General features: G+C 48.9%; 1 long non-coding RNA gene across 1 annotated transcript; it reads right to left on the reverse strand.

Annotated features, from left to right (window-relative positions):
• Positions 1-34,972: 34,972 nt before the first annotated feature.
• Positions 34,973-109,078, reverse strand: LOC142826869 (uncharacterized). Its single transcript, XR_012901139.1, has 3 exons — positions 108,930-109,078; positions 102,254-102,382; positions 34,973-35,147 (listed from the first exon to the last, which is right to left on the reverse strand). It is a non-coding gene; the product is annotated as an uncharacterized LOC142826869 (long non-coding RNA).
• Between the last annotated feature and the right edge of the window lie 35,101 nt (positions 109,079-144,179).

A 144,179-nucleotide genomic window follows, 5' to 3' on the forward strand; every position in this document is an offset into this window, starting at 1 on the left:
TGCCCCTGTGATGGGTCTGCCGGGCCCCTCACTGTGTCCGGTGAGAGGGAGAGAGGTCACTGGGGAACAGCATGGCAAGCGGTGAACACTCCGCCACTTTGTAGGGAGGCAGGGGAAGCCCCGCACAGCCGCCGGCAATGGGATGGCTGGGGAAAACGTGTTATTCCGGGGATGGTCGTGTAATTCAAAAAACTTTCCCTAAAAAAAAAATCATGCTATTGCAAAAACATGTTAAGCGGGCACGCGTTAAATGAGGAATTACTGTACTGCACATAACAAAAAAAAGAAAAACCCAGCAACCCACCCTCCATTTGGTTAGCTTCCTCTTGAATGGAACACAACTGAGAAAATACGCGAACTGTGGACGAGTAAAATCTCATTGGACAGAGTTTGCTTACTTAGCTCCGAGCCGTGTAACGTTGGATTTAGTCCACCGCTCGCTGCTTTCCCGTAAGTCCTGGGGAGAGAACCATTGCTGACTAGCTATAAATTGGCTATTATTGAACTCAAAGCAGCCTCTTCAGCAGCTCGTTACTGTAATGGTGTAATTGGACCGGAGACTATGGAGGAAGATTAGGCACTCTGAGTGGGGAGCATAAAACTATATGAAACACATCGGACGGCAATGAAAATGTAAAAGAAAAAAATACCCCTCAGACCATGCACACACTAATTCAAAGCACATGGGAGTCAATTTCTGCAGGTTCGACAATTGTAGCGGGTCACATGAGTCCTCGTTTGCTATCCAGTATTAGCCAGCAATCCTGAACACGATCAGTCAAAAAATTTTTTGAATGACATGCGCGCCCACAGGCGGCAGCTGTCGCTTTAAAAAAAAATATTTAACATGTGCTTTTGGTGTCTTTCCTCTACAGAAGAACAATGAATTTTTCTCAGAGCATCTGTCAAATGCATTTGACAAACGATGGGTCACAACCACCGACTGGACAGGATGTGGCCACGTTTTTAACCTTAGGAGGCAAATTTTACGCATGGAGGATTTGGTGATGGTTTTGCTAAAGACCTTAGGTAAGTCAAATTAAGCGACGCAGCTTCAGCTATCTCAATTGCGTAGCTGAGGTCGAAATAGCTTCATTCGGCTTGTGGCGCTGTCTACACAGCAGGAAGTCGAAGGAAGAGCGCTCTTCCTCTGACTTCCCTACCCCCTCGTGAAATGAGGGTAACAGGATTCAGGGTAAGAAGTCCTCCAGCTCGCCATTATTTTGAAATAAAGGCTTGTAGTGTGGACGCACACTGTTATTTTGGAATAACGTCAGTTATTCAGAAATAATGCCACTGTGTAAATGTACCCCTTGAATGCGAGGGACTTTTTAGCTGGGATGGAAGGGGACAAAGAATCAGTCCTCAGAGAGGAACATCTCTTTCACTGCTGCCTGTTTACTCCAGGAGGGAGGGAGGAAGTATTGCCTAGTGGATAAAGCACTGGACTAGCATTTGGAAAACCTGTTTTTAATTCCAAGTTCTGCCGCTGGCCTGCTTAATGACCCTGTGCAAGTCACGTCACCACTTTACGCCGCTGTAAAGCTCTTTGAGATTTAAGGGTGAACAGAGCTTGAAGAGAGCAAAATACTATTATCCGCTAGCTACCACCAGCCAGTTACTTATCACGTATCCATTCTATCTGATCTTGGCTTTCCACAGCCTGCTTTGATGGTCACTCCCCACTATCACCCTGAAGGAGGAGCAGATTCATTGGATTTGCTGGTAGAACCCGGATCCACAATCGGCAGCCTCATCACGCCACAGTCCAGTCAATTAAGGCAAGAGGTTTAGGTCGCATGGAGCCAGTTTGCACTGACATTTAGAACAGCCTCTCAAGATCCCTGCTGACCTCATCATGGGAATCTCGCCAGTGGGTGGTAAGGTCGGTTCTCACGTTTGATTCCTCCTGTTGCCTGGAATCGGTCGGGCAGGGGGAATTCTCCGGGGGATGAGGTGGACACTCTCTGAAGGGGGGAAGGAGCAAGCTCGGCTGGATGACTTGAATATGATGCACGTTTTCACAGGGCACGTGTGACGCCAAAAGGGCTTTGAAAATTCACCTCCAGGCTCTCCCACTCAGAGAATCATTAGAAGAGACTGCAGGAGTCACCAAATCTAGCCCAAAGCAGGACCAACCTCAACTCAATCATCCCAGCCAGGGTTGTGTTAAGCCAGGATTTAAAAACCTTTGGGGATGGAGATTCCAGCCCCTCCCTAGGGAACCCATCCCAGTGCTTCCCCATTCTCCTAGGGAAATGGTTTGTCCAAATAGCCAACCTAGACCTCCCGCATGGGCCACCGCTGCTCCAGTCTAGTCCGCAAGGAGAAGGAAGAGGACTCCAGTCTGGCTTTATTTATTTGGAAAAGTTCAAGCCAAGATCATGGGTCATACACAGTTTTGCCAACCCTTACATTATTTCTTGTATTTTAAATCCCTAGTTCCTGGAGTCATGTGAATGTGAGAGAATTACAGCTTATGGTTAAAGAGGAAAAGAGAGAGAGAGAGAGAGAGAGAGAGAGAGAGAGAGAACATTTCTAGACCTCATGTCTGTGGGGCAAATCTTAAAATTGCCATTTAAAAATAGCAAAACTAGAAGATAAATATAAAGAATCCATTTTGAAATGTGGTGAATTTTACATTATAGGCCAGGGCCCTGAATGCTGAACACTTTGACTAAGTCTACATTTTGCGCTTTCTTGTGGAAGAACATATGCAAATGAGCCACGGTGATGAATATTGCTGCACCTCATTTGCATACTTAATGAGCCGCCATTTCGCACAAGGGGCTTTTGCTCAAGGAGGAGCACCCCTTACACTGCTCCTTCTACCGCACAACCCCCCTCTTGTGCAAGAGCTGTTCTGCGGCTTATTTTCAGGCAGAACGGCTCTTGCGCAAGGCAGGGTTTTTGTGCAAGAAGGAGCAGTGTAGACTGCTCCTTCTTGCACAAAAGCCACTTGTGCAAAAATGGCAGCTCATTAAGTATGCAACTGAGGTGTGGCGATATTCATCTCTGCACTTCATTTGCATATGTTCTTGTGCAAGAAAGCCCAATGTAGACATTGCCTTTGGCTTAGTCTACACTGTAGGGTTTTTGTACAAGAAGCCTTTTGTGGAAGAGTTCTTGCGCAAAAGCGCATCCAGACCTCAAAGCGCATCGCAAAAGCGATGTGCTTTTGCACAAGAGAGTATCCACACGGCATGGACGCTCTTGCACAAGAAAGCTCTGATGGCCATTCACAGAATGGCCATCAGAGCACCTGGGCTGTTTCTGACAGGGGTTTCTTGCACAAAAACCCCTCTGATGCGTCCACACCTGCATTTTTGTGCAAGAGTTGTAGTGCAAAAAGGAGTTATTCCTCATGGGGAGAGGAATAACTCTACTGGCAAAAGCCCTCTGTTCTGTCGATTTTCTTGTGCAAAAACACACTTGAGGTGTGGATGCTCCACTGGTTTTGTGCAAACCTGTGGAACTCCCTGCCAAAGGATGTGGTAAGGACCAGAACTTTAATAGGGTTCAAAAAAGAGCTAGATAAATTCATGGAACAATGGCTATTAGACAGGATGGGTAGGAATGGTGTCCCTAGCCTCTGTCAGAGGCTGGGAATGGGTGACAGGAGAGGGATAACTTCATGATTCTCTGTTGTGTTCCCTCCCTCTGGGGCATCTGGCATTCAGAAGACAGGACACTGGGATAGATGGACCTTTGGTCTGCTCCAGTGTGGCCATTCAATGTTCTTAGCTTCTCTATGCTTGAAAGCCATCATTCCGTATAGCCATTACGTAGAGCCTGCTATGGAAAATCCAGTGCTAGTCAAAAACCAGCAATGGTGACTGTGCTCCTAAACAGGAAGCTGCGCACGCATGACTTAAATCAGTGGTGGCATGAAGAAAATGCCAGTCGGCCTTCGCACAGAATTCTCCAGGAAGCAGGGAGCTTGGGATTTCAGCAAAATGTTTTTATTTATCCATCAGAGCAACAACATAATGCAGATAAAACAGTCACCAGGTGTACCCTGGGGGGAGAAATCCAATGTAAGATATGCAACGCCAGCTATGATAATAGCCCAGCTGGCATCGACGTATCTTAAATGGAATGTCTCTGGCCACCCCACTGGGGGAGGTCGAAGGGAGAAACTCTCCCATCAACTTCCCTTACTCCTCGTGACCTGGGGGGGTACTAAGGGCCGACGGAGGCATCATCAACATCTGATTCAGTGGTTCTTTATTAGACCCGCTGAATCGAACCCCAGAAGATCGATCTCTGGAGTGTCAATCTCACGATAAGTATAGACAAATTCACAGAATTCCAGTATCCTGGTCTGTTTCCCTCTCTCTTGCTAGGTGACTTCCTGTTACCTACTTGTAGGGGCCACAAGAACACAAAACACCACAATAATGTCTTATGATTTTCAGGATTATTGCACAATTGGGAAGGAAGTAGTACCAGGCAGAAGTTGCATCCCTATCTGATTCGACTTCTGGAGGTGACTTTTGACCTGAGTGCAGGCCCTAAAAGGTCACATTAGGACTCACTTATGCGCAAAGCCAACCTCGGATTGGATGGAAGTAAACATAATTTCCAGGAAATTCTCTTCTGGGGTCTACCGGCCTATTGGCATGAGGTCAAATGAAAACCACAGGATGTCGGCCCTTGGCTTAAATTATGCTTGTATAAGTCAGTCACGTACTGGATTCTTCGGGACTCCCATGTTTACCATGCCAAGTTCAGTCCACATCTAAGCTTATAGTTATTATTTATTTAGTTCATTTGCCTGCATTTATTTGCTTTGGAAGGCCTAGGCCAGCAGTTTTAGAATTCGTGCAAACACTGGAATAAAATAGGCGCAAGCTCCGGTAATCGTCTTAGCACAAAGAAGAAACCAGAAGCCGAATAAAAAACAGGACAAACCAAGTGAATCCAAATATAACTTGGTCTTCTTTTTTTCCCTTTGAATATCTCTGTTTCCCTACTGGATATTTCCACTGACTTTTAGCCTCATTTGCAAGTGTTTCTTGGGCCCTGCTTCAAAGAGAACAGAGCATTTCAACGAACAAAAAAAATAAAAAATGACGTTCAAATGTGATGCCTTGAGGCCCGGCCCAAGTCAACAGTCTTAGCCCAGAGACTGTTCCAGTTCACAAGTCGGCTCACTGTTCTCCCTTGCGTTTGTTCTGTTTAGATACCTCACACGTTAATTCCAGGACTCGATCATCTATGTCTGCAACCCCACCACACCCCGCCCTGACTGGTACCAGCCCATTCCCCCCCTCGCTCCCTGAATTGCTCCAATCTCCATTACACAATTGCGAGGAGACCAAGGAAAATTCTGAGGGCTTTGATTCTTCCTCGGCCTTAGAATCATAGAATCATAGAGCTGGAAGAGACCTCAGGAGGTCATCAGCTCCCTGCCCAAGGCAGGACCAATCCCAACTAAATCCACCCAGCCAGGGCTTTGTCAAGCCGAGACTTAAACACCTCTAGGGATGGAGATTCCACCCCCTCCCTAGGGAACCTATCCCAGTGCTTCACCACCCGCCTAGGAAAATAGTTTTTTCTAATATCCAACCTAGCCCTCTCCCACTGTAACTTGACAGCCTTGACCAGGACATTTCCAAAGCAAAAGGAGCCAGGAAGGAATGGGGGTGGAAGGAAAGTGACATTTTGAGTAGGGCTGTTAATTGACCTGCGTTAATGCCTGCAATTAACACAAGACAGGATGAACGCGTTAAAAAAATTACGCGTTCATTGCAGGCAGGGCTGGATTAAGGGGGGGCTAGCCAGGCAGCTGCCCGGAGCTAACCTCTGGGGGGCACCTGATGGCAGCTGTAAGGGGCACCTGGCCGCGCGGCGCCCCTTACAGGTGGAATCAGGCGCCGCGCGCCCGGGGCCAGAGGCTGCACGGCGCCCCTTAGAGCTGCAATCAGGTGCCACGCGCCCGATTATAGCTGTAAGGTGCGCAGCGCACCGGGGAGCAGGGCCGCGCATGCGCTGTGTGCCCGGAGCAGAGCCACGCATGCGTCGCACACCCACTGCCCAAGGCGCAGGAATGGCTCGAGCTGGCACTTCAAAGGGGCAGTGTAAGTGGAGCCAGGGATCAGCTGGAGTGCCCAGCTGATCCCCAGCTCCACGTTGCAAAGCCCCTTTGAAGTGCCAGAGTGTCACTTCAAAGGGGCTTTGCAACAGTGGAGCCTGGCAATGGCTGGAGTCCACAGCTGATCCCCGGCTCCACTTGTGGTGCCCCTTTGGAGTGCCACTCTGGCGCCTTAAAGGAGCAGCACTGCATGGAGCCCAGGGTCAGCTGGAGTCCCCAGCTGACCCTGGGCTCCACCTTGCGCTGTCCCATGGTGGCATTTCCAAGTGGAGTTGCACGTGATTAATCGTGATTAAAATTTTTAATCACTTGACAGCCCTAATTTTGAGTGTTCTTTTATTGGAAAGGGGAGTAGAGGTGGGACGGAGCTAGAAGCCTATGGTGTTGGTAAAAAGATAGTGGCAATAAATGACCAAATGTTCACAAAAGGTCAACCACAATCAAGGTTTCCAGGCGTAAACACACACACACATACTTACAGGCTGCATGAGCAAAACCTCAAAGTAACCTTAATTCACAGGGTGTAAATCTTCCTAAAAGAGGAATGTGTATTGTGTTGCTCCAAGAGTTTGTAGCTGGTCCTTGGCTTGCTTTTTTCTGCTGGGCAAAATCCCCCAAATGTAGCTGACCTCTAGGAAGCAGGTAGGGACTCACCAGAAAACACCACTCCAGGATCAATTAGGGAAAAAATGGAAGGTGTTCTGTTAAAGACAGGGAACAGCCAGAATGAGAGCACAGCCAGGAAATGATAAGGGGGTGGAGGGTACCAAGAGCGTGAAAGTTCCCAGACTGAGAATGTTGGTGATTGAATTCCATTTTTCCCGGGAAGAGATTTAGTGTAACCTTCATACTGCCAACCCTGTGGAAAACAAGCCAAAATGTGGCTTGTTTCAGGCTCACTTGTCTTGGAAGTCAATGTGGGTTGGCTACTTCTTTTATTTTGTGCAGTGACCATCATGGTAGCACAGGAAGGGCTGGGAAGGCATTTCCCGCTCCGCCCATATGTTCCTTCTCCCTGGGAACTAGAGGAAACATCCTTGGACCGGAGACAATAGATCGGTTTCTTCACGAATCCAGTCTTCTTTGCTGAGATTACCAACAGCCATTTACTTCAACTGGGCTGGACTGGGTTTACACAGGTGTTAAGGAAATCAGAATCCAGACCCCTGAGGTCTAATTAGTCCCAGTTGTGATGGTAGGTCTTGAAATATGGATACCTGTCTTCAGGCCAACCCCCGCCCCCCACTTTTTTCATGCAACCTAGTGAGTAGCCATTAGGTAGGAATGACTTTCAGTCACTACCAACATGAAGTTGTCCAACCTGGTTTCCTGAGTCAGTGTTAGATAATCTGGAGAGGCCAACATGTGAACTCCATTGATGCTAGTTTCGGAAGGACGACCAATAGCTGCCGATTCTGGTAGATGAAAAAATGAATTGCATGGTTCCAAAAACCTAGTCACCTATGGAGTGCTTTATTTCTATTCGAAAACCCTCCTACTTTACTGCATTTAGCCAGGGTGACTTATTAATGAAGGTTTCGTGCACTGGACTGGGCCTTTGCATAGGCTGCTTCTCATTTTTAAGGGTCTCACCTCGGAAAAGGAAGAAGTGGGAAGCCTGGAGAGCAGTAGAGGTGCCAGTTCTGGCCAGAGTGGTCAGAGTGGGACACTGTGGGATGCCTCCCGGAGGCCAATCACCTCAACTTTCACTAACCCTGCATCTACACTCTCGTAAACTCGACCAGGCCGAGTTGGGAATAGTGTTATTCCTCGTGAAATCCAGGAGTACCTGACATCGACTCTAGTGGCCCTTAAGGTCGATGAGAGAGGCTTGGTAGTGTGGACACAACGTTGAGAAAATCAACCGAATGCGGCTAAATTCGGCGTAAACTCCTAGAGTATGTCTAGATTACATGGCTCCGTCGACGGAGCCATGTAAACTAGTTTACCCGGCATAGGCAAAGAAGCGGGGATTTAAATAATCGCCGCTTCGTTAAAATAAACATGGCCGCCACGCTGTGCTGACGATCAGCTGATCCGGCACAGCGCGGCAGTCTAGATGCAAATCTGTGAGCTGGGGAAGCCTTTGCCGTTTCATGAGGAATAAGGGAGTGGTCGGCAAAGGCTTCCCCAGCCAACAGATCTGCGTCTAGACTGCCACGCTGTGCCGAATCAGCTGATCGTCAGCTCAGCACAGCGGCTATGTTTATTTTAACGAAGTGGGGATTATTTAAATCCCCACTTCTTTGCCTATGCCGGGTAAACTAGTTTACATGACTCTGTCGATGGACCCATGTAGTCTAGACATACCCCTAGGCTACGTCTAGACTGGCATGATTTTCCGGAAATGCTTTTAACGGAAAAGTTTTCCGTTAAAAGCATTTTCGGAAAAGAGCATCTAGATTGGCACGGACGCTTTTCCGCAAAAGCACTGTTTGCGGAAAAGTGTCCGTGGCCAATCTAGACGCGCTTTTGCACAAAAAAGCCCCGACTGCCATTTTTGTGATGGGGGCTTTTTTGCGCAAAACAAATCTCAGCTGTCTACACTGGCCCTTTTGCGCAAAAGTTTTGCGCAAAAGGAAGTTTTGCTCGAACGGGAGCAGCATAGTATTTCCTCAAAAAGCACTGATTTCTTACAGTAGGAAGTCAGTGCTTTTGCGGAAATTCAAGCGGCCAGTGTAGACAGCTGGCAAGTTTTTCCGGAAAAGTAGCTGCTTTTGCAGAAAAACTGGCCAGTCTAGACATACCCCAGTGTAAACTGGGCCATGGAAATTAGGAACAGTGGATGTGAGGGGAAAAGCAGAACGGTCAGGTCAGCTTTCTATCCCCCTTAAAGGTCCTTTGGTGCCCATCCTGTGTGGGAACACATGTAGCAATCTCCTATAATTGATTCATGGGTTTTATTGCAAGTAGCACCAGGAGACCTCCGTCGAGGTCAAGGCTCCATCCCACTAGCCACTGTAGATATGCACAGTATCTGGAAGGTCTTGCCAAAGCACTTAGAATCTAACTAATCCAGAGAGCTAGGAAGGGAAACACACAGAGAGAGGTGGAGACCCTGGCTTGAGGTGAGTAGGACCAGAAATAGAATCCAGGTTTCGTCACACCAGGGACCTGGAATGGAGAGTCACTGAAGCGCCACTGCACCCAACTGTAAATGTGGCATATGATGGAAACCACTTCCAGATTGGGGGGGGGGGGTGCAGCACCCACATTCCTACTTCCAGCCTGGCCCAAAAGCCAAGCACTCCATTGCAATGCCAGGAACGGGCAAATGTCCACAAATTTGGAATTGAGTCAGTTAATATTCTCAGAATGTTTTTTAAAATGTTTCATTTCGATAATGGGCTAAGATCCAGATTTAAACACCCATCGATAATCAACGCTTGGGGGAAAAAAGTATCTGTGACTTTCAGGGCATTTTTTTTCTTCTGCTTCAAACCAAAGACTACTATAAAACTCCACAAGAGCCAAAGCCTCAGACAGAGAACAAATTACAGTTTATACACGACTTTTCCTGTTTTCTACTCTGTATCTAACCCTCTGCAGATGGGCTGACTGGTTTTGATCTAATTTGTGATGGTTTCATTTGCAAGGATAGCCCTCTACTGTCTGTAGGAATTGCAGGCTGTTTCCGCTTGGACAGTCTAGTTGCCCATGGAAAACCAATCTGGTTATTGTAACTCGCCAAGTCAAATGTTTGCAAAGGTTTTCTTTGACCACGCTTTTCGGAAAACCTCCTTCTTGGAAAAAAAACAACACAGCTTCCTGGTTAATGGTCGAGTCACTGTCTTGGAATGAGCCACTTTTTTGCCCACAGCTGGGATAGGGTAGGGGAATCACATGACATGGTTGACATCACCCCAAGGGAAGCGTTGCGCGATGTGCTGATAATTTTAGGTGTGCTCTACGTAGGACGCACTGTGTATTTTGCTCACCTTCGCAGGCCAGACTGGAATTCGCCATTAAGACCTTGTCTCCCAAACATAGGCAGCTCCTAATTCGTGGGTACTTCCTGGAGGATAGAAACAAAAAAGGGAATTTTGTATGGTCCTGCATGCTGACCAAACCAATATGACAGCAGCCATGGATTCCTGAAGAGATACAAACTGGTTTACCTCAACAAATGATCGCCAGAACACTTCACTGGATTTGGGGGAGGGGGGAGAAGTTGGAAAATCAAACAGGAAATTTCCCCAGATCAGACTCTCTTGGAATTCCAAAGCACTTTCAGTTTCTAGCCAAGATGGAGAAAACGGACAGAACAGCTTTTCCCTGCTTTCCCACCCTCCCCCCTCCCTTCCCCATCCCCCTGCTGGAGCTTTTAAAAAAAATTCAGTCCAAACTGGAGCAGGTCAGAACATGACCAATACAATATTTTGTGCTGCAAGCAAGTGTGGGGGGGGGGAGGGGGAAGAGGGGGGAGAATTGCAAACATTTTCCCAATAATTTTCCACATTTTTTAATCAGCTCTCATAAAAAGCAAGAAATAAAGGACACAGCAATGGATTCAAATATTTAATTAAATTACAGACCAGCTCCTCAACATAGTTCCACTGAAGTCCTCTCTTCCATCTCATCCCTCCTTAAAACATGCTTCTGGCACCACTCTGATAAGAAATTAGCCAACTAACAAGTGCCAGGAAGAGAAGCAGTTGAGAATAAGCAGTAGTTAAAGAAGCTCAAACAATTTTGCAATGCAATTTTTCCCATCAGAAAACATGGCTTTGGCAAAATCAACATTTTCTTCAGGAAAATATTGATTTTGAGTGTCCTTTTCGACGTCCCAGGCAGGAACACTGTAACGGGGGGCCATTTTGTAATGAAAAAGCTCATTTCAACATGCTTTTTAACTGTGTTTCAATTACATTTTTGTTTGGGCTTCTCCGATTTTGAATCTTTCTCGATTTTTTCATTTTGCAAAAAATGGTGCCATAGTTGGACTTTTTATTAGGATTCTGACTGGCAAAAAAAAATAATTTTGTAATGTTCAGATTTCCCGCAAAGAAAAAAATCCATTTTCTGAACAGTTTTAGGTATTTCTGGCAACATATCTTCTTATTTTGGTTACCAGTCACTTCCCGTTAAGAGACCCGTTATCAGCTGCTTATAGTTTTCCATACTGGGTTTTGTTGCTGATTTTTGCATTTAATTTTATGCTAATGTTCAATCAAAACTAATTCAGTTATTTCCAAGAATGAGGGTAGACAGAAACACATAGTTTTACCCAAATTAAAAATATTTCTTACTGCTGTTTCATAGAAGAGCTTGATTGGCCCAACACTGTCGAGCAAGAGGTGCAAACAACAATCCAGGGACAGATATTTGTGCGAGGGATGTGCCTTTCACTACCCTGGGAGAAATCTGCTCTGATTTGGTCATGGTATAAGCATTTGATAAAAATACAGTTTACACATGCTCTGTAGAACGTTTTCTTCAGTTTTAGCAGCTAAAATGTATTATTGCATCTGTAGAATCATAGACTCATAGGGCTGGAAGAGACCTCAAGTCATTGAGTCAACCCCCTAGCCAAAGCAGGACCAACCCCAACTCAATCATCCCAGCCAGGGCTTTGGCAAGATGGGACATAAACACCTCTAGGGATGGAGATTCCACCCCCTCCCTAGGGAACCCATCCCAGGGCTTCCCCACCCTCCTGGTGAAATAGTTTTACCTAATATCCAACCTAGACCTCCCCCACTGCAACTTGAGACCATTGCTCCTCGTTCTGCCACCTGTCACCCCTGAGAACAGCCTCTCTCCATCCTCTTTGGAGCCCCCTTCAGGGAGCTGAAGGCTGCCATCAAATCCCCCCTCACTCTTCTTTTCTGCAGACTAAACAAGCCCAAATCCCTCTGGGTATGTCTACACTACCCCGCTAGTTCGAACTAGGGGGGTAATGTATGCATACCGAACGTGCAAATGAAGCCCGGGATTTGAATTTCCTGGGCTTCATTTGCATAAGCCGGCCGGCGCCATTTTTAAATGCCGGCTTGTTCGAACCCCGTGCCGCGTGGCTACACGCGGCACGGGCTAGATAGTTCGAACTAGCAAGCCATTCTGAACTATCTGTACACCTCGTTCCACGAGGCATTTAAAAATGGCGCCGGCCGGCTTATGCAAATGAAGTCCGGGAAATTCAAATCCCGGGCTTCATTTGCACGTTCGGTATGTATACATTACCCCGCTAGTTCGAACTAGCGGGGTAGTGTAGACATACCCTCTGCCTCTCCTCGTAGGTCATGTGCTCCAGCCCCCGAATCATTTTTGTTTCCTTCTGCTGGACCCTCTCCAATGTGTCCACATTCTTTCTGTTGTGGAGGGCCCAGACCTGGATGCAATACTCCAGATGTGGCCTCTCCAGGGCTGAATAAAGGGGAATAATCACTTCCCTAGATCTGCTGGCAATGCTCCTTCTAATGCCCCCTAATAGGCCATTCGCCTTCTTGGCTACAAGGGCGCCCTGTTGACTCCTATCCAGCTTCCCATCCACTGTCATCCCCAGGGCCTTTTCTGCTGAACTGCTGTGTAGCCAATCGGTCCCCAGCCCGTAGCAGTGCTCGGGATTCTTCCGCCCCAAGGTCAGGACTTTGCTCCGCCCCCTCGCAGCTCCCGGCGCTAACGACACGACACCTACTCCATTACGCCAGAGTGACTGAGCAGGCTACCGCCCAGTGCAGCAGGGCAGCTCAACTTCCCCAATAGCCACTGCGATCCAGGAACCTCTCTCCTGCGCTCTCGGGGTGGTGACAGGGAGGAGGAAGCAAAGGCAAAGGGGACACACGTTGAGGCCGCAGGGAGGGCAAGGGGCAGTCTGAGGAGACTGGAATTGGAGGGGGAGGGAAGCGACTGGGACTGATTTAGCAAGGCAACGGGGAGCGAGGAGCAAAGGGCGGAGGACAGGGCTGCTGACAGAATTGCCAGGCAAGGTGGGAGGGACCTGGCTGTGGGGCCCAGGAAGGGGCGAGACCTTGAGCAGAAAAGGTGGGGTGTGGGGCTCCCCAAGCCAGCCCTTCCGTGCTGCCCACATTGTGCCACTGCAGGTCCCAGCCGCAACTTCAAGGCTGCCCTTATAAACATCCAGGCCCTGGGGCCCCTGCTCCTTTTGCCCCCCCGCCATCAGCAGCCCTGCTTCAGTGACCCCCATGGGATGTGCAGAAGGGCAGAATCCCTGGGCCCAAAGCCCCCATGCAAAGGGGCCAGTGGTGAATGGAGTCTATCGCTGTTCTAACCTCCAGAAGCAGGGTAGCTGCTTGGCTGGACCAGACGACACACGGCATCCCCGATAAGTTCCAACGCTGAATGGGACACGGGAGAAGAAGAAAAGGAGTCAGGGGAGAGAGAAGAACCAGGGGGTGAATTTGGTATGGACTGGTTTCCCTGACCCGTAACGTGTGGGAGGTAAGTATCATGGCCGGGTACCACATTAACAATCGTACTGGAGGGGCCGTGGAAAGAATGGATACAAATAAACTGGGTAACTTGAGATTAGGGGAGCTGTCAGGATTTCCTGACTCCTAGCCCTGTGCTTTAGAGCAGACCTGGTGGGTTTGAAATATGTGTTATGGTTCCCACGACCTTGAGATAAGGAGGCCTCGGTGCATCGAGGCCTGCACAGATAGGAAAGCGTGTGATTTAGCAAGAAAAGACACCATGCCGCTCAAGGGGCTGTTCCCCCCTCCCAGGAGTTATTCTGTCACCCTCGGCCCTAAAGCTCGCTGGACAGGAGTCAGGGTGTGATCAGCTCGACCTGCCAGTGGGCGTGCCGGGAGGAGAAAGAACTGCTGTACACATTGGCTTTAAAATAATACTCATTGCTCCTGCATGATGTGCGTTCCTGCCAGCTTGCGCTGGTGCACCGGGCATCAGAACCATGCCTCATTTATACACCGCTGCTCCCATGCCACAGAGCTCTGACACACTTGCTTCAGTTCGCATCCCTCTTTAACAGAGCCCTGGCGCTGGTGCTTAATTTGAAACACGTGTCTAAGTAGCCGTCTAGTGGCTTGGACTTAAGCCAGTGCTGTACAGAACTAGGCTGGGAGGCTGTGTTGAAGCAGGAAGGGGGGAGTCCGGTGAATATAAGAATGGCCAGACTGGGTCAGACCAAAGCTCCATTTAGCCCAGTGTCCTGTCTGCCGACAGTGGCCAATGCCAAGTGCCCCAGAGGGAGTGAACATGTAACCCACACAGCTAGTGTAGTTCACTGTCCCATGCAGTGGCACCAAGACCACAGCAACAGACAAGAACGAGGGACTTCTACAGCCTAGCCTGAGAGACAGCTGGCTTTTAGCTCCAATGATAGAGGCTCTTCCACTAAGCTCCAGAGGTTCCAGGTTCAAATCAGCCAGTGGCACCCAGTTGGCTCCCACCCTAGGCTATGCACGTCTATTGCTGTGATCTTGGTGCCACTGCATGGGACAGTGAACCACACCTAGGCTATGTCTACACTCGTGGCTTCTTGCATGAATAATATGCAAATGAGGCTAAGAATGGAATATTGCCAAGCCTCACTTGCATGCCTAATGAGCCACCATTTTTTTCAGAAGAGGCTCTTGCGCAAGAAGGAGTGTCTACACTGCCCCTTCTTGCGCAAGAAAAACCCTCTTGCGCAATGCCGTTACACCTATTACTTTTCAGGAAGAACGGCATTGAGCAAGAGGGTTTTTCTTGCGCAAGAAGGGGCAGTATAGAAGCTCCTTCTTGCACAAGAGCCTCTTCTGAAAAAAAGAGTGGCTCATTAGGTATGCAAATGAGGCTCAGCGATATTCCACACGTAGCCTCATTTGCATATTACTCATGCAAGAAGCCGCGAGTGTAGACATAGCCAAGGTGTGTGGGTTACAAACACAACAGGGAATCCAAGTGATACCTCTCCCATCACCCATTCCCAACCACTGACAAACAGAGGCCACCGACACCATTCCTACCCATCTTGGCTAACAGCCATTGATGGACCTCACCTCCATGAATCTGTTAAAGTCCTGGTCTTCACCTGGTGGTTGGGTTAGTAGCATATCATGGAAGACACCTAGGTTCAAGTCTTGATCTAATACAGAGCTTCTCTTGGGGGAAGTGATATCTTTGGCCAAGTCTTTGTGCTTCAGATGCCCATGTATAGGAATAGCAAGTCCTTTCCTCCCTGGGGGGTGTCGTAAGGATGAATGTATTAAGGATGAACATGACCTATGAAGGAAGGCTGAAAGAACTGGGTTTGTTTAGTTTAGAAAAGAGAAGATTGAGGGGGGACACGATAGCAGTTTTCAGGTAGCTAAAAGGGTGTCATAAGAAGGAGGGCAAAAACTTGTTCATCTTGGCCTCTGAGGATAGAACAAGAAGCAATGGGCTTAAACTGCAGCAAGGGAGGTTTAGGTTGGATATCAGGAAAAAGTTCCTAACTGTCAGGGTGGTCAAACACTGGGATAAATTGCCCAGAGAGGTTGTGGAATCTCCATCTCTGGAAATATTTAAGAGCAGGTTAGATAAATGTCTAGCAGGGATGGTCTAGTCAGTACCTGGTCCTGCCATGAGGGCAGGGGACTGGACTCGATGACCTCTCGAGGTCCCTTCCAGTCCTAGTATTCTATGAGTCTATGATTAAGGACGAAGCGCTCAGGACCCATGGTAACAGGGACTGGATAAGAGCTAATAGGGAGAGTGGAAGACACAAGTGGCACTGGACTTTGATCTGAATTCTGTACCTCTCAGGTCTGAAACATACAAAGAAGGTGTTTTAACATATCTCCAAAGCACACTGCGGTGTTAAGCCATTATTAACATCAGGTTAGTGCTTCGGCATAGGAATCCCTTCACCTGTATTCACTTTAAACCTCACTCCTTTGGTCTCATTACCAGCTTCGTGAAATTCACAATGATACGACGGCCCTAATTTCGTACTGTTGGGTTTGAGATGCATTATACTCTCTGCACTACACGACTTTTCTAGGTTTACTAGTCCAGTTCCTGCAGCTGGAGCAGGCATGCCTTGAGATCAGCATGGAGGCAACTCTCATGTTATTGAGACTCTCACAATATTTGATATTTTTCTTATCGCCCAGAGTCATTTACCTGGGTAAGAATCACAGCTCTTATTGGAAAAAGAAGACATTTCTAGCCGTTGTGGTTGTAGAGGAAAGTCAGGATGCCTGAGACCCTACAGGTTTGAAAACCACAAGGAAAATAAAAAGAACCCAACATTTATTATTATATTTTAGAAATGAAGTCGTGATTTTTCAGCCTGATTCATGATATTTGAATGAAGAAGGTTTGCAAACCGGGGTCAATAATACCAAACATTTGTTTTCAAAGCATCCAAATTCCTTAGCTAATTAGTCTAATTAAATAACACTTCCTTATCTACTTTGATTAATGACTAAGCAGTATATGACTGAAGTTTATAAAATCATGACTGGTGTGCAGAAAGCAAATATGAAAGTATTATTTACTCCTCATAACACAAGAAATTAAGATTAAATTAAATTAAATTATTAAGCAGCAGGTTTAAAATAAAAAAAAGGAAGTATTTTTTCACAAAACACAGTCAACCTGTGGAACTCCTTGCCAGGGGATTTAGTAAGGGCCAAGACTATAACAGAGTTCAAAAAAGAGCTATAAAAATTCATGGAAGACAAGTCCATCAATGACTACTAGCTGAGTTGGACAGAGATGGTGTCCCTAGACTCTGTTTGCCAGAAGTTGTGAATGGCTGACAGGAGATGGATCATTAATCATGCCCCGTTCTGTTAATTCCCTCTGGGGCACCTGGCATTGGCCACTGTCAGAAGACAGGATATTGGGCTAGATGATCTGACCCAGGATGGCCATTCTTATGTTCATATTTTCTTGTCCCTGAGATGCTCTATTTTTATTATCGTGGTGTAACAAAAGGAGAAGGCACAGATTGATTAAGTGACTTGCTTCTGCGGTTATGCAGGGAATGTATCTCAGATTCAGACTCATTTTTTCCAGATATCTACAACCACTGGACCCACAGCGTCCAGACTTTTCCAGCCTGAGGCCCGGCCCAGCGGTTCTTAAACGTTTTGGCCCATGGCCCACCCTGCTTAATGCCAACCTTTTCTGCGGACCACCAGCCAACCATCCATGATGACAAAATGGGTGCAGGAGGGGGTTCAGGGGTGAGCTCTGGGTTCAGGAGCTGGGTGGGAAGGAAGGTACAGGAGCAGGCTGAGGGTCGGAGAGGCTGGGTGGGAGGGAGGGTGCAGGAACAGGGTGGGGTGGGGGGGATGGATGGGGTGGGGTTCTCACTGAGAGGGAGGGTACATGAGTGGATGAGGGTGCAGGATCTAGGCATGAGGGTGATGGGGGGCACTTACTGCCTTTGTGCCTCCCGCCGCTCCACGACACTGCCTTCCTCTGCTCCCATTGGCCATGATTCAGCCAATGGGAGCAGCGAGGAAAGCTTCCAGGCAAGTGGTTTCCTGAACTGCTGTTCCCTGAGCCGGGGGAAGGTGGAGGCAGCATATGGAGCCTCTTCCTTCCACGAGAGCTGGATCCAGTCCATGAGACACCCCCCCCCACACACACACACACCAGGAAGTTAGCATTGGTGCTCCAACCTCACAGGGGGAGGACAAGCCCTGAGCCTATAGCCCACCTGCAAGACAGTGGCAAACCACTTGTGGTTCATGGACCACACTTGGAGACCCTCTGCCCTAGCAAAAAAAAAAAAGAGTAAGGGGCCAACATCATTGTTATTGAATATTTGTATCGCAATCACGCCAAGGGCCCCCAGCCATGGAACGGGATTGGAATGTGGAATTGTGTTTGGGAGGCACAAACACAAAATAGCCCCCACCCTGACCCCTAAGCATCAGAGATTTGGATGGATCCCTTGGCTTCTTTCGCACCCTTTGCGTCACAGCGATAGGCAGATGAGTCCAATGACCCCTCATCCCCCTATTTGGGATGCTGTTGATACTGGGTGAGTCACTGGTGGGGCATCGCCCATCTCTGTGCCTCCAGCCTTGCTCGCCCATTGCATAAATGTCGTTGAATTTCCTCCCGGCCCTTTGTGCTTGTTTCTTTGTCTGTGGCCAACATTTCAAAGTTGACGAAAAATGTCCCGAAACGTGAAAACAGAAGGAACGATTCCACTGGCATTGTGAAATCCGGAAAATGTGAAGCGGGCGATATCGTCTCAAGGCAGGGAGTGGGGACTAGTGGTTAGATGCAGTATCTGGGGCTCAGGCATGCAGGCTTTCATTCCTCTCTCTTCTACAGACCTCGTGTCACCCAGGTTAATGTCTCTGTGCCACGTTCAAACACCTCTGGTTAAAGGCTATGGAGATTAACTTGTCTCTGTTATCTTTACTCTCCTAACAAAGGCATGTGAGTCTACTTTTCTTAATACTAGCATTACCGGCCCCTTGTGATGCTGGACGTACACTCTGGTTAGCCTGGTGCGGGGTGGGCAAAACCAGACTTGGCTGCCATCTTGCCCGTGAAAAGCCTGCTGTTGCCATGGCCACCTCCCTGCTGCTCTGCCCCCCACCTCACGCCGTGCACTCCCATCTGCCCGAGAATGCTGTGGGGCCGTCATCCACGAGCTGGCCCGACTCCCTGTGCTCCTGGCGAAGCACAGCCTCCCTTCCACATTCAGCTGCTAACTTGTTCCCTCTTTGGAGCAGCATCAGGCTGCCACGTGGGAGTGACAGTTACAATAAATAAACCCTCTTACAGATACCAGGGTCCCTGCTCTGCAGGAAGAGCTCTGATCCCCTAGGATCAGAGCCAGGGGGAGGGGGCAAACCCTGGCCAGGTTGGCCTCAGTTGCAGGGGACGGTTCTGCGGGAGGCTGCCCTGCTCAGAGGGGTATGTTGGGAGCTGCCCTGGTAGGAAGGGAAGCTGGGAAGAACTGTCTTCCAGAGGGCAGGCAGGCAGGCACAGCTGAGGGTTGCTCCGCACACACCCAAAGCTGGGGAGGGTCCCCTTCCATTCACTGCAGCCCATGGCTCCAAAGCCAGCTGCTCACCCCAACCCTGGGGAAGCTAGTAACTCTCTACCCTCAGCTGTACCAGCTCCCGCCCTAAGGAAACTAGAGACATCAGGCTGACTGCATCTGGGGCAGGACCAGAACCCACAACCCCAAGTTCTAGAAGCTGAGGCCGGCCCCATTAGACCAATGGCAAACCCACCCCAGTGGCAGCCTTTTCAAGTTTTCTAGTGTATTCTCAAATGTTCTTTGTGCTGGAGCTGCTCAGATAAAAGGACTGTAGAGAACACCCCTTGGCTTTACGGCTTCTATGAGCAACCTGTTTCTAAGATGTTATCAACAATCATAGAGTCCCAGAGCTGGAAGAAGCCTCAGGAGTCATCGAGTCCAGCCCCCTGCCCAAAGTAGGACCCACCCCGACTCAATCATCCCAGCCAGGGCTTGGTCAAGCACCCCTACAGGCTGGGGACCGACTGGCTAAGCAGCAGTTCTGTAGAAAAGGACCTGGGAGTTACACTGGATGAGAAGCTGGATATGAGTCAACAGTGTGCCCTTGTAGCCAAGAAGGGACTTAAAAACCTCTAGGGATGGAGATTCCCCCACTTTTCTAGGGAACACATCCCAGTGCTTCCCCACCCTCCTGGTGAAATAGTTTTTCCTAATATCCATCCTAGACCTTCACCACTGTAAATTGAGACCATTGCTCCTTGTTCTGCCATCCTTCACTACTGAGAACAGCCTCTCTCCATCCTCTTTGGAACCTCCCTTCAGGTGGTTGCAGGCTACTGTCAAATCCCCCCTCACTCTTCTCTTCTGCAGACTAAACAAGCCCAAATCTCTCAGCCTCTCCTTGTAAGTCATGTGCTCCAGCCCCCTCATCATTTTTGTAGCCCTACACTGGACTTTCTCCAATGCATCCACATCCTTTCTGTAATGGGGAGCCCAAAATTGGATGCAATATTCCAGATGTGGCCTCCCCAGTGCTGAACAAAGAGAAATAATCACTTCTCTCCATCTGTTGGCAATGTTCTTACTAATGCACCCCAATATACCATTGGCCTTCTTGGCCTCCAGGGCACCCTGTTGACTCCTATCCAGCTTCGCATCCACTGTTATCCCCAGGTCCTTTTCTGCTGAACTGCTACTTAGCCAGTTGGTTCCCAGCCTGTAACTATGCTTGGGGATTCTTCCGTCCCAAGGGCAGGACTCTACTCTTGTTGTTGAACCTCATCAGATTTCTTTTGGACCAATCCTCCAATTTGTCTAGGTCACTCTGGACCCAATCCCTACACTCGAGACTGTCTACCTCTAGGAAGGGCTGGTAGCAATGTCTATTATTTTAAGAAAATACAGGACTATTTAGCACTTTAAAGACTAACAAGATGGTTTATTAGATGATGAGCTTTCATGGGCCAGACCCACTTCCTCAGATCAAATAGTGGAAGAAAATTGTCACAACCATATATACCAAAGGATACAATTAAAAAAATGAACACATATGAAAAGGACAAATCACATTGCAGAACAGAAGGGGATGGGGCGGGGAAGGTAAATGTCTGTGAGCTAATGATATTAGAGATGATAATTGGGGAAGCTATCTTTGTAATGGGTAAGATAACTAGATCCTTTATTCAAACTCAGGTGTAAAGTGTCGAATTTTAGCATGAATAACAGTTCAGGGATGCTTGACACTTCCAAATATAAGACCCTCTTTTCAATGGCTTATCATTTCACCAGCGCATAACTGGTCTGGCTGAAACGATTTATGCCTGCCTCGGTTTTGAATATGTTTGGAAAACTTCAGCCAAAACCCAGCCCAGCCCATTCCAAGAAGAAGGCTAGGGAAGAATACATTATGTTGCCTATGTTAAAAACACCACCGCTTGCCCGACAGGGACAGAGGAAAGATAAATTAGTGTTCGTGAAGCACTTAGAAGCTGTAGTGAAAAAGCACCACTGAAAAGGCCAGGAGGAAATCAGCCATCCTGTCTTCAGAGCAGGGTTTGACTAGTGTGTAATAAATAAGGCCACTGCATAATGAAGAAAAAACCCAAATATTAAACCGCTGTTCTCTCAGGGTATGTCTACACTACCCTCCTAGTTCGAACTAGCGGGGTAATGTATGCACACCGCACTTGCAAATGAAGCCCGGGATTTGAATTTCCCGGGCTTCATTTGCATAAGCTGGGCGCCGCCATTTTTAAATCCCGGCTCGTTCGAACCCCGTGCTGCGCGGCTACATGCGGCACGGAGTAGCTAGTTCAGATTAGGCTTCCTAATGGAATGAGGAGTACAGCTAGTTCAGATTAGGAAGCCTAATCCGAACTAGCTACTCTGTGCCGCGTGTAGCCGCGCGGCACGGGGTTTGAACTAGCCGGGATTTAAAAATGGTGGCGCCCGGCTTATGCAAATGAAGCCCGGGAAATTCAAATCCCGGGCTTCATTTGCAAGTGCGGTATGCCTACATTACCCTCCTAGTTCGAATTAGGAGGGTAGTGTAGACATACCCTCAGTGAGCTCTGGCCGTTCTCTGCACTGAATGAGGCAGGAGTCTTGTGGGGAAAATATTACAGAATGGAAGACAGGTCATAATGTGTATGGACAATGAATGTTATACAGACAGCCTTAAATCTTGCATTTCCTATCTTTTTAGCAATCATTCAAAAAGGGATAGAGAATAAATCCATGGTACCTCCACAGCTTGAATACTGAGTACAGATGTGGTCACATCATCTCCTAAAAGACATCTTGCACTGGAAAAGATTCAGAAAAGGGCAACAAAAATGACTAGAAGTTTGGAAGGGGTGCCATATGAAGAGAGATTAAAAAGACTGGGATTTTTCAGTTTCTAAAGATGAGACAAAGGAGGGATATGACAGAAGTGTGGAGAAAGTGAGTAAGGAAAAGTTATTTATTTGTTCCCATAAGAAAGAACAATGGGTCACCAAATGAAATGAATAGGTAGCAGGTTTAAATCAAATAAAAAGAAGTTTTTCTTCAGGCAGCGCACAGTCAACTTGTGGAACTCCTTGCCAGAGGATGTTGTGAAGACTAAGACTTTAACAGGGTTCAAAAAAGAGCTAGATAAATTCATGGAGGATAGGTCCATCAATACTTACAAGCCAGGATGGGTAGGAATGTTATCTCTAGCCTCTGATTGTCAGAGGCTGGGAATGGGTGACAGGGACGAGGAGGGAAATAATTTGATGATTATGCAGCATTTGGCATTGGCCACTGTCGCAAGCCAGGATACTGGGCGAGATGGACCTTTGGTCTGACCCTGTATCACTGTTCTTATGTTCTTATGTTTCGTTGCTATTCAATGCTCCAAAAGAGCCAATCTGTCTTTAATCCCGACCAGCCCATGTGCAAGGGGACAGAAGGTTGGGTGCAGAATGGGGGAAGCATGCCATCATTGAGAGTGCTCGGTGGTGCAAAGAAAGCAGAATTATTCACTGATGAAGTGCCCGATCAGTGCACAACCCTGCCTCCCAGGTGGAGCACAATCTTGCCCTTATATCTGACAAAACATGAGTGAGCAAAAGCCATTAAACTCATTCATACTAGCAGCGGGAAGAGCCCAATGCTTAATGGCCAGTAAGGACTGCAGCTAATTTCACATATCTGCAAATAATACATCATGATAGAGCTATTGGACACCAAGAACTAGACCCTATGAAGAGGCAGTGTTGTCTAGAGGATATGGCATTGGATGGCAGTGGTTAATTTGTGCCAGGGTTTGCCAGGGGGGAGCACCGGCACCCCTGGATTTGGCAGTTCAGAGCCTTGGCACCTCTGGGCTGTCCACATCACTTATAAAAGTAAAAAAACAAAAACAAAATTTGCTTGAGCTCTGGCATCTTTCTCATTACAAATGAAGCACCACTTGATGGGGAGTTAGAAGACCCTGAGTCTTTCACCAACCTGCAGTGTGACCTTGGGTAAGCCATTTTAACCATTCCGTGCCTCGGTTTCCCCAACCAGCTTTTGTCTCTCCTGTCTTTTTAGATTGTGAGCTTTTTAGAGCAGGGTATGTATATTTTGTTATAACATCCAACAACCTCGGTTGGGGCCTATTGGTGCTCCTGTAATGCAAATAAGAGCAACTATCGTTATAATTAATGGTCTAAAAGAGCAATGAATCATAGAATCCTGGAATACTAGAACTGGAAGAGAACTCGAGAGTTCATCAAGTCCAGTCCCCTGCGCTTGCAGCAGGACCAAGCACCCTCTAGATCATGGGTTCCCAAATTGGGGGGCGTGCCCCCCTGGGGGTGCATGAAGAAATTCCGGGGGGGGGGGCGTGAGGCAATCCAGCCCCCTCATCAAGTTTTGCTGCCACAGTCAGTTCCTTTTTTCTTTTTTATTTGCTCAACAGGTTTTGCTGTTGAGGTGGAGTGGGGTGGGGTGTGAGGGTTTTTTAAAAATCAAAAAGGGGCGTGATGCCAAAAAGTTTGGGAACCACTGGTCTAGATCAACCCTGACAGGTGACTGTCCAATCTGCTCTTAGATACCTCCAGCGACGGAGATTCCACAACCTCCCTAGGCAACTTATTTCTGTGTTTAACCACCGTGAGAGGTGGAAAGTTTTTCCTAATGTCCAACCTAAACCTCCCTTGTTGCAGTTTAAGCCCATTGCTTCTTGTCCTGTCCTCAGAGGCCAAGGAGAAAAATTTTTCTCCCTCCTCCTTGTGACACCCTTTTAGGTACCTGAAACCCTCTATCATGTCCGCTCTCAGGCTTCTCTTTTCCAAACTCAGCAAGCCCAATTCCTTCAGCCTCGCCTTCTCTGGACCTGCTCCGATTGCTCCACATCTTTCTTGAAATGTGCCCAGAACTGGACACAAGTCTCCAAATGAGTCCTAATCAGGACAGAGTAGAGCGGAAAGTGACTTCTCAGGATTAACTCCTGTTAATGCAATGGGAACAGAAGCTTTGGTTGATACTTTTCAATCAGATCCATTCAAGCAATGCAGCTTTTCAGAGTTACCCCGGGAACCCCTTCTCAGTCCCAACGAACGACTTTCTTTATAGTGCCACTTCTGATGCCTCTTCTGAACAGTCAGGCCTCTTGTATTCTAACATTAGCTCCATTTTACAGCAGAGGAAGAAGAAGGAGAAGTGACTTCTCCAAGGCCAGCTTTGACCTGGAAGAACCCGTAGCAGAGCTTGGATTTAAGCGCAGAGTATATTAAGACATAATCATAGAATCCTAGAATTGGAGGAGACCTCAGGAGTCATCAAGTCCAACCCCTTGCCCAAAGCAGGAAAAACCCCAACTCAATCATCCCAGCCCCCTCCCTAGGGAACCCATCCCAGTGCTTCCCCACACTCTTAGGAAAATAGTTTATCCGAACATCCAACCTAGACCTCCCCCACTGCAATGTGAGACCATGGCTCCTCATTCTGTCATCTCCCACCACTGAGAACAGCCTCTCTCCATCCTCTTTGGGACCCCCCTTCAGGGATTGGAAGGCTGCTACCAAATCCCCCTTATTCTTCCCTTTTGGAGACTAGGGCTTACTTTGCTATGGTAAGTCGGAAAAAGAAACACAATTTATGGCATGCACATTGCGTATCTTTTCCCACTTTACTGTCAAAAGAGGTTTTTCCGAAATTTGGCACGTCTACATGGCGCCACATTTTGGGAAAAATTGCTCTTTCAACACATTCCCTTATTCCTCATAAAACGATGTGTACAGGGATGGCGAAAGAGCTCGTCCACTTTTTCGAATGTTTTTCCGAAAAAGCGGATGCCTTCCTTGGACGCGGCCTTGCTTTTCCGGATACCTCCGGTATCCCAGAAAAGCAGTTCAGTCTAGACATAGCCTAAGACACCTACAACCCTACTCACGAAGCCACAATGCTTCCACGGCTTAAGCAACAGAGGGAGCAAAAACATTCCTGAGGCTATTATCTGAAACACAAACTCTATACCAGAAATGCAAGGCTAATTGTAGTCAGAAGACTTTGGATGATCTTTCGCAACAAGTTGCCTTGAGCCATCTGAACTCGTGAGGTCTGGTACAACTTACCTTTGTTTGGGTTTGCTATTTTTTTTAAAAAATTTCTTCAGAAGTTCCTCCTTACTTACATGCCCTGCCAAGCCCAGGCGGTGGTGTGTCTGCGAAGCCAAGCTGACCACACGCTGCACGCTGGAGGCCTGCGAGCACTGAAGCACAGCGGTGACATGACACACCCGCGGTCCCCTTGAACTCCTATGCCTCAGTGCGCCTAGTGTCAGCCCTCCGGCGCCAACCCAACGAAATCAAATCTTTCCAGGAAGAAGAAGGAAAAGTATTTAAATGAGAGATCTGCTTCAGCGCCAGGGCAAGCAATTGGGGCTGGATTCCTCCACTGGTTTTCGCATGCCGGAGTTCAGGCTAGTCGAGCGCCTCTGGCCTTCAGGTCTGTGTCAATAAACAAATAATAATTGACAAAGTTGGAATGAAAAGAAAAGGGAAATAAAATCAAAGCTGCCTTCCCCCCCCCCCTCCCCCGCCTGATTAAAGAGCAGCAAGTTTTTTTGTCCATTGGAAGCAGAAGTTCAGAGGAACACTAATCAAACCCTGACAGGAACTCGGCCACCGCAGAGAGCGCCTTCAGGTGGCCACGCTCTGGAACTCGGAGGGGCGGCCAGCCCTGGTTTGCATTCCTTGCGTTGGGCTTTGACATGTTGGGGTGGCGAGGTGGGGTTCCTCCGATCCTGCAGCCCCCGTAGCAGCAAGAACAGACGCCACCAGCCGGTAGAGCAGAGAGGGTTTATTCCTTCTTCAGGATACAGCACAGCATAGACGGAATGGCTGTGTCTACACTGGCATGAATTTCCGGAACTGCTTAAAACGGAATACTATTCCGTTTTCAGTTTTTCTGGAAAAGGAGCGTCTACATTGGCAGGCTGCTTTTCCGGAAAAGCCCTTTTTCTGGAAAAGCGTCTGTGGCCAATGTAGACGCGCTTTTCTGGAAAAGAGCCCCGATCGCCATTTTCACGATCGGGGCTTTTTTCCAGAAAAGACTACTGGGCTGTCTACACTGGCCCTTTTCTGGAACAGTGTTCCGGAATAAGGACTTATGCCCGAGCGGGAGCAGAATAGTTTTTCCGGAATAGCGGCTGATTTTGTACAGTAGAGCGTCGTTGCTTTTCCAGAAATTCAAGGGCCAGTGTAGACAGCTCGCAGCTTATTCCGGAAAAGCGGCTGATTTTCCGGAATAAGTGGCCCAGTGTAGACACAGCCGATGTGTCTACAGGAGTCTGGGCCAGGATGCCTCAGCCCCCTTGAGATGGGGCCCCTAGATTCCAGTACCCTCCTTAGTCTGTTTCCTTCATGGTTCCAGCCAGAAACTGGCTCCCTCCCAGACCTTGCCCCCAACCAGGTGTTCGTCGCTGTCTCCCTTCCTTTGTCTCTTCCTTGGGGAAAGAGCCTTGTTATCAGGTGTCTGGGCCAATGTGGGTGAGTCAGGGGGACAGCGGATTACAGAGCAGACAGCCCCCCCACTACATCACACATGTCAATAGATAGGCTCAGAATTCTGGCTTTTACGGTGTCTTCGGCCCGTCACTCCAGCTTTTCGGAGGGTGGGCGGGGAGGGGGGTGGCACTTTCCATTCAGTTCTGGAGAACTGTCCTTGATGGCCTCAATTCTTCTCTGACTGAAATCTGTACCACAATTCCCTAGTTTCGTTTACCTCACAGGGTCAGTCCGCACCCCCGAGGGCCAAGCAAACACTCTGCCTCTTGCGGATTTAAGACCATCCACTCAACAAGCCCTAATTCCGCAGGAGAATTCCGGGCCTCATCCTGGATGAGGGAAGTGAATGGGGGGAAATTCGATTTGTCTAAAAGTGTGTTGGGCCAAAAAATAAACACCAGACGCTGAAACGACACTCAGAGAGCCTGCTCTAAACCTAAGCTAAGTCCACTCAAAAGACTCACTTTGACGGGCTTTGACTATGCCTAGAGCAGAGTTATCACCCCACTGGAGGAAGGGTGGGGGAGTCCAACCTCCAATAACTCCAGCCTCACCCCAGATAGCAAAGCCTCTCCACGAGGCGCTCAAGGGATGGCTGGAGGAGGCTCGTCCCTTGCCCCGCCCCTTCTACCAGAGGCTCCACCCCTTCCAGGGACTTGCCCCGCCCCTATCTTGCCCAAAGTTCCAGCAAGTCTTTCGGCCGCCCTAATGGGACCAAAACCAATAGTTTTATAGAGGCCAGAAAGCTGATCTATCTATCCCCCACACCCCGTTTATCTATCTATCTATCTATCTATCTATCTATCTATCTATCTATCTATCTATCTATCTATCTATCTATCTATCTATCTATCCCTATACACCCCATCTATCTATCTATCTATCTATCTATCTATCTATCTATCTATCTATCTATCTATCCCCATACACCCCATCTATCTATCTATCTATCTATCTATCTATCTATCTATCTACATCTTGCCAATCTACCTATCGGAGGCATTGGCAGTGTGGATTAATGGATAGAGCACTGAGCTCTGCCATTGTTCTGCTGGGTGACTTTTGGCAAGTCCCTTTGTCACTCTGTGCCTCCGTTTCTTCACCTATAAAATGAGGGCAATGGCACTGACATCCTTTGGGAAGTGCTTTTTGCTCTACAGAGGACAAGTGCTCAATACAAGCCAGGAACTTTCCTCTCTCCCCAGCACACCCATCTAGCTAGACATCCTGTGCTTGAATCAGCCTGGGATTTCTTTCCGAAACCTCCTATCAAACTAGGCAAGATACGACCCAGCCCTGAGCCCTTCTGTTATAAATAATGTCTGTATTTTGCATGGGGAGGCTCCGGGTCGGCAGTGTGGCATAAATAGATGCATATGAACATTAGCCTGAGTACCAAGTAGCCTTCTAAACAAAGGGCGATTTTAAGGCCCCGTAAGGCAATGGTGGGCAGTTTCTGCTTAATGCAGAGTTTCTTGGAGTCCCCCAGAAAGCCAGGATGCCAAGGGATGGTGCCGGTTCACTGAGGCAGGAGTTTTCCCAGCTGATAGTGAATCATCCTGCAGAAGGCAGCGCAGGGCGGTGAACACAAGCCATGGATGGTTAGGCGTTCGGGGTGGGGGGAGAACGGCCTTGGGCATGATCTCCGGAGGCCACCGACCGAGAGGTCAATGAACGCCTGGGCCAGGAGCCGGTGTCGCTGGTCAAGGGAGACAGAAAGGCAGCTGTGTGAGCTCAAGGAGAGGGCAACGGCCCGGATACCAGGCCACGGGGGCAGCGCGAGAGCCGGATGGGGAAGCGTTTGTGGTTTGTCACGTCGGGCCCTCCTGACACCTCAGTGTAAATACTGGTCCCTTGTTCTCTCTGCCTGCGAAATGGCTGCCGGTGGGGCAACCAGCCAGATGCTCAGCGTGTGTGATTCGGAGCAGCCCCCTCCACTTGGCCCACGGGGGGATCTGGCCTGTGAGCTATGCTGGTCTACTCCACCGGACCATCTGTATTGCACCAGCCGGCTCCATTGACTCCAATGCTGATTTACACCGGCACCCGTGGAGTGACAAGGATTTACCCCAGCTGAGGATCTGGCCCACGGTTCCCTCCCGTGATCCACTGCAGGCTTCCACCCCTTAGAGCACTACGCTCAGTAATTCACCTTCCACCAGAGCAAACCCAGGGGTAGGTCCCAGGCAAGCAGCGAGCCCATGAGAGTTGGAAGACTGAGGCTGGAAGGAGCTGCCATAGGCCCTTCCCTCCCCCCGCCCCAGGCAATCGAGTAAGCCCAGACTATGTGGTGCTAAGAGAGAAAGTGGTGTCTCTAGACCAGGGGTTCCCAACCTTTTCCGGTCCCCGTACCCCCTTGGCTTTTAGTAAACCTTCCCGTACCCCCTATTCAATAGGAAAGGAAATACATTCTAGACTCTAGAATCCACAACTTTCTTCACTCACACTACTACTTTGGGAATATTTCAATTAAGATAATTTAGTTATTTACCAAATATTCCCCGAACCCCCTTGACAAGCTTCTCATACCCGCTGGGGGTATGTGTACCCCAGGTTGGGAATGCCTGCTCTAGGGCATTCAATTGACACAGTTCTGAGTTTACCTTTGCTATAAAATCATGACAGGCGTGGAGAAAGTGAATAAGGAAAAGTGATTTACTTGTTCCCATCACATAAGATCTAGGGGTCACCCGGGGCATGTCTACGCTAGGAAACTATTTCGAAATAACTAAAATCAATTTAATAACAATATCGAACTAGCATTTCCCCACTACAGGGAACCCTCGAAATGAGTCCGAGGCCGGCTCCGTTCATGTGGATGCACTACCTCGGCTTACAGACCCAGGAAAAACTGGGGAGTAATTAGTGTGAATGACTCTGGGGAGTCGTTATGTCAAAATAGCGGCACTGAAGCATCCATGCTACCACTATTTTGAAATAATTATTTGGAAATTAGCGTTATTCCCCAAGGAGAGCAGGCATACAAATTTTGAAATAAGCAGCCCTTTATTTCAAAATAACAGGTTTCCCACTGTGGCTGCTCCGCTTATTAACTCGACCTAAGATGGGGGGGACTCGAAATAAAGCCCTGGTGTAGACCAGGGCCACATGAAATTAATAGGTAGCAGGTTTAAAACAAACAAAACAAAGTTTTTCTTCACATAGCACATAGTCAACCTGTGGAACTCCTTGCCAGAAGATGTTGTGAAGGTCCAAGACTTTAACAGGGTTCAAAAAAGAACTAGATAAATTAATGGAGGTTAGGTCCATCAATGGCTATGAGCAAGGGTGGGTAGGGACAGTGTCCGTAGCTTCTGATTGCCAGAAGCTGGGAGTGGGTGACAGGGGAGGGATCACTTGATTATCTCTGTTCTGTTCATTCCCTCTGGGGCACCTAGCATTGGCCATTGTCGGCAGACAGGACACTGGACTAGATGGACCTTTGGTCTGACCCAGTCTGGCCATTCTTATGTTCTTACAGCCACCTCTCGATTACAGGGGAAAGATTGACCAAGGACAATGCACCCGGGCTCAGGATAGCTGAATTGTGGGGTTGGTTCTACCACAAACTCCCTCTCAGACCTAGGGCAAGTCACTCGGGCCTAGGTCCACAAAGGATTTTCGGCTCCTAACTCCCATTGAAAGCTATGGCACTTAGGAGCCTAAATACTTTGGAGATCTGAGCTAGTGACTTTGCACCTCTGTGCCCTGTCTGTAAAGCAGGGATAACTGCTTCCCTCTCCCCAAATTCATCCAGATGTGGCATGGCTTGGATGCTCTGTTAGAGGGGCGAGTCCAATGGAAAGCCCTGTTAAGAAACATACAGCTGTTTTTTTCCCCCATGGGGGAACCCCATTTATCCCAGCCACCCCAATGACACACCTGGGGCCAAATCCCCCACTCATCCAAAATGTGCAATTAGCATTTTGGACAGGAAAAGCCACTCGGCTTGCCAAAACCTGAGCACACCCCTTGCGACAGACTGACACCTAATGCAGAGCACGGAGGGACGTGGCCCTGCCTTACGTATTAGCTGGGTCATTGCTGTTGCAGGGGAAAATACAAAAAAGCCCCTGAAGTCAGACCTTAGTAGGTGGGAAGAAAGCGGGAGTCGTTCGGAGCAATTTACTTCCAATCTGTGAGCCTTTCTCAGAGCCACAGTGCAAGCCGGGTGGGAGCCCACTTGGAAATCGCAGACACTTCTGTTCATTAATTTAATTTTTAAAAAATCACCTTTTTTCATAGCGGTGATGACATTTCTTTTCATTAGCCCTTGCGAATCCCGCCTGGCCTCTTTGACCACACCTGTGAACCGAAAGCCCCATAAAAAGGGCTGGGTCTGTTTTGGGTGGGCATGTGTTTTGCTTTTGGAGCCAAGTTGAAAGCTTTGCGGCCCGGGCTTTTCCCTAAGCCCAGCGGGGAAGCTCTGAGAAAAGGCAGGACGATAGGAGCTCTTGTGAAGGGAAGCAGGCCTGCTGATACACCCAAAACCACAGAGCGCTGCAGTGGAAAACATTGCTGTATGAACTGTCAGCGCCAGATGCTGATAATGAAGAGGCGGACGGGCGTGGGGAGATTTGCAGTGGGGGGGCGGGGGAAGCGCAGTAGACGGTGTATAGTCCTTGCCCTGATCTTTAACTCTTACGCTGCTTCCTGACGTCAGGAGCCCTCCATAAGCCAACCGGTGTCATGCACAGTCTCCGCTGTGCTGTTCTGGCAGCAGAACGCTGTGGCCGGAGATGGCCCCTGTGCTTATCCCTTGGACTGCCTGGGTTACACACCAACCCACTGCAACACCAACCCACCCCCTAACACCCAAGGTAGAGAGCGCATCCCTAGGGCCTGGAGGCACAACGCAAACTAGAGCCCCCCCGAGGCTGCTCTAACTCACCCCAGTCGCGGGGCAGAGCCAGGAGAGGGGAGCCACCAAGAGGCAGGACTCATCACCGCGGCGCCTCCTGCTGGTAGCTCTGGGGAATTCGTCTTCCCTCAGCAGGGCGTCCCATTCTGGCGGGGTTTTCACCCGTCCGCGGGCCACAGGCGTGTTCCAGACCTGCATTGCTCCCGGACCGCGATATCCTCTTCGGGACAGTGCCCTCTGGCCAGGCTCACTAGAGTGAGTGCTCCTCCCCCTTCTGGCGGTTTATCAGCCGTCCTTAGTCTCTGCTGCCTCGGTGGCCAGCGGTAGCCTCCAAGCCCAGCCCCTCTGTCTCAAGGGTGAGCTACCGCGCTTGGTGGCAAGGTGTGATGCAAGGGGGAAAGACCCACCCACTCCTCTGAGTCCTGACCCAGGGGCGCTCTGGCGGCTGCTTTGTCCTGCTCTCCTCTACTCCCCTTCACTGCCTCTAGTTCCCTGGGCCACTTCCCCTGTGACCCTTTGCACCCTCCTGGCCCTTGCAGCAAGGCAGGGATCATGCAGGCGCCTCCCTCTCTAGCCCCTCCGAGCCTGCCCAATAGAGCTCTATTGAAGGTGCTTCTCTGGGAACCAGGTCCTGCTCCTTCCCCGGTCAGAGCCTCACTGACTCTTTCTGCTGAGCTGCTCCTTTATATGCGGGGCTGGCCCAGCAAACCACACCCTAACTGGCTACTAAAAAGCCTCTCCCTAATTGGCCAGGGCTGTACAGAGGCTCCCGCCTGCTTTAACCCCTTCTGGCCCGTGTGGGGCAATCACCCCACCACAGGAGCCTAAAGGTAGCTTACACCCACCATAGCCCTCCACCCTTGAGCCAAGGGCAGGAACGGTATAACTGGGAACCAGCCCCTTCTGTGTGGTTTTCGGCCGGTGCCTTTAGCATGGCCAAAAGCCTCAAATCCTGAGCTGCGTATGTAACCCACTGACAAGTAAGGTGGCCAGATATCTTCACGAAAAATTGGTTGAGCGAGAAAAAAAAAAAAAAAAGAGGTTGCTGCACCTTTAAATTGCCACGCTTCTCACTCCCCCCACCCTCGCAGATGACACCAGCCTTCCATCCGAGGAAAGCAGAAAATACCAAAAATACTGTTTTCTTTTACCGGGAGGAAGGCCAAAATATTGAACTGTCCGGGCGAAAACCAGACACCTGGCAACCCTAGCCACTGGCAAGGGAGCATCACTGGCCGTGCTCTGTGCTGAACCAGAGAGGAGATGAGTCTGCCCAGCCTTCCTGGGATCCTCTTGGATGGTTGGTGGAGCATTTGCTGTTCTTTTGGCTGGTGAGCCTCTTGGAGAATTCTGGGCGATATTTTCAGCACAGAATATCATTGAAACTCACCTTTGTTGTGACACCTACATAAATCCTCGTGATCAACAGCTGTTTTTACTGTGACTAGAATGGTGCAAATAGACTGGGTGGTTCAGGGAGAGTTCAAAAAAATTGGAAAAAATATTTTTGTGTCAAGCACAAAACAAGATTTTCCAAAAATTTCAGCACGTCACAGCATAAAATAGCCTAATAACTGTCATTAGTTTTAGGTCAAACAAACATTTAATTTGACCATGTGGTGAATGGTATGGAGGTAACACCATTTTCTGGACCCTATTTTTAAGCCATTCAGTTAGCTAACCTCTTTTCTCAGTCGTTGTTCATTCTTTAGGCCTAATATCCACCCTAGACCTCCCCCACTGCAACTTGAGACCATTGCTCCTCATTCTGCCATCTGCCACCACAGAAAACAGCCTCTCTCCATCCTCTTTGGAACCTCCCTTCAGGGAGTTGCAGGCTGCTCTCAAATCCCCCCTCACTCTTCGCTTCTGCAGACTAAACAAACCCAAATGCCTCAGCTTCTCCTCGTAGGTCATGTGCTCCAGCCCCATTATTTTCTTTGACCTCCGCTGGACTCTCTCTAATGTGTCCACAAGCTTTCTGTAATGGGGGACCCAGAACTTGACACAATACTCTAGATGTGGCCTTTCCAATGCCGAATAAAGAGGAATAATCACTTCTGTAGAGTTGCCGGCATTGCGCCGTTGAGTGTGTCCATACTGAAGTACCAGCATATCTTGATGCTTGAATCATTCCATAGATAACAATGCGACTCATCCATGGATGGGCAATCATTTTTGATGGCGGGGGGGGAGGGGTCACTCCAAGAATTTGGTAAGTGGTCAAGGGCCGCCGCACTATTCTGTGATATTAATGGAGGAGGTGAGGAGGTGCGGAGGTGAGGAGGCCTAATATCCAGCCTAGACCTCCCCCACTGCAACTTGAGACCATTGCTCCTCGTTCCGTCTGGGATGGAAGTTGGGTGCAGGAGGGAGCTCAGGGTAAGGGATTGGGATGCAGGAGGGGGGAAATTCAGATGAAGGAGGGGGTTGTGACCTCAGGTAGCTGATGGAGCCAAGGGGAAGTGCAGGAGGGGGCCCAGGAGAGGATTCGGACCCAGAAGAGGGGGAGCAGGGTCTGGGAGGGGATTGTGACCTGGGGTCAGGGGGCAGAGGGTTGGGGGCAGGGCGAGAGAGATGGTGGGGTGCCAGAGGCAGACTCTGGCCTGGGCAGCTCTTGGCTAGCAGCTCAGCAGGTCCTTCAGACAGTCTCTCTGCCTTCCCTGCTCCCTCAGAGCACTGTGAGCTCCAAAGTGGTGGGGGGAGGACTTTGCCAGTGGGAGCTGCGATATTGTGCTGAGGGCAGGGGCAGCGTTCGAAGTCTCTCCTCTCAGAAAAGCGCAAGCCCCCTGCTGCCCACTGCTCTGAGCAGCATATGGGGGCAAGGCTTGATTTGGTGGAGTGGCAGGCCGGATCCAGCCCATTCGCCGTATTTTGTCCACCCCAGGACTAGTCCCATGTATACAACTGCTCACCTTTTTACTCAGATCTCTCTCTATGCACACAGCGCAAGAAGCCATTTTGTCCTCAGCCTTGCTGCAGCATGTTACACAGGAGAGACACACACTGTGTTCTCTCTTCCAGGCTCACCGGTATTGGGACCACCAGATAGCAGGCCATACCTTGACTGTTTTATCCCAGACGAGGACTTAAGGAGCTCGCCATTGCCCAACCAAATTAATCCGGCAGTGTACAGAGAAGCTTAATGAGCACACAAACATCCATGGACCTTATTCTCCCTCTCACACAATCGCATCCCTGCTGAGGTAATGCAACCGACCCCAGTTGTCTGTGAGGGGAACCAAACCTGGGGCCTCTGGGCACTTAGGGCGTGAGCCTCTACAGCTAAAAGCCCACTTGCGATCAGCTAAGGCTGCCCACCAAACTCATTACTCTTTTTGTGAGTAGTCTCTGTGCCGCTCTACAGGATAACGTACCACCTCCCGAAGGTATGTAGGTTACACTGACACACATACCGCTCACGCCACATCGTATATATCCTGTGGCTTCCCACCTCCTCTTCTCAGCCCATTACTGGTCTTTGATTAAACCCCATTGCCCTCAGGTCTTCTTCTTTTAAAAGCCCCCTGGGTGTATTGCTGTTTTCCCCATGATAATTGTTACAAGAGAAAAACGAAACAAACCCATGTTGTTAGGGCAGAGGAAATGTAGAGAGATTAATCCTCTTCTCTTGGGATGTCGTGCACCAGACGCTTCATTCCCTTCCTTCTGACTGACACATTTGCTGGCGATGAAATCAACCACTTGGCTGCCAACTGGAGCTTGAAAGTGATTGGAAATTACTACGGTTTACAACTGGAGGGCCTGCAGAAAAAAATTCTGTTTTGTTGACATGGCAACAGGGACCCAACCAATCTGAACATGAATTAGGGACATGTCCAATAATTTGGAAGGGCTGTGCTCTTAAAAAAAAAATCGAGTTGTAGAGTAGGAAGAGAAGAAGAAGAAACGTTAGAGTACACTGGAACGGCCTATTAAAAAACCAGCACATTATACATCCAAACTATATAGGTGGTAAGTTGGTAAGTGAAATCTATGCCAAGATCAGGAAACCTCCAGCCAGAACAGATGTGGGTTTATAGAGGCAAAGCGAGCCTTTAAAACGGGCTTAGGGAATTTCCAATTCAATAATATGTTGATCTAAATGTGAAGACATGAAAATGGGCATTTAATGGGATCTGAGCTTTTAAACCGAACGAACTGATGAAGTGGCATTTTTATGGGGGACCGGCCTGAAGTTCACTTAATACAAAAATCACGGTTCTCCCGAGCGTCAGCCCTGATTTCTTCACGTCGGGAGCGCTGGCAGGTCGCTAGAGAAAGCCTCACAGGAGAGCAATTCCGAACGATGACATCACAAACTCCAATATTGGTCCCTTGAGGTATCCGCTTATATTGTATCTAGACCACCCAGACTGTTTGCTCTCATCAGAGCTTCACTCTCACAAACAAAATGTCTCTTTTCACATTGAAGAAATGAGAATAATAAAGACACATCAGGCCAGATTAGAACATAAGAACAACCATACTGGGTCAAACCAAAGGTCCATCTATCCCAGTAACCTGTCTGCTGATACCAGATGCCCCAGAGGGAGAGAAAACTACAGGTAATCCTCATGTGATCCCTCCCCTGTCATCCATTTCCAGACAAACAGAGGCTAGGGACACCATTTCTACCCATCCTGTCCCAGCTGTGCCGTGCGAGGTCCCTTTTGGAGCACTGGAAAGAGGGCATCTTTCCTCATGGAAACAAAGAGGCTGAGCAAACCCATTGACATGAATAGGGGTTTTTCCATCCACATCAGTGGGCTTTGGATCTGGCCCAGAGAGAGACGTTCCTCCTCGACTGTCACAGCGTAAGCCGCCTTTCTGCAATATCGGCATTTTCCTCCTTCCTCCCTCCCCTCCCCACCCCGTCTGTTATAAATAGCAGCGACAGGAGCTGCCGTGCCCCCTTTGGACTCCCCTCAGAGCTTCCCGAAGCCAGCAGTGATTACAGGGCCGCCTCTTTGAGTAAACAATGCCTCCTCCTCGTGGTCGTGTTCCAGCGGCCTTTGCCCTGTCCCACCGTGACCCGCGGCAGGAAGTTCTCCTGCGCGAGCTGCAGGCTAATTAAAGGAACAGCCTAGAGACCTCGTCACCTCCCCCAGGGCCTGCCGCATTGTTCTGGTCTCCGTCAAGCCGCATGACAAGGTTACGGCGGCAGAAAGTTGAAGTGGCTTCTTCAGTCAGCAAAGTTGCAAGAGGAGATGCCCTGTTTCACAGGCCCGGCCCGAGATTAGCGGCGGATAATAAATGTGCCTGTGTCGTGAAAAGCTAAAGTTGAAGGGATTGGGTGTTTCCTGGCAGCTCTCTCTTCAGGGCTAATGACTGTGGCCGGGCATCGCGTACGTGCCATGCAGACAACCCCAATTAAAGGGCCACAGCCTTATGCGTTTTGTGTACTTTAGATACTCCAAATATAAACCCCTTGTGATATTCTCCCCCACAAAAGCAACAATCGCTTGCTCTGAGCAATTAGGTCCTTTTTTATTTCAAGGCAGCAGCAGAGTCCGGCCAGCTCAAAGCCTTTAAAAACCATGAACGTGGTGTAAAAAGCAGATTTAAAAAAAAAAATCTTTTTGTTTCCTTCCCGGATCTGGAGACTTTGGAGTGCATGGGGATCAGCTTGTTAAGGTTTTGCTCTGCACTTCAGCCCATAGCGTTGTGCTGCTCAAGCCCGGCCAGCCCCCCTATGTCACGGGCCAAGGGGGCTGCTCCAGCGGCCCCCCCTCCTGCGTGACACGGCAGGCAGGTTAAATGGCTCAACATAGGGTTCCACTGGTTAACGTTTTAAGTAGGATTATAGATCCCTACTCTGTCCCTGCAGACCAGCCTTCCAAGATGGACTCTGCCCCTTTGTTTCTGCAGCTTCATATTTACACACCCATAAGAGACACCCCAAGCTTCCCTCAAGGTTCTGCAGCTGCCTCCATGATTTCTGAGGAACAGGAGTGGGAAGGTATTTCTTGTGGCACCTACATAGATTCATGGGACACTAGAACTGGAAGGGACTTTGAGACGTCATCAAGTCCAGTCCCCAACCAAACACTGTCTAGACTCTCCCTGACGGGTGTCTATCCATCCAGCTCTTCAATATCTCCAGTCACGGAGATTCCATAACCCCCCTAGACAATTTATTCCAGTTTATTTAACAGGTAGGAAGCTTTTCCTAATGTTCAACCTCAACCTCCTTTGCTGCAATTTAAGCCCATTGCTTTTTGTCTTATCCTCAGAGGCCAAGGAGAACAATTTTTCTCCCTCCTCCTTGTGACACCCTTTTAGGTACTTAACATCTGCTCTCATGTCCCCTCTCAGGCTGTGTCTTGACTGCATCCCTCTGTCAGCAGAGGGATGCAATTAGACACTTCAAAGTTGATAATGAAGCGGGGATTTAAATATCCCGCACTTCGTTAGCATAAAAATGGCCACCGCTTTTTTTCGACGTGGAGCTTTGTAAAAAAAAATGATCTTTTGAAAAATAAACCTCAAAATATGCCTCAAAAATGAGTTTTTTTTCAGAGTTTCTAATCTGCATCCTCTGCCAACAGAGGGATGCAGTCTAGATGTAGCCTCTGTGTTCTCTTTTAAACTAAACAAGCCCAGTTCTTTCAGTCTTCCCTCAGGTTTTCTAGACCTTGAATCATTTTTGTTTAGAGCAAAGTGGCTGCCTAGCTGTACCAGCTCTATGCAGGAGTGTCCCTGAGTTGGCCCAGCCTGACTCCCATCTCCAGCAATTGCCCATTAGGAAAAGCAGATCTCTTCAACATCCAGAAAATGGGCGAGTTCTTCCTTTCTGGATGACAGCCCAGGAGAGACTCAGCGGGCTGTGGCCCATGATAGTCCCTCTCGCTGTCAGATCAGAAATAGCGCTGTTGTAATGAGCCGTCAGCCGAGTGGGAAGCCAGGACGTCTGGCAGCATAACACAGATCGCTGCCACTTGAGTTAAAGGAGTCACTTTGCTAGCTGCCGGCAATAGCAGGTTCTTATCCACTAGTGAGAGAGTCAACATGCATGTGGTCAATGGGGTGCATTCGGAGACTTCGCACGAGGATGAAGACATGTATATGCTGATGGTGGTCACGGGGTCAACACGCATGTGGTCAATGGGGTGCATTCGGAGACTTCGCACGGGGATGAAGACATGTATATGGTTATGAGGAAACACATGTCTACTCGGGGGAGTTATTTTGAAATAACTCCTCTTACTTTGAAATAACAAGGCAAGCGTTCACACTACAGGCACGTCTACACAGCAGCGTTACTTCAGAATAACTGACGTTATTTCAAAGCAACAAAGGGCGCCTCTACACAGCAAGCTGTTATTTCGACATAATGTCGAGCTGGAGGACTTCTAACTCCAACTCCTGTAACCCTCATTTCACGAGGCGTTAGAGAAGTTGAAGGAAGAGTGTTCTTCCTTCGATTTCCTGAGGTGTAGACAGCGCCAAAAGCTGAGTTAGGCTATTTTGACTTCAGCTACACAATTGTCGTCGCCGAAGTTGCATCGCTTACTTTGACTTTTCCCCTGCTGTGAAGATGTGCTCTATTAATCCCGTTATTTCAAAATAATGGGCTTGTTATTTTGAACTAATAACTCCTGCGTGTGAAGAGAAATAAGCTTATTTCGAAATAGTTATTTCAGGAATGATTAGTTCAAAATAACCTGGTAATGTAGACATATCCATAGTTCTTAAGAACCATTGCTAAAGCCGTTAGCACAATACACTCCAGTGTTTCTTCATAAGAACATAAGAACGGCCATACTGGGTCAGACCAAAGGTCCATCTAGTCCAGTATCCTGTCTGCCGACAGTGGCCAGCACCAGGTGCCCCAGAGAGGGTGGACCGAAGACAATGATCAAGCGATTTCGATTTGTCTCCTGCCATCCCTCTCTAGCCTCTGACAAACAGAGGCCAAGGACACCATTTTATCCCCTGGCTAATAGCCTTTTATGGACCTAACCTCCATGAAATTATCTAGCTTCTCTTTAAACTCTATTATAGTCATAGTCTTCACAGCCTCATTTGGCAAGGAGTTCCACAGGTTGACTACACAAGTTCCTCATAAGCAGCTGCCCAGTGATTTCTCTAGGTAACTACCTTGGTCCAAACTGATAGGGGAGAATCCACATAGGGGCTATATATACCCCTTTCCTCTTTACACAGAATGCTTTCCAAACAAACTTATGTACCAACTCTCTACAGGAAACAGTACCTACAACTTACCAATGCAACCTCCTCTCAGGCAGGTGTTCTATGCTCAACACGGCTTAAAGACAGGTGTGTCTACACTAGGAAATTATTTTAAATAACTAAATTTGGCTTCATAACTCCCAATTTTACAAAATTGAACAAGCGTGTCCACACTGCAAGGAAGCTGTGAAATTAGTCTGAGGCCAGCTCTGTTAGGGCACGTCTACACTGCAGCATTATTTTGAAATAACTGACGTTATTTCGAAATAGCAAGGTGAGCATCCACACAGCAAGACCATTATTTTCAAATAACAGGCTTCTTCCGGCGTAATAAACCCTCAATTCATGAAAAATAACGCCTATTTCGGAATAGCGGTAGTGTGGACGCTCCACGGCTGCTATTTCAAAATAGCGCCTCCCCAGGGCCATTCAAAGCAATTACTTTCCAGTGCTTCTGGGGGCTCACAAACCAAGGTAGCACATCCACATTAGGAGAGCCTGCATTGGACTATTTTTTGAGGTTTCCCTGGAGAGTGGACGTGCTATTTTGAAATAGCTCCTTCGGGAATTATTATTTCAAAATAAGCTCACGGTATAGACATACCTTTATTATCAGGGCTTGACAAATCCACTTATCTACTCGCCCGTGGTGAGTAGATTTCAGTCGGTCACCCCGTTCACCAGCAGTGCGCACATGCGCAGTGCAGGTCTGGCGCCTGTGCGGTGCGGAGCTGGTGAGTGGGTTTTCGCCATGGTTGTTGAGCCCTGTTTATTATGGGCGCGCTACCTTGATTTAGAGCTCCAGGAGGCACTGGGGAGTAATTATTTTCACTTACTTTGGGGAGGCGTTATTTCGTAATAGCACCACCGCAGCGTCCATACTCCTGCTATTTTGAAATAATTCTTTCTAAATTAGCCTTATTCCCCGTGGAAAGCAGGAGTTCAGATTTCAAAATAACCATCCCGTTACTGTGAAAGAACAGGTTTGGTAGTGTGGACGCTCTGCTTATTATTTCAAAATAACTCCTTCATGTAGACCCGGGCTAAGGCTTTGACATACTTCTCTGTTCAATGTTGCACTCTGAATCGTTTGCTTGACTCCCCTCTTCTTTTTTTTCCTCCATTTTCTGTCCTCTTTAATCAGTTGATATCTGGTCAAATTGGCTTTCTCCTCTCCTGAACAGCCTTTCCTCAAAATCTACTAGGCTACCGCCTTTAAGTGATTGGGCAAGAAAATGGCAAATGAAACTTAATGTTGATAAATGTAAAATAATGCACATTGGAAAACATCATTCCAACTATATATACAATATGATGGGGACTAATTTGACTACAACTGCTCAAAAGAAAGATCTTGGAGTCATTGTGGATAGTTCTCTGAAAATATCCACTCAGTGTGCAGCGGCAGTCAAAAAACCAAACAAAATGTTAGGAGTCATTAAAAAAGGGATAGAGAATATGACAGAAAATAACTTATTAACTCTCTATAAAACCATGGTACATCCACAGCTTGAATACTGTGTACAGATGTGGTCATCTCATCTCAAAAAAGATATCTTGGCACTGGAAAAGGTTCAGAGAAGGGCAACAAAAATCATGAGGGGTTTGGAACGGGTCTCATATGAAGAGAGATTAAAAAGACTTGCACTTTCCATCTTAGAAAAGAGGAGACTAAGGAGGGATGTGATAGAGATCTATAAAATCATGACTGGTATGGAAAAAGTGAATAAGGAATAGTTATTTACTTATTCCCACAATAAAAGAATTAGGTGTCACCAAATGAAATTAATAGACAGCAGGTTGAAAACAAACAAAAGAAGTTTTTCTTCACTCAGCGCACAGTCAACCTGTGGAACTCCTTGCCAGAGGATGCAGTGAAGGCTAGAACTTTAACAGGGTTCAAAAAAGAGTTAGATTCATGGAGGTTGGGTCCATCAATGGCTATTAGCCAGGATGGGTAAGAATGGTGTCCCTAGCCTCTGATTCTCTGGAGGTGATGACAGGGGAGGGATCCCGTGAGGATTACCTGTTGTGATCCCTCCCTCTGGGGCATCTGGTATTGGTCAATGTTGGCAGACAGCATCCTGGGCTAGATGGACTTTTGGTCTGACCCAGTATGACCGTTCTTATGTTCTTACGTTCTTTTTCCATTGTTAAAATAAGCACTGTTTTCCCTCATTTCTTCATCAACTGCCCTGTCTGAAGGTTTCCACAGAAGCCAACCTTGGCCAGTTCTGATTCTAGACCCTTCTCAGAACAACTTCTACGGACCTGGACACAGGACATTAGCCAGGACAGGATAAGAAAGCTGCAGCGCTATAAATGACTCCATGTCTCCGACTTGACCACCACGCCTGACCTGGCAAGGAGCCTGCTTCCTCCAACACATTACTCAGAAGTTTTCTCCCTCCTTGCTGGCCAGTGCCTCACTGACTGTGTCTCCGTGCTGCTGAGCCGGTTCTGCTTTGCTCAGTGTGAGTTTGAGGTCGCTCACTCTCAACACGCCTCTGGAGAAATGAGGCTTAATATCCAGGAGTCAACTATGGTCATAAAGGGTGTGTCTACAACGCAATGTCAGACAAAATAAGCTATGCATTTTGAGCTATGAGACTATTTCGAAATAGCTTATTTAATCATTCAGCACCATCTAGACAGCGCCAAATGTCGAAATAAAGCGCTATTCTGAAACGTCCCTTACTCCTCCTAGAACGAGGTTAACCGAATAGCGAGCCCGAAATAACAGGCTCGAAATAGCGTCGCAGTGTAGACATAGCCAAAGAGTGATCATCAGCTGTTCTAAGACAGCAAAGGGAGGGAATCTGTAGGGGACTGATGAAGGAGGAGAGTACAGCAGGATATGGTCTCAATTCACAAAATTATAATGTAGCCACGGTAATAAACTGGAGAATGCTGCCTAGTCTGTATCATAAAACCAGAGCACAACCCTGCTGTGTAACAGAGCAAGCCCTCTCCAGAATGCCTTTTTTTTTAAAGTTTAAGTAGGCAAGAACAAACAACACAATTTCCCGTCTATCTAATGAAATCCATCTGCCCGGGCAATGCGTTCCTATAGATCGGCTCCCTGCACTGGAGCTATACATCAAGAGGTGGAATTGATTTTAGCCTCCGTGGCATTGTGCGAGGCTCGTTGGCTTTTCGGGTTTCTGGGGGAGCTCTTTTTTGCTTTCAACGGATGTGGTTTCCCCGCCTGGATTTCCTTCCACAAGGGAGTTATAGCTGGACATTGATGAATAATTTGTAGTCTCCACTAGTGAAACTTGTGCTGAGTTATGGCAAGTTCCCTCTCAGTGCTCTTTTGTGCCTGTAGACCTAATGCCTTCCACGCAAGGTGTACGGAGCATTTTGCTCAGCATGATTCCCTGGGAAGAGTGGTAAGTGTTACATGTGTTCTAGCTGTCTTCCCAGCTCCTCCCTTGCACCCAACCAGGTCTTGTCATCAGGACTTCATGGAAGACAACTCAGGCTGGCTACGTCTACACTGGCATGATTTTCCAAAAATGCTTTTAACGGAAAAGTTTTCCGTTAAAAGCATTTTCGGAAAAGCACGTCTAGATTGGCAGGACGCTTTTCCGCAAAAGCACTTTTTGCGGAAAAGCGTCCGTGGCCAATCTAGACGCGCTTTTCCGCAAAAAAGTCCCGATCGCCATTTTCGTGATCGGGGCTTTTTTGCGGAAAACAGTACTATGCTGTCTACACTGGCCATTTTGCGCAAAAATCTTTCGGAAAAAGACTTTTGCCTGAATGGGAGCAGCATAGTATTTCCGGAAAAGCACTGATGATTTTACAGTAGATCGTCAGTGCTTTTCCGGAAATTCGAGTGGCCAGTGTAGACAGCTGGCAAGTTTTTCCGGAAAAGCGGCTGATTTTCCAGAAAAACTTGCCAGTCTAGACACAGCCGTCATGTCTGCAGTACAGAGTTTTTCCGGAAAAACAGCCGTTTTTCTGAAAAAACTTCCCTTATGTCCACACTGCAATCACGTTCTTTCGAAAGAAAATTGAAAGAACAAAGGGTTTTTTCCGACATTGGTAAACCTCTTTCTATGAGGAAGAAGCCTTTTTCCAAAAGAGCTCTTTCGGAAAAAGGCGTGTGTGGACGGGGAAGAGGGAGTTCTTTTACAAGAAGAGAAAGAGAAAAAGGACAGGTGCCCTGGTGGCCACTCCATCCATAGCAATCACAGCTTACATGCAAGAGAGCATCCATTCAGTATGGACGCTATCTTATGAAAAAGCAGATCAATTTTTTGATGCACTTTGGCAGAGTGGACGCTTTCTTTCGGAAGAAGTGTTTTTGGAAGATCACTTCTGAAAAGCTTATTTCAAAAGAAGCCTGCAGTCTCGATGTAGCCTCAGTTGTGGTACTGGTAAAAGCGGGATGAGAGTAAGAGGCAAGCCCTTAACTTAGAAGTGAAGGACCAAATCCTCAGCTGATTTAATTCAGCTCTCTGGACGTAAGTGGAGGGGTGCTGATTTATGCCAGATAAGATCTAATCTACATTCTGTGGGGCAGGCAAAATGTCCTTATTTAGCCTTCGTCTACACTAGGGCTTTATTTTGAAATAAATCCCCTTCGGTCGAATTTATAAGCTGTGCATCCACACACTGGAAACAATAACCCCAACTCTACATACCATACAATGGGGGCTAATTTAGCTACAACTAATCAGGAAAGAGATCTTGGAGTCATTGTGGATAGTTCTCTGAAGACGTCCACACAGTGTGCAGTGGCAGTCAAAAAAGCAAACAGGATGTTAGGAATTATTAAAAAAGGGATAGAGAATAAGATGGAGAATATCTCATTGCCCTTATATAAATCCATGGTACACCCACATCTTGAATACTGAGTACAGATGTGGTCTCCTCATCTCAAAAAAGATACACTGGCATTAGAAAATATTAGGAGAAGGGCAACTAAAATTATTAGGGGTTTGGAATGGGTCCCATAGGAGGAGAGATTAAAGAGACTGGGACTTTTCAGCTTGGGAAAGAGGAGACTAAGGGGGGATATGATAGAGGTCTATAAAATCATGAGTGGCGTGGAGAAAGCGAATAAGGAAAAGCTATTTTCTTGTTCCCATAATAAAAGAACTAGGGGCCACCAAATGAAACTAATGGGTAGCAGGTTTAAAACAAATAAAAGGAAGTTCTTCTTCACACAGCGCATAGTCAATCTGTGGAACTCCTTGCCTGAGGAGGTTGTGAAGGTTAGGACTATAACAGGGTTTAAAAGAGAGCTAGATCAATTCATGAAGGTTCAGTCCATTAATGGCTATTAGCCAGGATGGGTAAGGAATGGTGTCCCCAGCCTCTGTTTGTCAGAGGGTAGAGATGGATGGCAGGAGAGAGATCACTTGATCATTACCTGTTTGATTCACTCCCTCTGGGACACCTGGGATTGCCCACTGTTGTCAGACAGTGTACTGAACTGGATGGACCTTTGGTCTGACCTAGTATGGCCATTCTTATGTTCTTATGTTCTTAAGCACCAGGATACAGTGAGGTATGGAGATTTGATTTGTCTCACTGGGTGTAAATCCATGACCAAGCTAAGATAAGAACTGAGGAACCAGATTCCCACCTTGCTTAGTCTAACCACTAGGCCACACTTTTTATCTTACTGCTGCATGTGGCACCTTGTGAGTTAAATATTTTTTCCACTGTCACCAAAGGCTTAATTATAAGCCTCTGGCACCAAATGTAGGCTGCTCAGCCGATAGCTGTCTGACTAGCTGAAGCACTAATTCCCAATCTGAGCCTGAAGAGACTAGTTATCTTGGTGAGAGAAACACATACTTACACAGACTTTTTTTCCCCTTATTCCTGACCTTTTGGAGTGAGCGTGAAGGCAGAGGACTGAGGAGTGAACCTCAAGAGAGGCAGGTTCAAAATGTTTTACAGCAACACCGGAGAGCGTTAGACATGTAGGGAACGTACATATACATTGAGAAGCAGAGGTGTGGTTGAGCTGGAGAGAGTCCAGAGGAAAGCAATGCAAATGGGAAAGGGTTAAGAAAACCTGACCTCAGAGGAAAGGTTAAAAAAACGGGGCATGTTTAGTTTTGAGGAAAGAAAACCGAGGTGGAAACTGATTCCAACCGTGAAATAGGTTCAGGGCAGTTATAAAGAGGATGGGGATTAATTGCTCCCCAATTCCACAGGAGGTAGGACAAGAAGAAATGGGCTAAATCTGCGGCAAAGGAGATTTCAGTGAAGTGTTAGGGAAAAAAACTTTCTTACTCTCGAGGGGGATCTGTCGAGAAAGAAAGCTTTTTTCGACAGATCCCTTATGCCTCCTGCAAGGAGGTTTCCAGGATCTGTCGAAAAAAGCTTTCTTTCTCGACAGATCCCCCTCTAGACTGCCGCTTTTTGCTGACAAAGTGCTGAGTCGGCAAAAGGCGGTGGCCGTTTTTATGCATATTAGGCGCGGGATATTTAAATCCCTGTCTCATTTGCAATGTTGACCTGCCTAATCTCATAACAGAGGGATGCAGTCTAGACATACTAAGGGTGGTTAAGCTCGGCAACAGGGTTCCAAGGGAGGTTGTGGTATTTCCATCCTGGGCAGGTTTTAGAGACAGACAGGCCAAACACCTGTCAGAGATGGTCTAGGACAATCAATGGTTTTCAGCCCATGGTCTGCAGACCACTGGGGGTTTACAGACTATGCCTGAGATTTCCGAAGGCATGCGCACCTTCGTTTGAAATTTTGTAGGGGCCTGAAAAGGAAAAAAGATTGAAAGCCACGGGTCTGGGTTTACTCTGTCCTGCCTTAGGGCAGGGGACTGGATTTGATGACCTCTCCCGGTCCCTTCCAGCTCTACCATTCTATGAAAAAAGATACTCTGTGTTTCCAATTCCCTCTGCTTTCACAATGACTCAGTCCCTGGTTCAGAGCCAGATCTGCACGGTTTACGATGTCCGAGAATTGATTTGCTTTAAGTTCTGCATTTCCCTCATTAAACATTACTAAAAGGTAAGGCAAAGCTACAAGACCACACACGTTGGCATTGGGGCCATATGTATGCAGTGCACAGCTGACATGGTGGCATAAATTAATGTTTGCTCCCATCTGGTGGGTGGAAGTAGAAATTGCAGGTAGATGGAATATGATGTAAATTGTTTTTTCAGTGAGTTGTGGGTAATATTTAGTGTGGGGGGGGGGAGGGTAAAAAAAGGTTTGATTTTGTTTCTATTTTCACTAGGAGGGTGCGGAAGCACTGGGATGGATTACCTAGAGAGTTGGTGGAATCTCCATCCCTAGAGTTTTTTAAGTCTCAGCTTGACAAAGCCCTGGCTGGGTTGATTTAGTTGGGACTGGTCCTGCCTTGGGCAGGGGGCTGGACTTGATGACCTCCTGAGGTCTCTACCAGCTCTAGGATTCTATTTGTAAAGGCATTTTATGGATCATTATGTTTTTATTTAACTCTTTATCTGTGTATGGATCACATGGGCGTTTTCTGATCCGCTACCGCTGTAATTCTGGAGCGGAAACCAGAGATCACAAACAGGGAACGGGTGAATGTGTCATACACGTGTCATACTACCTCAGAAAGGCAGCAATGCTAAACATTCATGGTCCATTTTGGTCAATTTCATGGTCATCCAATTTTTTTTAAATGGTAAATATTAAAATGGTAAACTACAGCGGTGGAATTGTGTGGGGAGGTTGCAAGGTTATTATAGGGGGGCTCTTTTGTGCTGCTGTTGGTGGTAGCACTGCCTTCAGAGATGGGGAGCAGCAGCGGCTGGTTGGGAACAGTGGCTGCTGGATGGGAGCCCAGCTCGGAAGGCAGAGCTGCTGCCAGCAGTAGCACAGATGTAAGAATGTCATGGTATCCTCCATTGTATCTATATAGTATAGGGTAAAGGCACACAAAAAACCAAATGTCATGGGAGGACACCAGATTTCACGGTTTTGCATGGCTGTGAATTTGGAAGGGCCCCAGCAACAGCTAATGGTCTCACCATCAAACTGGAAGCCTGCATTCCTTTTCTGACTTTGTCCCAGACCTGCTCTGTGACTTTGGATATGTTTCTGTGCTTTTTGTCTCTTTAGAGTGTAAGCTTTTTAGGGACGACACTGTCTCTTCTTATACATCTGTACAGTGCCTTGCGTAACATTGCGTTGCTCTTGGTCTCAACTTCTAGATGTTGGTGTCATACAAGTAATAATGATTGTGCTGAATTCTGTCAAGCTACAACTTCTGGTTGATGGGGTTGGTGCTAACGATGCAGGGTTGGTGCTAACGATGGGGCTGGTGCTAACGAAACATCGCAAGGACAATCACTTAGGCCGTGTCCAGACTCAGGGGTTTTTTCGGGAAAAGTAGCCTTTTCCCGAAAAAACTTCCCCTGCGTCCAGACTCAAGGCTTTTCTTTCGATGGTGGTAAACCTCAATTTACGAGGAAGAACGCCTTCTTTCGAAAGTTCCTCTTTCGAAAGAAGGCGTTCTTCAATGTAAAGAGGCCGTCTTCGAAAGAGAGCATCCAGACTCGCTGGGTGCTCTCTTTCGAAAAAGCGGATTTCTCTTTCGAAAGATCCGCCTGCAGTCTAGACGCGATCTTTCGAAAGAGGCTCTTTCGAAAGATGCTTTCGAAAGAGCCTCTTTCGAAAGAAGCCTGCAGTCTAGACATAGCCTTAGTGCTATGAAGAAGTAACATTAATCCTGGTGGATTTTTTCCCTCTTGTGCTGTTCAGAAAGGAATTGAAAGAAAAATCCTTAGAAGCTGTAATTCTAATCTGCGTTTTTTCCTCCAGAGCACAGAATCCTTACCCGAACATTTAGGACCTATCTGAGACCAAAGTATTCTGTTTGATTGATTGTTGCATATGAGAGATGTGATGCAAACAGAAGGGTTTGGGGGGGTTTCTTTTAATACATCCTTAAATGTAGCAAACAAGATTCTTGCTGATTAAGTAAAAGTCATTCTTTGGGGTCTTATTTGTGTTACAGGAATTCCTTACAAGGGAAAATTCAAATCTGCTTCAATTAAGGGTCCAATTTGTAGCCCCGCTGGGATAAAGCTGGGATAGCGAAACAGTTAGGCAATTAGATTTAGAGCTAGGAGACCATCAATTCCCTGCTCTGCCACAGCTTTCCTGAGTCAATGGGGGCTAGTTTCTTGGTCTATCAGCACCTCATTCCTCTACCAGTAAATTGGGGATAATAACAACCCACCTGTTGGGGTATTCAGAGCATAAATACATTAAAGACAATGAGGCGATGAGGGTCACTCATTAACTTTATGCATAAAATAGGCTCCTAAATACTCGCCATGGACATCTTCTAAATGCTGTTTGGGGCCCCTTACATCCTTTTATAATAATAATTTCACCATCGAGCACTGATTGTCTGTACTGTAGACTTCAGATCCCTTTCCAAAGATGGACAGTGTCACTGCTTTCATTTACACAAAGGGGAGGTCAGAAACAGAGCAGCAACAGGACCTGCCCAAACACATGCAGCAGCACTGTCCTTACCAGCAGCTGCGTAGGGCACCCGAAAATTTTGGGCACCATTGGGTCTTAATGTCTACCCCCCTGCCTTTTCCTATACCTGTTCTGTGGCTCTGCTTCCTCTGGAAAGGGTCTAGTTGACTTAAAAGTGAAAAAGTGCTCTGCAGATCTATTAGCAGAACCCTGGTATTCCTATTAGCAGAACAATGAATCTGTGAAAAAGCCATTCAAATGGCAAGGAAGTTATTTAAAGGGCATTTGCCAACCCCAGGTATATACTGTCTCAGAGCTGTGTTATTCTGCAACTTAAAAAAAAAATAGTCCTGTAGCACCATAGGGCACATCTACACCGCACCGTTATTTCGAAAGATCTCACATTATTTTGAAATAGCAAGGTGAGCAGCCACACAGCAAGCCCGTTATTTCGAAATCATTTCGAAAGAACAGGCTTCTTATTCCAGAATAATAAACCCTTGTTTCACGAGGAATAATGCCTATTTCGAAATAGTGGTATTTCGGAATAGCAATAGTGCGCACGCTCCACAGCTGCTATTTTGAAATAGTTCCTCCCCAGAGCCATTCAAAATAATTACTCCACACTGTTTCCTGGGGCTCAAAATCGAGGTAGTGTGTTCACATTAGAGGAGTCTGCGTCAGATTCATTTTGAGGTTTCCCTGTAGTGTGGACATGCTATTTTGAAATAGTTATTTTTGGAGTTACTATTCCAAAATAGCTTCTGAAATACGTGAGTAGTGTAGACACACTGGTAGGGTGCGCCTACACAGCACCCTAAACTCAAAATAAGATACGGCGCCACGCGAATTATGTATCTTATTTCCATTTTATTTCAAAATTAGGCTATTTTGAAATTTGGCACATCTACACAGTGCCAAATTTCAAAATAAAGCACTACTTCGAGCCATTCCTTAACCCTCGTGCAACAAATATTTTGAAACAAATATTTTGAAATAATGGGCATGTTCCTTAGGGGACGCGGCATTGCTATTTCGGGAGACTTCTGGTATCCCAAAGGAGCAATGCAGTCTAGACGTACCTTTGGGGTACATCTAGACTACAGGCTTCTGTCAACAAAGAGCGTCTAGACTACATCCAGTTCTATAGACAAAGTAAGCCGCTTTGTCAACATGAGAGTGTAGGTGCAAAGGATAGTGTAGATGCAATATTGCCTTCTGTCGACAAAAGGCGTTATTCCTCATAGAATGAGGTTTACCAACGTCGACAAAACTACCGAGTTCTGTCGACGGTATGTCGAAAGAACTCGGCGGTAGTGTAGATGCAGGTATAGTTTGTTGACAAAAGGCCACTTTTGTCGACAAAACTCTGTAGTCTAGACACACCCTTGGAGACTAACAATCTGAGGAAGTGGGTTTTGCCCACAAAAACTCAGGACACATTGGCTACGTCTACACTGGCACCCTTTTCCGAAATGCTTAAAACGGAACAGTTTTTCCTTATAAGTATTTCCGGAAAAAGCACGTCTACATTGGCAGGGTGCTTTTCCGGAAAAGCACTTTTTCCGGAAAAGCATCCGTGGCCAATGTAGACGCGCTTTTCCGCAAAAAAGCCCCAATCATCATTTTCGTGATCGGGGCCTTTTTGCGGAAAAGAATACTGTGCTGTCTACACTGGCCCTTTTCCGGAACAGTTTTTCCAGAAAAGGACTTTTGCCCGAACGGGAGCAGCATAGTTTTTCTGGAATTTTACAGTAGATCGTCAGTGCTTTTCCGGAAATTCAAGGGGCCAGTGTAGACAGCTGGCAAGCTATTCCGGAAAAGTGGCTGATTTTCCGGAATAAGTGGCCCAGTGTAGACACAGCCTATATGTATATATACCGATGAATGGTATATACCTGGGGTTCTGTAGCACCTTCGAGACTAACAAATATATATACATCTATATATTTTTGTTAGTCTCGAAGGTGCTACGGAACCCCACGTATATACCGTCCGTTTCTGGATTTACTGTGTTAGTCGACAGGCCCTTATTTTAAAATTTGCTATAAAAATGTTTCATGAGGAGTTTGCTGAAGATTATAAAATCACATCTCTAAAAAATCGCCCTCCTTGCCTGCCCCACAGGCTACCATTGGGCAAAGGGACACCAGTTTATGTAGTACTGCAGAGCCCCCCATAAACTTTAGGGATGTCCCTGTATAACAGATCAGAACCTGGATGAGAACCAACAGCCTTCTTTCCCTGTCCAATGCCCCACTCACATGCGTGCAACATTCAGTGGCTTCTACAGAGAACAAATCAGCTAGAAAATAAGAGATGGCCTCAGATTTCAGGCTTGAGTCCAATTCCAACCCCCCACCCCCAAGTCAGATCCAGCCTTTTAAAGGCTAGTCGCAAGGTCTGGTTCCAGATCCATCCTCCCCTAAGTTGTTGGCCCCCGGGGCTTTGTTCAGGCCCCTCTGTAGAAGATACAGTGCGAAGTGGGCTCGGGCTTGGGAGGAGAATAACTGAGCTCCCTCTGTAATGAGGGGTTGCAGCTATGGCCTCTTGGATCCATCTGTCGGAAGGAAGGAGGCCAAGAATTCTGGGAGTTGCCAGACACATAAAAGTTTAAGGACCACTCCCAAGTTGTCTTCTTGCTGGAAGCGTGGTGTTTATGGCTGGAATTGTCAGGTACCTCAGGGCAGCTAAGGAGAGCCGGGGGGGGGGGGGGTAAAATGGCTTGAAGCCACCTTTCTGATCCCCCACACCCAGCCCTGCGGCTAAGTGGGAGTCGGCGAGGACATGGCTGTTCCAGCCACACCTTTTTGCTCCGTGTTGTTCTCCAGCACGTTCCCCCCGCCCTGCTCCTCTGGGACTAGACAACAAGGCAGTGGAGAGCCCGCTATGCGGTGGCGTGGAATTCAGGGATTCCCCAAGCGTGAGGTAATCCCACTGACGTGGCGCAAATTATTATACAGGTTGGACCCTCCTGTGCTAGCACCTTTGGGACCTGAGTGGTCCCGAACTAGGGAATGTGCTGGACATGGGGAGGTCGGGGGAGGGAGGGGGTGTCTGCTTTCTCCTTGGCCACCCTGGGGCTCCACTTTTACCTAGGAAGATCCACTGCCACCCAAGACCTGCTGTCAGGGATGGGGAGAAGCAGGAGGGCTCCACTTTTCCCTCTGTGGCTTCGCTGCTGTCCAGGGCTTTGTGCTCCCACTGGTGGCTGGGGGCTTTGCTTAATCCCCAGCGGCTCTGCTGCTGCCTGGGGTCTCCTCGTTCCATCTGGTGGCTGCATCCTGGCAGCCTCTCTGCCACCTTTCCCTCAGTGACAGGGAGCTCCACTCTCCCCGCTTTTCCCCCGGAGACTGGGACTTCCACACTCCTCCCAGCAGCTCTGCTGCCCCCGGGCATCCATCTCACCTTCCTAGATGGACAGCAGGTTGAAAACAAACAAAAGGAAGTTCTTCTTCACACAGCGCACAGTCAACCTGTGGAACTCCTTGCCTGAGGAAGTTGTGGAGGCTAGGACTTCAACAGGGTTTAAAAAAGAGCTAGATTAATTCATGGAGGTTAAGTTCATTAATGGCTATTAGCCAGGATGGGTAAGGAATGGTGTCCCTAGCCTCTGTTTGCCAGAGGGGAGATGGATAGCAGGAGAGAGACCACTTGATCATTACCTGATTGGTTCACTCACCTGGCATTGGCCACTGTTGGCAGACAGGCTACTGGGCTAGATGGACCTTTGGTCTGACCCAGTCTGGCCGTTCTTATGTTCTTATGTTATATAGACTGGTAACGCTCCTGGGCCGCAGGCCTGTAAGCCATGGGGTCATCTTACAAGGCAAGACCTGGGGTGCTGCCAGACCAGGGAATTCCAGATCATGGAGTTTCAACCTGTACCTGTCCTGGAGAAGTGTCTAGAGATCCCAGCCACCCAGCCCCAGCTCTGATGGGTTTATAGTTTAAATCAGGGCTGGGGAACCTATGGCCCAAGGGATATATCCGCCCCCCCCCCCCGGTTTGCCTGGATCTGGCCCCTGAGGCATGGGGCTCCCCCCCGTATTGGGAAGCTGACGTTCCAACCCTGTGGGCCCCCTCCCACTCAGACCCCGCACCCTCCACTCTGCTCCTGCACCCTACTTTCCAGCCCACTCCTACACCCTCCCAGATACCCCCCCCCCAACTCACTCCAGCACCTTCCCTCCCATTCAGACCCACACTCTAAACCTCTTCCTGGCAGCCCCCTCCCACACACTGAACTCCTCATTGTTGGCCCCATTTTAGAGCATAAGGGGGGGGGCACAAAATCTACTAGCCTGCCCCCCGAGGCTCTGGTGTGTGAGGGAAATGTGGGGTTGTTGGTTTTTTTCCTCTCACTTGTGTGCGGCCTCCCCACTGATTTTTCTGTGGGTCAGCAGCCTCCGACACAAGAAAGTTTCCCCAGCCCTGGTCTACATAGACAACACAAAGAATCAGTGGAGACAAACAGGCCCCAAAATGGAAAGCAACTTGCCCAATGTCACCCCGTAGGTCCTCATGGGCTAAAAGGGAAAGGCGTGTCCGAGGGCAGACCACGACTTAGTTTTCACCATCAGGCCCGAAAGGCGTAAATGGCGAGTAAGTTGCCTAGCGACGGCATTATGCAACCAGAGCCCTGTCGTGTTGGCCTGCAAACGCCTCCCTGGGGTTTGTCATCAGCAGCCAAGAAACAAGAGGTTGAGAGGACGAGAAAGGGAAAGAGACTGAAGCGTTAGAGCTCATTATTTGATTTGCTGAGGGGTCTGACAGGCATCCAGAACCAGGGGAGCTCAGCTAGAGACTTCCCAGAACACCACACTGCGTAGCATTCAAGTTGAACCTCTCTAGTCCAGAACTGTGGTCCGGAACCATCCGTCGTCTGGAATAACACGAGTTCTCCGGATGTTCACTTTTCATGGGTGTGGCCAAGTTTCCCGTGGTCCCATAAAGTTTGTTTACAGCCCCCAGTCCTGGCTCTGAGTGTTCTGTGCTGTGATTTAGCTCTAAGTCACCCCTCCATATCCTGTAACAGCCCAGTCAGCAGTGGAAGTTTGGGTAATGCTGCTAGACAATATTGACCTCCCCCGGTCCGGCAAATTCTCTCATTAAGGACCAGTCAGGTCCTGAGGGTGCAACACTAGAGGTTCAACCTACATTTACTCTGGAAATGATCTCTCCTTCTGAGAACCATGATCTCTCCTTCTGAGAGCCTCAGCTACTGTAGACTGGTTATAGCCCTGTTGATTTTATGACGTCCCCGGCTTGATTTTGTAACCGAGACTTCTCACGTACAGGTGGGACCACCCTGCTCCTGCACTCTGGGAACCTGAGCAGTCCTAAATGACAGAGTTTGCTGGAGCAAGGGAGGTTCAGGCTCCCCTCCTGGCTGTTGGCCCTGCTCCCTGCCTCAGGCCTGCTGCCCCCAATTCTGCTGGGACTGCGCTTCCCACCCGGGGCCAGGGCTACGTCGCGAGCATGTTGACCCCAGGTGAGGCACAGCTCTCCCTACTGGTCTGGCCTGCACTTTGGGCTCCAGTCCAGGCTGCACTCCTGGGTGCCAGCCCTGCTGTCTCTGGCCTGGGCAAGGCTATGCTCCCTGCTATGCTGGCCCGGCCAGGCCTGTGCTGCCAGACCCCTCTAGACGGGGCTGTGCTTCCCATCACACCAGCTCCACACTCCCCACCACCAACCCAGCCTCTGAACCTGGCCAGGTAAGGCTCGCTGCTCCAGCAATATCCATGGTCCCAAAAGACCACAGATGCTGCCAGACGAGGGAGTCATTATAGAATCATAGAATCATAAAATCATAGGACTGGAAGGGACCTCGAGAGGTCATCGAGTCCAGCCCCCTGCCCTCAAGGCAGGATCAAGCTCCGTCTACACCATCCCTGACAGATGTCTATCTAACCTGTTCTTAAATATCTCCAGAGAGGGAGATTCCACCACCTCCCTTGGCAATTTATTCCAATATTTGACCACCCTGACAGTTAGGAATTTTTTCCTAATGTCCAATCTAAACCTCCCCTGCTGCACTTTAAGCCCATTACTCCTTGTCCTGTCCTCAGAAACCAAGAGGAACAAATTTTCTCCTTCCTCCTTGTGACACCCTTTTAGATATTTGAAAACCGCTATCATGTCCCCCCTTAATCTTCTTTTTTCCAAACTAAACAAGCCCAGTTCATGAAGCCTGGCTTCATAGGTCATGTTCTCTAAACCTTTAATCATTCTTGTCGCTCTTCTCTGTACCCTTTCCAATTTCTCCACATCTTTCTTGAAATGTGGCGCCCAGAACTGGACACAGTACTCCAGCTGAGGCCTAACTAGTGCAGAGTAGAGTGGCAGAATGACTTCACGAGTTTTGCTTACAACACACCTGTTAATACAACCTAGAATCATATTTGCTTTTTTTGCAACAGCATCACACTGTTGACTCATATTCAACTTGTGGTCCACTATGACCCCTAGATCCCTTTCCGCCATGCTCCTTCCTAGACAGTCGCTTCCCATCTTGTATGTATGGAACTGATTGTTCCTTCCTAAGTGGAGCACTTTGCATTTCTCTCTATTAAACCTCATCCTGTTTACCTCCGACCATTTCTCTAACTTGCTAAAAGGTCATTGAGTCTAGTCCCCTGCCTTCACAGCAGGACTAAGTACCATCCTTGACAAATTTTTGCCCCAAATGGCCTCCTCAAGAATTGAACTCTCAGCCCTCAGTTTAGCAGGCCAATGCTCAAACCACTGAGCTATCCTCCTCCCATTGTAGAGGTTCAGCCTGTAGGCTTTTACTCCCAAGTCATTGTTTCTTGAGGAGGGAGAAAAATTGTTCTCCTTGGTCTCTGAGGACAGGTCTAGAAGCAATGGGCTTAAGCTGCAGCAAGGGAGGTTGAGGTTGGACATTAAGGAAAACTTCCTACCTGTCAGGGTGGTCAAACACTGGAATAAATTGCCCAGGGAGGTTGAGGAATCCCCATCACTGGAGATATTTAAGAGCAGGTTGGACAGACACCTGTCAGGGATGATGTAGAAGGTGCTTGGTCCTGCCGTGAGGGCAGGGGACTGGACTTGATGACGTCTCGAGGTCCCTTCCAGTCCTAGCGCTCTAGGATTCGATGATTCTAACGTGCTATAATCGCATGGAAATAATGTTTCCCAATTGACCGTTCTGCTAGTGGTGGTTGTAAGCAACATGCCTAGGGATGTGGCATTGGATAACATGGAGTTTCTGCAGGGCTCTACGTGCAGGGTAGCAGGAAGGCATATCGGGCCCTAGGGCAATGTGGGGAGGGCAGGTCCATGCTCCTGGAAGGGGCGGGGCCTACTGAGGAAGGGGTGGGGCTTAGGGTGGAAGGGGCAGGGCTAAGGCAGCCAGGCCTCAGTGGTGCCCCCTCCTCTCCTCCCATGCAGCCCTCAGAGCCGTATGGAGCACACTGCAATGACACTCCAGCGATGATATAAAGAGCCTGGAGCACCAGATCCTTTTGAAATGCTGGGTCCTGGGGCAGTTTCCCCCTTTGCCCCTCCCCCTATCAGCGGGTCTGCCTATGGGCATGTCTACACTAGGAAATTATTCTGAAATAACAAAATTTGAAATAATAACTCCTGAAATAAAATCGAACTTGCGTGTCCCCACTATGGGGGAAACCTCAAAATTATCCTGAGGCAGGCTCCCTTAATGTGGACATGCTACCTCGGCTTAGAACCCCAAGAAGCACAGGGGAGTAATTACTTCGAATGACTCTGGGGAGTCGTTATTTTGAAATAGCATCACCGGAGTGTCCATACGACTGCTATTTCAAAATAACTATTACGAAATGAGCCTTATTCCCAGAGGAAAGCAGGAGTCCAGATTTCAAAATAAGTATCCCGTTATTTCGAAAAAACGGGCTTGGTCATGTGGACACTCCACTTATTATTTCAACCTAAAAGGGGTTATTTTGAAATAACTCCCTAGTGCAGACCAGGGTTCGCTGTATTAAGAGCAAAGACAATAACAGGAATAATAGAAAACAGAGCGTGCACAGGAACTGAATTTCATTCCTGCAAAAAACGTCAACAAAAAATGTGAAAACGTAAAATCATTTGCACCGACTTTTTCCTTCGAAACTTGTCAAGGTTTCATCAAAAAACCCAAAACATAGCTTTCGGCAACTGAAAGCTGAATGGCATTTGCCAAATCTCAGCCCTCTCCCCTCACCCACACACGGAGGTTGGCAAATGGATTCAGTTTTCACTTACTGCATCATCCAGAGTTGTAAAAAGGCGTCCCACCCTTGAAATACTAGATCAAGGCTGCTTCCTGAAAAGAACAAGGAAGACTCAAAATTTAGCAGCACCCCATTCTCTGGCCTGCTTTGTGCTTAAAACCAGGACTTCAGCTTAGGGGGCTATGAACAGAGAAGGGCAAGGGTTTGTTGTTCCTGAACGGTGTGGTCCAAAAGGGGTGCGGTGGGGTCACAAATGTATTTAGGCACCTAAATTCTGTCTCACTAGTGGAGTCTGGGGTAGCGGAGCCACTGGGTGATACCAGAATATGGGTCTGTTACCTCAGGGCTGGGGATCCCAGACTCCTTAACTCTGGACCTCCCAGTTCATGCCTCGTCAGCTAGTCAAAATGGCAGCCACAGCCAACCCCGGCCGTCCAGAATGGCGATTACTGACCAGAGTGGCCCAAGCTCATTAGGGATGGAACAAGCCTGTGCTGCTAACGAGCCAAATGAAGAGGCTGGAGCAGCTGGTTGGCCAACTAGAACCTGGTACCTCAGAACATGACGCGCTACTGCTTGAGTGGAAAGCCAGCTGCCTCTCAGCTATGGCTGCAGAGTGAACTCACTCCCTCTCGCTGTAAGTGGTCTCGGTGCTGCTAGATTGAACAGTGCCCTCCCCCGCAACCTGGCAGACGTGCAGGTTACACTCCGGCCCTGGCTTTAGGTACCACTGTGGATGGAAGGTCACCTCCTTCTTTTCCTAGGAGGGAAGAGTGTCCCTGAATCTCCTGCCTCTCCTTCCACCCCATCCTGGCTGAGCTGGAGAAAAAGGCCCAGCCAGTGCAGGGCTCAAAAGTCCCTAGAGAACAGAAAATGGAAGTCACATCCTGAGGCAAATGGGGACCAGGCTCAGGAGAGAGTCCGAGGCTGACTGGATACAGGGGCAGCTCCCTCCGAGCTGGCTGTGGAGGAAAGGCCAGGTTGCCAGCAGCCTGGGAGCTGGGGTTGAAACCTGAGAGTCAGGGAGGGGAGGTTCCAGTTGGTGGCAGGGGACCGTACGGGGCAGCGCTCTTTAACAAGAAGCCTTAGAGGCCAATCCCAGTAGAAAGTGGAGGGTGGGGGGGAACCACTAGGACCAGAGACAAAAGTACGGGGCTCTGTCAGGTGGGCTCTACAGGGTAGCGCTTCAGGCTGGCCCAGAAGAAATACGCCTGGTCCTGGGCGTGAGGAGGCCAGAGGGACCTTGCGACGGGGTATGCCAACCCTTCACTGGGCCTGCAAGAGTTAATCAGGCCTATATGGCCGAGAGAGCTCCACCCCCACAGCCCTACTGGGCATGCTCCATCTGGAGAACCTATATAAAAGCCAGAGGAGCAATTCAGTCAGGCCTGAGCACTGCAGGGAAAGGCGCTTCTGCCAGAGCCCTGAGGCCCTGAGGCAGTCAGCGGAGACTAGCCAGGGACATTTCCAGTCCAAGAGGAGCAGCAGACGGACGATGCAGCAGAAACCAGCTCGGAGGATGCAGCTGGGGAAGACGCCAGCAATCCTTGACAGGGTAGGAAGTAGTCCAGAGCAGGGAATTGGAATTCCCGAGAGCGCAGTGTGTTTCGGGCAGACTCCCTGCTGAGCTAGTGGTGGGACGAGGGGGAGAAGAGGGGCTGGGCTTGCCCACCCCATGACAGATCCTCATACCTGTCCTGGGATGACCCTAGAGGCTTGGGTAAGGGCTTCTTGGGTTGATCTTTTTGTAACTGTCGAAAGCAACCGTGCCAAGGGGCGTTTGCACTTTTCACTTTCGGCCGCCCTTGCAAAGCATCTCTTGAGACTTGGAATACGTGAGTGGATGGGCAACCACTGAAGGCTAGGAGCTGTCAAGCCCAGCACGTGGCATCCCTACAATGTGTGAAGAGAAGTTTGTGATCCACAGAGCATCCTGCGCCTAACTGGGATTGGCGTAGCACGGCGCCCACAGACACACCCTCCAATGGGGTCAATTGTAACATCATTCACTACCTCTCATCCCTCTCGTTTTGTGTTTTTCTGTTCTCCCCTCTCCTTCTTCCCTCATAACTCAGCAGTTGTATTTCCGCAGGCGCCTGCTGTATGTTGCGCACCAAAGGAAGACACACGAAGATATGTACGGATACAGTCCTGACAAAAATAGTAAAAAGAACATTCAACTCTCCAATTTCAAACCAGCCCGTTGGCCCAACCACCTGCCGGGCCTACACAAATAAGCCCTAGTATTCAAGGAACAGATGGCAGCTATACTAGTCCCACTGCTCCAGCTGCACTGAATTCTATGAGTCTCATTTCCTTTTACAAGGCCACAAAAACCCTCCATAAAATCAACTTGTATTTTTCCAACCCAAAGCCGTATGGTGCAGACGTAACTGGGGACGTACCGTGGGACGCAGGGAGTGTGGGGTTGCCTTCCCTGTATAAGACAAAGAAGTCTCATCCCTACCATGAGCACCTTAACGGGGGCCAGAAGAGAACCCGAGGTAAGTTCCCGCCTTGACTCCAGTGATTGATAGGAATGCGCCCCAATAAGAAGCTCAGAAGCTCAGAGAGTCATCAATGCTTTGATCCTAACAGGACTCTGAGCTGAAATGTGTCCAGTTGGTTCTGATTGGTTCATACCAGCCAACCAGATGTTGGGAAGGAGTTAGTGTCAACTGGGCCTCCTCCGGGGACCAGTGGAGAGAAGCAGAAACAAGTAGAGACCAGGTCAAAGATTCTAGCAGCCCTCTACTGGGATTAGCACCAGAGGAGGCAACAAGACGACTAGTGAGCCAAATTCTAACCTCAGTGACACCCATGCAAGCCCATGCTAATCAATAAGGTTGTATGGGTGTAACTGAAGGCAGGTTTGGTTCAAGCAGCGCTGCGGAACCTATTTTGGGTCGGGAGCTGCTGACCTACAGAAAAATCAGTCGGGGGCCGCACACAAATGAGAAGCAAACAAAAACCCGTCACTGGCGTGGCCCTGACTGAGAGGGAAAAAGACACTCCCCACACACCTCTCACACACCAGAGCCTGGGGCGGGGGCCAGGCTAGTGGATTTTGTGTGCTCCAGTTCTGTGGGGAAGGTGGCAAGGGGGCTAGCGCACTAGTATGGGCTCCCCAATGCTGGGGGGAAGCCTTGAGCATTGGGGATCAGAGAGGGGAAACGATAGCGGTTTTCAGGTATCTAAAAGGGTGATAAATTGTTCTCCTTGGCCTCTGAGGCTAGGACAAGAAGCAAGGGGTATGTCTACACTACCCCGCTAGTTCGAACTAGCGGGGGTAATGTAGTCATCCGCACTTGCAAATGAAGCCCGGGATTTGAATTTCCCGGGCTTCACTTGCATGGCACCGGCCCGCTTCATGCAAATGAAGCCCGGGAAATTCAAATCCCGGGCTTCATTTGCAAGTGCAGATGACTACATTACCCCCGCTAGTTCGAACTAGCGGGGTAATGTAGACATACCCAAGGGGCTTAAACTGCAGCAAGGGAGGTTTAGGTTGGACATTAGGAAAAACTTCCTAACTGTCAGGGGGGTAAACACTGGAATAAATTGCCTAGGGAGGTTGTGGAAACTCCATCACTGGAGATATTTAAGAGCAGATTGGATAGACACCTATGAAGGATGATCTAGATGGTGTTTGGTCCTGCCATGAGGGCAGGGGACTGGACTCGATGACCTCTCGAGATCCCTTCCAGTTCTAATGTTCTGTGATTCTATGAAAGGACATGCAAGCACAGTGGCTGATTTCCCAGAATGCATGGCAGGGTTCCATGCCCGTGAGAGTCCAATGGGCCCGAGCATTTAACGAGTCTGGATTAATGAGTCTCAGTTACCAGATGGCAGTAAAACAATCTCCAGAGAGCCCAATAATCATTCTATCGGGGAGTGGACAAGGGCACACTCAGAAAGAGTAGAGGGAGTGCTCAAATGATGAAATTCATGACCCTTAATTCAGTATTTCATGCCTAAATATTATAGCAATAGGCACATTAGAAATCCATTCGCTATAGAGAGAAACAATATTTAAAATATCCCATCCCCCCAAAAAAAGGCACTCAGGGCACGTCTATACTTAAAGCAAAATCAACACTCCGGAAGTTGATCTTCCAACATTTGATTTAGCGGGTCTAGTATAGACCCTCTAAATTGAATGCTGAGGGCAGCCCCTGATGGAGTCCAGTACTCCTCCTTCTGTGAGGGGTAAAGGAAGCCAACAGGAGCGTGTGCTCCCATCGGCCTCCCGCTGTGTGGACACCACCATGGCTTGGCTTAAGATGTGTAGCTGGAGTTGTGTACCTTAAGCCAAACTTCGCGGTCTAAACCAGGCCTAAGAGACTAAGGCTATGTCTACACTGCACCTCTCTACACAGCTCCTTTTTACGCAAAAAAAACCCTCTTACGCAAGAGCCGTTCTTCCTCATTTTTTTCAGGAAGAACAGCTCTTGCACAAGAGGGTTTTTTTTGTGCAAAAAGGAGCCATCTACACAGCTCCTTTTTGCTCAAAAGCCTCTTGTGCAAAAATGGTCCCTAATTAATTAGGCAAATGAAGTGCAGCAATATGCTCATCCGCACTTCATTTGCATAGGCTTTTGTGCAAGAGAGGTGCAGTGTAGACGTAACCAAAGTGATACAATTTGATGAACATAAAAACTACTGATCTGGATCAGACGTGTGGTCTAAGTGGCCCAGTATTCTGTGTGAGAACCCTGAAGCAAGTTGCTCTGAGATTATTGTCCTCCAAGGAAAAATTTCTTCCTGACCTTTAATAGTTAATTGTTGACAATTTTTGTAGCATCCATTAGAATTCAGAAACAACGAGCAGTCCTGTGGCACTTTAGAAACTAACAAAATATATATATTAAGAATCAGAGGGGTAGCCATGTTAGCCTGGATCTGCTAAAGCGACGAGGAGTCTTGTGGCACATTATAGACTAAGGGTATGTCTACACTACAAAGTTAATTCGAACTAACAAACATTAGTTTGAATTAACTTTGATAGGCGCTACACTAGCGCTCCGCTAGTTCGAACTTAATTCGAAGTAGTGGAGCGCTTAGTTCGAACTAGGTAAACCTCATTCTACGAGGACTAAGCCTAGTTCGAATTTACTAGTTCAAATTAAGGGGTGTGTAGCCCCTTAATTCGAACTAGTGGGAGGCTAGCCCTCCCCAGCTTTCCCTGGTAGCCACTCTGGCCAACACCAGGGAAACTCTATTGCCCCCCTCCCGGCCCCGGACTTCTTAAAGGGGCACAGGCTGGCTACAGTGCCCGTGACAGGTGCAAGCCTGCCAGCACCCAGCTAGCAGACCCTGCACCTGGCACGCCATGAGCCAGCCACCCGATGCCCCCCAGCCCTCTCCCTCTTCCCGGGACCAGGCTGGCGGCTCCCGGGAGCTTGCCCGGGACCGCAAGAGGCGGGCACCCGCCTGGTCTAGTGCGGACATCGTGGACCTCGTCCACGACCTCCGCACTAGGCACAGGAAAGTGGCCATCTAGGGCAGGAGAGCTGCCAGCCTGGCCACCCAGGAGCAGGTGTGCATGAAAATCAAGGTGGTCCAGTGAGACCCCCAACCCTGAGCCCTGAGCTTACAATGGTCGTACTGGGTCAGACCAAAGGTCCATCTAGCCCAGTAGCCTGTCTGCCGACAGCGGCCAACCCTAGGGACTCTGGAGGGGATGGACCAAAGATAGTGACCAAGCCATTTGTCTCGTGCCATCCCTCTCCAGCCTTCCACAAACTTTGGGCAGGGACACCACTCCTACCCCCTGGCTAATACCACTCCATGGACCCAACCTCCATGACTTGATCTAACTTCTCTTTAAACTCTGTTCTAGTTGTAGCCTTCACAGCCTCCTGCAGCAAGGAGTTCCACAGGTAGACTATTTGCTTTGTGAAGAACAACTTTCTGTTACTAGTTTGAAGCCTGCTACCCATTCCTTTCCTTTGGTGTCCTCTAGTCCTTCTATTATGGGAACTAATGAAGAACTTTTCTTGATGCACCCTCTCCACACCACTCATGCTTTTATAGACCTCTATCCTATCCCCCCTCAGTCTCCTCTTTTCTAAACTGAAAAGTCCCAGTCTCTTTAGCCTCTCTTCATATGGGAGCTGTCCCAAACCTCTGATCATTTTAATTGCCCTCCCCTCTCTCACCCTCTCTCTTCCCCTCTCCCACCTCCTTTTCCCAGTCTCCCCGAGTTTTGTTCGATAAAGAGAGATTCTATTTTTGACCACACGTTTTCTTTATTTTGTACATCAGGAAGGGGGGCTAGGGAAGGGTAAGTGGAAGGAGGTGAGGGAGGAATGGGGTACGAGCCCCCGATGGGAAGGACTGGGCTGGCTCTGTGGGCTTCTGAGGGTGGAAGCTCTCCTGCAGCACCCCAATTGCCCCCTCTCCCCAGATGGCAGCCTGCGGCAAGTGCAGCCGGTCTGATGGCCGAGTGGTGTGATGTGCCCAGTGTGGGCACTCAGGGCACTCCAAGCCAGGACTGCTTTGCAAGTGGGGCACCCCTGAGAACTGTCTGTCCGGGGTGGGGGTCGGGTCCCTTTAAGCACAGCCCTCGGCTAGCCTGAGACAGCAGCTCCACTCTCTAAGTCCTCCTCTGATGCCCTGCCGGCACTGCTTCCGGCCATCCTTAACCCCGGTTCAGGGTCCACTTAATGTGGACATGCTAGTTCGAATTAGCAAAACGCTAATTCAAACTAGTTTTTAGTTCTAGATGCGTTAGTTCGAATTAGCTTAGTTCGAATTAACTAATTCGAATTAAGTTAGTTCGAATTAGCGCTGTAGTGTAGACATACCCTAACAGATTTATTGGAGCATAAGCTTTGTGGGCAAAGACCCACTTTGTCAGATGCATGTAGTGGATTTTTTTTCTAAAACATATATAGATAGTATCATGAGCTTTTGTGGGCAAACCCCACTTCTTCAGATGAGCTTAAGTCTCATTCAGGATGACTCATTCATAGAAATGTCCAACCCTTTTTGGACTCCTGCTGCTCTCTTTGTTTCAGTGATGTTCCATTGAAATTCAGAAAAGAAGAGAGCTACATCAAATGAACAAAGCCTACATTAAATGGATTAAAAACCGTCTCACTGACAGATCTCCGAACGTACATGCAAATGCAGAATTATCATCACGTTAGTATGTTTCCAGCAGGATCCTGGATGGATCGCTATTTGGCCCTATGCTATTTAACGCTATTATCAATGGTTCAAAAAAGGGCTAGATAAATTCATGGAGGTTAGGTTCATCAATGACTATTAGCCAGGATGGGTAGGGTTGGGGTCCCTCGCCTCTGATTGCGAGGGGCTAGGAATGGGTGACAGGGGAGGGATCACTTGATGATTCCCTGTTCTGTTCACTCCCTCTGGAGCATTCGGCATTGGCCACTGTCGGCAGACAGGACACTGGGCTAGATGGACTTTTGGTCTGAACCAGTGAGGCCATTCTGATGTTCTCATGTTATTTCCTTACGTTCTTATGTTCTAACAAGAATCAAAAAAGGTCTACATAAGTTCATGGAGAACAGATCTATCAATGGCTATTAGCCAGGATAGGAGCTGGGAATGGACAACAAGGGATGGAGCATGTGACGATTCCCTATCCCGTTCATTCCGTCTGGGGCACCTGGAATTGGCCACTGTCGGCAGACAGGATACTGGGCTAGATGGACCTTTTGGAAAAAGGCTTTTTCCTCGTATAAAGAGGTTTACCGCTATTGGAAAAAACCCCTGTCTTTTTTCGACTTTCTGTCAAAGGAACACAATAGCAGTGTGGACGTAAGGATAGTTTTTCTTGAAAAAACGCTGTTTTCTCGGAAAAACTCTGCCGTGTAGACGTACCCTAATTCAGAGCTATCTGGATCTCTTGGTAAACTGGGTTCAAGTGTAATCTTGAGTAGGCTAGACTTTACTGCCCTTCTCCAGTATCTAAAAACCCCCACTCCCACAACAGTACTGGATTCCCAGAGTTCAGTCTGTATGGAATTTCTGCAAGGATCTCCCAGTATCAGCTTCCTTACATTCAAGTTCCAAAAGAAACTAAAGAAATTAATTTAATTAAATCACTTTATAAAATTTTATGAAGAAACAGATAATCTAATTCTTATAGCTATTTTATACCCCACAAATAATGTCTATAGTTACAGTAAACATAAATAAAGAGAAAACTAAAAGTGACGTTTGAACAGTTCAGTCCACACAAACACAGTAAGAAAAGACTGAGAGGTCCCAAAAGCTCAGAGTTCACCAAAGTCTCAGTTTGTGCCGCTGATACCAAATCTGCACCATATGCTCAGGGCCGGACGGAGGCATGGGCGAGCCGGCCGGCTGACCAGGGCGCCAACCGATGGGGGGCGCCTGATGGCAGCTGTAAGGGGCGCGCGGCATCCCTTATAGCTGCCATCAGGAGCCGCGTGCCTGGCTCCCACAGCGCTGCCCCCCCCCATCCTCACAAAGCCGGTCCAGCAACGCCCTTTCCCCCACGGCCACAGGGCCCTGCACAACCCGGCACGCGAGCCAGCAGCCATGGCCAGCCCGTGCATGTGCCGTGCACCCAGCGGCAGCACCGCATGCCCGGGCCCAGGGCACCTAAAGGGCTCAGGCCAGCCCTGCATATGCTAAGTCTGAGTGATCTCTCCACTTCCTTGTAAGGAATCCTCAGTTGGAGTCCAGGCAGACTTTTCCTCTGCTGTGGTCACTGCTAGGCAGGCAGTTCACTGAATAACTAGTCAGTTAGCTCACAAGTGAACAGTCTTAAACAAACCCTGTTACAAGAAAATACAAAAGCTGAGAATAACAAAATAGAAACGACTCGTTCCCCATTGCTACATTTACAGAGGAGCTGAAGAATCCCATTGAGGGTATGTCTACATTACAGTGTTATTTTGAAATATCTGATTTCGAAATATCTTATTTTGAAATAACGCGTCTACACACAAAATGTCTTTCGAAATAGCTTCTTGCTATTTCGAAATAGCGCGTCCACACTGATTGGAGGCTGAATCACATTTAAGGCCAGCCAGAACTTGTTCCAGCAGGGCATCCGGTCAGAAGTTACCTTGTGGCCAAGGCGGCCAGCAGGACACCGTGGGAAGGGCTGGAGGCCCCCTATTTTGAAATGAGCATCTACACAGCAATTTTGAAACTGGCATTCTTCCTCATGGAATGAGGTTTACCAATTTCGAAATAAGCCCTCCACTATTTTGAATTAATTTTGAAATAGCAGTTGGCTGTGTAGATGCTAGGAAAGTTATTTCGAAATAACAACTGTTATTTTGAAATAACTTTGCTGTGTAGACATACCGGCTGTGTCTAGACTGGCAAGCTTTTCCACAAAAGCAGCTGCTTTTGTGGAAAAACTTGCCAGCTGTCTACACTGGCCGCTTGAATTTCCGCAAGAACACTGACAAACTCATGTAAGAAATCAGTGCTTCTTGCGAAAATACTATGCTGCTCCCATTCAAGCAAAAGTCCTTTTGCGCAAAAGCTTTTGCCCAAAAGGGCCAGTGTAGACAGCTCAGATTTGTTTTGCGCAAAAAAGCCCCGAGCGTGAAAATGGCGATCGGGGCTTTTTTGCGCAAAAGCGCGTCTAGATTGGCACGGACGCTTTTCCACAAAAAGTGCTTTTGCAGAAAAGCATCCGTGCCAATCTAGACGCTCTTTTCCGCAAATGCTTTTAACGGAAAACTTTTCCATTAAAAACGTTTCCGGAAAATCATGCCAGTCTAGACATAGCCACCCTGACTGAGAAAGTGAACTAGAACAGTTTGGCTAAAATGAAAAAAGCATTTAAAGCAGACAATTAACACAGAAGTTATTTCTCCTCCCAGGTTCCCCTAACTCTAAGTAGCATTGCCCGTGATCCCTGGTAGAGGGTTAACAACATCACTACCTGCTGTAAAGCGAGGAACAGCAGCCAGTTCTCTGCTCCTGGCTTAGTTTCCTCCAGCTCACACAGCCCTTAGAAAAGCATCTGTCTTGCCTGTTTGCTCATGAAGTCTGACACCAAACTACTGGATCCAACTCCAAAAGCTTCTGGGTGGAGGCTGAATCTGCCCAGCAACAGTAACACTCAACTTACTCCTACCTCCCCTACAGGGGTCTCTTAAAGAGATAGCTCCCTCTCCAGAAGGGGGAGGGATAGCTCAGTGGTTTGAGTATTGGCCTGCTAAACCCAGGGTTGTGAGTTCAATACTTCTGGAGACCATTTAGGGATTTAGGACAAAAATTCCTCAGGGAGGGTACTTGGTCCTGCTGTGAAGGCAGGAGACTGGACTTAATCACTTTTCAAGGTCCCTTCCAGTTCTAGGAGATAGGCAATCTCCATTAATGTATTAAGTGCAGGGGTTTCACAAGCAAACAATATGTAATTGTATGCAGTTATATGTGTATCTGTAGAAACAAAGAATGTAGGCCACACTTAAAGGGTGAGAGACTCTATCTTGGGAAACAGTAGTCTGCAAGATTTGAGGTCATGCAAAATAATCAGATGAAGTGCCACTGTGACCCAAAAGGGCAAATGTGACCCTCAGATGCATAAACAGGGAAATCTCAGGTAAGAGTAGACCATTTATTTTACCTTAGTATGTGACGGAGGGGTGGCTACTGCTGGAATTAGGGTTTCCAGGTATCCAGTATTCACCAGGACAGTCCGGTATTTTCAGCTCCTGTCCAGTAAAAAAATTCAGAGAATACCGGACACCTGAGATGTCCAGTACTCTCTGAATTTTTCCCCGGCCAGGAGGTGAAAATGCCGGGCACTTGGCAACCCTACAAACACTCAGCGCCGGGCTTAAATGGAGATATTTAAGAGCAGGTTGGACAGACATCTATCAGGGATGATCTAGATGGTGCTTGGTCCTTCAGTGAGAGCAGGGGACTGGACTTGATGACCACTCAAGGTCCCTTCTAGTTCTGTGATCACTAAGTACATGCCCTAATGGGTAAACAAATTAATTTTTTCACACATATTAGAGCTTTTCCAAGAGAAGAGGCTCACTCCAAATATTTTACTTTAGGGAGACCAAATAGTTCAAGGTACTGGCAATGAAATGTAGCTCTCTCATCTCCTTTTACTTCCAGATCACCAATTTTAATCCTGCCTAGGGCCGTAGGGAATGAACGGTTTATCAACGGATGGTTTTGCTGAAATGAGCTAGCAATTTCATTCCAGCTTTTTACCCATTTGTGGCCCCATCAAAACTAGCATTGTTATAGCAAAGAGGCCAGGGAAATTAACCTGCCTTCTCGCTTCTAGAAGCAATCCTTGCAGATCAGGGTTGAAATACCTTCTGAAGAATGACTGAGCTGAAGGCACAAAGTGCACATTAAAAATATGGGTTTTCCAAAGTTGCTCAATAATTTAGGCACATTTTTAGCACTGAAACATTATTTTGAAGCTAACTTTTCTATCCCTCATCACTATGGTCTCTAAATGCATTGTAAAAATGGCATAAAGCCAACAAAAAGTCCAAAGTTCATTTTCAGTTCTCCGTTCCCTTTTCATGAGTGCCTAGATTATTATTTTTTTTCTGCAAAGTGTATTGACGTAGGCTGTGTCTACACAACAGAAGCCACACCGGTATACCTACATCGTCAGGGCTATGTTGACATAACCCTTTAGGATAGACATAGCCTATGCCAATGAAAGGGGAGCACATCTAGGGTACGTCTAGACTACCGCGTTTTGTCGACGGAAGTTTTGTCGACAGATACTGTCGACAAAACTTCCGTCGACAAAGAGCGTCCAGACACACTGAGTTCTGTCGACAAAGCAAGCTGCTTTGTCGACAGAACCCCGTAGTCTGGACGCAACCCTACAGGCAATAACACCTTCTGTCGACAGAACTCTGTCGACAGAAGGCGTTATGCCTCGTAAAATGAGGTTTACCAGCGTCGACAAAACTGCTGAGTTCTGTCGACGTTATGTCGACAGAACTCAGCGGTAGTGTAGACGCTGGTATAGTTTTGTCGACAAAAGTCCACTTTTGTCGACAAAACTCGGTAGTCTAGACACACCCCTACAAAGCACGGCAAAAGTTGAAATAAACTATGCAACTTTAGCTACGTCATTTGCATAGCTGAAGTCGAAATCACTTCATTTGGCTTTTAGCCCTGGGGAGAGTTATTGGAGTCCTTGAGAGATACTTTCCCTCAGGGCCTCCCGGATGCGCACCCCAGCCTGATGGGCCTGGCAGATGGCAGCTATCCACCGCTGCGCAGAGGGTCTTCCTTCATGGCCGGCCTCTGCTCCCCACCCTGAGAGGAAGGCCTCCTCCTTCCTCTCCACAATGTTGTAGGGTATACAACATGCTGACACCACTTTGAGGATGGTATGCTCCCCAATGTCCAGGTGGGTCAGGAGGCACCTGAATCGTGCCTTGAGGCGGCCAAAGGCGCACTCCACCTAAATCCTGGCCCAGTTCAGGTAGGCATTCAATTGGTCCCTACTGGGGCCCAGGTGGCTGGTATAAGGCTTCATAAGCCGTGGCATCAGGAGGTAGGCTGCATCACCTATGATGCACAATGGCATCTGCACATCCCCAACCACAAGGTCATGGCGGGGGAAGAATGTGCCTGCCACCAGCTTCCCATAGAGGCTGGAGTTACAAAAAAATGCCTCAGGCCTACTCTCCCAACTGTATAGAATAACCTCCTACTGGGCCTGCAAACAGGAGGGGCTATTTAACGATGGGGCTACCTAGAATAGGAAGGGGGGGGATCAAAATACCCATCCAATCCCCACTTTCTCTGTCTACACTACAGGGTTTTTGTGCAAGAATTTTTTTTGCAGAAGAGATCTTCCACCAAAACTCCTTGCGTAAAAGCATGTCCACACCTCAAAGTGCATCGCTTTTGCGATGCACTTTTGCACAAGAGAGCGTCCACACTGCAGGGACGCTCTTGCTCAAGAAATGGCCACAGAATGGCCATCAGAGCGCATGAAACCCCAGCAGAGCGTCCACACCTGCTTTTTTGCGCAGGAGCTGTAGCGCAAAAGGGAGGTATGCCTCATAAAAGAAGGTTTACCTACACCGCCCAAAGCCCGCTGTTCTGCCGTTTTACTGTTGATTTACTCATGCAAAAGTGCATTTGAGGTGTGGATGCTCCGCAGGTTTTGGCGTAAAAACCTTGCAGTGTAGACGTAGCCTGACAGAATAGGAAGCAGGATTGCATCCAGTTCTGGGCCCCCCAATACCAAAAGGATGTGGATGCGCTGGAGACATTCCAGCGGAGGGCAATGAAAATGATGAGGGGGCTGGAACACATGACCTAGGAGGAGAGGCTGAGGGATTTGGGCTTGTTTAGTCTGCAGAAGAGAAAAGCGAGTGGGGATTTCAGAGCAACCTTCAACTACCTAAAGGAGGTTTCCAGAGATGATGGAGAGAGGCTGTTCTCAGTGGAGGCAGGTGGCAGAATGAGGAGTAATAGTCTCAAGTTTCAGTGGGGGAGGTCTACGTTGGATATTAGGAAAAACTATTTCCCTAGGACAGTGTGGAAGCACTGGGATGGTTCCCTAGGGAGGGGGTGGAATCTCCATCCCTAGAGGTTTTGAAGTCCCGGCTTGACCAAGCCCTGGGTGGGATGATTGAGTTGGGTTGGTCCTGCTTTGGGCAGGGGGTTGGATTCGATGACTCCTGAGGTCTCTTCCAGCCCTGAGATTCTATGATTCAGTGACTAACATGAGCATAATAGGATGTTATGGAGGTGACTTTTTCTATACGCTATTATTTCTAACCACAGTGGACCAGATCCTCAGCTGATAAAAATTAACCAAACTCACATCAGTCATTTGAGCATGCTGAGGGCACCGCCTCAGGAGCTGGCCAACTCTCCATCAGTGTCTTTCCCTATTAACACTGAGGCTCAGACACAGTAGGCTTTTCAAGGCTTGTTTTGAAGCGGGGGTGTCCCGCACGCAAAAGGGAAATATCTTGCCAATAGGCCACCAGTGCACACCGACAAGAGGTGGGGGCAATAAAATGTGACAGCTGGGGCTGTGATGACAGCTCCCAGTCTCCAATTTATACCTCCCCGGCTGCCCCAGCGCATCTGTTTTCTATTTAGGGCTGGTGTGTGGGTTCTCACTTCACAGTTTCGAAACACTGAAGCCGTTTGTCACTTCCCTCTTTGCAGACTGGACCAAGAGCGTTACCATGGAGCGTTACCGTAGAGCGTTACCGTGGAGAGTTACCGCAGAGCGTTACCATGGCTCAGCTAGGATGGTAGAATATTCTCGCTGTTAAAGGGCCTGGTAAAGCTACAGAAACACCAGACCCCTTGCCGAGGGCTCCAGCTCCCAAAGTCACCTAGGGGAGTGGAATTTCAGCTTTAATATTTTTCCTCTCACTGATGCACAGAAAAGTTTGCAGGGGCACGTCAGACATCAGACTGAGTCTGTAAAGAGCCTGAAACAATAGCTCCGGACAACCTGGCTCCGTCCATTTCTCTTAGCTCTGAAAGTTACTGACACTCCAGCAAAGGGTAGGAGTCTGTAAAGGGCCTTACATAGAGTTTACTAAATTTCCTCCATGTGACCCTGCTTTGGTGTCCTGTCCATATCTAACAGGTAGTCAGCAGGATTTCAAAGTAGGATCTTGATTACTACAGACGAGACACCCCCCAGTACTTGAGCAAAAGGACTAATGTTGTTAGCCCATAGCAGTAGCAGGCTTTTATCCTTAGTGAGTCATTTACTGGCAGATAAGACACACACTTTGCCTGCTGAATCCTTCTCCCCCCTACCTCCACCATCACCCAGTCCTGCTCTATAATACAACTGCAAGCTGACTGCGGACTTTAAAGGGGCAGTGTACAGAAAATAGGGTCAGAGTTAAGGACACCACCTTTGCCACAGCTAGAAAGGGGTGACTATTAAGAACAAGAGACAAATAATTGCATAGGAACTGTTATCCATAATCAACACTTTGCTCTCTCTTCTCTCTGCCCCTCCCCCTTGCATTAGGAAGGGGGGGGTTAAGTATTTGCTAGGGAGCAGCTGCATATTTATGTTCTTTCCTGTACCATTTCGGTTGTGTATTTGAACCGCAAACGCTCTAGTGGAGGCACTGTTGTGTGCATACACAGTCTTTAGCATGGGGCTGGGCAAGATGCGGCCAAGGGGGTCGGATCTGGCCCACCTAACACTTTGATCCAGCCTGCGGAATGCATTTGGCTGCTTTCTATTTATATCCCCTGCTTCCCGTGCCATTGAATTTCCAGGCGGTGGCTCAGGCAGAAGGGTCCTATTTAAATGGCTCACATATCCACAGCAACCCCGGGTGTCTGGTGGGCAACACAGCCATGAATCATAGAATCATAGAATCATAGAATAATAGGACTGGAAGGGACCTCAAGAGGTCATCGAGTCCAGCCCCCCGCCCTCAAGGCAGGACCAAGCTCCGTCTACACCATCCCTGACAGATGTCTATCTAACCTGTTCTTAAATATCTCCAGAGAGGCAGATTCCACCACCTCCCTTGGCAATTTATTCCAATATTTGACCACCCTGACAGTTAGGAATTTTTTCCTAATGTCCAATCTAAACCTCCCCTGCTGCACTTTAAGCCCATTACTCCTTGTCCTGTCCTCAGAAACCAAGAGGAACAAATTTTCTCCTTCCTCCTTGTGACACCCTTTTAGATATTTGAAAACCGCTATCATGTCCCCCCTTAATCTTCTTTTTTCCAAACTAAACAAGCCCAGTTCATGAAGCCTGGCTTCATAGGTCATGTTCTCTAAACCTTTAATCATTCTTGTCGCTCTTCTCTGTACCCTTTCCAATTTCTCCACATCTTTCTTGAAATGTGGCGCCCAGAACTGGACACAGTACTCCAGCTGAGGCCTAACTAGTGCAGAGTAGAGTGGCAGAATGACTTCACGAGTTTTGCTTACAACACACCTGTTGATACAACCTAGAATCATATTTGCTTTTTTTGCAACAGCATCACACTGTTGACTCATATTCAACTTGTGGTCCACTATGACCCCTAGATCCCTTTCCGCCATGCTCCTTCCTAGACAGTCGCTTCCCATCTTGTATGTATGGAACTGATTGTTCCTTCCTAAGTGGAGCACTTTGCATTTCTCTTTATTAAACCTCATCCTGTTTACCTCTGACCATGGTGGGGCCAGGAGCCAGGTGCCCTTTGCTGTGTTGTTAATTCAAAGCCTTTAAGCCCAGACCAGTTGGGGGGAGGCTAGTCCCCAGCCCCGCCCATTCTACTCCAGGCCCCGCCCCTTCCAGGGGATGGAGTCAAAAATTATTGCCTGACCCTGCTGTAGCATGATGTGGGCTCCGTCTTGGCCAGGAACTCCTTAACACTGCCAGGAAGCTGTAATAATAAGTTTCTATGCAAGCGACTGGTCAGGTTTAATGAGGTGATTTACTGGACTAAGCGATGGGATTGCACTTTCTAGAATTGCACCTCCAAGTCCCTGTAGGGTCCGGTTAGCTCTTCTTCCTCCCAAACAAAACAAAGGTAGCGCCGCACTGCTTACAGCATAAACGCTTTCCATAGGAGACCTTGCAAATCCATGTCATGCCTGCTCTACGGGGAGCTGTGAAAGGTGCCGTGTTTGTTTGATTGATTGTTTGTTTGTTTGCACGAGGACTCCTGGCGTGTTTGGAAAAGCTCATCTTTTTTCTAGGTGCACTAGGGGTCACCAAATGAAATGAATTGGGAGCAAGTTTAAAACAAACAAAAGGAAGTTTTTCTTCATGCAGCGCACAGTCAACCTGTGGAACTCCTTGCCAGAGGATGTTGTGAAGACCAGGACTTTAACAGGGTTCCAAAGAGAGCTAGATACATTCATGGAGGCTAGGTCCATCAATGGCTGTTAGCCAGGACAGGGATGGTGTCCCTAGTCTCTGTCAGAGACTAGAAATGGATGACAGGGGAGGGATCACTTGATGATTGATAATTACCAGCTATCACTCGGTACACTGTGCTCCCTTGCCACCACTCAGAAGCAGCTGCATTTTCCTGGTGCTGTGTGCATGAAACGCTCAGGCTGCTTTGCGGGGCCTTTAAAGGCTGGCAGTCTCGCCATATTCCAAGTTATGAGTATTGCAGCCCGACCCCGGCAGACCACATATTTTAGTGACAGCTTTCCACTGCCATTAGCAATCCATGGTCTATGTTGATTGCAGCAAGCAGCCTGTTTCATGTTAACCATTTCCAAATGGATTAAACTAGAAACCCAGAGAAATTTCCCTCACCCTGGACAATCTCCCACACAAGGGAAACATGCTGAAAAAGAGCACTGTCAGGAATAAGAGTCTGTCTTCTATGCTTTCCAGACACATTGGCCCAAGATTGGAAAGGTTGATAACCTTCAGGCTCTGGAGAACTGAAATTCCTTTGCTGGGGTAAAGGGTCTCTCTTTATCAGACAACACTGAAGCAGAATAAATTGCTTGCTGACACGTATCAATAGCTTCTGCCAAATTATACATGATTTAAGGCAACTAATGCACTATGTGATGATAGCTGAAAGCAGACATATCCCCAAAGATATATTACTTACCACCTGCTTGGACCAGAAGCATAAAAATTATTCAGTACAATTCAGGACTGCTTTGCACTTCTAAAATTAAGACATGGGATTTCAGCAGAGTTTTTCAATGTAGTATTCATGATACAGTGTCCTCCTATTATGATTGAGTTAACAACGGCAACAACAATACAACAAAATTCCATGGTGGCCATTCAAAATGAGAACCGGTTGCAAAATGAAAACCTGGTATAGTGAAAAATATAGATGTTTTCATTTTGAAATGTTAGGAGTTTTTGTTTGTTTTGGAGAATTTTTTGTACCCTTGTGGCATCCAACTTTTTTCTTCAAATCATCACAAACACGGAGTTTGAAACGTATCACTTAGCAACACCTGAATTTCAGTAAAGAACAAGCTTGATAAAACGTCCTGATGCTATTTTCTGTTGGGCTTTGGAAAAAATTACAAGTCGTGTTTGGATTTAAGAAACGCAGCCTTTTTTTGGTAAAACCAAAAAGTTAAATAGGGTTGATTGTTGTGTGTGCAACATGTTGAAAAGAGGGATATTTTTATAAAACTTTTTTGTTAAATAATTGCAACCACTTCTAAGACTGCAGTAAGAAGTTGTGTTTTGAACTATTATGATGTCCTGTCATTATAAGGGTAGCAAGTTTAATTCAGTAGTATTTAGAGGCCTCTGCTGAGACTTTGGCTCTATTTGCAGCTCAACTACCAGCCTACTGGGTGATATTGACTGTAACGTTTCCCTTTTTTGTGCTTCACTTTTGCCGTCTCTAAAAAGGGAATAGTGATACAAGTCGAACCTCTCTACTCCAGAACTCTCTGGTCCAGAAACATCCGTCATTTGGAATTATTTTAGTTAGGTGGATGTTCATTTTTCATAGGCGTGGCCAAGTTTCCTATGGTCCCATAAAGTTTGTTACATCCACCTGTCCTATCTCTAAGTTTTCTGTGCTGTTATTTAGCTCTAATTTACCCCTAACTGTCCTCTAAGGGTGTATCTAGACTACAGGGTTTTTTTCGAAAAAAAGTGGCCTTTTTTTGAAAAAACTTCTCCTGCATCTAGACTGCTGCCAGCATTCTTTTGAAAGTAAATCGAAAGAAGGCGGTAGTTTTTTCGACCACGGAAAACCTCATTTTACGAGGAATAACGCTTTTTTTCGAAAGTACTCTTTTGAAAAAAGGTGCTAAGTAATACAAACTGTGCTTTTTCGAAAGAGAGCATCCAGACTGCCTGGGTGCTCTCTTTCAAAAAAGGAACTTGCTTTTTCGAAAGTACTGGTTGTAGTCTGGATGCTCTTTTTCGAAACTACAGTAAACTTCCGATAATCCGGCACCTTTGGAACCCAGGGGGTGCCGGATTATCAGATATGCCGGCTATTGGAAGGGGGTCTATGAGGGGTCTAAAGTGGGGGGGTGCCACCCCAGACCCCTCATAGCCCCCCCTTCCGATAGTCCGGCTCTGCCCCAGGCGTCCCTGATTCAACTGCTGCTGAAACTGACCAGCAGCGGCTGAATCGGAGACGTCTGGGACAGAGCAGCTGGGGCGCTGCAGGGTTGGTTCAGTAGCACCGCACCTCGGCGCTGTGGGACCAACCCGGCAGCCCCCAGTTGCTCTACCCCAGGTGTCCCCAAGTCAGCTGCTGCTGAAACTGACCAGTGGCTGATTCCAGGAAGCCGGGGCATAGCAGCTCTGCCTCAGGCTTCCTAGAGTCAGCCGCTGGTCAGTTTCAGCAGCGGCTGAATCGGGGAGAGCTGGGATGCTGCTGGGTTGATCCCGCAGCGCCCCGGGGCAGCGCTAGGGGACCTACCCGGCAGTGCCCCAGCTGCTCTGCCTCCAGCTTCCCGATTCAGCCGCTGGTCAGTTTTAGCAGCAGCTGAATCGGGGAAGCTGGGGGCAGAGCAGCTCCAAAGGTCCAACTGCGGAGCACTTCCGGGTTCCTGATGGTGCCGGACCATCAGGAGTGCCGGACTGTCAGATGCCGGACCAATGGAGTTTTACTGTATCTTTCAAAAAAGCCTCTTTCGAAAGAGGCTTGCAGTCTAGATGTAGCCTAAGAGCCCAATAAGCACTGGCAGTGTTGGTAATACGGCTAGGCAATATTGACCTTCCGTCATCCAGAACATTCTCTCGTTCGGAATCAGTCAGGTCCCCAGGGTGCCAGACTAGAGAGGTAAAACCTGTACTCCTTTGTGAAACACTTTGAGATCTACTGACAAAAAGGGTATAACAGCTGGGCATTATTACTGCCCTGTTCAACACTGCGCAAGCACATTGGAAGAGAGGATCTATGCCCCAAAATGTGTGCGGTCTAAACACTCAAGCTGGGCAACCGTCTGAGAGAACATAAATATTCCTCTCCATATATTACAACTGCGAAACTGCTGCACAGATGGATTTGGGGACTTGCTAAAGGTCTCACAGGAAACATGTAGCAAAGCCAAGAAATGGACCTGGATCTCCGGAGGCCTCGCGCAAGCCTCAAACACATGCTCGGTCTTCCTCTTCACTGCCACTCATGTTTATACTTGGAACGAAGACCCTGCCAATTTCTGCAATGGAAAGATTGCAATCAGCGGTATAGAGATGTATGCGGCTGTTTTATGCTTTTCCTTGTCTTGACTACAGGCAGTGGTCTCTAGCGTTAAAACCTGAGTGGCAGGATAGCTGGCTTTATTTCAGAGTCTGTTTCTGACCTTCAACAAGCGACGTATCCTCTTAACCATGTAACTGGGGGTTGAGCCAGATACGTTCCCCCCACGATCACTGTTACTCACACGCTGCACTAAAAGATGGGAGAGACCAACGCCAACAACCTACATGGAGACCTCAATAGAAGACATTAATTTTGATGTTAAGATAAACATCCTTTCCTAGGGGCAACAGCTAAAAGGGAGCACACATGACTGCCCCACATGTCTCCTCTGTCCAGTAACCCCCTCAGAATCGCCTGCTCCAATGTGGAGGTGATTCTCTGGCATCGGCGAGAAGGACAGAGCACGGATGTTGCTGGAGCAGAGAGTGCCAGACTAGTAAGGTTCCACCTCTATAGAAGTCTGAACAAATTCCAAGACACTGTCAGGGTGGTCAAACACTGGAATAAATTGCCTAGGGAAGTTGTGGAATCTCCATCACTGGAGATATTTTAGATCAGGTTAGACAGACACCTGTCAGGGATGAGCTAGATCAGTGGTCCCCAACCTTTTGGGGCTGCCGGGCGCCATGCGTCCAGGGGCGGGGCCGCTCACATGCCACGCGTCCAGGGGCGGGGCCACCCTTATGCCGTGTGGTGAGGGCTGGCACCGCGCATGCGCCGCGCACCCGGGGCAGGGCTGGCCCTGATCATTCGGCAGACGCACATAAATGCTCCGGCGGGTGCCATGGCGCCCGTGGGCACCGCGTTGGAGACCACTGCTCTAGATGGTGCTTGGTCCTGCCGTGAGGAGAGGGGACTGGATGTGATGATTTCTTGAGGTCCCTTCCAGCTCTAGTGTTCTATTAACAGGAGTGTTGTGAGCAAGACCCGAGAAGTCATCCTTCCGCTCTACTCCGCACACATTAGGCCTCAGTTGGAGTGTTGTGTCCAGTTCTGGGCACCATATTTCAAGAAGGATGTGAAGTAATCGGAGAGGATCCAGCTAAGAGCAACAAAAATGATGAAAGGTCTAGAAAACATGAGTTGTGAGGGAAGGCTGAAAGAATTGGGCTTGTTTAGTTTGGAAAGGAGAAGACTGAGGGGGGACATGAGAGCAGTTTTCAAGTATCTAAAAGGGTGTCACAAGGAGGAGGGAGAAAAATTGTTCTCCTTAATAACTCCCCATTTAACACATTCGAACTACCGTGTCCTCATTATAGGGAAGCCTCCAAATTAGTCCGAGACCGGCTCCGTTCCTGTGGATGTGCTACCTCAACTTAGAGACCCAAGAAGCCATGGAGAGTCATTACTTTGAAAGACTCTGGAGGGTCGTTATTTTGAAAAAGAGGCACTGGGGCATCTGCAGGACTGCTATTTCGAACTAACTATTTCAGAATGAGCGCTATTCCCCAAGGAAAGCAGAAGTACAGATTTTTAAATAAGCAGCCTGTTAGTTCGAAAGAACGGGCTTGGGAGTGTGGATGTTCTGTTTATAGTTTTGACCTAAGGGGACAAGTCTCAGAGGGGTAGCCACATGAGTCTGAATCTGCATAAACAACAAGAAGTCCTGTGGCACCTTATAGACTCACAGATTTATTGGAGCGTAAGCTTTTGTGGGCAAAAACCCACTTCATCAGATATCTCTGGTCTTCCTCTTGATCCCCTCCTTTCTGGTCATGTTCCTGTGGCCATCCAGCTAACTAAAATCATGCCAGACCACGGATGTTGCCAGAACAGAGAATGCCAGATTAGAGAGGTTCCACCTTTACCAAAGTCTGAACAAATTCCTAGACCAGAGCCTCAGCCGCTGTGAGTTTTCATGTCTTCAAAGAAGGCAATACAGCCGCAGCTTCTGCGCCCCATTGAAGTCAGCAGTTACCTAGCTGAAATCCTGGTCTTTAACTTTTCAGAATGAGCCCGCTGATGGATGGGATGAGAGGATCGGCAGGACCGCTGGGGTCATGGTGGGATTTCACCGTTGTGTGATTCTAACTTGACACCACAGGTAGAGAAACCAGTGGCGTTCCGCCCGGTCACACCTGAGTGGTGAATCAGAGCCTTTCCGTATCTCTCAAAGATATTCGGGAGGAGATAAACCAGAGTCTCATATCTTGAAAGCAGGGTGCAACCTGTGCCAGGGGTCTGTCTGAATCAGCTGGGGCAGGCCTGAATCAAAGCCCCAGGCATGAGCACCCCCAGACTTTGGATGAACACGGACCCAGACCTGAATTTACAGCATGGATCCCACTGTGGTGCCACGCTCCGGGGGGCAGAGACTCTGGGTGTGTTTGTGTCTCCTCGCACAAACAACAATACCTGGCTACTGAGTCTACCAGAAAAGCTGCCCACCTGCTTAGAACCCCAGGACTCCTCAGAGCGAGGCAGGATGAGCTCAGTGCGGCTTCCGGTTCCTGATCCGTGGCAAGCAGCAAGCTGGGTCCCATGGCACGGCAGAGCCGGCAGCAAACGCAAGCGGGCCTGCCGACAGGATCTTAGCAAACAGCGGCTGTAATCCCTATGCCTGCTGACCAGAGCTGCCGTCCCTTTGGAGTCCAAGGACAGCAACTTCTCTTCCTTCCCCATCTCCTCCCATCAACCTGACCTTGAGGACTATTGACTGGAGGACATGACGGCTCTGGGCAACACTGACCTGAGCTCAGAGCTCAGAGCTCAGAGGTCGCCCACAGCAACTGGGACTGTCCTCTGGAAATGGCAGCTGGCAAGGTCAGATCCTCCACTTGTGTGAATGGTAGCAGGTCGGACCTCCCCGGTTTGGCACCCTTGGGGCCTGACTGGTTCTGAACAAGGAGCTCCCCTGCTGCACTCCAGCCCCACAGCCAGGCCTGATCTCTGCGGTCCAGGAACACGTGTCCTGCCGGACCACGGATGTGCCGGATCAGAGATTCCTGGGTAAAGGAGGTACAACCTGCAGAGCATCTTTGAGGTCGATGGAGATGCTCTGAGTGACCTCCTGGGGATGGGGGCCTTTTACACCTATATGGCAGCGTTCTCACACCCAGCAAGCACTCCCTCCTTCCTGGGATGCAGCCATCTCTGGGGAGGGGGTGGCAGTCAGTGCACTGCAGCAAGGGATGGGGTGGGGGGACAGAGAGCCTGGATAGCAGGCCAAACTCCTCTTCTCCCTGCCACGAGCTTAAACTCTTGTGGCTGAACCCAAGTCAAATTCAGAAAGACACACAACCTGCACAGGAAGGCATGAAGCCCATCCCATTCCTTGGTCGGCTGAGCCAATGGCCTATTCCGAGAGAGAAACTCTAGTCCGAATGAGGGATGTAAAATCCTGTGTAATTGGCTAACCGGTTAAACGCAACATTTAAGCGATTAACTGATTAAAGGGGAGGCAAGTGGGGGGGCACTTCAGTCCAGCTGGGCTGGAGCAGCCCCTACCATCACCAACAGGGTCTGCTTCAGCTGGCCACGGAGCACCTCTGAACTGGAGCATCCCTGTCTGCATCAGACCCCACAGGGCTGGAGAAGTCCCCTACCTGCAGTGGGTGGGGAGCTGCTCCAGCCCCCACTGGTTAACCAGAACCAGTAAGCCTCCCCCGTTAAGACAGCAAGATCCTTGGGGGCCCAGGCTGGTAGATTTTGTGTGTTCCAGCCTGACAGGGAGGTGGCGGGGGGGTTGGAGCCCTGAGCCTCGAGGGCTGGATCCAGGTAAACCAGAGCCCACATCGGGGCCTTAGGTTCCCCATGCCTGGACTCGATGATCACCAGGGTCCATTCTGGCCTTCATCTTTATGAACTTTTGTAGGCCCCCTACCCACCAAAAATGTTGGGCCCGTACAAGAGAAAAATGGAACAATGCGATTCCTTCTGGAAGGTGTCTTGCTGATTGTGACGTAGTGGGGGGTACCTTACTGGTTGCTGTGCTGGGCAGTGAGTTGTGGGTGGCCTCCGCTGGCTGCTGTCTGCAGCACGGCCCAGCAGGGCAAGGGATGAGTCATTATGCAAGGGGGCTTTGAACCTGTCTGACAAGTTATCTTCCAGGGACCGGAACAGTGGGAAGAAGGGGAGTGGAGCCCTGGCTGGGGGCAGGGCTGGAAGTGAGTTAGTTAGGTTTTTGGCTGGTTTCATGGAGGAAGCAGCCTAGGCAACGGGCTGGGATTTAGGGGCCCAGGCTCCCCCATCTCAAAGGGGGCTGAGGCATCCTAGGCCAGCCCTGTAACCAGATTACATCTAGGCTGTGCTGTATCCTGGAGAAGCAATAAACTCCCTCTATTCTAGTGGCTGGTGGAGTCTGTCCATGCCATTACAGGGGTGCAGGAGATGGGAAAACCCCAACAGAGCTGAGAATCTACATTAACTGTGCTGAAAGGAAGGTCTGTTGGGAAGCCAGAGGCTTCCCCGTAGGAAGCAGAGAGGACCACAGAACACTGGAGAAAGTGAAAAGTCCTCTCCTTCAAGTGGATTACAAAGGATAAGGGCTGCAGGAGAGGAATTAAACAGTTAACCTCCAGAATGATCAAGGCTCGAGACGTTGGAGGAGAACTAAAAGGATTATCCTCCATGGATTGTCTCTTGATGAGTAGCAAGAAGGATTTTCCTGGTTCAGAACAAATCAGCTTACGGGATTCGTTTATCTTCTGCTTCATGTTTATAAGTAACGACAGATCTAGCCAACTGCAAAGGGGGGGAAGGTCGGTCTATTGAAAGCCCAACGTGCCCCCGCGCTCTGAAAACCAGTCGCTGCCCCAAATCTCTGTTTGCTTTTGTACATTTATGGAGAGAGAGAGAGCTCTTAGCTCATCTACCTCCCCAAGAGCATCCCGCAGTGTCGAATGCTAACGGCATATTGGGCTGCGTTAGGAGGAGCATTGCCAGTAGACCTAGGGAGGTAATTATTCCCCTTCATTCACCACTGGTGAGGCCACATCTGGTGTACTGTGTCCAGTTCTGGGCCCCCTATTACTGAAAGTATGTGGTCGTATTGGAGAGAGTCCAACAAAGGGCAACAGAAATGATTAAGGGGCGGGAGCACATGACTCTTGAGCAGAAGCTAAGGGATTGGGGCTTGTTTAATGTGTGGAAGAGAAGAGTGAGGGGGATTTGAGAGCAGCCTTCAACTCCCTGAAGGGGGGTTCCAAAGAGGCTGGAGAGAGGCTGTTCTCAGTGGTGGCAGATGAATGAGGAGCAATGGGCTCAGAGCTAGTAGACAAACAATACAAGTGTAGCTGTGACGGCACAAGTGATGGGTAGAGCTAGTCATATAATCACAGAATCCCAGGGTTGAAAGAGACCTCAGGAGTCATCGAGTCCAGCCCCCTGCCCAAAGCAGGACCAACCCCAACTCAATCATCCCAGCCAGGGCTTGGTCCAGCCGGGACTTCAAAACCTCTAGGGATGGAGATTCCATCCCCTCCCTAGGGAACCCATCCCAGTGCTTCCCCACCCTCCTAGGGAAATAGTTTTTCCTCCATTGCCTCCCTAAGGTCTATGCCAGCATCTGGTGGGCTCGCTATCCATGCAAAAGTGAGAGTGTGTATGATGCACAGGGTAGAACACAAAGTATTGTCAGGAAAAATGAAAAGCAAGGCCCCTTGGACTTCTGACATAGGGTTTGGAATGGGTGCCATATGAGAGATTAAAAAGACTGGGACATTACATCCTAGCAAAGAGGAGACTAAGGGGGGATATGATAGAGGTCTATAAAATCATGAGTGGTGTGGAGAAAGTGAATAAGGAAAGGTTACTTTCTTGTTCCCATAACATAAGAACTAGGGATCACCAACTGAAATGAATAGGTAGAAAGTTGAAAACAAACAAAAGGAAGTTTTTCTTCACGCAGCGCACAGTCAACCTGTGGAACTCCTTGCCAGAGGAAATTGTGAAGACAAGGACTTTAACAGGGTTCAAAAAAAGAGCTAGTTATATTCAAGGAGGTTAGGTCCTTATCAGCTAGGATGCATAGGAATGGTGTCCCTAGTGTGTTTGTCAAGGGCTGGAAATGGAGGACAGGGGATGGATCACTTGATGATTCCCTATTCTGTGTACTCCTTGTGAGGCACCTGGCATTTGCCATTGTCGGCAGACAGGTTAGATGGATCTTTGGTCTGACCCAGTCAAGGCGGGCCCGAGGACGTGCAGCCCCTCCTCCAGGTGCACGACGCATACGCGGGCCCGCCCACGGGGTGCGTGGGAGGACGCACGGTGCATGCACTGCCCAAGCGGCCTAGCCACCGCCGATGGCGCACAGCCCGGGGCCGCCCGGGGCGGGCTGCACCTGGCCATGCAGGGCCCGGAGGCCGCAGGGGGAAGAGCGCTACTGGTCGGTGCTGCGGGGATTAACACGGCCCCCGCCCCGGGCGGCCGCTGCAGCACGCTGGGAGCCGGGCACCCCCCATAGGTGGGCGCCCTGGACAGCTGCCTGGCTAGCCCGCCCCTTAGTCCGGCCCTGGACCCAGCGTGGCCGTTCCCCTGTTCTTATGTAGTTACATTCTGCCGCTCCCTTCTCTTTCACTGTTACGGATGATGGTGAATTATTATTTGTGTTGCAGTGGCATGGAGGCCGCCCAGGCCTGGTCTAGGACCCCACGTGGGAAGTGTGGTACAAACATATCACAAAGAGGGAGTCCTTGGCCCTTACGCTAACCCCACTGCCACTGCCTCGCCCGGCTGAAGCAAACACAGCTGCGTAAAGAAGGCACGTGACATGCTGGGTCCCGCTGAGGGGAGGACTGAACTCTTGCAGCCGCGGAGCCTGTGCCTAGGAAAATTGGTCTGTCTTGGGGGCAGGGCGAGGACGGCTTTCGGAAGCACCGGAAGGCAGCAAACTTTCTAGTCCCTGCGACTGACAGTCGTGTTCGGGGGAGCTTTCCTGTGGCACGAGGAAGGGGTCAGGGAGCACTCGCTCCTCATCCGTTGTCATGCGCCGCATCCCCCCCACCCTCCCTTATCAGAAACGGTCACGCCTCTGGGCCTGGCCATGTGTCGTGTTTTACAACGACGTTCCCTGGCTGGGCGGGGGAGGGGAGATCCATCTCCTCCTTCATATCCACCTGCGGGCCGGCGCGCGGGGCTCGGATCTGAGTTGGAAACAAAGGGGGAATCCACAATCAGGGCCACCCTCATCTACACATCCCCAAGGCAGAATAGCCGGAGTACAGCCCTGCTCTGCCCCTTCCGCCATCCTACAGCAGCTGTGATACAGGGCTGCCTCTGCCGGTCCCCTGGCACCATGCACGCTCACCGGGGGCTCTTTTCTTACCCTTCCTGACCCCTCACTCCACCAGCTCTGCAGAAAGGAGCCTCAGTGGCAGAAAGAATTGGCCCCTGAGTGCCTAGACAGGATTGGGTGTGTATGAGAAGGAAGATAGATAGATAGATAGATAGATAGATAGATAGATAGATAGATAGATAGATAGATAGATAGATAGATAGATAGATAGATAGATAGATGGGGTGTATAGACATAGATAGATAGATAGATAGATAGATAGATAGATAGATAGATAGATGGGGTGTATAGACATAGATAGATAGATAGATAGATAGATAGATAGATAGATAGATAGATAGATAGATAGATAGATAAAGGGGGTGTGTGGGGATGGATAGATAGATAGATGTTTGTGGTGTATGGGGATAGAGAGATTGAGAGGGGGTGGAGCAAAGGGCAGCAGGGGCGGGGCTGAGGGCAGCAGGGGTGGGGCTGAGGGCAGCAGGAGCGGGGCTGTGGTCAGCAGACCCTCAGTGCTGCTCGGAGCATTGCCCTGCCTCCCCCCCAACCTGAGCGCTGCTCAGAGCACGGGGCCCAGAGCTCCAGCATGGTGCTTATTGGCAATTTGAAGGGACCTGGACAATTGCCCCCTTTTATCCCATGCCCCTCCCCCATTGGCAGGCCTGCTTGGTCCCCAAGTGACAGCTGGATGTGGGGTCTGGCCCACCCCACTAGCAGGGACCTACGCCCCACGTCCGTGGGTTGGCTGAGCTGAAGGAGTCTGAAGGAGGCTTTGGCCTAAACCTGACTCAGGGCCCAGTCCCAGCATTGAGAAGAGATGCTCTTTTTTGCCTCAGTTCCCCATCTTTGGCAGTGGGGATAACAGCACTGCCTCCTGTCACCGGGGTGTGGAGGTGCGTGCCGATTCTGTCCACGTATCTCTACAAGCGACACCGTCCCAGGAGCTAACCCCCTCAGCCACACCGCCCGAGGATCATCCTCCTGCACATCCACTAATGCCATCTCTGCCCTCAGGTGCCAGCAACACCCCTCGGCCAGGCCAGACGGTCTCTGCGCCAAAGGATAAAGGGACACACACCAGACGTCAGGAAAGGTAACACACACAAACCAGTCGGAGAACACATTAACCTCCCTGGACGCTCGATGGTACGTCTACACTGCCACACTATTTCGAAACAACTAACGCTATTCCAAAATAACTTAGTCCGCGTCTACACAGCAGGCGGTTATTTCGAAATAGTGTCGAAATTCTCTCAAGCTGGAGGACTTCATACTCCGACTCCTGTAGCCCTCATCACATGAAGAGTAAGAGAAGTCGGAGGAAGAGGGTTCTATTTCGAAACAAGTGCTGTGTAGACACTCTCTATTTCAAAATAAGCTACGCAGTTGACGTAGCTCAATTTGCATCACTTATTTCGAGTTAATCTCTGCAGGGTAGCTGCATCCTGAGTAGTGGATTTAAACGTAACCATCCTTCTACAGAAAACTTCCAAACCCAATTCGAACATAAGAACTTAACAACAGCCCTACTGGGTCAGACCAATGGCCCATCCAGCCCAGTGTCCTGTCTGACGACAGTGACCACTACCAGATGCCTCAGAGGGAGGAAACACAACAGGTAATCCTCCCGTGATCCCTTCTCTGTCACCCACCTCCGGAGAAAGAGACTAGGGACACTATTCCTACCCATTCTGGCTAATAGCCATTGATGGATCTAACCTCCATGAATCTATCTAGCTCTTTTTTGAACCCTGTCAAAGTCCTAGCCTTCACCACATCCTCTGGCAAGGAGTTCCACAGATTGACTGTGCACGGAGAGAATTACAAAGAGCGACAGCTGAAATGGAATTAATTTGCAAATTCAACATGATCAAATTAGGATTGAATAAGGATTTAGAATGGTTCTCTCAATATACAGGCACTTTTCCTTCTATTACTAGTCACACTTCCCCATCAGCTGCTGGGCATGACCCACATCCACCCTCAGCCCTAATCTACACTAGGGAGTTATTTCAAAATAACCCTCCTTATTTCAAAATAATCAGCGGAGTGTCCAGCCTGTTGTTTGGAAATACGGGCTGGTTATTTTGAAATCTGTACTCCTGCTTTCCACAAGGAATAACGTTTATTTTAAAATAGTTACAGGCCGGCCTTGCTATCAGTCCAAGATACATTAAAAAAAAACTTGGATTTACAGCCAAACAACTTAAAGCAGGAATTGTTTTCCCCCACAGCTGACTTCCATTTGTGTAAATTGGGTGTTTTTGTGCCACTGAAGAGCGGAGAATGGGAGGACTTATAACACATCGGTTCCTACAAACGACAACGACTGTAGTGCAGAACAAATGTATAGGGGGCGACTCATAGCGATGGTGCCCTGCATTTCGAAATAGCGGTCGTGTGGACGCTTTGCTGCTGCTATTTCAAAATAACAACTCCCCAGAGTAATTGGAACTAATTACTCCCCAGTGTTTCCCAAGGCTCTAAGTCAAGGTAGTGCATCCACATTCACGGAGCCCTACCTTTAATTTGCATCACAGTGCATCTGATACAGTAGGTTTTACCCCCAAAAGCCCATGCCCCAATGAATCTCTTCACAGGACTCCTACAGACACAGGGCTCCTCTTTCAGCTACAGACTAACGCGGCTATCCATCTGAGCCTTGGCAGATTCTACAGGAGTGGGGCCATATGAGCACCAAAGGCAAACAGCCGCCAGCACCACTGATGGGAAGCAATAGTCTCTAACGGGGGCCGAGAAAGATTCAACTGGCTTCACATCTGTGCACGGAAGGATTCGGTGGCCTATTTATATAAGCATTTTTCCCTCCCAGACAATAAATACAAATGACTAATGTTTTGCCCTTCCATTAGCCGATCTCCAAGCTCTTTGCAAGCCATAATTCCCACAGCACCCCAATAGTGGTGTGAGACAGGCTGCACATTTTACACTTGGGGAAACCGAGGCATGGAACAGTTAAGTGATTTGCCCAAGGTCACATAGGGAGGGAGTGGCAGAGCTCCCAGATGCCGCCCGAAGGGCGGAATAGAGGCTGTGCTGCCCTTTCCCAGAACAACAGCACATTCCCCTCTCTGGGGTGCACCAAACAACAGTGAAGGGGGAGGGAGAGGCAAAGGGGTGTTTACAAAGAAATTGGGGGACAGAAAGGGCTCATAGGAGGGGAGGATTCAGCTTTGTTGGAAAAGAGCTGGGGCAGAGGGGAACAGGCCAGATGACAGACACAGAGAGAGAGCACATTGAATTGGCCCAAGAGCTGGAAGGGGGAAAGAAAATACCTGAAAATGAGTGCAGCGGACAAGTAGAGGAAAGGATTTTTTTATGTCTAGGTGATGGGTCCTGCAGTCTAGAGAGTGGAATTCTCTTCTTGGTTCTGCCAATGGCCCGTGGGGTACCAGGGGCAACCATGTCCCCTCAGTTTTCTCATCTGTAAAATGGGAGTAATCATACAGCCTGGCAAATGAAAGTTCCTGGGTGGAAATAGCAGCCTGAATTTGCTGTTATTAGATGACGGAAAGAAGGGGAGAGTCTGATTCTGAAAGCATTGCCCACTTCACGTGCTCCCAGCTGCCTTGAAGCGCTTGGCAGCACTGGTGAAGTATTTTCCCCTTGGCTTCCCATGGAGCTTTGGCTGGATCACCAAAGGTTTTCTGGTTGGGTCAGGGTGGTGGTTGGTGTTTTTGCCTCTCTTTTCCAAAGGGAAGGACCACGAGTTTGAGCAGAGCCCCCGAAATGCTGCCTTTCCGCAAGCAAACCCTGACGTGACAAGAGAGCGAAAGGGGAAAGCTTGCTTTCTGCAGCAAAGGCCGTGACAGGATCCCCACCCATCCACCTCCCCAGGCAGCCTTATCTCCGTTCTCCGGGGCCAGTCTGGATCTGTTTCTACCCTAACCCGCACCAACAGGGGGAAGCCATGTGCCCCCCTCAAAGCCGCCATGCCCTCGTGGGCTGGGAACACAGACCCACCCCTGGTGCCTCACCTCTCAGTGGTGTTTTGGTGTATCTGCGCAGGCCCGTTCAAAACCAGCCAGGGCCGGGGAGTGGGGCGGACACACCTCAAAGCAGAGGGGTTTTCTACAGCTTAAACAGCACATGACCTCTGGCCCGGCCCCCATCAGGGAGCAATAAAGGTTGACAGGTCTGGAAAAAAATGTTCTCGTTGTGAACATAAACCGGCTGGATGGAGCCCCAGTTGCTCCCAGCTGTAATGGGGAAATGCTTAGCATCGGAGTCATATGAAATCCCCACCCATTCTTATTAATTTTTTTAAAAGGCCTTGGGTGGCAGGGTTTTTTTTTTCCCCTTTTCATTGAGACGGACCTTGAAGGCAGAGCTCAGCCACACCCTGCCTCCTTGTCTTTTCCTGCCTCTTTTTTACGTATGGAATTTAAAAATAAGCCAGGGTTTTTCTGGCTTACCATAGGAATGCTAGGCTTGACAGATGTCACGTCCGTTTGCTTATTTTTCTCCTTTTCCCTGTCTCCTCCCGGATCGCAAGCCCCAGGTCTACCCTATGCAAGAAATTCGGTTTAAGACATGCAGCTCCAGCGACGAGAACAGCATAGCTGGAGTTGACATCCCTTGCATCAAATTTCCCTAGCACCCACACAGCCGGAGGTCAATGGGAGAAATGCTACTGTTGACTTCCCTGACTCCTCGCGAACCCGGGGAGAACCGAGGTCAAAAGGGATGACATCGGCGTTCGATTTAACGGGTCCTTACTAGACCGGGTAAATCAAACTCTAGAAGATCAACCTCCGGAGCATCGATCTCCATGTAAGTATCGAATCATAGAATCATAGGTTTGGCAGAGACCTCAGGAGGTCATGGAGTCCAACTCCATGCTCAAAGCAGGACCAACTGCAACTCAATCATCCCAGCCAGGACTATGTCAAGCCAGGACTTCAACACCTCTAGGGATGGAGATTCCACCCGCTCCCTAGGGAACCCATCCCAGTGCTTCCCCACCCTCCTCGGGAAATAGTTTGTCTTAATATCCAACCTCTATCTCCCCCGCTGCAACATGGGACCATTGCTCCTCGTTCTGTCATCTGTTGCCGCTGAGAACAGCCTCTCTCCATCCTTTTTGGACCCCCCCTTCAGGTAGTTGAAGGCTGCTCTCAAATCCCCCCTCACTCTTCTCTTCTGCAGACTAAACAAGCCCAAATCCCTCAGCCTCTCCTGTTAGGTCACATGCTTCAGCCCCCTCATCATTTTGGTTGCCCTCCACTCGAACCTCTCCAATGTGTCCACATCCTTTCTGTAATGGGAGGCCCATTAATTGGACACAATACTCCAGATGTGCCTCACCAGTGCCGAATAAAGGGGAATAATCACTTCTCTAGCTCTGCTGAAAATGTTCCTCCTAATGCACCCTAATATGCCATTAGCCTTCTTGGCTACAAGGGCACACAGCTGACTCCTATCCAGCTTCTCATCCACTATCGTTCCCAGGCACTTTTCTGCTGAACTGCTGCATAGCCAGTAGGTCCCCATCCTGTAGTAGTGCTCTGGATTCTTCCATCCAGAGGGCAGGACTCTGCACTTGTCCTTGTTGAATCTCATCAGATTTCTTTTGGCCCAATCCTCCAATTTGTCTACATCACTCTGAACCCTATCCCTGCCCACCAGCCTATCTACCTCTCTCCTAGCTTGGTGTCATTTGAGCACACTACCCAGCCTTTACTCACCCACATCAGGATCACTCCAGGGCATAACTGCTCCACCATCTAGGGATTCACTGCCATGCCCTCTGTTATGTCCTTCCATGCTGCTGACCAAACTGCCTGATGAGGCTGTATGCAAATGGTGAACGCTCTGGTTTTCTGCAGGTCCAGATTCGATCCTATGCCGGAGGTGTACTCGTGGTCTGTGTCTACACTGGCCGCTTATTCCGGAAAATCAGCCGCTTTTCCGGAATAACTTGCCAGCTGTCTACACTGGCCCCTTGAATGTCCAGAAAAGCACTGACAATCTACTGTAAGAAATCAGCCACTTTTCCAGAAATACTACGCTGCTCCTGTTTGGGCAAAAGTCCTTTTTCCGGAAAACTGTTCCGGAAAAGGGCCAGTGTAGACAGCACAGTAGTGTTTTCCGCAAAAAAACCCCAATAGCGAAAATCACGATCGGGGTTTTTTTGCGGAAAAGCGCGTCTACGTTGGCACGGACGCTTTTCCAGAAAAGGGGCTTTTTTCCGGAAATACTTATCACAGAAAACTGTTCCATTTTAAGCATTTCTGGAAAAGGGTGCCAGTGTAGACGTATGTTGTGTAACACACTACTGGCAGGGACTCTGAGGCCTTGCTAATCAGTGTGGTGTCAGATCATAGATAGAAAACACTTGATTCTGGTGGCTTGGCTTGCTTGGAATCCATACAGATTCCATCCCTTGCAAGCCCTTTGGATCGGGCCATTCAGCATTTCTCACTGTCCTGAAGTCTATTGAGCCATAGAAGGCCATTGGGTCTAGTTTAAGGGTGTGTCCAATCTCCTCCCTTTCCCTTGCTCCTTCACTTCTTTCAGAGAATCATAGGACTATAAAATCATAGAACTGGAAGGGACCTCGAGAGGTCATCAAGTCCAGTCCCCTGCCCTCACGGCAGGACTAAGCACCATCTAGATCATCCCTGACAGATGACTGTCCAACCAGAGCTCTTCAAAAGCTAGCACCCCACTGGCCACATTCTCCCAGGCTCCTTTGGGAAGCCCTCCCCATGGTTTGAGAACTGCCGGCTTAGACATTACTGATCCTTTTCCTCCATGTTACAGCCTTCTGCCCTGACTCCCAAAGACCTGGGTACTACTTGTGTCCTGCCCCCCTCACCCACAGCTCTGCCAATGCACTTCGCTCCCGGCCTGGCAAGGCCCTGACCGACGGCACAGCTTGTTGGGTGAATTCTGGGCCTCTCCCCTCAGGCTGCCCGGTGTGCCACAGCAAAGTTAGTGCTAAGATGGGCCCCAGGAGGAGAATTCACTTCAGCTTTCCTCCATCCAGCTTCATACTGAAGCCCAGATCCACAGAAGACACGACCCCGGGGGACCTGCCGGCTCTCCTCACACTTAGCTCTGTTGGAACAAAACCTAGCTCAGCCACAGCACTTTCCATCATTAGACAGCAACGTGCTTTATCAAAAGGTGGGGGGCAGTCTCCTGATTGCCATTTTACAGATGGGGAAACTGAGGCACAGAGCTCTACTCAAGGCCACACAGCGAACCGCTGGCAGAGACTGGAATATAAACAGCTTCTGAGATTCAGGCTAGCGCGCTCACCACTGGACCACACTGTCTCCGTGGACAAACTGCTCTTTAATTCTATACCCACAGTACTGCATTGAACCGAAGTCCGGGGTAGGGGCGGGACCCCACCACTATATTTACCCGCACAGACACAAGTACCATGGGCAGGGGGCTGCTCCAGACCTGCGGGGCCTGCTGCAAGAGGGGTCAGCCCAGCCCACCCCTCTCACCTTATTTAATCGATTAACTGGTTAAAAGTAATGTTTAACTGATTAACTAATTACAGGGGATTTTACAGCCCTGGGCTCTAGGTAATAAGGTTGGGGAACCCATCGGGATCTTTTCCCCCTAGCACCACATTGGCCTTGGTCACCAATAGTTGGAAGACGATACCATCCAGCTTTCAACCCTGCTTCTAACATGTTCCCTAAATAGCTGTGCTGCTCCCCAATTCTCTTTTCATCTTGCTGTACATGGACGGTACAGAATTCCCTCCTGAACCCTAAAGAAGATTAGCTGGTGTTCAGAAGCATGAAGCTTGATGGCCTTGACTTACTCTTAGTTTGCTCAGCTGCAGCCCATATTAACAGCCTTTAGACAACCCAGAGACGAGACAGGTGAAGCAATATCTGCCCAGACTTGAAGAAGAGCTCAGGAGAAGCTTAAAAGCTTGTGTCTCTCACCAACAAAAGTTGGCCCAATAAAAGGTATTACCTCACCCACCTTGCCTCTAATATCCAAGGCCAACCTGGCTACTACAACACAGCAAATATTAAACAATCCACTCCTTTCACAGTGCCAGCCAATAGCATCTCTCGTAATAGCCTCCGGTGGTAGTGAAAACCTTACTGGGACCACGTAGCCTTGTAGCGATGTTGGTCCCAAGCTACTAGAGTAACAAAATGGGTGAGGTAGTGTCTTCAATTGGACCAATAAAAGATATTGCCTCATCCACCTGGTGTCACTAATACCATGACTATATCATGCATTAAGCATGTGGCAGCCTGCCAAAGAAACAAACGATGCTAAGTGTCTGTCTGAATATGATTTGAAGGAACTTCCTCCTTCAACAAATGTGCTTCCTTAAAAAATGGTGGTTAGGCTCAAAATCCCATTTAGCAATAACACTGTTATGCCCTTATCAGTGCTGCGTGCTTGGGTGCCACTGCTCTCTGCTGGATGGAAATGGAACTGTTCTACTGTGGTTCATAAGCTCTGCACTGCTGTTCATCAGGGAAGAGTCTCTTTTAACTCCAAGACCAGAAGATTGTGTTTTGGCAGGAGCTGTGGTTCATCAGAAGAACGTTCGGAATGGCTGGATGTGGGCCACACTGTGACAACCCGGATGTCTCCATATGGCTATCGAGTTGTTACTCGTAGTGCTTTTCAACCCAAAGTGTTATAGAAAAGTCGGGCTAAGTTCTTTGCAGGTGTAAACTCTATTGACACCAATTGAGGAAATGCCAGCAGAGATGGAGTGCAATCACAGAAGACCCCTTAGCATTGTTCCCCAGTGTGTTGATCATGCCTTTGATGTCCACCTGTTCTGTTGGACCAGATACTTGTCTCCCCCACACAAGGCACAGAATTGGGGTTACTGCCCCCCTGCAGAGCAACGCAGTCACTGCACCAACTCAGGTCCAGGAGGACCCAGTTCTAGGGCACAGCACCCAGGAAACCAACTCCCCAAAAGGGATCCAAACTCCAAATAAATCCGTCTGTCCCTGAGTAAAGGTTTTACTCAGAAGGTAAAGCTCCCTTTATCAATGAAAAGAGAGATATGCACAGTGGTTGCTCCTCCTAGTGACAATTATTTACACTGGGCCTAATAATAAACAAAAGTCTTTTGAATAAGTGCAAACAGTAGGATTGAAGTGGTTGCAAGTAAAAAAAGACAGATCAAAGTACATTACTAAATTAAAATGAATAGCAAATGCATAACTAGTTCTAATCCACTAAGAAACTTGTTACATGCAAATTCTTAACCTGAACAGCTGTTCTTATTTCAGGTCCCAAGCTTCAAATCAAAACTGATTTTTTACTCTGACTTAGGTCTCCAGCCTTTCAAAGTTCTTTGTTTCCTCTTGGGGTGTGCCAGGCCATTTCAAAAGCCAGCTGAAGATAAAGGGCTGATGGCTTCCCATTGCTTAAATAGACTCTCTCCAAGGATGGGAATCTTTTGTTTGGCATCCCCCCGCTTATGGAAAAACACCAGGGACAAAAGGATTCCTGTACCAGGTGGTATGGTCCCAGGTCTTCCTAGGACCAACCATTGTTTGGACTAACCCGACAAACAAGGCTGTTTACGAGTCGATGAGTTGACCACCAACTCGAGGTTTCCAGGGCACTGGTAACGGTTCTCATTAGCACATTTAAAATGATCAACAGATTCACCCTTCAGTATCACATACAAGAATGGTACATACCCAAAATCAGGCTGTACAGATCCAGCATGTTATCACTGTAAAATTGATATGTGATATGACCCGTTTTGCATAAAGCTTCTTCGCATTATGCATATTCATATTCACAAGCCTATTTTCACTAGGCATAAGGAGGGGGTGGGTACATTATCCACCACTGAAACTAAGCCACCTCTGTGAGATAAGGCGCCTCTCACGTCCTGGTTCAGCAAAGCCCTGGGGTAGATACAGGTTGAACCTCTCTAGTCCGGCTCCCTTGGGACATGATGGATGCCAAACCAGAGAATTTGTTGGACCATGGGAGGTCAATGTTGTCTATCAGCATTACCAGCACTTCCACTCTTAGAGGACATTTAGGGGTAAATTAGAGCTAAACAACAGCACAGAACACGGAGACTGGTGGCTGGAAACAAACTTTATGGGACTGTGGAAAACTTGGCCACACCCCATGATAAATTGGCATTCGGCAAAGTAAAATCATGCCAGGCCACGGAGGTCGCCCCCCTGTGAGGGAGTGAGAGGAGGGCCTGGCAGGGCAGGAGCTAAACAAGGCCTTTTGGCCCAATCAGCCCCGCCCCATTTTACCTGCAGCCAATGCCAGGCCTGGAGGGAGAATAAAAGGAGGGAACCTGGCTCAGTTCGGGGCTGACCAGTGAAGAGGCAGGAGGTGGTTCTGCCGTCCACAGGACCTGAGCCAGAGCTGTCTGCTGAGTCGGCCCCAGGAGGACGCAAGCCTCCAACGCCCTTCCCCCCCTTAGGTGCAAAGGGTGGGAACCAGAGGGAAACCCCCACTGCGGAGGGGGAAATTGGATTCTTGAGGCCACGCCCCACACTGAAGGAGCAGACTTTGATAAGTGGCCAGAAGTCAGGGGCAGCCGATGACTATAGACCGACTCAGCCGTTGCCTAGGGCGCCGCCTTTAACGGGGCACCCGGGACGCCCGATGATGATGTCACTCCATTAACCGCCGTGCAGGCTGGGGCGCCAATTGCACGTTCCGCCTGGGGCACCAGCTGCCGCAGCCCACCTCAGGCCACTCCTGCCAGAAGTCCTTCACCCCGGGCCCCCGGCTAACACCGGGACCTAACCACTCGGGAACCCCGCTGCCCGGGGGACCAGGTTACATTGCCGAACTAGAGTGCCGGACTAGAGAGGTTCAACCGTAACTTGAAGTCTGTGAGTTCTGCCTCTGACGTTCATTTCTCCTGGTCACGAACTTAGTTTTAAGCTCGCCAATGCCCAAAGCCCCGTTTCCCATCCCAACTCTTGCAGGACGGGCGCTCCTCCCGTCGCACTCAAACAACAGGGCTCTGACTCAGAGGGAAGGCTGCCATTTTTGCGACTCACCGTCTCAGCTTCCCACAGCTCGGAGGTGTTCCAGGGAGGACTCGCAGGGAAGCGTTCACCCTGCTGGCCCTTTCTGAGCTCGGGAGAGCGAGACAGAGCCCGGCGAAAAGGTCGGACGGGAGCGAGCGAAGCACGTTGCTGAGAGAGGGGACACAAGAGGGCAGCCCAAAATGAATCAGCTTCTTAATAGCTCCCTCGCGAGCCCTCCTGGCACACACCCTTGCCAGAGCGGCTGGCTGCTCCGCCAGGCCTCCGGCAGCTTCGGATACACCCAGCTGGGGCTCACTGACCCGTGAGTCATTTGTGTGATTGGTGGATTCATTTTATTTCCCCATCTTCAGAAAAGTCTGTGCACGGGGATAAATCGAGCCAGTTCCTCGGCGTATGAGGTGGTTTCTTCAGTCCCTCAGGCGAACAAGAACACATTGCCACTCTAGTCTGACCTCCGACGTCAATCGTCTTTCCGCTGGCCTCACTGGGTTTGGGAATCCCATTGTCCGGGAATCTCAAAGTGCTCAGGAGACAAGAATGAAGGAGGCCCAACAAAAATAAGAACCATTTGGATTGTGGAAGTTCCTAGGAGCCCCTCTCCTGGACCATGAATGTGTTGGACCAAGGTGGGCAAATATCAACCCATAGGCCGGATCCAATCTGCCAGGGTTAGCCCCTCCCGTACTGATCTGCTGCTCCACACGCACAGGGATGGCAGCTCCCATTGGCTGCGGATCACTGTTCCCGGCCAATGAGAGCCACGATCGCACATACCAGTGGAGGGACAGGTAAATATAGCAGCAGTCGCCCACCAGGGGCTAACTGTGAACCTCTGTTGTTTCATTGCCCACCCCAGCGCTAGGTGCTGTACAAAGAACAAACAAGCCCTTAACTCCGAGAGTTTATGAGCTCAGAGTGTGCTGCCCATGCCGCACCCATAGGCTCAAAGTGATGTAGCTGAACTAGCTTAGGAACGGCAGCTGGGAAACCACAGGGGCCTGGACGTAGCACGAGAGAGCTCCAGGAGGGCTTCCAGGGCTGCAAGAAGGCCTGTGCAGCTCATGTTGCAGCTCTCTGCTGCTGTGACTTCTCTGATCCAGGATGCAAACTAGCTAGATTACAGCAAGCTCAGGGTGTGTCTACTCACACCTGCAGGACAGATGCACCCCTCGTGCATTCGTTTGTAACCTCCTGGACCAAAGCGTTCTTCGATTGGTCAGCTCCAGGCACGCTGCTGATTTCTAAATGCACAGTAAAGTAATACACCTAACGACGGCCCTGAGTGGAAGTCCACACCTAAAAGATGGTACAGAGAAGCCACGTGGCTGCTTGCCAAGGTCCTGCAAAGAGAGTGGTGTCAATGCCAGTGTCCCCTCACATGTTTCCCATGCTTGTGCGGAATAAATTGTGTGATGTGCACTGAGGCATGTGTGGCTGTGCACCACCAATACACATGCTATAAACTGTGGGAGGCTGTGGACCCTCTGCTAATCAGCTGGGCGTCATTTGAATCTCTCCAGGCTCAGCTTACAGAGAACACTGGTCAATGCCAGGAAGAAAAGCACCTAAAAGGGTGCTACAAAGTGGGGGGGAGGGGAATTGTTCATGAGTGGTGTGGAGAAAGTGAATAAGGAAAAGTTATTTACTTGTTCCCATAATAGAAGAACTAGGGGCCACCAAATGAAACTAATGGGCAGCCGGTTTAAAACAAATAAAAGGAAGTTCTTCTTCACACAGCGCACAGTCAATCTGTGGAACTCCTTGCCTGTGGAGGTTGTGAAGGCTAGGACTATAACAGGGTTTAAAAGAGAACTAAATAAATTTATAGTCCATCAATGGCTATTATCCAGGATGGGTAAGGAATGGTGTCCCCAGCCTCTGTTTGTCAGAGGGTGGAGATGGATGGCAGGAGAGAGATCGCTTGATCATTACCTGTTGGATTCACTCCCTCTGGGACACCTGGAATTGGCCACTGTTGGCAGACAGGGTACTGGGCTGGATGGACCTTTGGTCCAACCCAGTATGGCCATTCTTATGTTCTTATGTTCTCTTTGACCTCTGAGGATAGGACAAGAAGCAATAGGCTTAAACTGCAGCAAGGGAGATTTAGGTTGGACATTAGGAAACACTTCCTACCTGTCAGGGTGGTTAAACGCTGGAATAAATTGCCTAGGGAGGTTGTGGAATTTTCATCCCTGACAATATTTAAGAGTAAGTTGAATAGAGATCTATCAGGGATGGTCCAGATGGTGCTTGGTCCTGCTGTGAGGGCAGGGGACTGGACACAATGACCTCTCGAGGTCCCTTCCAGTTCTAGTGTTCTATGATTTTATGAAAAGTCCCCATTTATCTTCACTACACTTAGTTTTGCTGCTTCAGCCCCCTGGCCGACTCCGCTCAATTCTTCCAAAACCAAATTAAATGCATAAAACACCCCGTGGACCCTTGGAAATCACTAGGAATCAGCCCCCTATTGCGAATTCATTAAGCTGGAAAAACATCAATACAGCCGCGAGTGGGACATGACCCCAGGCTGAGGTGCACAGTTGTAACCCCTTGGGCTGCCGCTACACTGCTTCAGCAAGTCTTTGGCAGCACCCAGTGAGCGTGACAAACATTGTCACATTGCTTCACTTCCCCAATTTTGCACACTCAAAGCCCGGCAAAGTGAGGCTCAATCTTCACATTTACGTCAGCATATTATTTTCCTCGACTGTTTTGCAGCCCTGCCAGTGGTGGGTACGTTTCACCCCAGAGGTGGCTGCATTTCAGGGGTAGACTAAATGATCCTGGCCGATATCCATCTGTAAAGCTTCGAGAGCAGCTTCACGGCCTGTGGAAGAGATGGGGCACCTTTTTTGGGTCGGGGGGGGGGGGCACTGACCCACAGAAAAATCAGGCAGGGACTGCACACAAGTGAGGGGAAAAAATCCCTGTCAATGCCGGGGGGGGGGGGGGAAGGTTGAGCCTTGGGGGGCAAGATCCAGTCAAGCCAGGGGCCGCATCCAGCCCTCAGGTCTGAGGTTCCCCATCCTAGGCCTAAGGGGTGAAAGGTGCTCGCCACATGTAAATGCACTAAAGTGCAAATCACACTGGGCTACTGAAATTTCTGGCAGGCCTACCTCATGGCTGAGGTATGTTTTCCTAGGAGGATTTTAATTGTAACACTGGTGTAATGCCCAGCGTGGGGAAGCTTGCTTTCTCCATGCCATACTGTTCACTCCTGTTTCAGCATCATAAACCTAGACCTGAGGGAACCTGCCCTTGTAAAGATTCGTGTGTAGCTCAGCCCAGCACCAAATCCAAATATTTATTCGCAGGTTGTTGGAACAGCCTTGCGCTGCGCCCAGATTTTTCTTCATTCACTGCCCTCGTGTGAAGGGCTCAGCTTTGCCTTTGGAAAGTTTTATGGTACACTTGTGTCCCAGCCCTCAGACACTTCCGTGACGGCCAGCCACTGGGAACCGAACGGCAGCCGACTCACCTCATTGCAATAACGTCACTCTGGCTTCTTAGGCTCGTGGCTCTGAAACGGACAGCTTAGTCCACAGCGTGGCCCCCGAAAGCATGTGTAATGCCAACAGGCAGAACCGGACCTGGGACCGCTGGACTCTACAGATCAACTCATGTGGAACCCAAAGGAGGCATTCACGTTGCAGGAGGGAAGACTTTGGAGGAAGCACTCAGAAGTCCATCTGCATACACATCACTGGTGCTAGCTGTAACTGCAGCATCTCTATTAAGACCCAGTTTCGTTTTCGAGTCCTCGCGTGTTATTACTCAGCCCTTGGTATAAGAAACAGTGCAGACAAGGCCTAGCTAGAAACAGTTTTTTTAGACTGTAAGCTCCTTTGGACTAGGGATGTTAAATATCGGTGAATTGAATAGTCGATTAATCTCATGAATTTTTATCGGTTACTTGACTGTTCGATACTTGACTATATCGGTTACTTGACTTTTATGGAGCCCCCTGCCACTTCACGCTGCTGCCTCTGTATCAGGCGGGATACTGGTCCATGAGGAGAGCCAAGTGGGAGCTGGTCCACGAGGGGAGCCCATTTAAAAACCAGCTCCCCTCACGGACCAGCTGCCTGTCACCCCACGCTGCTGCCTCTGATACAAAGGCAGCAGCATGGGGTGGAAGCAGCCCCTGACTCAGAGGGGACATGAGAGTGGTTTTCAGGTATCTAAAAGGGTGCGACTAGAAGGAGGGAGAAAAATTGTTCTCCTTGGTCTCTGAGGGTAGGACAAGGAGCAATGGGCTTAAACTGCAGCAAGAGAGGTTTAGGCTGGACATTAGGAAAAACTTCCTAGCTGTCAGGAAGTCTCAGAGCCGTGTGAGTCTGTAAGTTTAAAAACAAATAGTCCTATGGCACCTTGCAGACAAACAAAAACTATATAGTATCATGAGCTTTCATGGGCAAAACCCGCTTCTTCCCTGGAATAAATCGCCTAGGGAGGCTGTGGAAGCTCTAGCCTAGGACATATTTAAGAGCAAGTTAGACCAGTAGTTTTCAAACAACGGGGCAGGATCCAGGCCTGGGCAGTGGAATGTCGGGTGCTGGAGCTCGATGCTGCAAGGGGAGCAGGGGAACAGTGGGGGTGGGGGGGTCTAAGGCAGCTCCCTGCCTGTCCTGGCACTACAGACCATGCTGCACCCCAGAAGCGGCTGGCAGCAGGCCCGGCTCCTAGGTAGGGGGAGAGCACCCGGGGCTCCCCGCACTGCCTCTGCCCCGAGCACTAGCTCTGCCCTCCGATTGGCTGGGAACCTGCTGTCGGCTGCTTCTGGGGTGTAGCATGGTCTGCGGGGCCAGGAGAGGCGGGAAGCTGCCTTAGCCCACCCTCCCCCCACTGCACCGTTGGCTGGGAGCCACTCAAGGTAAGCCCCCCTGCCCCAGCCCTGTCCCCCCCCCCCAAAGCCGGAGCCCCTTCCACACTTGAAAGATCTTATCCCTCCCCCCCAAAGCCCACACTCCAGTCAAATGATGTCGGGTTGCAGCATCACCAATTTTCTTCAACTGGGTCATGAGAAAAAACGTTTGAAAACGGCTGGGTTGGACTGACATCTATCAGGGATGATCTAGATGGTGCTGGGTCCTGCCGTGAAGTCAGGGGACTGGACTTGATGACCTCTCGAGGTCCCTCCCAGTTCTAGAGTTCTGTGATCCTATGATCTTGTGAGTCTCCCCCTCCTTTATTCCTGTGGCTCCCCTGTTATCCTGAGAGAACAGGCTGTAAATCCCATACGGGGGGACTAGAGCTCCTCCTACTGGTGAAAAGACATCAGCTGCAGAGCGTAGCCTCCGGCACAGTATCGAAAAGACCCAGGATCGGTGGGCGGGACAATTAGACATCTGCAGATGGCCTGTGTCAGCTGACTGGGCTCCCAGGGCTCCGGGTGTTGATTGCCGTGTGGGCATTCGGGCTCAGGTTGCAGTTTAGGCTCTAGACCCTCCCTTCTCGCAGGGCCCTGGAGCCTGTCTTCTGACCCATCACTCTACAGCCCTTGTTTCCTTTCCTGACTGCTTGGCCCCACTGTTACGGCAAGAGTTTTCTTGGGCTGAATTCCAGATTGTCGACCAGTGTTTAGCAGAGAGAGAATGAACACTCTCTGCCTAACAAACTAACAATATTAGGAGATTATGCAACATTGTTTGCCCCTGGGCGGGTTTAACACCCACCACTGAAAGGCAGCCACCTCTGGAGTGGAACACAGCCGCTGGTTAGCAGCTCTGCACAACAGTAACGGTACAGCCAGACGACAAGGTTTTGTCGGAAAAAGATACGCAAAATGCGCTCCACATTCTGCGTACCTTTTTCCAATTCTTTTGTCGGAAGAGGCTTTTCTGAAATTGGGCCCGTCTAGACTGGGCCAAATGTCGGGAAAAAAACCCTCTTTCAGAAGCCCCCTTCTTCCTCGTGGAGGAATACAGGGACTTCTGAAAGAGCGCGTTTGCTCTTATGCAAAAAAAAAAAAAAAAGTGGAAGAGCACATGTGCTCCCTGGACGTGGTGGAGTTTTTTCGGGATACCTATGGTATCTAGCTGCACCCTCCAGGGAGAAAATGCAAGCTATCCTCACCAGTTAAAATCAGAAGGAAGTGATGCAAGAATTCTTGTACTTTCAATATGCTATGGAGACTCCATTTTTCTAAAATTAATATCCATTGCTATCACTGGATTCCTTTATCACCTGGTTTGCCTCTACCATTTTTATGATATTAAGTAAAAATATTAACAATACTCAAAATAGTTAGAAGACACCAACTTACAAAGGAGTCTTGCAAAGTTGTGTGACCGGACAACAAAGTAGTGGATGAAATTCAATGTTGGTAAGTGCAAAGTAACACACCTTGAAAAACACAATCCCCCACTCTACATACACAATGATGGGGGCTAAACTAGCTGTTACCAGTTGGTCAATGTGTTTCCTGAAATGTGGCACCCGGAAATGGATACAATACTTTGTAATGCACATGCGATATCTGGATGAAAACTATGACACTTCATAGCCGCCGTATGCGAATGCATTCCAGTAGGTGGCCCAACAGAGAGGCCAGAAAGGCCTATCACGGTCATCTAGCTTCTCCCACTCAGTTAATGAGAACTTAATGATCTGATACATCATTACCTGAAAAGGGATTCTGATGTCTACCCAAGACAACTTCAGTTATTCAGCATCCCTTGAAGACGGTCTGACCACTGACTTTGTACTGCGCCCTGTTTCATGACGACGTTTGAGTCCTTTCAGTTCAAGGCACTGTAGAATAATGCGTATGGCTGATATAATATTTTTCACCCAGGCGTCTCAAGCTTTGTACAGAGGAAGGAAAGGAAAGCCACACCTTCCAGCCTACTGCTGTGACAGACCTGCTGCTGTTCCCTCTGCTTCTTCACAGAGAATACACAACATGCGTCTGGTGGCTCGTGACTAGGCCTCATCACCAAATTTGGTCCACTGGTTGGACCATTGGCTTCTCCGGACCATGCCAGGTAATGAAAGGGAGCATGAGGTGAATGCTGGATTCACAACCCTCATTTCCTCCACTGAATTTCAGCATCATTCTCTGGCTCTGATTCCTGCCTCCCAACTCCTTCTCTGACTCAGTGATATTCGGCACTGGGGAGGCCACATCTGGAGTATTGCATCCAGTTCTGTCCCCTCCCTCTCGCCCCCTCCCCCCATTATTGAAAGGATGTGGATGCATTGGAGAGGGTCCAGCGGAGGGTAATCAAAATGATGAGGGGACTGGAGTACATGACTTATGAGGAGAGGCTGAGGGATTTGGGCTTGTTTAGTCTGCAGAAGAGAAGAGTGAGGGGAGAGGGGGGATAGATTTGAGAGCAGCCTTCAGCTTCCTGAAGGGAGGTTGCCAAGAGGCTGGAGAGAGGCTGTTCTCAGTGGTGACGGATGGCAGAACGAGGAGCAATGGTCTCAAGTTGCAGTGGGGAATGTCTAGGATGGATATTAGGAAAAACTATTTCACTGAGAGGGCGGGGCAGCCCTGGGATGGGTTCCCTCGGGAGGGGGTGGAATCTCCATCCTTAGAGGTGTTTAAATCCCAGCATGACAAAACCCTGGCTGGATGATTTAGTTGTGGTTGGTCATAGAATCCCAGGTCTCTTCCAGCCCTAGGATTCTGTGACCACTAGGCCTAACTCCTGCTAGGCTAGACTGTTTACATCCCTGTCATAACACTGAGGTTCTAAGGGATTATTGAAAGAGCTCCATTCTACAAATGGGTAAACCGAGGCACGGGGTTCAAGAGCATGGAGTTCAGGAGCCAGGAATGGCGTGCAAATGTCCAAGTTCCCAGCTCAGAACGTGACACTCTCCACCTTCTTCCCCTGGGTGCTACAGCTGGTTGAACATTTTCCATTAAACTCAGTGAAGTCCAAGGGAGAGATGGGTGCTTGTCTTGAGACACATGGAGGCTGACGTCCAGCAGTGCTGCATACCCCCAGGTGGGCGCACAAAGGCAGAGGAGACTTCTGAAGATCTAAGTGCTTCAGCTATCCCCGACTCATTTCGTTTATTTTCCTTTGGATGGAAAAAAATGCTTTGTAGGGGAAAACAAACGAGCTTATTTTTCATTTGAAAGGTTCCGATTTTTGACCATGCTAAACATTTTCTTTTAACTTCAGCACTGAACCCAAAAGTTGGCTTTCATTTTTTTTCATGGGGAGGTAGGGAAAAATTAAGCCACTCACCCCAACTCACAGAAGAACTAAAGTTTCAACCTAGGTCTTCTAGGCCACGTCTACACTAGGAAATTATTTAGAAATAACTAAATTCAAAATAATAACTCCTGATTTAACAAAATCGAAATAGCATGCCCCCACTATGTGGAAGCCTCAAAACGAGTCTGAGGCAGGCTCCATTAATGTGGATGTATCTCAGACTTAGAGTCTCAGGAAGCACGAGGGAGTAATTAGTTTGAATGAGTCTGCGGAGTCGTTATTTCGAAATAGTGGCACCGGAGCATCCACACAACTGCTATTTCGAAAGAACTATTTTTAAATAGGCGTTATTTCCCTGAGAAAAGCAGGAGCACAGATTTCTAAATAAGCGGCCCGTTATTTTGAAGTAACAGGCTTGGTCATGTGGACACTTTGTTTATTATTTCAAAATAAGGGGGGGCGGTATTTCAAAATAATTCCCTAGCATAGACCCGGATCTACATAGTACGCGAGGCCCTTAACTACAAAGCCATCCTCCTTCCACGCCTCACAAACCCACTGCTAGAGCTTCAGTTACAGCGCTCCATGCATGCAACTTGTAAACGGGGGGCATAAGGAACGGGGATGCAGGAATGAGGGCTTGGAGGTGGGGATGAGCAGGTTTTCCTGGTGGGTTTGCACTCAGAGACACAGGCCCAGAGGGCCCCGCTCGGTGTCCTGAGGTAGGTGTTGCTCCTCCTACAGCATTCCTCAAATCCTGAGCAGCTTGTTTATTCCAACACCCACTGCATCGGGTGACCTTCCTGTGTATCCACAGAAAAGCGGACAATATTATCTCTCGCCTCTGGCCCAGCCCGACAGTCTCCTCTGGCACGAGATCCTGTCACGCGCTCGCAGACCGTGTGGAGCAAGACAATTCAGCCTCCTCTTGATTAATCACCCTCACCTCTCGACTGCAATGAAAGCAGATTCCGGGCGGGAGGAGAAGATAAATGCCTTCCCCCTTGGAAGGAACACACTGTGGTCTTCCCCTGTAGGTTATGTCCAGCCACTCATCATCCGACCATCATTGGTCACCTTTGTTTCTGCTTTACTTGTTAGATTGCTTGTGGCTGAGTCTCCCAGGCAGTGGGGTGGCCTAGCGGTTAGGCCCCAGAGTAAACTGGTGGTCTGGGGTGTGGGACCCTGCTGCTGAGGCCCCGGGCCTAGGAATTCCAGCCTCTTGTCAGAGTCTAGTTCTTAAGTTTGGGGTGTGGCCCCAAACGTCCAATTTCTCCCTCTTCAGGGAGGGTTCCTTGTGGTTCTCTCCCCCTTTGCGCCAGGGGGAGAACATAAGAACATAAGAACGGCCGTACTGGGTCAGACCAAAGGTCCTTCTAGCTCAGTAGCCTGTCTGCCAACAGTGGCCAGCACCAGGTGCCCCAGAGGGGGTGGACCGAAGACAATGATCAAGCGATTTGTCTCCTGCCATCCTTCTCCAGCCTCTGACAAACAGAGGCCAGGGACACCATTTTATCCCCTGGCTAATAGCCTTTTATGGACCTAACCTCCATGAAATTATAGAATCATAGAATCATAGAACTGGAAGAGACCTCAGAAGGTCATCAAGTCCAGCCCCCTGCTCTAGGCAGGACCAATCCCATCTAAATCAATCCCATCTAAATCAAATTATCTAGCTTCTCTTTAAGGAGGGGTTGGAGGTTTGCATGCTCCTGTGTCGACGTTATGTCGACAGAACTCAGCGGTAATGTAGACGTAGGTATAGTTTTGTCGACAAAAGTCCACTTTTGTCGACAAAACTCTGTAGTCTAGACACACCCTACTAGTGATGGGTTTTGCCCAAGGTCACACAGGAGGTCAGTAGCAAAGCTAGGGCTGGGATGGAATGGTAGGGATGGCTCTCTGAAATTCTACTATAGTGTAATAGGCTGATCCACACTTAAAAGTTGAATGGGTATAAATTCTTTGGCTTGGGGCGGGGTTGATATTTTACTGAGTGAGTTACACCAATATAGTTACACTGAGCCTGGATGCAGTTACAACAGAATGTTGGGAATAATTAAAAACGGGATGGCGAATAAGACAGAGAATATCTTATTGCCTCTGTATAAATCCATGGGACACCAACTTCTTGAATACTGCGGTCGCCTCATCTCAAAAAAGATCTCTTGGCACGGGGAAAAGTTGAGAAAAGAGCAACAAAAATGATGAGGGTTTTGGAACAGCTGCCATATGAAGAGAGATTAAAAAGAGAAGACTAAAGGGGTATATGATAGAGAGCTATAAAAGCATGGCTGGGAAGGAGAAAGTAAATAAGGAAAAGTTGTTTACTTGCTCCGATAACATTAGAACTAGGGGTGACCAAATGAAATAAACAGGGAGCGGGTTTAAAACAAACCAAAGAAAGTATTTCTTCATGCAACTCACAGTCAACCTGTGGAACTCCTTGCCAGAGGATGTTATGAAGATCAGGACTTTAACAGGATTCTGAAAAGAACTAGATAAATTCATGGAGGTTAGGTCCATCAATACTTATTAGCCAGGATGGGTAGCGATGATGCCCGTAGCTTCTGTTTGTCAGAGGCTGGGAATGGGTGACAGGAGAGGGATCACTTAATAATTCCCTGCTATGTCCAGTCCCTGGCTATTTCTAGACTGCAGGTTTCTTTTGGAAGAACCTTTTTTTTGGAAGAGCTCTTCCGAAAAAACTTCTTCCGGAAGAGAGCGCACACCCTGCCAAAGCGCATGGAAAAAGCCACCTGCTTTTTCGAAAGAAAGCGTTCACACTGAATGGACGCTCGCTCGCATTTCAGCTGTGATTGCTATGGACGGAGCGGCCACCAAGGCACCTGTGCTTTTTCCACTTTCCTCTTCTTCCGAAAAAACTCCCTCTTCCCCATCCACACTACAGAGCTGGGGGTGCATGGTCTGGGAGGAAGAGAGGAAGGGAGGGAGGGGGCAGGAGCAGGTTGAGGCGGGGTTGCAGGGTCTGGGTGGGAAGTAGGGTGCAGGAGCAAGGCTGGAGGTACATGGTCTGGGAGGGAGGGAGGCAGTAGGAGCAGGTTGGGGCGGGGAGCAGGGTCTGGGTGGGATGAAATGTTCTGGAGCAAGGTTGGGTGGAGAGTCTGGAAGGGAGGGGGCAGGAGTGGGATGTGGTTGTGAGGTCCAGGCAGGAGGCGGGTGCAAGAGTAGGGGTGGGCAGGGAGGATACAGGTGGTTCTGGGTGCTTCAGGGAAGCACGGCCTGCAGACTCTGCCCCCCCTCCCCCCGGCATAGGCCTCGATTCCCTGCGGTAGGAGGGGGACAGGAATGAGCCCTAAGACTCACAGGTCAGAGGAAGGTAAGCCGCAGACCGAGCCAGACTTTGGGCCGTAGGTTCTCTACCCCGATTTAGAGAGCAAAGAGGGCGGAATAAATTTTGTTACGGGGCCAACCTCTGCGGATGAGAGAGAGAGAAAACAACGGGGGGTAGGGAGGGGTACCGGCTTGCAATAAGCCACAAATCCAGAGTCTCCGCTCAGTCCTTGATTTTCGGCGTCCGGCAGCTCATGGTTAAAATGGCCTGGCTCATCTTTGGGAAGTGTGGTGCACTTTCCTTCGCAGGTGGGGACCGAGAGACCAGACCCAATGTGATTTAGACATTTCTCCTAATATTACTATCTCCCGTCCCCCAGCCAGTAGAGTTGTGTCTCTATTACAGCCGGCGTGCACCTCCGCAGCCCTTAGCCCCCCTCCGCCAAGCAAACAGCCACTTCCTTTCCATGTCGCCACAACGCTGCTCCGTGTTCTCTGCAGCGCTGGCAGGTTAATATTTTACTTGGAGTGTGAACTCTGGAGAGGTTTGGAAATAGAACGGATGCTAGAATAATAACACAAGAGCGTACGCCACATTTGTCGCCAAGATATCTCAAAGCACGTTACAAAAGCCCCCATTTTACAGATGGGAAAACTGAGGCACGGAGCAGCAAAATGACTTTCTGGAGGTCACGCAGCAGGCAGTAGCAAAGCTGGGAAGAGAACCTAGATCTCCCAAATGCCACCCCTTACTCCTAGAAACCCCTTATGCCTTTACAATCTTTTCCAAACTCTGTCCCATGCCTTGAAGGGACCATCTCTAGACATGAGTGCACGGTTTGTCATCCCAATCCCATCTGTTCTGCTGGAAATGGGCACCAAACATGCCATCTGTATGATGACTCCGAGTCTTTTGCCCCCATTCTCCCCTGGGGGCCAGGCTCCCTCGTTCAACTCAGTCTCCCATAATGCAACTGCATCATTTGACGTTCATGGAACACCACACGCCTGGGTCAGAGGGAAGGCCACAATGCATCCTGGGAGAAGCAGTCCAACCAAAGCACCTGGCCCATGGAGGTTTATGGGAACAAATGGCACTTGAAATACAACTCCCATGCTGCTTCAAATGGATCTTGCAATGAAATGTATCCTGACAACAAACAATTTGGAAAAAAGGGGCCATATTAATTTTTTTTCCCACCCAAAATGTTAATTTGGAGGAAGCTGCATTTTCCATCGAAAACCATTTGGGCAGAATATGCCTGGCCTGCTCTAAAGATAGGAAGATCGCAGGATCAGCTGCCTGCTTCTTTTCCACAGGGAACAGGGAGGGGTAGATCTGCCGGTTTTTCTGAGGCTTGAGGAAACTTTCGGAGGCACTGGGCAAAAGAGTTCTGGGAGATGACCTGAAAAGCAGGTCCAGTCCGATGCTGAGGAGGTTGTGGTAGCCCAGGGAGCTCGATTTTTTCCCCCTCCCCAGCTCTCTATCCCTTTGAGTTGGTGACTAAGCAACGGAGAATTTGAAACCCTCGCTGAATCCAATATCAGGAAAGTAAGAACAGTAGAACGTTAGAACGGCCATTGTGGGTCAGACCAAAGGTCCATCTAGCCTAGGGTCCTGTCTGCTGACAGTGGCCAACGAACAAATGTGGGAACCATCAAGTGATCCAAAAAAACCCAGCCAAGGCTTGCATCAAAAGTTGACTTGCAATAGGCCACAGCAAGGAAACCCTGACCCCAAATCAGCTCATCTATAAATGATTTAGCACGAGGTTCCCCACAAATACGAGGTGAACAATGGATGGCCATTCCATCCTCGCTCCAGGCCTTACCCAAATGGTTCTCCTCAGTGAGCCCAACTCCTGCAGGGGTGGCCGGCTACCCATGGCTAACTGAGGTTCCACGGCGCTACCGTATTATGACGGCTAGGGGGGATTCCGATTTAGAGGCAGTCCATTCATGATGTCACAGATCATGGCTTCTCCCCATTGGCTCCTCAGCCCAGCACATACACCAAATGTCTGAACCTACAGTTCCTTTCACAGGGTACGTCTACACAGCAACATTATTTCAAAATAACTTAGGCCGCATCTACGTGGCAGGCAGCTATTTCAAAATAATGTCAAAATACTATCAAACTGGAGGACTTCTTACTCAAACTCCTGTAACCCTCATTGTACGAGGAGTAAGGGAAGTCAGATCTGCAGGCTAGCTTGACAGGTGTGCTGCCCCAAGCAATCTCCCCACCCAACACTGTCCCCGGCCAGGGAACAAGGAAGAAACAAGTAGGAAGGTAAGTGTCACACTTGCCTTGTATTGCTCCGTGCTTAGCAGAATGGGCCCCGGGTGATAAAGAGCTACACTATTCACATTACCGGCCTGGAGCCATACTGTAGATCCCCGTTACAATGCCAACAACGGCGAGACAGGGACCTCCCATGAAGCCTGTTGGAGCTGTCTGCGAATAACGCAGAAGCCCTTGGCCTTAATAACCGTGTTAGGTTCCAAGCACATGGAAGAACGGTTACTGCAAAGAGAGATCAGCGAGGAAGGGTGTCTCCGAGGATTTCAGCCTTAGCAAATTGCAAAATCAGATCCAACGGAGGCAGAAAGCAGGCCAAGCTGCCGAAAAATACAATTAATCTCTTTACCTGGTTGGAGAAGTGTAACCCACACTCTTAGGGTGCGTCTACACTGAGGCGCTATCTCGGGATACTTCTGGTATCCCGAAATGACTATTCCGCATCTTGGCTGCATGCCCGTTATTTCGAAATACCCTTTGAAACAACGGGCTCGCTATTCCGACGTCCTTGTAAATTTCGTTCCATGAGGATTAAGGGATATTTCAGAGTAGCGGTTTATTTCGAAATTTGGTGCTGTGTACACAGCATCAAATGACAAAATAAGCTATTTTGAAATATACTCGAAATAAGTTACGCAATTTGCTTACATGTAGATGTGCCCCTCTATGGTTGACTATCCCATGGAGCAGCACTTAGACCTCTTACAGCGAGAGCTAAGAACAAGGGAGCTCTACAGCCTAAGCTACAAGGCAGCTGGCTTGCTAGCTCAACCTGTAGAGGCTCATATTCTGAAGTTCCAGGTTCAAATCTTATTGGTGGTTAATAACAGTCTTAGCATCCAGGCCTCTGGGAAAAGCAAACTCTAATGTAGGGTCCTTACTAGTTCATAATTGTTTGTTCCTGATGGCTACATCTACACTACAAGTTTTCTCAGCTAAAAATATGCTAATGAGGGACTTCTTTGCATGAGTTGTGATCTCATTTGCATATTTCCTGACAAACCGTTTTTGCGCTGGGGTTTTTGCGCAAAAACAAGCAGTGGGGATGTTTTCTTTTTGTGCAAAACCCCCCTTTTTCTGCAAGATCCTTACGCCCCAAAAAAAGGAGGTTTACCGATCTTGCAGAAAAAGTTTTTTGCGCAAAAAGAAAACATCCACACTACTTGTATTTGCGCAAAAACCCCAGCGCAAAAACGGCTTGGCAGGAAACATGCAAATGAGGTCATGATTCATGCAAAGGAGTCCCTCATTAGCATATTTTTTGTGGCGAAAACTCGTAATGTAGACGTAGCCCATGGCTGTGTGTAGACTGGCAAGATTTTCCTGAAAATCAGCCGCTTTTCCGGAAAAACTTGCCAGCTGTCTACACTGGCCGCTTGAATTTCAGGAAAAGCACTAACGATCTCATGTAAGATCGTCAGTGATTTTCCGGAAATACTATGCTGCTCTCGTTTGGGCAAAAGTCTTTTTCCGAAAGACTTTTGCGCAAAAGGGCCACTGTAGACAGCACAGTAGTGTTTTCTGCAAAAAAGCCCCAATCGCAAAAATGGCGATCGGGGCTTTTTTGCAGAAAAGTGCATCTAGATTGGCCATGGACGCTTTTCCACAAAAAGTGCTTTTCCGGAAAAGCGTCCTGCCAATCTAGACGCGCTTTTCCGAAAATGCTTTTAACGGAAAACTTTTCTGTTAAAAGCATTTCTGGAAAATCATGCCAGTGTACATGTAGCCGATGTGTTTAGGAGGACAACAATTTCCCCTCTGTTTAGGTGTCTTTCATGTTTGCAGAAGGCATTGTTTTGACAACTCCAGAGACAAATCAATAGGGCAGAGCAAAGCCTGCTCCCCACCTGCTGCTCTGCCCGTATGCCACATCTATTCTGGAAGGAGCACCCCAACAGATGAAGAGGTAGTTAAATCTCAATACATGGGCAGGCTTACCCTGGGCCAGATGCTCAGCTGCTCTGAACCAGTGTCTCTCCAGAGTCCAATGGAATTAGATCAAGTTACACCAGCTGACTTAGGCCACGTCTCCACTTGCCATGCTGGGGATCAATCTTCTGGCATTTGATTTAGCAGGTCTAGTTAAAGCCCACTAAATAGAACACCGAGGGTGGCTCTGGTCGGCATTGGTACTCCTTGCAGTCGTGAGGAGTAAGGGAAGCCAATGGGAGCATTTGTTCCTGTTGGCCACCCACTGTGAAGAGGGAGCCTAACTCAGCTTAAGGTAAACCCACTCCAGCTATGTATTTTATGGAGCTGGAGCTGTGCACCTTAAGTTGACCTTCTGGGTCTAGTGTAGACCTGGCCTGAGTCATTAATTCTGGTGACTAAGCACCACCACCTGGAAAAACAACAAGGAGGATTCCTGTAGCACCTTGAAGGCTAACATGTTTATTAGAGCATGAGCTTTCATGGGCTGCCGCTCAACTGGACGTGAACTTCTACCCAGGAGACTTTCAATCCAGGGCCCAAGCCCCCATGTTACAAAGCCAACAGGGCTTTGAGCTCTGGGCAAAAGACTTATATTCTTTGACCACCATCTTGGCTTGAGTAGTCTTCCTAACCTGTCAATCAAGGCATGGTGACTTGGTTGGTCTAGGGTTGCCTAGATGCATATAACTGGAAACAACAAGGTGACATTTGAAACCAGGGACACCATAGAGATGGCAGGAATCCTTTCAAGTCAGGGAAATCATAGAATCATAGACTCATGGGGCTGGAAGAGACCTCAGGAGTCATCGAGTCCAGCCCCCTGCCCAAGGCAGGACCAACCCCAACTCAATCATCCCAGCCAGGGCTTTGTCAAGCCAGGACTTATCCCTTACCTGGTAGCCTGACGTGATTTTGGTGTCCTTAACCTTTGGTCTCCTCTGTTCTGGTCTCCCGAGTTTCTCTTTGTAAGTAGCTGGGAATGGATTACGGGGAAGGATCACTGGAGGGTTACCTGTTGTATTCACTCCCCCTGGGGCACCTGGCATTGGCCGCTGTCGGCAGACAGGATCCTGGGCTAGATGGATCTTTGATCTGACTCAGTCTGGCTGCACTTATGGTCTCATGTCACTCGAGACATTGAAAACTGAACTAGGAGACAGGGCGTGACATCATCCTACTTCGATAGTCCTGTGAGGAAGGGTAGCTTTGTGGTTAAGGAACCAGCCTGGGGACTCAGCAGAACTGACCTCCCCTTCCAGCTTTACTGCTGGTTTCCCTGTGTGAATGTGGACATTCATCATTGCTGCGTGCCTCAGTTTCCCAGTCACACACGGGTGAAAGTCCGTTGTGCGTTGTGTATCCTCTCTCTCTCACTGAGAGTCTTTCCAGTGACTAGCACAAGGGGGCCCGGATCCTGGTTGGGACCTGTAGGTGTGATATGAATAAGAAACAGCAGTTCAGGGTTCGACTGGGTAGCCTAAGAGGAGTTTTCCCATCTCTGATGTGAAGCAAAGCTGCACTAGCCCCTGAATCAAGGCAGAAGGATGTTACTGCCCATTCAATGTGCAGCAGCAGTTGAAAAAGCAAACAGCATGTTAGGAATCATTAAAAACAGAGAGATCATTTCTTTTTACCTCTGTATAAATCCAAGCGACGCGCACATCTTGAATACTGCGTATAGATGTGGTCGTCTCATCTCAAAAAAATTATCTTAGCATGGAAAAAAGTTCAGAAAAGGGTAACAAACATGATTAGGGGGTTGGAACAGTTCCCATATGAAGAGAGATTTCAAAAGACTGGGACTTTTGAGACAAGAGGAGGAGACAAAGGGGGGATATGATTGAAGTCTATAAAATCATGACTGAGGTAGAGAAAGCAAATAAGGAAAAGTTATTTACTTGTTCCCATAACACAAGGACTAGGGGTCACCAAATTAAATGAATAGGTAGCAGGTTTAAAACAAACAAAAGAACGTTTTTCTTTATGCAGCACACAGTCAACCTGTGGAACTCCTCGCCAGAGGATGTTGTGAAGACCAGGACTTTAACAGGGTTCCAAAAAGAGCTACATAAATTCATGGGAATTAGATCCATCAATGGAGATTAGCCAGGATGGGTAGGAATGGTGTCCCTAGCCTCTGTCAGAGGCTGGGAATGGGGATGGATCACTTGATGATTCCCTGCTTTGTTCATTCCCTCTGGGGCACCTGGAATTGGCACTGGATATTGGGCTAGAAGGACCTTTGGTCTGGCCTAGTAAGGCTGTTCTTATGTTCTTATTGTCACAATTTTAGTCCAGCATCCCTTCTTTGCAACTATGGGGGGAATCTCCTGTCCAATTCCTAAGGGTATGTCCACACTAGCCCCCTAGTTCGATCTAGGGAGGCTAATGAGGGCGACCAAAATTGCAAATTCCTGTGCTTCATTAGCACGTTCCCGGCCGGTCGCCATTTTAGAAATTGACTAGCCCGAAGTAACTGCCCGCGTCTACATGCGGCAGTGCAATGGGATTCTGCATTAAAGCCCTTAAATTGAATTAGCCAGTAAACCTCATTCCAGGAGGAATAACAGCTCATTTGATTTAAGGGCTTTAATTCGGAATCCCGTTTCACTGCCGCGTGTAGAAGCGGGCAGTTACTTTCGGCTTGTCAATTTCTAAAATGGCGACCGGCCAGGAACATGCTAATGAGGCATGGGATATTTAAATCTCATGCTTCATTTGCAATTTTGGTCACCCTCGTTAGCCTCCCTAGATCGAACTAGGGGGCTAGTGTAGACATACCCTAAGGCTACGTCTAGACTGGCATGATTTTCCGCAAATGCTTTTAACGGAAAAGTTTTCCGTTAAAAGCATTGCGGAAAAGAGCATCTAGATTGGCACGGACGCTTTTCCGCAAAAGCACTTTTCGCGGAAAAGCGTCCGTGCCAATCTAGACGCGCTTTTATGCAAAAAAGCCCCGATCGCCATTTTCGCAATCGGGGCTTTTTTGCGCAAAACAAATGTGATCTGTCTACACTGGCCCTTTTTCACAAAAACTTTGCGCAAAAGGACTTTTGCCCGAACGGGAGCAGCATAGTATTTCCGCAAGAAGCACTGATTTCAGACAGTAGGAAGTCAGTGTTCTTGTGGAAATTCAAGAGGCCAGTGTAGACAGATAGCAAGTTTTTCCGCAAAAGCAGCTGCTTTTGCGGAAAAACTTGCCAGTCTAGACACAGCCTAAGTGTTTTAAGCCTCTGGAGTATGAACAAAGCCCAAACACAGTCCCAGTCTTCCTGGGGTCCATAGATGCAGGAGACTGCAGCCCCTCTGTCTAACATTTCCACCTGAGAGCATACTCTCTCAGAGAGTCACACCCACCACTCCCATCCCCATCTAGACAGTAATACAGTGCTGAGGGAAACTGAGGCACACACACGGGGTTACTACAGGATCGTACAAACCCCAAGCAATGTAACAAAGGCAACAGAGTGAACACAATCCCTGGTTCGTCACTGTTAGGCTCTTGACACCTGCTTGTGTGCCCACCCGAAGAGGGAGGGAAAAAAAAGCCCGCACAGAAGTCATTTCGCCTTTACATGTGCATGTGCGGTTTGGGAAAGAGACAGACTGAGTTCATAATCTCACCCGGCATGCCTAAATGGAACTGATTTCCCAAACTAGTGTAGTAGGAAGGGACAAAGAAGGGCCATAGACACACAGGAGAGGAAGGAGAAAAGGTCCAGAGTGATTCAGTGACCCTTTCATAATATTCTCCAGACAGGTGATAAATGCCAAAAAATTCGCCAGCCTTGGGAACTCCCCAGTGCCGGGAGACACGAAAAGGAAATGGACAAGATATTAGTGCCGAGGTTGATGTTGTTGTTGTCATTGTTAAAGCTGACCTGAAAGCCATCAAGCCATGTTGCTTACCAAGCCTTTTTCACCAGGGGATCTGTCAACGGACCACAGGCGCCTTGGCACCCAGCCCTGAATGCGCCACTCCCGTGACAAATGCCTCCAGCCTTTGGAAGACTCCCAGAACCCCATAATCCAGCAGGAGGGAAGGGAGCGAATGTGTGATACTAAGAGCTGGGTATGAAACAATTGGAGGAAATGCTTTGCTGATAGACGCGCTCCCTAGGAGTTATCTCCTTACCTAATAAAATGAATCTTCCCTGAAGCACGCATGCAATTTAGATCCTGCTTCGAACGGCACTTTTACAGTTCTTGGGAGCCACGTTTCAAGAGTGTCAGCTAAACTGCTTCTTAATATAGGGCCCTGTCCTGCCTTCTTGCTTACTTGAAGAGCCTTTACTCAGGTGTGTAATGTTATGTCCACGTCGCATGCAGACAGAGAGGAATTAAAAATGGCAAACCCTCCGGTTGAAAGGCTTACGTAAGAACGGCCATACTGGGTCAGACCAAAGGTCCATCGAGCCCAGTGTCCTATCTCTGACAGTGACCAATACTAGATGCCCCAGAGGGAGGGGACACAACAGACAATTATCATGTGATCCCTCTCCTGTCATTCATTTCCAGACAAAAGAGGCTAGGGACACCATTCTTACACATCCTGGAGAATAGCCATTGATGGACCTAACCTCCATGAAGCTATTTAGCTCTTTTTTGAACCCTGTTAATGTCCTGGTCTTCACAGCATCCTCTGGCAAGGAGTTCCACAGGTTAACTGTGTGCTGTGTGAAGAAAAACGTCCTTTTGTTTTTTTTAAACCTGCTATCTAATTATTTCATTTGGTGACCTCTAGTTCTTATATTGTGGGAATAAGTAAATAACTTTTCCTTATTCATTGTTTCCACACCAGTTGTGATACCCCACAAATTGTAGGTAGGAAAATGACTGCTTCCCAGGAGACCATCTTGCTTACGACAATCTTGCGTCCCCCTGAGATGAAGGGGGCCACTCATGCACTTACCAAGTTGCCCATCACAGCACTAGAGCGTTGCCAAATTATTTCAAGGGATACGACCCATTTTCTGCCGAGTACAGTATTTGGCTTATCATGAAGAGAGCTTGGGGGAAGGGATTTTCTTTGGTTCACTGGCAACTCTGGGGAAAAATACCCTAGCCAATCATTTTGGGTTGAACTGAAAATGATTTTTCTTTTCAAAATTCCACACATGTCCAAAAAAATTCAAAAAATGGAGGTTTGTTTCAATGTGATCATTTTTAAACTTTTGGATCATTTTGAGAGTTTTTAATCACAGTAAAGGTCATTATGAGCTGAAAAATCAATGTGATCTTCACAACATCCTGTTGTAAAGAGCAGGAATTGAACAGGGTTCAAAAAAACCCCTAGATAAAGGCATGGAGTATTGGTCCATCAATGGCTACTAGCCAGGCTGGGTAGGAATGGTGTCTCTAGCCTCAGTTTGTCAGAAGCTAGGAATGGGCGATGGGATAACATAACAGCCCTGCAAGGAATGAATTGCTCTGTAGCAGGCGGTTAACATAAGAACATAAGAACGGCCGTACTGAGTCAGACCAAAGGTCCATCTAGCCCAGTAGCCTGTCTGCTGACAGTGGCCAGCACCAGGTGCTCCAGAGAGGGTGGACAGAAGACAATGATCAAGTGATTTGTCTCCTGCCATCTCTCTCCAGACTCTGACAAACAGAGGCCAAGGACACCATTTTATCCCCTGGCTAATAGCCTTTTATGGACCTAACCTCCATGAAATTATCTAGCTTCTCTTTAAACTCTGTTATAGTCCCAGCCTTCACAGCCTCCTCTGGCAAGGAGTTCCACAGGTTGACTACACACTGTGTGAAGAAGAACTTTCTTTTATTAGTTTTAAACCTGCTACTTATTAATTTCATTTGGTGTCCTCTAGTTCTTCTACTTAGGGAACTAAAACATAACTTTTCTTTATCGGCCGTCTCCACACCACTCATGATTTTATATACCTCTATCATATCCCCCCTCAGTCTCCTCTTTTCTAAACTGAAAAGTCCCAGTCGCTTTAACCTCTCCTCATATGGGACCAGCTCCAAACCCCTAATCCCCTAATGGATCTCTTGATGATTCCCTGTTCTGTTCACTCCCTCTGGGGCACCTGGTGTTGGCCGCTGTCGGCAGACAGGCTACTGGCCTAGATGGACCTTTGGTCTGACCCAGCATGGCCGTTCGTATGTTCTTATGTGATTTATTCTGAAAATGTAACTAAATATTTCTTTTTTTCCCCTCGCTATTTTAACCAGTTATTCAGCAAAACCAACGGGGACGTGCAAAACATTTTAGTGTCACCGAAGCTGCATTTTTTGTCCTAAAAAAAAAAATGTGTTTGAAAAACATTAGCCAGCTCGAGTCATGACCAGGGAGGCTCCTCCCATTATTCAAAATCTCCTCCCTGCGTATCCCTTAAAACAGCAGCTCCGGAATTAGAGCTAAATCTGTTCCTTGCACTGCAGAAAAAACAAACGCTTCCCTCATTAAATAAAACGACCCAAAGATGCTGATGCAAGTAGAAGAGGGTGCCAGAGAGGTGAGCTGAAGCTCACACTGCACATGGAATACTAAGAGGAGACATATGTAATGAACACTGAGCAACTTTAAATTGACCAGTAGATTGCTGCAGGGTGTATTAAGAACATAAGAACGGCCATCCTGGGTCACACCAAAGGTCCATCCAGCCTGCCGACAGAGGCCAATAGCATAGGTAATCCCCATGTGATCCCTCCCTTGTCACCCACCTCCAGACAAGCTGAGGCTAGAGACACCATTCCTACCCATCCTGGCTAATAGCCATTGACGGACCTAGCGTCCATGAATCTATCTAGCTTCGTTGACTTCATCAGAGCAGGTGCCATAGGATTGCTTAGTGGTAGCAACGTGACATGGTTGATGCTGATTGCTCTTGGAATAAGTAGATGTTGCATCCTTGGCATATTTTTTTAAAGAGCAGGTTCTACGAACAGCTGTGTGGGACCGTTCGGTTTATGCCTCTGTGCAGAAAGATGAATCAGATGACCTCTTGAGATTCTTTTCCCCACACAGTAGCCCCCTCAGTCCGGTGGGTTGCACAGGTAGGGTGCGTCTATACAGCAGTATTATTTCAGAATAACGGACATTATTCCGAAATACCACTGCGAGTGTCTACACAGCAATTCTGTTATTTTGAAATAAACTCCAAATAACGGACGGCTTATTCCCACTTCTGTAAACCTCGTTCCATGAGGAATAATGCCTCTTCCAAAACTGCTATTTCGAAATAGCGGTCGTGGGGTCTGCTGCGATTTCGAAATCGCTCTTCCCCAGGCCCATTCAAAGTCATTACTCCCCAGTGCTTCCTGGGGCTCTAAATCGAGGTGGCGTGTCCACATTAGGGGAGCCTGCCTCGGACTAATTTTGAGGCTTCCCTGTAGTGTAGACGCGCTATTTCGAAATAAGCTATTTTGGAATACTTCGTCCGGAATAGCTTATCCTGAAATAAGTGTGCAGTGTATTCACACCGGTAGGGATCCTTTCTTGGTTTCTGTGGACAGCAAGGATTTCCATGCCAGCTTACCTCCGTCTGCAAGTGCCTTGTCAACAACAGCTTCCCATATGCTGGAGGATTGTCCCTTTGCAATTCTCCACTGGCCACCTCCGCCTCTTCCTCTCTCTGCATGATCAAGGTCTGGGGTGATGCTCACAGCCATATCTCAGGAACCAGTCTCACTTTTCCTCTTCCTTCCCGTCTTGTGAGCTTGAAAGCAGCGTGCTTTGAAATGAAAAATAGAAAGTTGGAAACGCTTCGCATCCTCCTCTTGCCCCTAAGACTTCGGGGCATGCTCAAAATACATCACAGGGCAACCCAACATTGGAAGCGGTGGATTGTACTCCAGGACTCGACGTACCACGATGTACGCAAAGCATTTGCTGCCCCCTGCTGGAGGCCCTGCCACTGTGACATTCTCCATCCTCAGAAATGCCCTGTTAGAAGGGAAGAGCAGCAAGTTCTGATTTCTACGGGCTGCCTAGAAAACCTTCCCGTGATCAGCTGCAAGCAGAGCCAGCAAGATTTGGCTCTGTGATGCCTAGAAGGGTTGTGCACAGGGGAGGCCAGTCAGGGTCCATCAAGTAAAAAGCATTTGCTGCTTCTAGCAGGGACCAAATCCAGCTGTCTCCCCATCCTAAACAAGTAACCTGGCCTGGTCAGAAGCCTAATGCAGACCTAGACTTGGGTCTCAGTGAGAGCGTGGCGTTTGCATTGTGGATTTTAATGCTCAAATGGCTACTTTGAATCTGGTATTATTATTATTTAATGGGTAGCAGGTTTAAAACTAATAAAAGAAAGTTCTTCTTCACACAGCGTGTAGTCAACCTGTGGAACTCCTTGCCAGAGGAGGCTGTGAAGGCTAGGACTATAACAGAGTTTAAAGAGAAGCTAGATAATTTCATAGAGGTTAGGTCCATAAAAGGCTATTAGCCAGGGGATAAAATGGTGTCCCTGGCCTCTGTTTGTCAGAGGCTGGAGAGAGATGGCAGGAGACAAATCGCTTGATCATTGTCTTCGGTCCACTCTCTCTGGAGCACCTGGTGCTGGCCACTGTTGGAAGACAGGGTACTGGGCTAGATGGACCTTTGGTCTGACCCAGTACGGCCGTTCTTATGTTCTGATGTTCTTATTATCATCATTGTAAAATCCAAAGCAAACTCTTTCACAGGGTTACAGGGTCAGGCAAATTGATTTGAATGGTTAAAAAACTAGCAGAACATAAGAACAGCCAGACTGAGTCAGACCCAAGGTCCATCTAACCCAGTGTCCTGTCGGCCAACAGGGGCCAATGCCAGGTGCCCTAGAAGGAATGAACAGAACAAGGAATCTCCAAGCGATCCACCCCCTGTCACTAAGGGTACAGCTAGACTGAGGGGAGGGGTTCGGGATATCAGAGGTATCCCGAAAAATCTCCACCACATCCAAGGAATGCATTTGCTCTTCTGCTTTTTTTTTTTTTTTTTTTTTTTGCCAAAGAGCAAATGTGTTCTTTCGGAAGCCCCTGTATTCCCCGTCCGATGAGGAAGAAGGGGGCTTTCGAAAGAAGGTTTTTTCCCGACATTTGGCCAAGTCTAGACGGGCTACATGTCAGAAAAGCCTCTTCAGACAAAAGTATCGGAAAAAGCTACACAAAATGTGAAGCGCATTTTGCGTCGCTTTTTCCGACAAACAGATGTAGTCTAGATGTACCCATATTCTCTGCTCTTGGCAAAGAGAGGCTAGGGACACCATTCCTGCCCATCCTGGCTCATAACCATTGATGGGCTTATCCTCTATGAATGTATTTAGTGCTTTTTTGAACTCTGCTATAGTCTTGGCCGTCACAGCATCCTCTGGCAAGGAGTTCCATAAGTAGACAGTGCGCTGCATGAAGAAAAACTTCCTTTTGTTTGTTTTAAACCTGCTACCTATTAATTTCATTTGGTGATCCCTAGTTCTTGTGGTATGTGAGGGAGTAAATAACACTTCCTTATTTCCTGTTTCCACAGTAGTAATGATTTTATGAGGATAATAGAATTATATGTAGCCTCACCGACACTCCCCCTCAGAACCTCACTTAGGAAAGATCCTGTAAACCAAAAGGCTTCTATTTTCGAAAGAACCATGTCTAGACTGCGGTTTCACTTTCGAAATAGCGCTTTTTCGAAAGAGCGCCATGACGCCATTATGCAAATGAAACATGGGAAATTCAAATCCCGGCTTCATTTGCCATTTTCGAAGTGTCTCATTTACATCCCTCTGTCGAAAGAGGGGTGTAGTCTAGACACATAGGTGTGTGGGATACACTAGCGGCCCAGAGTGTGTGGAACAAGGATGGGCCACCTGTGGTATGAGTGGCCTTTGAGACATTTTGTTTACCGTTGTCCATGTGCCTGAGGGGAGGTGTGGGCTGCTTGCACCCAGCACTGACTGGGGGGGCCGGGCGCGCCCTCTGCATCCAGGCACCGCGCTGTGATGTTCACTCGGCACCCCCTGTGAATTCTAGGTAGGCAAGCGCAGTTCGTTAGGAGACCGTCTTGGTTGTGACATACCGGTGGCCCACGGAGACGGAGGAGGGCCTCCGCCCAGCCTAGGTGGCCGATAGTGGGTGTTGAGTCTTGACTCCATCCCATGTTGGCCTGCGTGGTGAAGCCAAGGTGGGGGGAGTGGATGCAGGGACATTGTGGGTGTAGGCCAGCCCCCCCCACCCTGGCATAGAAAGGAAGATCCCTGTTGCTGAACAGCAGTGCAATGTACCAACCAGCCCTCCCCTCAGCACAAGGAAGAGCCAACTCGCCCGCCATGGCCTGCTACCCTCTGTTTGCCCTCCTCTGAGGAGCTTTGATGCCTTCCAGACACTTTGCAGCACTGGGCCCTGTGGATGAGGGGGCTGGGGCACATGACCTACAAGATGGACAGAAAGCTGGCTAGAAGGCCGGGCCCAGCAGGTGATCAACGGCTCGATGTCAGGATGGCGGTCGGTTTCTAGTGGAGTGCCCCAAGGTTCAGTTCTAGGACCGGTTTTGTTCAATATCTTTATTAATGATCTGGATGAGGGGATGGGTTGCATCCTCAGCAAGTTTGCGGATGACACTAAGCTAGGGGGAGAGGTAGATACACGTGAGGGCAGAGATAGGGTCCAGAGTGACAGACAAATTGGAGGATTGGGCCACAAGAAATCTGATAAGGTTCAACAAGGACAAGTGCAGAGTCCTGCCCTTGGGACGGAAGAATCCCAAGCATTGTTACAGGCTGGGGACCAACCAGCTAAGTAGCAGTTCTGCAGAAAAGGACTTGGGGGTTACAGTGGATGAGAAGCTGGATATGAGTCAACAGTGTGCCCTTGTAGCCAAGAAGGCTAATGGCATATTAGGGTGCACTAAGAGGAGCATTGCCAGCAGATCCAGAGATGTCATTATTCCCCTTTATTCGGCTCTGGTGAGGCCACATCTGGAGTATTGTGTCCAGTTCTGGACCCCCCACTACAAAAAGGATGCGGACGCATTGGAGAGGGTCCAGCGGAGGGCAACCAAAATGATTAGGGGGCTGGAGCATATGACTTATGAGGAGAGGCTAAGGGAGTTGTGTCTGTTTAGTCTGCAGAAGAGAAGAGTGAGGGGGGATTTGAGAGCAGCCTTCAAATTCCTGAAGGGAGGTTCCAAAGAGGCTGGAGAGAGGCTGTTCTCAGTAGTGACGGATGGCAGATCAAGGAGCAATGGTCTCAAGTTATAGTGCGGGAGGTTTAGGCTGGATATTAGGAAAAACTATTTCCCTAGGAGGGTAGTGAAGCACTGGAATGGGTTCCCTAGGGAAGAAGTGGAGTCTCCATCCCTAGAGGTGTTTAAATCTTGGCTTGACAAAGCCCTGGCTGGGTTGATTTAGTTGGGATTGGTCGTGCCTAGAGCAGGGGTCTGGACTTGATGACCTTCTGAGGTCTCTTCCAGCTCTATGGTTCTATGATTCTAAGGGGAGGCTGAGGGATTTGGGTTTGTTTAGTCCACAAAAGAGAAGAGTGAGGGGGGATTTGAGAGCAGCCTTCAACTCCCTGAAGGGAGGTTCCAAAGAGGCTGGAGAGAGGCTGTTTTCAGTGGGGTCAGAAGGCAGAACGAGGAGCAATGGTCTCAAGTTGCCGTGGGGAAGGTCTAGGTTGAATATTAGGAAAACGTATTTCCCTAGGAGGGCGGAGAAACACTGGGATGGATTCCCTAGGGAGCGGGTGGAGTCTCCATCCCTAAAGGTTTTGACAAAGCCCTGGCTGGGATGATTAAGTTGGGGTTGGTCCTGCTTTGGGCAGGGGGTTGGACTTGATAACTCCTGAGGTCTCTTCCAGCCCTGGGATTCTGCAAATCTACGAAATGACAGTCCCCACGCTGGGAAGTTGACAGAGGAGCCACACCCCTGGGCCCTGTTATTGAGAGTTCAGTGCGGCCTTCCCCCCAATTCACCTGAGAGGCATAACAACCAGTGGTGGCCCATCAATACAGGCAACCTAGGCGGTCGCCTAGGGCGCCAAGAAAAAAGGCCGTTGAGGGCTTTTTAGGCGGAGGTGCCGATCGCACGTCTCGCGTAAGGCGCCAGTTGCCGGCAGCGCGTCTATCACCTGATAACAATGCTTAGCTCGACCCCCCAGACAGGCCAGAAGCGACAAGGTGTCATAGGTGACCAGCTATTTCCAGCATCCCCTTCCGGCAGGCTGCAGCCAGGGCACCGCAGGGAACAGTGTCCAGAGACGGCCTCCTTGTTCAGGAATAATCAACACCTCAGAGTCTGGCTCTTCCCTGAGTTTGCGAGTGAGCCGGTTCCTGAGTGTGTGACTCATTTCCTGTTTTCCTGAGATGGGCAGAGACACCTGGTGATGGGCAGATGCCAACTGGTTGCATCTTCTAGGCGAGGAGAGGTGGCTGGGTTCCCCGGCTCGAGTTGCCGGTCCAGCTGCCAGCAAAAACAACTGCCTGATCCACTGGCAAACGTGGCAGATACTTAGGAGGTTCGCAGCTCGTTACAGACACGTCAGAGGGAGCGAGGCATTTGCTGGCTCTCTCACCACCCCGGGTGCAGCGACAGGTGCCACGGAGCCATGTTACTCGCTTGGCAAGGGAGGGAATGCGACAGGGTGCAAATTCATCAGGTGACAGGCGCCCGGCTTTCGGAGTAAAACAACACCGCTGAATTGTTTTCCCCTCCAGCCCGTCTCTTGTTGAAATCCTCACCTCTGGAGTTAATTTGAACTCCCATGTCTGGAGCTGAGGGAAAGGCAGAATGATTGGGAGGGTGATTATTAAAACCAGCCCTGCCGTGTGACTCTAAGCAAACATTCTCCGAATGCTCTGAATACGAGGAGGCTGATCGTGCCAGGCAATTAAGAGAAATCTAATGGCTTGATTGCAGAGCACTTGGCTGAAAATAATAAGGGAAAAAAGGGGGAAATAAAGCTGCTGAAGAGAAAAGTTACGGGGGAAGTAGCATAAGACAATTCCAGGAATAAGCCTAATAGGCTTAGCAGTAGCTGGATGCAGCTAACAAGCAGTAGTTAGCATGCTGTTTGCTGATTTCTTCTGTGTATTTGACCACCCCCAACGAGAAGTGATAGCAAAGACTGTGACTTTTCAGCTTAGAAAAGAGGAGATTAAGGGGAAATATGACAGAGGGCTATAAAATCATGGTTGGTGTGGAGAAAGTGGAGAAAAGTTATTGACTTGTTCCCGTAAAATAAGAACTAGAGGTCACCAAATTAAATGAATATATAGCAGCTACATCTAGATTGCATCCCTTTTTCGCAACCCCGCGTCATTAGCTTAAAAATGGCTGCCACTTTTTTTTGGCTCGGAGCTTTGCCGGAAAAAAGCGCCATTCTAGACGCGGATTTTTCGGAAAATAAAGCCTTTTCCGAAAGATCCCTTATCCCTCTTAAAATAAGGCAAAGCTCCGAGCCGAAAAAAAGCAGCAGCCATTTTTATGCTAATGAAGCGGGGGAGATTTAAATCCCCGCTTCATTAGCAATTGCGATAGGTCTAATTTGCATCCCTTTTATGAAAAAGGGATGCAATCTAGACGTAGCCAGGAGGTTTAAAACAAACAAAAGGAAGTGTTTCTTTATGCAGTGCACGGTCAACCTGTGGAACTCCTTGCCAGAGGACGTTGTGAAGACCAGGACTTCAACAGGATTTAAAAAGGAACTAGATAAAATCATGATTGATAGGTGTGGAGAAAGTGAATAAGGAAAAGTTAGTTACTTGTTCCCATAACATGAAAACAAGTGGTCACCAAATGAAATGAATAGGTAGCATGTTTAAACAAAACCAAAGGAAGTTTTTCTTCACACAACACACAGTCAATCTGTGGAACTCCCTGCCAGAGGATGCAAAAAAGAGCTAGGTAAATTCATGGAGGTTAGGTCTATCAATGCTTATTAGCCAGGATGGGTAGGGATGGTGTCGCTAGTCTCTGTCTGTCAGAGGCTGAGAATGGATGCCAGGAGAGGGATCACTTGATGATGCCCTGTTCAATCCCTTTGAGGATACTTTGGCCGCTGTCGGCAGACAGGACACCGGGCTGGATGGACCTTTGGTCAGACCCAGTCTGGCCATTCTGATGTTCTTATAAAGTCAGGACTGTAGAGCAGCGGTGCTTCCAGGGGGGTTGCAGTGCCAGACCAGCTGCCGTTTTTTCCCCCGGCTCAGTATACATGCAGCGGGGGCAGGCGGAGCAACAGGCGAGCAGAGCGTCATTTAAAGGGGCCACGCTTTTTTTTCTCTCTCAACCAAAATTTTCCTGGGGGTTGTGCCAGGAAAAAGTTGCGCACCACTGCTCTAGAGAACAGAAGACAAGGAACCTCAGAAATGCCTCTCAGAACCTGACCCAAGACATCTCGAGGAATAACACTGCGCTTGCCTTCAGCCTGGCTCAGACGGGTGGGGGAAGCAGCTGGGGGAGAAAAAGAAACCACCCTGTTGAGCCTGCAGCATGGCATAAAGAAAGGGATGCCCTGGGGCTTAGAAAACTAGGTTCGGTTCTTGGCTCGGTCATCAGCTTCCTTGTGACATCAGGCAAGTCACGTAATCTGCCTTGTGCCTCAGTTCCCCACCTAGGCATAAGCACTGATTCTGCGGGTGCTCTGGGGCTCTCCACCCACTGGCAGCCAGCTCCCCTTTGCCGTCCCGCCCTCAGCACCTCCCGCCAGCCGGCAGCCACATGCCCTCTGTTTTGAAATAACAATTTCAAAATTAACGTTATTCTTCTGGGAACACGAGAGCCCTGATTTCGAAACAAGTGTTCGGGTGCTGTTCTGACTGCCGAGTGGTATTCTGCTGGGAATACGTTACCCCCTGTGCTGCTACAATCCACCCAGCCGGGCAGCCAAATTCCTGGGCCGAGTGTATGAGGAAGGAGGTTCGACCGAGGATGCTCCAGAGGGCATGAGGCTCTGCCTCTCCAAAAGAGGCCATTGGCCTCCCTCCCTGTGTGACACGCTGAGAGCTCAGATGGTCCAAGCTGCTTCAACCCAGTCTATGCGGGTGAGTGTGGGGAACATTGGCTGGGCCTCTTCAGCGAGGGATTTGTGGCCTCTGGACAAAGCCCGGATGTGGGGCAAGCCACCGGATTCTGTTCCCTGGCCTTTCTCAAGGGGCAGCCAGGGGGGCTGGGGAGGAAGTTAACCTGAGACGGACTGGAGATCCTGCTGATACCAGAAGCAACCGGGGTGGATGGGCAACAGGACTGGGCTACTGACTATGGGTATGTCTACACTACAGCACTAATTTGAACTAACTTAATTCGAATTAGTTAATTCGAACTAAGCTAATTCCAACTAGTGCATCGAGACCTAAAAACTAGTTCGAATTAGTGTTTTGCTAATTCGAACTAGCATGTCCACATTGAGTGGACCCTGAACCGAAGTTAAGGCTGGCTGGAAGCAGTGCCGGCAGGGCATCAGATGAGGACTTAGAGCGTGGAGCTGCTGTCTCAGGCTAGCCGAGGGCTGTGCTTAAAGGCACCCGACCCCCACCCCGGACAGACAGTTCTCAGGGTTCCCTGCTCGCTTTTCCAACTCGATGAGGTACAGCAAAGCAGTCCTAGCTTGGAGTGCCCTGAATGCCCACACTCGGCACATCACAGCACTCGGCCATCAGCCCAGCTGCACTTGCCACAGGCTGCCATCCGGGGGGGCTGTCAATCAGGGGGCTGCAGGAGAGGAGCCGGCAGAGCCACCCCAGTCCTCCCCATCGGGGGCTCGTACCCCATTCCTCCCTCACCATCTTCCACTTACCCCTCCCTAGCCCCCCTTCCTGATGTACAAAATAAAGGACACGTCTTCAAAAATAGAAACTCTCTTTATTTAACAAAACTCGTGGAGACTGGGAAAAGGAGATGGGAGAGGGGAAGAGAGAGGGTGGGAGAGGGGAGGGCAACTAAAATGATGAGGGGTTTGGAACAGGTCCCATATGAAGAGAGGCTAAAGAGACTGGGACTTTTCAGCTTAGAAAAGAGGAGACTGAGGGGGAATATGATAGAGGTCTATAAAAGCATGAGTGGTGTGGAAAGGGTGCATAAAGAAAAGTTCTTTATTAGTTCCCATAATAGAAGGACTAGAGGACACCAAATGAAATGAATGGGTAGCAGGTTTCAAACTTATAACAGAAAGTTCTTCTTCACAAAGCAAATAGTCAACCTGTGGAACTCCTTGCTGCAGGAGGCTGTGAAGGCTAGAACTAGAACAGAATTTAAAGAGAAGTTAGATAAAGTCATGGAGGCTGGGTCCATGGAGTGCTATTAGCCAGGGGATAGAAATGGTGTCCCTGGCCTCTGTTTTGGAAGGCTGGAGATGGATGGCACGAGACAAATGGCTTGGTCATTGTCTTCGGTCCATCCTCTCCTGGGTAGCTGGTGCTGGCCGCTGTCAGCAGACAGGCTACTGGGCTAGATGGACCTTTGGTCCGACCCAGGACGGCAATTGTAAGCTCAGGGCTCAGGGTCGGGGGTCTCAGTGGACCCCCTTGATTTTCATGCACACCTGCTCCTGGGTGGCCAGGCTGGCAGCTCTCCTGCCCTAGACGGCCACTTTCCTGTGCCTAGTGTGGAGGTCATGGATGAGGTCCACTATGTCCGCACTAGACCAGGCGGGCGCCCGCCTCTTGCAGCCCCGGGCAGGCTCCTGGGGGCCGCCAGCCTGGTCCCGGGAAGAGGGGGAGGGCTGGGAGGCATCGGGTGGCTGAACATGCCGTGCCAGGTGCAGGGTCTGCTGGCTGGGTGCTGTCAGGCTTGCACCTGGCACGGGCACCGTAGCCAGCCCGTGCCCTTTTAAGGGCTCCAGGGCCAGGAGGGGGGCAGACGAGTTTCCCTGGTGGTGCCCAGAGTGGCCACCAGGGAAAGCTGGGGAGGGCTAGCCTCCCACTAGTTCGAATTAAGTGGCTACACAGCCCTTAATTCGAACTACTTAATTTGAACTAGGCGTTAGTCCTTGTAGAATGAGGTTTACCTAGTTCGAATTAAGCGCTCCGCTAGTTTGAATTAAGTTCGAACTAGCGGTTTGCCTGTGTAGCGCCTAGCAAAGTTAATTCGAACTAACTTTTGTTAGTTCGAATTAACTTTGTAGTGTAGACATACCCTATCTGCTCAGCTTCAAATATTTGCCACGGTTAAAAGCTAAGCCCTTGCTTTGCTCAAAGCCAGGCCCCTCAATAGCAGGCAGGAGAAGAGCTCATTTTCCTTTTTTTCAGCTGCAGGGCTAAGTGAGCCGCTCCCTTACACCCAGGCAAAGTCCCGGCTTTTCTTTTTCCTCCTCTGCAGGTCCCAGCGGATGGAGACTCCCCTCCGCCTGGCTTGTCACTACGGCAGGGGCTTTAAAATAAAGCAGGGCCTGCAAAAATGTGATGACTTGTCAACCCTGCAGGCGGCAAGGTGTTTAAGGCATGAATTTCCTCTTAATGAAGCCTCGCAAAGGGACTATTGCCTTCAGCCCGGCGCGCTGGCGATGAGGTAGCCCCAATTTATGGTGGTCCCCTTTCCCAGCGCGGAGAAGGGGGTGGAAAAAGAGCAGCACAAGGCGAGGTTTGTAAAATCGCTGCCATTCAAGCGGCTGCTGGCCCGGGGCCATCTCTGTCAAGGTTTCTCAGCGCCTTCGGGGGGCGCGGGAATGCTGATGAGATGCGGAACGGATGCCAGTGTCCTCGCGGGGCGAATGGGCCGGGCTGCTCCCAGGTGTGCATGGGGGAGTTCAGGCTCTGCTTGGAAAGAGAGAGGGGGGAGCAGGTTCATCTGTGTTTCCTGACTTCATTGGGAGCGTCCCCTCCCACCGGCTCTGGCCCAGCTCCTGGGCACAGTGGCCTGAGTTTCCCAGCGGTGGAAGCCGGGCTGGGCTCGGCGGGGAGGGCAGACAGATTTCCCGCCGTTGTGCGGAAGGGGGTGGTGAGGTTGTGTTGGAGCACCAGTGTGGGGGTCAGTGCCTCGCAACCCCGCTGCAGCAAGGACGTTTGGGGGGCCCTGCAAACCCCCACGCTGCCGGGCTCAAGGTTCAGGGGTCCAGCTTCCAGTCCGCACCTCTGTGATGCTTCTCAGGGCATGAAGGATGGTGAGTCATCTCGTCCCTCTTGCCTCCAGCAGGAGAGAGTTTGGCTGGGCAGCCGCTCGCCGAACATCCTCCGCCTTTCGGCCTGTCGTGGCTCACAGGTTGGGCCCACACTTGGACCCCCAGGTGGAACCCCCCTCCCATGGGACAGCCCCTTCTCGGGGAGCCCCCTCCAGTGGGACAGCCCCTTCTCGGGGAGCCCCCTCCAGTGGGACAGCCCCTTCTCAGGGATCCTCCTCCAGTGGGACAGCCCCTTCTGGGGGAGCCCTCTCCAGTGGGACAGCCCCTTCTCGGGGAGCCCTCTCCAGTGGGACAGCCCCTTTTCAGGGAGCCCCCTCCAGTGGGACAGCCCCTTCTCAGGGATCCTCCTCCAGTGGGACAGCCCCTTCTGGGGGAGCCCCCTCCAGTGGGACAGCCCCTTCTCGGGGAGCCCTCTCCAGTGGGACAGCCCCTTCTCGGGGAGCCCTCTCCAGTGGGACAGCCCCTTTTCAGGGAGCCCCCTCCAGTAGGACAGCCCCTTCTCAGGGAGCCCCCTCCAGTGGGACAGCCCCTTCTTGGGGATCCCCCTCCAGTGTGGCAGCCCCTTCTCGGGGAGTCCACTGTCACCTGGAGGGGCCACCCCTCCATCAATAAATGAGGTTTACAGGATCTTTCGAAATGGGGCATTTCTGTCAAAAGTTCCCCGTCTTCACCATGGTTATTTTTCAAAAAGCGGCTTTTCCAAAAAAAGCTGCGGCCACCATTATGTAAATGAAGCAGGGAAATTCAAATCCCGGCTTCCTTTGCAATTTCGATATGTCTAATTTACATCCCTTTATCCAAAAAGGGATGTCGTTTAGACATACCCTAGCTGATAACAAGTGGAATTCTGTTGTTTTCTCTTGTGGGCCTGTCTTGAAGGAGTTCATGTCTGGGTACTTTTTTGGCTCTAAACAAAATGGCAACTTGAAGATCCAGTAAGACGGAGAGGACTTCAAGGGCACATCTACACTGCAAGGCAAAAGTCGAATTAAACGCCACACCTTCACCTACGTCGATTGCGTAGCTGAAGTCGAAATGGCTTAATTCGGCTTTTGGCGCTGTCTACTCAGCAGGAAGTCAAAGGAAGAGCGCTTTTCCTTCCACTTCCCTTACTCCTTGTGAAATGAAGGTTACAAGAATCGGAATAAGAAGTCCTCCAGCCTAACATTATTCTGAAATAACACGGCTGTGTAGATGTACCCTAACTCATCTGATGAAATGGGTTTTACCCATGAACGCTCATTAATTCTCTACGGTGACACAGGATCACTCGTCATCTTTAGACTCCTAAAGTTATAAAAACAAAATCATCATTTTTTACTAGGGTGGTCTTCCTGGCTTTGAAAGAACGTTAACTTGTTGAATTACGAGCTGTCCCTGAATTGAGAGAGAGGGGGAATATCAGAACATTTTTTCGCAAGAAGTGGGACTTTTCTCGTTGGCACGTCCCCATCATTTTGGGATCTGTCCCAGTAATTTAAAACAGGAGACAGTTCCTCTCCATGAAAGAATAAACGTTTCATTTGCACAGCCCAATGTGGGAGGAAGAATTCTAATCCTATTTGCTCAGCCTGGGCAGAAACAAAGCCCCATGCGAGATCATCCGTAATTACTGCCCGGGTGCTAGACTTGGCAGGAGTAATTCAATTACATAGTCCACTGGGGTCCTTCTTGCAGAAGAGGATCACACAAAACAATTCAAGACCCACGCTTAGCTAATGGGTTGTGCGTTCCAGCTACGGGTCAGTGGTTCTGACGTGGGCTGGAGTTGACAGCTTCATGATGCTCCATTCCCTCCTGAGAGCTAGGGCCAGAGGCTTCTGCGAAGGAGGCTGGTGGTCTCTCATGGGCTGGACTCCCATTGTGTATAACCCTCCATCCTTCCCAGAATGAATTGCCCCTTCCTTCCTTACCCCCACTAGATGGGCATTCTCAATGGAAAGGCCTGGGGTTAAATGCACCAGTGAGGAGAGCTAATTTTATCCCCTAGGAAGGCTTCCAGACAAGAGCAAGACTGTATCTGCACAACTCCTGCTGAAGGTGGCTCTGGACACTGGTGAGCCTTTCCCCAGCCTCATGGCCCTCAACCATGTCGATGGGTTTTCCTCGCCATCCTTTTTCTTTTTGCCTTTGAAGCCCTGTTTCCCAGATTATTTGATCTTCCGGTGCTTTGTTTTTAGCCTGCTTATAGGCTCGATGCAGAAACTGCTTGGTGGAACCCTCTGGCCTGTGTGATGCAGAAGGCAGGAGGAGATGACCTTAATCCAAGGTGAGCAATAATTTTTTTGGGGGGGGCACTCGAAGATTTTGGAAAGTGGTCGAGGGCCGCACTCTTCCATGGTATTAATGGAAGAGGTGCGGGGTCTGGGTTGGAGGTTGGGAGCAGAAGGGAGCTTGGGGTAAGGGATTGGGGTGCAGGAAGGAGAATAGAGTCTGGGAAGGAGTTTGGGTGAAGGAGGCAATGGTGACCTAGGGAAAGGAACTGGGGTGCAGGGGGTTGGGATGTGACCTAGGGTAGGAGGGGATTGTGATCTTGGGCAGGAGATTGGGGTGCCAGATCTGGGAGGGAGTATGGGTGCATGTGGAGTAGTGGGGCAGGAGTAAGGGGTGGAGGGTTGGGGAAGGGAGGGGCTAGGAAGCCAGAGGCAGGCTCTGGCCAGGAAACTTACCAGCCAGCAGCCAAACCAGCCTGCCTGACTGCAAAATTAAAGGCTTGCAGAGCTTAAAATGTTTCTGCTTGCTCCGCCATGTGCTTGAGTGAGTAACTGAGCGGGAGGGTTGTGCTTCGTGGCTGCCTGTTATTCAAACAGGCAGCTCCCACTGGCCAGTATCTGTCCAGAAACTGACCAATGGGATTGAGCTGGGGGCGGGAATAGCATCTGAATCTTCCCCCCTTCCTTCCGGAATCATAACGAGCAAGCACCCAGCAGCCGTGTTTCTGAGTGGCATGTGGGGCTGCGGGGCAAGCAGGGGAGCCTACCCCACTGCCTCAGTGAGCCGGATCAGGTGGCTTGGTCATCTGCATCCAGCCTGAGGGCCGCATTTTGCCCAGGCCTGCCTTAGTCTGTGGCACATTTATGACATCACGGCCTTATTCCAACACAGCCTCGGCAGCTTTGAGTTCCAGGAATTTCAGCAGGCCCTAAGCAGGCCTGTCAGAAGCTGAAGTTCAAAGACTCAAGCCCAAACCTTCATGGTTGGGTTGGTTTAGCGTTAAAAACACATAATTTGCTCCGTCATGTTTCACAGGGCAGCCTCCTGGTAGTCGTCACAGACGTACCTACAAGCTCCAAGAGCAGGGCTCTCTTACTCTAGAAGCTGGAAATTTTAGAAGAAGGTGTCTCACCATGGCTTGGAAGCAGCCCCCCAGTAGGAATTGTGTGTTGGGGGGGGGGGGGGGAGAATACCTGAACTATTTTGAAAGTAGAGCTGGATACATTTGTGAAGGAGATTAGATGACAGGACTCTGCAATCAGAGGGGACTAGACTCACCGACTCGGAAAGTCCTTGCCGACCCTCTGTTCTTAAATCCTCAACGGAGCTGTTCTTTCAGGTGAGGATTCCCTGTTGTGTTCCCTCCCACTGGCGTTGGCCACAGTCGGCAGATAAGACATTGGACTAGATGGACCTTTGGGATGCCCCAGGGTGTGTCTAGGCCAGTGGTCTCCAACCTTTTTACACCCAAGATCACTTTTTAAGTCTCAGAACAGACAAAGATCTACTGCCACGCCCCTTCCTTGAAGCCCCGCCTACATTACATGAGGAAATCTAATGTAAATGTACTGCGCAGGTGCGCAGTTCAGAAAGGGCTCAAGAGCTACTCTTAGGGTGTGTCTAAACTACATGCCTCCGTCGATGGAGGCATGTAGATTAGACAGATCGGCAGAGGGAAATGAAGCCGCGATTAAAATAATCGCGGCTTCATTTAAATTAAAATGGCTGCCCCGCTCTGCCGATCAGCTGTTTGTCGGCAGATCGGGGCAGTCTGGATGCGCCGCGTCGACAAAGAAGCCTTTCTTGATCGGCACAGGTATGCCTCGTGAAACCAGATTTATCTGTGCCGATCAAGAAAGGCTTCTTTGTCGACGCGGTGCATCCAGACTGCCCCGATCTGCCGACAAACAGCTGATCGGCAGAGCGGGGCAGCCATTTAAATTTAAATGAAGCCGCGATTATTTTAATCGCGGCTTCATTTCCCTCTGCCGATCTGTCTAATCTACATGCCTCCGTCGACGGAGGCATGTAGTCTAGACACACCCTTAGAGCCCCTGAGATCTACTAGTAGATCGCGATCTACTGGTTGGTGACCACGGGTCTAGGCTATACCTCTCTGTCGACAGAGAGATGTATATCAGGCACATCGAAATTGCTAATGAAACCGGATTTAAATATCCCATGCCTCATTAGCATAAACATGGCTACCGCTTCTTTTCGAAATGGATGTTTTTCAAAAAAAACCCGGCAGTCTAGATGCGGATCTTTCGAAAATAAAGTCTTTTTCGACAGATCCTGTAAATCTCATTTTTTGAGGAATACAGAATCTGTCGAAAAAGGGTTTATTTTCGACAGATCCGTGTCTAGACTGCTGGGTTGTTTTTTTTTTAAAAAACCCTCTGTTTTGAAAAAAATCAGCGGCTATGTTTATGCTAACAAGGCATGGGATATTTAAATCCCAGCTTCATTAGCAATTTCGATGTGCTTGATTTGCATCCCTCTGTCGACAGAGTGATGCAGTCTAGACGTAGCCCCAGTCTGGCTGCTCTTCTGTTCTTTCTGGAACCAATTGGCTTGGGAGTGTAGCTGATCAAAAAATGGAAAAAAAAAATTTCAGGGAGAATAATCAAAATAGCTCGTTTTCCCAGCGTCTGAGAAGGAAAAACTTTCAACTCCGTTCCTTGGGCTTTCAGCCCCGGGGGTTGGATTCTCACCTCACTGTGAAGTGAAGAGTTCAGAAGATTTGGGGCAAGCCAGAGCTCTCTCAGCTTGACCCTAAGGCCCATTAGCCAAATTAGTTTCCCAAAGGAAGTGGGGGAGCCTCCATTTTGGTCATCTAAGGGTGGGGGACCTAAGGCCCGGGGGCCAGATGGGGCCCCTGGCTTGCCTGATTCTGGCCCCCAAGGCTCATTCTCCCCTCCCAGCATTGGGGTGCCCGCAGTGGCATTCCAGTCACCCCCTGCCCCACCACCTCACCACAGAGTTGGAGCACACCAAATCTATTAGGCTGGGCCCTTTAGGCGCCACTGTGTGAGGGGAATGTGGGGAGGGTCTTTCTCTTGCTCAATCGGGGGCCACCTCAATGAAAGTTTGGGTTTGAGTTTTGATTTTTTTGGTTTTTCCTTCTCACTTGAGTGTGGCCCCTGACTGATTTTTCTGTGGGTTGTCAGAGAAAAGAAACTGCCCCCCCAGTAAAAAAGTTTGGCCAGGCCGCTCTTGTTATAGTGGGCTGCAGTACTCATTGGGAGAAACCGGCCGCACCCTTCCTGCATACCATTGCCTTTAGAAAAAGGAAAGGTGTGAAAAGGGGAAAATAGCCTCAGACTCTCCCACCCGTCACCTTGGCGTGAGAACTGCAGGGCTTACCTGGTTGCATGAAACCTGCACAGTTTCGGCCCAACCCCTGGGACACAGATCCCCCCACTTAGTGACCATTGGGCCATATATGGTAATATGCAAGCGCGGGAAAGCGATGTGCAGATTTGGGGATAAATACCCATCGCACAGTTCACTCTAGGAGGTCTTCGCAACACACGTACCACCGTGCGTGTGTCTTCTCGCATACTTCAAAGCGCTGCCGGCCTGATCAACCAACCAGCCACCTCCCCCGACTGTTGGGCGTAACCAAGGCCTTCGCAACTGAACCGATATCTGTGAAATGTTCCGTGTGCTGTGTAAGTTGGTATGTATGATTTGATTTTTTCTTGTTGTATAAGTTTAGTGTTGTAGTTGTTTGTGGGTAGTACATAAGAGTTTGTAGTTATCACTGTTATTTAATTAGTGTAGCTGGATATTTTTAAGATTAGAGACTATTCCCCTTGCCGTTCCCATCCTTATATCTCTGACACGTTTAACTAGAAATCATAGAATAAATATAATAAATACTGTAAATTCATTATTAACATGGTCTATTAAAAATCTTAGAATAAATACTATAAATTCACCATTGTCATAAATAAATATTTTTTTATTTGATAAAACTGTCCACCTGGTTCTGTCCTTCCCCCCTTGGGTATTTATCATCGGACCTGTGATTCTTGCGACATGGGTCAGTGGCCCTTGACCCAAAAGGGGTTCCTCAACTCAGGGAGCTAGACCAGGCCACACACTTAAGTACCCTGTAGGGAACATGGGTGAAGGAATAGATGACCTAAGAGATCTTCTAACATCTTCCAGTAGGACAAAGAAGGTGTCTTCTGTTGTGGTCACTTTTTCTCTATTTGTGTGAGTTAGTCTTTTTCCAGCAGACAAAGTGTTATATTCAGTACATTGGCCTGGGCCTCAATTGGAGTCTTGTGTCCAGTTCTGGGCACCACACTTCAAGAAAGATGTGGAGAAATTGGAGAAGGTCCAGAGAAGAGCAACAAGAATGATGAAAGGTCTAGAGAACATGAGCACTGAGGGAAGGCTGGAAGAATTGGGCTTGTTTAGTTTAGAAAAGAGAAAACAAAGAGGGGACATGAGAGCGGTTTTCAAGTACCTAAAAAGGTATCACAAGGAGGAGGGAGAAAAAAATGTTCTCCGTGGCCTCTGATGATAGAACAAGAAGCAATGGGCTTAAACTGCAGTGAGGGAGGTTTAGGTTGGACATTAGAAAGAACTTCCTACCTGTCAGGGTGGTTAAACACTGGAATAAATTGCCTAGGGGGGTTGTGGAATCTCCATTGCTGGAGATATTTAAAATCAAGTTAGACAGACACCTGTCAGGGATGATTTAGACAGTGCTTGGTCCTGCCATGAGGGCAGGAGACTGGACTTGATGACCTCTCATGGTCCCTTCCAGATCTTGGATTCTGTGATTCCACAGAAGGTGAGGTAGGGCGTAAAATCAGCTCTCGATCTCTCTGGGGCAAATATGACTTGGAAACGCCCATATTCCTTTTTACTTCACTGTGATCAGTGCTCCAAGCACAGCATGTAGCACCACGAGCCAATCCCCTGTGTGGAATTCGAGTCACCTTTGCTTCTGGCTGGCTCCTGCTTTCATTTCTATGGTGGCAGCTGGCAGTGTTTTCCAGCTTGGTGTTGTGGGCTTTTATTACAGACATTTCACGAGATCCCTTATTCCTCAAAAAATGAGGTTTACAGGATCTTGCGAAAAAGGGTTTTTTTCCAACAACTGGCCCCCTCTACACAGGGCTTTTGATTGGCAAAAACTCTTCCACAAAAAGGATCGGCAGAAGATATGCAAATGAGAGAGCAATTTGCATATCTTTTGCCGAAAAAACCAGCGGTGTAGACATAGCATCAGAGAGTAGGCAAGCAAGCAGCGAAACCTGGGAAATTGGTTCTGGGTGGCCTTAAATGCAATTCAGCGTCCAATCAGTGTGGACGCGCTATTTCAAAATAGCTAGGTGCTATTTCAGAACACATTTTGTGTGTAGATGCACTATTTCAAAGTAAGATATTCTGGAATATTTCTTCTGGAATAGCTTATTCCAAAATAACACTGCTGTGTAGACATAGCCCTAAGGAGCAACGACAGTCCAGGAATATAACTACTAAAATGCATTTTAACAGAAGACCATTAAATTGATGCCTTTTTGTTTTGGCTTCACGATAGCCCAGGAATGTAGCTACTGTAATACATATCAACCCAAACCGCACCGCGGGCTGCATACAAACAGGTCACGTGTTGAGAAGCCCTGCCATATGATATAAAAGTTATCCTCTAATTCTGTAAGGGACTGGAGGACTTGAGGAGGTCGGTTTGCAAGAGAGCATGCCCGTTCCGCATCCTCAGCATGCAATACCATTAGTTGAACTGCATGCTTATTTTTGCATACAATGGCCAATATGCACAATGTGGACCAAATCCTTAGAGGCTATACATTGGCAGAGTTTGTTGACTCTTTGTTCCTGGCAGAAAACTCATGACCTGGAAAGAGCTATAGAAATGTGTCATTTTGAGAGAGAAAAAAAAGAAGCAAATTCTCTTGCATCTCCTCCTCAGTGCGTCATATCCAGAAACACCCTGCATGGCAGTGCAAGTGACTAATTAGTGTCTGTCTTTCCAGTCATCTGTGTAGTGGGCATGGGATAGCTCAGTGGTTTGAGCATTAATCTCCTAATCCTAGGGTTGTGAGTTCAATCCTGGTAGAGGCCACTTGGGGTAATATTTGCCAGGGATAGTAATTGGTCCTGCTGTGAAGGCAGAGGACTCAACTTTATGAACTTTCAAGGTTACTTCCAGCTCTAGGAGATAGGCAATCTCCATTAATCTTTTAAATTTATTTATAGCTATGTGAATGGAGAGTCCCAGTGCAAACCCCCAGTGTAGCTGTGGTACACACGTATAAAGTCTGTGATCATTCAATTCAGGATCTTATTCTACAAGCTTCACTGCCATACTGATGTGTAGCTTCTCTGGGGGTTTTCACGTGGGTAGCTACTCATCCTGGTCAGAGAAAACAGGAGTGGAACATTGTCTATTGGAATATGCATTTCCATCTAAGCTACACACTTTGCAAACTGGGTATTTTTCACCAGAAGAAAAATCAATTGGACACAGTGATTTAGCTTTGCTGGCCTCCCAGCCCTCTGGCTCCGTGGGCAGCTATGGATGCATGGGGCAGAGACACACATGTATGTACACCAAAAACAAGGTGTGGCAGAAAAAATAATTACCTCGTCAGAGGCACCTTTTGGCAGGGAAGCCTGTGTAAATCTGTCGGGGGGGGGGGGGGATTTTTTCCCCCTAACGTAACCCAAACCAAAAATCCTGGTTTGCCATGATCGGGGATGCCTCCCACGGCACTGGGATCTTGGAAATGGGATTGGCCATTGACCTTATTATTTGTGTTGCCATAGTTACCTAGGTGCCCCAGGCATGGGTCAGGCCCTACTGCAGTGAGTGTGACAGAATGGACCCCTACAGAGCTTAGCATCTGGCGTGTGAGGCGTTGTAGGTGGCTCTCTGGTCGGATACCTCAGTTTAGGCCTTGATACAAAGATCCCATGGCTGGCAGATTATGTTTTGGCTTTAGGGGAAAAGGGCTTGATAGGTGGCCATTGTAAATCTCCACCCAAGAATACTTAATTTCACTGGCTATGGGTCTCTTCAAAGGCTTATTGGCAGTGTGGTGAATAGTTAGACCTAGCAGCACACATGCATGGTTGCAGTGTAATAAGTTTGGGTGCTAACCCCCCTCCCGGCTAGCTGGAAGGCCTTCAACAAACCTTGTTGCTGCCTTGTTTCTTAAACAAGATGCTAGCTTGTCACCAGCCTTGTGTCAACCCCAAGCAATGAAACATCCTTACACGGACTTTACAAATCTTGTCCACGTTTCCAGATGTTCCTCCACAACCCTGAGCACTAAAAGCTTTTTTTTAAAAAAGGAAGCTCAGATTCTCTGCCTCCAGAGCTACAACTGTAAGAACAACATGAACTAACCCGACACCGGTGCTAAAATCACAAGGGAGAACTGGGATGCGCTCTACCCTGAGACTTTAACAACGGGTCATTTGCCACCGCAACATAGAAGAGATGCTCACCCTGCTTTCTTTGTCCCAGTCAGGAAAAAAAGTGTGTGTGTGTGTGTGTGTGTGTGTGTGTGTGTGCGTGCATGTGTTTGTGCGTATATACATGTGTGTGTGCACATGTGTGTACATGCATGTGTGTGTGCATATGTACATGTGTGTGCATATGTGTGTGCACGTGTGTGCGCGTATGTGTATATGTCCATTTGTGTGTGTGTGCACACGTGCGTATGTATGTGTGTGTGTGTACGTGTGTATGTTTTGTGTGTGTGTGCATATGTGTGTACATATGTACGCATGTGTGTATGTGTAGTTGTGTGTGCACGTGCATGTGCACACGCATATGTGTGTGTTTTGTGTGTGTGTGTGTGCCTGTTTTGTGTGTGTGCATGTACGTGCATATGTGTGTATGCATAAGTGTGTGTGTGCATATATATGGGCACATATGTGTATGATCGTATGTGTGTGTGGGCGCATTTGTGTGTGTGCGTGTGTATATGTGTGTGTGTATTCTCTCTTTTGTCTCTATTTGAACACACTTTCTTTTCATAGATTCATAAATTTCAAGGCCAGAAGGGACTGACTGTCTTCATCTAGTCTGACCTTCAGCATAACACAGGCCAGAGATCTCTCCAAATTAAATCATCCCCCCCTCTTGAGTTTAAAACTGTCAGTGTTGGAGAATCCACAAGGAAGTCTTGCGATGGTGAAAAACACACGCCAGATTTCTGCTCTGAATTTGGCTGGCTTCAGCGTCCTGCTTAGATCTTCCTCCGCTAGAACCAAGAGGCCCTTCTCTGATCTTTGTACCCCTGCAGATATTAGTAGATATGATCAAGTCATCCTTCAGCCGTCTCTTTGTGAAGCTAAAGGGACTGAGCTCTTTGAGTGTCTCCCTGTCAGGCAAGTTTTTGAATTCTTTAATCTTCTCTGAACCCTCCCTTAGTTATCCGCATCCTTCCTGGAGGGTGTGCACCCAACTGAACATGACATTCCAGTAGCAGTGATCCCCTTGCCAAAGAAAGAGGAAAATAATCTCTCTATTTCTCCTGGAGATTCCCCATTTCTGCATCCCAGGGCATGCGTCCCTGGGAAATTATTTCAAAATAACTACATTCGACTTAGTAACACCCCGTTTTACAAAATCGAACTAGCGTGTCTACACTACCGGGAAGCCTCGAAATGAGTCCGAGACAGGCTCTGTTAATGTGGACGTGCTACCTCGACGTACAGCCCCAGGAAGCACCGGGAAGTAATTACTTCGAACGACTTTGGGAAGTCGTTATTTTGAAATAGCGGCACTGGCGAGTCCACATGGCCGCTATTTCGAAATGAACGCTATTCCCCAAGGAAAGCAGGAGTATGGATTTCGAAATCAGTGGCCTGTGATTTCACAATAATGGCCTTGGTCCGCTTATAAATTCAAACTTGGGGGAGCGGTTATTTCGAAATAACGCCCTAGTGTAGACCGGGGCACAAGGTCACTTTTGCATTTTTGGGGCCACGGATTTTGGAAAGTGGTCAAGGACCACACTTTTCTATGGAGGGGCTCTGGCAAGTTGGATGGAGCGTGGGTGCAGAAGAGAACTTAGGGTAGAGGACCAGGGTGCAGGAGAGGATGTGGGGTCTGAGAGGGAGTCTGGGTGAAGGGGGGATTGTGACCTGGGGCAGAGGATTTTGGGGGCCACATTTCTAGAGCATGTAATCAGCTTCTTTTGGCTGCTCCTCCAGCTCGCCCTTAGATTTGATGAGCAGAAACAGCACCGAGGATACGGTTATTTCCTCTTCCTTTCCTCCTGTTCTATCCCACTCACGTCTAAGCCGCTACTTCGTACATCCCGTGCAGGGCGCTTTGAACTAGTTCCACACACTTCAGAAAGAGACAGCCTTTCCTGTTTCTGCAGCCCAGCCAACTCCTTAATCCCTTTATCCAGCCACCGTTGTGCCAGCGTGTCCGTGTTCTCATTTGACCTCTTTTCGGTTCTTTCTCTCATAGATTCCCACCCCACCATCTGCACTAAGAAAGCATTTGTCTCTTGCTCTGTCCTTTCCTAGGGAAAGGTGTGAGGGCCCCCCGCTCTGTAGAGTCTCAGACGGAAGGGGCATTGCTGGGACAGCCAGCTCTCACAGCCCGGGACCCTTAGAACTGCCAGGGTGTGGGCAATGTTCCCTCTAATCTTTCCCCGCCATGGGCGGAATAATTTTTTTCTATACGCACAGAGGCCCATGGGAATGTGCACCACCAGTAGATGCCAAAACCTCGTTGTGGGTGCTCTGCTAATCAGCAGGGTGGCATTCGACTCTCTCCTGAGTGGCCGCACAAGCGCACAGCTTATAGCAGGACTACTCGACACGCGGCCCGTTTGTTTGCGGCGCGTGGTGCGGTTTGGGTTTACGGGGGGCTCAACACGCGGCCTGTGGGTGGGAGCCAACACAAAAAAAGAGGCAATATAATGATCATCTGTTGATATGTGTTTTAGTAGCTAAATGCCTGGACTGTCCTTGCTCATTAAGGCTATGTCTAGACTGCAAGCCTCTTTCGAAAGAGGCTTTTACGAAAGATACTTTCGAAAGAGCCTCTTTCGAAAGAGAGCGTCTAGACTGCACGCGGAATTTCGAAAAAGCAAGCCGCTTTTTCGAAAGAAAGCACCCAGTGAGTCTGGATGCTCTCTTTCTAAAAAGCCTGTTTGCTTTCAAGAACGCCTTCTTTCGAAAGAGCACTTTCGAAAGAAGGCGTTCTTCCTCGTGGAATTAGGTTTACCACCGTCGAAAGAAAAGCCGCATTCTTTCGATTTAATTTCGAAAGAACGCGGCTGCAGTCTAGATGCAGGTGAAGTTTTTTCGAAAAAAGGCTACTTTTTTCGAAAAAACCCCTGAGTCTGGACACAGCTGAAGAGTGCTGTCATATGGGTGGAAATCAGGTGACTATTGCATTTTATTAATACCAGCAGAACCGACTTAAACGGGACCTGTGTGTGGTGTCGTCTTGCCTTCATCTTTGTATTCGTGCCCATCAGTGTGAAAGAAGCTATTTGCATATATTTGCATGTCTATGCAACCACACTTAAGTTACGGCCCTCGGCATGTGCTGTGTGTATCATTGTGGCCCCTGGGGCTTCCAAGGTTAAGTTGCCCTGGCTTACAGGGAACACTGGCCGTAGGGTAACGGCCCCTTTGCCCGCCCCCCATCGGTGGGCCCGGATGCTCAGCAAGTCGCTCTGTCTGATTTTGCCCTGCTGTCAAATGGGGATCTCAATACTTGGCCTCCCTCAGGGGCCATGTGAGGCTGAGTTCACATGCGCTGTCCAAGCACTGACTTCCTCCCCCGGGCAGGTGCTGAAGGCCTGGTCTCCTCTTCTCCAAAGCGACGGGTCACTTCAGGGACCCCACCTGGGACCCCTTAGCAAGCAACCTTCTGTTTTTCGAAAGGGTGAAGCGTCCACACTGGGAGAGTCAGGTCCCGGCTGGTGACATAGGCTGAGCATTAAAACGAACGTGGGCAAAATCACTAGCTGCCCCCAGCAGCAGAAGGTCCCTAAAAGTGGGGGAGGGGGAGGCGCACTGGCATCTGAATTGTGGCCATGCCCTTCTGCGTCACACTTTCCTCCTTGGCCCTACCCCCACACTGCCTCTTCCTCTAAAACCCTACACCCTCCCCCCCCCCCCCCCCCCGTGACGGACCGGGCCGTGTCTGGGCACAGCTGAGGGCATCCGCTCAGGGTGAATTGCTCAAATCCGGGGCTCCTTACAGCCCCCAGACTGGTGACCTCTCCAAACAGGCCACAAACCAGTCCCACAGAGCGCTTCAGCTGCCTGCCTGAAGCCTCACGAGCAAAACCCCTCCGGCACCCCAGCAATATCCATGCCCCAGATGGCCCCGGGCCTCATACACAGGTGGGGGGTCCTAGCACCCAATCCCACCTACCCCGAACAAGTTCTGTCCAGTCCCAAGAAACCAGCCACAGACCCCGGTCAATTTACCCTTTGGACCTTACCCACAAATCACGCTGGGCCAATCCTTTAGCATCTAACATCTAAAGATTTATTATTACAATAAAGAAAAGCATGAGAGTAAGGTTGTTAAAGAATAGTACAATACATGCACCGAATCTCCCAGTCCTCGATGCAGGCTCTAGCAGAGATGTCACAGCTGCTGGTTTAAAAGTCCTTGTTGCGCATCCTAGATCAGGATGGGTCCACAGGTCTTTCTGGCTCTTTGATCCCTGCACTGCTGCCTCTGGGATGAAGTGCTGAGCTGAAGACCAAGTTGGAGTCCACCACATGGCCTATTTATCCCTCCTTCCTGGTCTCTTCTTGGCTACAGCAGGTCACCTGGCCCACAGCTTATTCCTGTGTTGCCTACTGGTAGCCCTTAGGTATGAGTCACCACTCATTCTTTAGGTGTGTCCTTGGCCCATGGAGTGCCATTGTCCCACAGGGCCTCGCTGATTAGCATGTCCATAGGCCGGGCTCTGCCCAATGCTCAACCACATGCAGAGAAATATTCAGTATCTACACAGATTACAGACTCCTAACTACACACACAGACATTTTACAATCACATGACTAGCGTACATAGGATTAGCCGACAGTAAGCTTCTATTCAACACCCCACATGGCCCCCTTTTATACCATTTTTGGGGCCAACACCCCCACCTGTGGGTGCATCAGTGATCTGGCTGCTCCCCTCAAAATCCAATAACGTGACCCCCCCCCCCCCACACACACACACACTTGAGGCTTTCTGCTTCCTCTCCCCAGTCACTCACTGCTGCAGCTGGTAAAAAGTGAGGGGACCATAGCCCCCCCACCATATCCCCACTGGTCCAATGCCTCTGTGGGCCACTTTTGAAAACACAGGCTGCTAAGATTAGTTTTCACTTGTGCAATGGGGCTTAGCCCAGGAGCAAGTGTAATAGTGATCATTCCTAACAAAGATGTGCTATCGTTTTTATTTATTATTCATACTAGCAGATTTACCTGGCATTGCCCGGGTCCTTCAGGACGGTGGCTGGTGGTTTGTGGGGTGCAGAAATCAGGGCCTTTGGGATGTGGGGGGTTCAGGGCAGGAGGCTGGAGGCATAGAGGGTCCAGGAGAGACCGTCAGGGACTCGCT

This window comes from Pelodiscus sinensis, chromosome 2 (genome assembly GCF_049634645.1).
Source record: "Pelodiscus sinensis isolate JC-2024 chromosome 2, ASM4963464v1, whole genome shotgun sequence".
NCBI lineage: Eukaryota > Metazoa > Chordata > Testudines > Trionychidae > Pelodiscus > Pelodiscus sinensis.